This window comes from Plutella xylostella, chromosome 17, assembly GCF_932276165.1.
Source record: "Plutella xylostella chromosome 17, ilPluXylo3.1, whole genome shotgun sequence".
Lineage (NCBI taxonomy): Eukaryota > Metazoa > Arthropoda > Insecta > Lepidoptera > Plutellidae > Plutella > Plutella xylostella.
Window position 1 is genome coordinate 5,666,878 of NC_063997.1, and position 144,179 is coordinate 5,811,056.

The 144,179-nt window shown below is 36.9% G+C and overlaps 3 protein-coding genes and 1 long non-coding RNA gene across 4 annotated transcripts; 2 read left to right on the top strand and 2 right to left on the bottom strand.

The window, feature by feature from the left end:
- Positions 1–11,358: 11,358 nt before the first annotated feature.
- Positions 11,359–12,936, bottom strand: LOC105391175. Its single transcript, XM_048626896.1, has 3 exons — positions 12,566–12,936; positions 12,066–12,283; positions 11,359–11,606 (listed from the first exon to the last, which is right to left on the bottom strand). Exons 1-3 carry the CDS (start codon positions 12,661–12,663, stop codon positions 11,359–11,361), a joined length of 564 nt encoding a protein of 187 aa, XP_048482853.1. The 5' UTR covers positions 12,664–12,936.
- A 21,450-nt stretch (positions 12,937–34,386) lies between these two features.
- On the bottom strand, positions 34,387–41,440 carry LOC105383130. Its single transcript, XR_007267236.1, has 4 exons — positions 41,310–41,440; positions 35,618–35,702; positions 34,604–34,697; positions 34,387–34,437 (listed from the first exon to the last, which is right to left on the bottom strand). It is a non-coding gene; the product is annotated as an uncharacterized LOC105383130 (long non-coding RNA).
- On the top strand, positions 41,375–92,728 carry LOC105383161. The gene is made up of 9 exons (XM_038108827.2): positions 41,375–41,585; positions 46,293–46,508; positions 65,645–65,865; positions 68,882–69,020; positions 70,004–70,153; positions 81,147–81,290; positions 85,541–85,633; positions 91,299–91,463; positions 91,813–92,728. Exons 2-9 carry the CDS (start codon positions 46,436–46,438, stop codon positions 92,331–92,333), a joined length of 1,506 nt encoding a protein of 501 aa, XP_037964755.2. The 5' UTR covers positions 41,375–41,585; positions 46,293–46,435; the 3' UTR covers positions 92,334–92,728.
- A 49,575-nt stretch (positions 92,729–142,303) lies between these two features.
- LOC125489798 lies at positions 142,304–143,386 on the top strand. Its single transcript, XM_048626897.1, has one exon. The coding sequence runs from the start codon at positions 142,304–142,306 to the stop codon at positions 143,384–143,386; it is 1,083 nt and encodes a 360-aa protein (XP_048482854.1).
- The last annotated feature ends 793 nt before the right edge of the window (positions 143,387–144,179 follow it).

Sequence of the window (144,179 nt, forward strand, 5' to 3'; positions counted from 1 at the left end):
AATATCTGTGGACGTATAAAAAACTACAATGTTTTTAACAGATTCAACTCCTTTTTCCATTATTCTCCATTTAATGTTACGCTCTTATTGGAATAGCTTGGGCATGTGAGGGGCAGTCAATCGTTTGAATGTTAATAAGTTAGAAATTGTTTTTTATTGCGAAAAACTAAAATTATAAAAAAGTTGACGGAAGTATGTTTGTCAATACTCTTGTTCAACCTTCAGTAATGTCTAATAAACTCTTTTTTAATATTGTTTCTGTATCTGCTGACTAACTACCATAATTATGTTCATAGTCGTACTTCGTAACTTATGTCACATATATACAAAGTGTTGTTTTTCGAACCCGACAAACTTTAAGGGTGTATGGCTTTTTGCGGATAAAAGCATTTTATTTCATGTCCGTAAGCCGTTTGAATCTCGAGATATGATTTTTTATGAAAACTAAGGATCTAAGGTGGAATTTCAACAAACGCTAAACGTATTTAGTAGCCTGTCAAACGTTTGTCAGTTGGTACAAAATACAATTTTAAATACAATTTTAAATACGTTTAGCGTTTGGTAAAAGTGACCCTAAGGGTGTCTTGCACAACAAAGTTAATCAAAATTAAATCTATGACCTCTTGCTCTGACATTATACTGTCAGAGTAAGAGAAAAACTATTTAATTTTATTTAACTTTGTTGGGCAAGACGCCCTAAAACTTTAAAATGGCCGCCATTTCTGAGAAATAGATTTGATATTGAGCCAATATTGAGATTTGACCCCACATATGGATTTTTTTCTCGATGAAATCGCTCGTAGAATCCCCCCTTAAAGATTGTCGGGTTCGAAAAACAACATGTTGTATACTATTTGACATACACATAATTTACTTACACGTAAAGCTGGGTACAGATTAACGTAACATTAAAGTTGATTAAAAAAGACCTCCACAAAAACTCTTACTCCACCAAATTTCTAACTTACACAAAATAAGATTTTAAAATAATTTACCATTATTTATAACCATACTTAACACGACGACAGAGCAATGCCGCCAAGCAAATTTTACATAACGACCGAAAATCTGAAGCATATTCCTCAATTCGTACTTAAACTTTTCTGTTTCCAAGAAGCACCCATATCGTTTGCATACTGGGTTATATTTTACGGGATACTTACAGTTGCCAAGACTCACAGACGTAATAAAAGGATGTGGAAACACGGAAAAGGCAGTGTCTTCTTACATATGTGCTTACTGCTGAGGTATTTACGGACTTCTGGCCTTGTAGAACCTCTTTAAGATTGAGAAGAACTGAGTCAGGCTACAGCTGGCTGGATACATGGTGAATCAATATTTCAAGGTAAACATGATGGTCACATACATTTTTGGAAACCTTGAAATAATACTTAGAAATCACTTGACCAGTAAACATTATACATAATTATATATATGGAGATTGCAGCATTTTTATTTTTGTATAATTTTTACTGGGGTTGAAACTGCAATTTCCTATTGCCTTAATGTGAAATTTTAGGACGGTTGGTGTGCTAAATGTATAAGACGTATAATTAAATAAACAGAAGCATAATATATTTTAATTAACCTTTACTTCAAATAATGTAGTGCTTTAGATTTTGAATAAACAAGGGATTTCTGTTTATACAAGTGATTGTGTCCTATTCTTGGTATTCCGATTTGTTCTAGGTCACAGTTCGGGGTGCAGAAAGTTTAGAAGATAGCTCTGGCGTCACTCCAAGAATGTTGATTTAAAAGGCAACGACGCTATGAGACGATACTACGTTTAATTAAAATCTAGACTTTAACCTTCTTCTTAACAGGTCGATGACATACACTAGGTTTTATCATCGTGGGAAGAATCGGCAAGTCAGGTTTTCGTCAGTTGCTGCCTGCGGAGGCTGCGAATGCATACAAGGAAAGAAACATAATGCAACACATAAATTGGGATTAAATAAACATACCTACCTATTTTGTTTTCTGTTACATTTCAATGGTGGCAATCTTTACTAAAGTAAAAGTATACCTATATAAGAAGACAAAAAAAACGCATTTAAGTTTAGCTAATTTTAGCAAAAATACATTATCTTGCTCGGTTTGGCAGACTCCGGTTCATCATCTTAAATACGAGTATCTTTGTTGCATAATGCAAGAAAAATGAGCTAATAAACTTCATAGTTCTACAGAAGTTGGAAACTCCACGAAGTTTCAAGTATATTTTGCATAATAATGGGCTTAACGCTGAAGTACGACTACATTTTTATTATCCGCTTTATTTTAATTAAATTAAGTAAATATATTTGCTTCTTCATAACTTTTGTCGGAACGTTGGCTTGAAAACTTGTAGAAATAATATTTTAAATGCACGCTCTCTTTTTAATCTGAGTATTGTTATAAAAATCATTTTAACAATTTTTTATGTAAGTAATTATAGTTTTCTTAGTTTCTTGGGTGCAGAATATAGTATAATATGTGCTGTATTCAATCAATGACAAAATTCTATAATATAAGATATGTAAGTGCTCTAGGTGAGTAAATAGATTTACACAATTAGATTTTAACCTTACATCAAATGAGGTAATATGGCAGAGTTTTAAACATATTGGTTGTAGTCGCTGTTGTCGGATACGACGAAGAGGACATCATCAATCATCAGTCAGCCATACACCTTATTTGATGCAAGGCAACAGTTCAATGTATTAAACCTATCATTCTTTTTGTTTTTAATACAATTCGTCTACATGATATATGAATAGTTTTCTCTTATGAAGTGTAATAAAATTTAAACGAGTTTATTATATTCACACTTTAATAACAGGAAACATAAAACATCTTTCAAAATAATATTAAGTATCATGGACCAAAAATTTCACATTTGAATCCACGTATCTCATTTCATTATAAATCATGAATGTTTTCATCTTACTTCTTGGTTTAGTATTTTAAATAGACTTGATATTACAAAGAGAAATTCAATCAAAATAATTGAGTTACCTGTAGGTACCACACATGTACGTACCTATTTACGTAACATTAATTTGATAACGTTTTCACGAGCGACTAACTAATTAATAAGGTATATTGAATTACTTGCTCTAGTCAAAACACTTAAAATAAAATGAATCCAAATTAGAAGCAGGAGTTCACTAAAACGTGAGAAGTCCGGGTGTATAAGTATGACGTGTTAATCCAGGGTGCCAGTAATTAAATCAATCTTGTCCTACTGTCATCATTTATGTACTAGGTTAGGTAATTTAAATTAGGAAATGGTTGAATTTTTTACCTCGACTGCAGAGCGTTTTACCAAGGACAAGCGACAAACTTTGATTGAGGCCTCGCTCTTGCAAGATGCAAAGTTATACGTATGAAAATTTTGGACTTTGCGTGATTTTATAATAATGCAAGATAAGTTGCTACATGTGCAATTTTGTGAGACTAAAATGTGCAAAATTTGAAGGAAAATTGCTTGCAGGTTGCTTTATTTTAATTCAGAATCCGATTCTAGTTTTAGCGGCCTGTACCTGCCAGTTTATAAAAGGTAAATGAAGCAAGAAGCACATAAGTAACTCGTTTTATTTGTATCTGTGGGAATAGGACCTACTATTTTTAAACTTACATATACTTACTACTTTGAAATCAAAATATAATATTATGATAACATAAAATAAATTTAACTACTTAACTTATACTAAACTATCTATATATTTTACAAATAAAAAAGATAATAATATAAAATACTTAAAATAACATCCTGGCCTGGAAATATTCTACCCTTAATAAACAGGAGTTTATCAAAGGTAGAATATTTCTTTTAGTTCGCTGCCGTCGCCCGGGATGGTTCCGAGGAGGCTGGCAGCGTTCCCTCTCTGTATAGCCAGGCTGATGCGCTGGCTGAGATAGCTGCCAGCCCTCTGGTCCCTTGATATCTCGACCAGGCGCGACGAAAGTTCTTTTACTAATCGTCGCGCTTCGGGTCCCCACGGCCCCAGGGTCTCAACCCCAAACGGCACAAATATGTAGCTGTCAGACAGACCGTTGTATTTGCACCGTTTGAGGTTTTCTGCAGCAGCCGCCGCCGTGCCCGCCGCCGCGGCACTACCCTGGATGTGGGAGGGGGCCACTGTGTCGGTATTATGATATCTATCAATATAAAATGATAATGTCAAGACTTATTAAAAATCCGTCGTGCAATTAATTATTTCTACATTTCAAGATGTCTGAAGACGACTCTCAACTCTAAGTACAATGTTTCATTATCACTAAAGTTTAATTAAATATTCACAAAAGCTAGCCTAGGGAGCCGTCTTTCTCAATCTAAATTAAACTCCTTAAGCTCACTCACATGTTCATTCCTTAAGTTGCCCGTCCTTCGAACAAAATCCATCGCGATTTCGACTTAATCCGAACTTAAGGGCGCATTATACGGATCGCTTTATTTCCATCGAGTCACGTCTCTGAATTCATTAACAGGAACAGCGCGGAACGCATTGCGGGGTATCATATCCAGATTACACAGACCTTAAGTTTTTCTTTCAACGCCTTTGGGATCATCGATTTCGTCAGTGTCACGACTGGTTCAGAGGTCTCCGCATTCTGGTTAGTCGATACATTTGAGTACACTAATCCTCTGTAAATTGAAACGGAATTCCCGGGATCAAGTTTGCGAAGTCTGTTTAGTGGGTTAAATAATTTGCGTTGAGATTCAAGTGTTGCTAATGTAGGCTGCGAGGGACCATTTTGACTGAACACGCGGAAGTATTTACTGATGTATTTGTGTGTGTACTGTTTTGTTATTTTGGACAGGCTTGAACGAACTGTAATTTGTTAATTTTAGGTATCAGGTTTTCAAGTGTGATTGATTTAGAATGGATTTAAGCATGTAGGGGGAAGGCCATCTTAAATACTGAACACAAAGCATTAATTATATTCTTCAGCTTCTATAGATACACGAATATTATTTCGATATAGCAACATCAAAACGGAATTTATTGGGAATTCGTTTGAAAAGAGTAATGTTATTTAAACTACTTCTAAGTAAGTTAATTCACAAATCGAACCAGTAACCCGGGAAAGTATTCTCACGTATATTTCCTTCACTTCAGCTGAAGCGAAGTGATTGCCAGCGCAAACAAATAAAATAAAACTCGTTCAATCTTGAGAACAAAGGATTCTGTTAAAAATATGAACACGTTTTGAGTAAAGGTGCTAACAAGTATTGAAGCTCTGAACTGCATCGGACATGATATAATTTCCGAACGGACGGCAAGCTATCAGAAACTGTATAATAATATACTGGGTCATTTTGGTGTAGGATAGTTATAAATTATACCATACCGAATGCCTCCTTGCCAGCTTGACTTGGCTTGGATTGATATAGCACTGATTTTCAGTGAAATATCTTGGCCGTCTGAAATTTATGGGTCAATTCGTCCGTTGAACAAATAAAAAAATGTCTACTGAAGACCAACGAAACATGGATACCACTATTTTTTATGGTATATATTAAATTGGATTATCAAATGAAGTGACACATTGGTAGTTTGTAATAATTGCAGGCCAAGGTATGTCTTGTTTCGAAATAAGGTCATTCTTCAGTAATATTTTAACAGAAAATGTTCAGTATCTGTTGAAATATTTAAATTGAATTACATAAGATATTAATAAATTTAAAAGACTTACATTTTATTCAAAACAGCCTAAAACTTTTATCCACAGGGACACTTGGTTTTGCATATTTACTAAATTAGATTTGAAAGTATTGTTCAATGCAATATTTTGTAAAAGTAAATTTTAACGGATGATTTTGTGATATTAATTAAATATAAGCATTTATTACATCTAAGAAAGAATAGAAAAATATGAAAAATAAAAGAATTCTGAATAGAAGAACTCTGATTCAATGAAAAGAATTGCCCGAAGCTATTTTTGAGAAGCGTACTTCGTTTTTTTGTTCACTGTAACCCAAAAAACACTTCTATTCTCGTTGAAATTTGATAACGCGGAGGGTGGTTGGTGGCTCTTGAGAAAATGAACAAAACACATGCTACAGACAAGTCTTCTTCAGATCTTCAAGAGTTGAAATAAGAAATATGTCTGATATTTTAAGAAACTAGATTAAATAATTACAACCCCAATTATGTGACTCGAGTTAAAGTACTTTACTTGCTTTTTATTAAGAGCTTATAGGTAATATTATGATTGTCTACAAAGATAAAACATAAATTTTACTGTATTCGTGTTTTCACCTTGTATCAGTAGGTAGTATAAATAAGCTAAGTCTATGCGATTCTCCCCAACTATGTACCGTCTACGTAAAACTCTGCTTTTCAGTAACATTCCACATTTTTTCGGTGACACAAGAGAAAAACCAGACTAATCCGGTCCTGTTTCCGTCCAATAAAGCAGCACAACTCCAGGATTATCCCTTTTTACCTTGCGAGTTACGCATAATTTAACGTGCCACTTTTCTGTCTACCCTCATCCGTGAAGAGAGAGCACTCGCCTGTGCCTATTGTTTGAAACACGACCGCTATTGAAGGATGACCGCTGAGATTATAGTCTTGAAAGTGTCCGAAAGCTGCTTGAGGGTGCGGTCACAAACGTACTTAGGTACTTAATTTAGCCGTACATATAATCTTATATACCTACCATTGAGGAATATTAAATTCCATAAATATGTATGACATTGTAGACTGGTAAATCGGAAACGCTCGTGAAATAAATGCTACCTACTTATTCTTAACATAAAACTTTGCAACTTCTTGCAAGTAATTTTATAGAATTGCTATGCTATGGAATTTTCTAGAAGAGCTATCCGAATTCATAAATGAGAGCCACGAAACTTACAGCTTATGTAAAAAAATATAATCAAACTTATAAACTGATGCCTTTTAAGCTCAATTTTGCTATAGCAAGTTCGAAATTTAAAAAGTCGGGAAACTGCAATAGTCTGTTGAATTGTTCATAAACTCTAAGAAAGTGAATGTATTGCATCAATCACTCAACTCACACCAGTTGTCCCCAGTGTGAACATCTTAAGCTATTGACGAGAGATCTATTTTCGTACCATACGTGGCATTTTTACCCGAGTACGGAAAAGGAAAAAAGGGTGGTTAACATAATTATAAAATACCACAGGATAATAACTAGTCACTAATAATACCTTGGATTCTACAAGAGTGACGCTGAGATAGGACTGACAAATATTTTACTTACTTATATCATTGGCAGTGGCAAAACCGGATCATAGGGTTGAAAAATTTGGGCTGTAGTCAGCTGCGGTAACAATTCATACGTTTCTACCTTGTCAACACCACCAAACTTATTGTTTATCATACTTACGCTGACTTGCAGAAAGGAACTTTAAGGTAATGTTGACCTTCAACGTGTTGCTGCCATGCTTTAACTGTAAATGGACAGAAAGACATAGATTTTATGCCAACATTAGGCTAAAATTCCATTGTGAAACTCAACATAAATTGTCATAAAAATATTAATAATTAATATTAGACGACCGAGTGGTGTAGTGGTTAGTGACCCTGACTACTGAGCCGAAGGTCCCGGGTTCGATTCCCGGCTGGGGTAGATATTTGTTTAAACACAGATATATTTGTTCTCGGGTCTTGGATGTGCCCGTAAAATGGCAATAGGCCCGCCCCCTATTACATTGGGATTAACATACAGTGAAACTATAAAGTCCTGAAATTAAATGAGGGCACTGCTATCTTTCATGTAGCAACCCTATATAGCTAAACATAACTGACTTTGATACTTGAAATGTTGCCTGTTAACTTCTTACCTATTTATGTATTTTTAAAAAAACTTACCATCCACAAAAAAAAGCTCTTATACAAGCTAGAAGGTGTTAATATGAAGGCTATAATAGTGAAACCAATAAATATTTATTTAGATAACGTTATTACAACTGTATAAAAAACTGGATCTGTTGACGAAGGGCACACATAGTAAAGACATCAATTTCTCTTTTTGGACGGCAAGTTCTGTTTCTTCCAGGAGTTAGAAATATTCCATATTTTGCCCTCTTTGGCACGCTGGTCCGATATAACTATAAAATAAAATAAAAAAAAACTTTTAGCGTTACACAATGCCCCCCAAATTCACACAATGTGAATTTAGTAACTAAACAAAAAATATATCTTCAAGTATCAAAATGTTAAGGTTTGACTCAACTGAAACCAGATGAAACCTACAATCTGTGCTATGTAAACAATGTTCGACTTGGGCTCTAAACCTAGGTTTATCGATAAATGAAGCGTTGGTACTAATAAAAAGTGAGTTATTACAATTTGTACAATGCTACATACCCGTCATAGACGCTGTACGAGCGTAAACATCCTCCAAATTCGACAAAATGTGTCCAGCTTGATGTTCCGCTAAACATTGTATAAAAACTCGATAAATAACTTCACTAGCTTGACTACGAATATTTTTCTTCATCTTCCTAATTGCAACCAAGCGTAAATTGTTGCTTTTATCTAGATTATCCTGATAATTAATAAGAAAATTCAAAAAAATAGCCAACCGCCTATTGACATAAACAATTGTTATGACTTTTATGTTTCTTTTCTAATGGTGCCAGGCTCCTGAAAATTTTAGTTCCTCAAACATTAATTTCAGGACTTTATAGTTTCACTGTAACACTCTGGCGAAAAGTGGGTGCAGCTGTGGCGGACTCATAGCCACTAGTTCAGAGGAAGATGAACAGATGGCGCTCGGAACTCAATACAGAGAAGATGTATGGGAACTACGCAAATTACTATGAAAATCCTACATCGCGCATTCGAAGTTTCTCACCTACGCTGCAATATATAGAAATCCCCAACGCTAACCGTTGGGCAGCTGCCCGCCAGGCCACACCACCCGGCCTGGTCGGAGGATCCTCCCTTTGCATGGGGATGCTCCAACACCTCCAGCATCTCCATAGTGGTGACCCCGTGAAGAACATCAGCGCAGCCTTCTGAAGACCCGCAGAGCAGCCTCCACGCCATCTTCCAACGACTTTCTCTCCTCACCTCAACAGCCGCGCAGCAGAAACCTCAGCAAGCAGCCCCTGGAGCCAACCAGCCAGCATCTGGTCTCAAAGGGCATCATGACCACCAGCATGCAGCGAACGCGCAGGCCTGGTCACACCCTCGACCCACACCAGCAACTTGGCACAGCACACTGCACTTCGGCCGGTCAGCAAGCAGAGCCATCCTCTCCTGGTCGACGCAGCACTCTGCCACCATGCTCCACTGCAGGCTCATCCCGACCCACCGTGGACATCGCCACTGCAGCATCACCCTGACTCACTGGGGACTCCTCACCGCACTCACAGTCCCGACTCACTGCGGACTACGCGGCACTGGCTGGCAATCAAGACTCTCGGCTGCACTGAAGACTATCGCCCTCCGGTCTCGGTGGGGGAGTGATGTGGCGGACTCATAGCCACTAGTTCAGAGGAAGATGAACAGATGGCGCTCGGAACTCAATACAGAGAAGATGTATGGGAACTACGCAAATTACTATGAAAATCCTACATCGCGCATTCGAAGTTTCTCACCTACGCTGCAATATATAGAAATCCCCAACGCTAACCGTTGGGCAGCTGCCCGCCAGGCCACACCACCCGGCCTGGTCGGAGGATCCTCCCTTTGCATGGGGATGCTCCAACACCTCCAGCATCTCCATACAGCAATGTACCTCTGCCTACCCCGCAAGTACATTAGTACAAGGCGTGAGTGTGTGTTATATTAATAATTATTGTACTTGTTTTTTATTTAAATCTTGTAGCTCTACCTACTCATGTTACACATAGTCTCAAGATATTGAGTTTGTGGTGTATATTTTTATAAGATATATTCAAGCCTTTTCTACGAAATCCGTATTTTTCGTCTACCTACTGTATTTTTGATCAGCGAATACATTTTTATAGTCAAGTCAAAGTCAACATTATTCATCGTAAAAAATATATTTTGTACTTACCAAAGTTCTGTCCTTTCGGGAAAAAATACCTATATACTTAATATGTATAAGAAACTCTAAGCAACAATAGCTCTCCGTCGTTCAAGATTGGATACCGACTGCATTCAATATTCGGATTGGATTGCACATGGACTGCGACGATAGTAATGTGACATCGTTAGACGACACTCGAAGGGTCACTCTGGTTTCACGAAAACGAAATTTCGGAGCGCTGCTTCGCTAACCACGACTCTATCTTGTTGCATTAAAGGTTCTGATTGTATGAAGCTCTAGCACACTTCGTATTTCGTCAAGCCAGAGTAGGCCCCAGGGCTCTAACCCAGACGGTCTTCTCATGTACGTAGAGTGCTATGCTGTCTGGAATCCTGGTTTTTACCTAACATACTAGTACTAGAAATAGGGAAGATTTTCTTTCCCTATTGCTATAAACATACATTATAATGTCACACGTAACACAAATAAAATTGGAATCACAGGTAAAAAATAAAAAAGACACGATAATCTCACGTTTGGCCTTGCCATTGTACATGTCACTGAGCAAATAAACTACGTTAAGAGACGGGACTGCCATACATTGGCATGAACTACGAACGAACGAATGAACGTGCGCTGGCAATCAGTACCACCATGACAGAAATTATGACAGTGACAGCTTCTGTCAGGAAACACTGCTGCCAACATGAAAACAAATAATAGTGCTGCTTACACGGTCCCAAATTTATCGATATCGATAATTGAAAAAAAAAACCGCCTAAAATATATTTTTGACTGAGACATGAGTTTTTAATTTTATGAATATAAAAGCTATATTTATAATAAATGACAACGATTGCTTTAAAACCATTAATTATACAGAAAAATATATTACTTAGAGGCACCATGTTGTTGCCCTTTTTTATTTAGTCTGCTAGTGGGTCTTCTAGTTCTGCGAACAATGTATTCTTAATTCGACACTCATTTCGAATTAACAAAAGGCTCAAACATCTTAAAAATTGTTCGGCCATCTTGTTCTGATGCTCTTTGCACATCCATGTTAAGTTTGTACCAGCAAACATGATTGTAATTGCATACTGGCATATGTTTTTTTCGTATATCTGAGACTTCACTTGCAGATCGAATTGTTTGGTAGCAGTATCAACTGCATCGCAAAGTTGAATACTGGGGTATGTGAGTGATATCTTTTCTGCCCACCATTCTTTTAAAGCTATATAATTATATATAGAGTTTGGTTTCGGGTTATCCACCTTCATTGCTTTAATGCATTCTTGACACTTTACGTCTTTTAGCAGGACTTTGGCTAAATACCCGCTGACATAAACAGTGGGTTGTTTGTCAAAATTCTTAAATATTTTCTTCATTTCCTCTATTTCACAATCAAAACCTTCTGGAAGATGTAGGTAATTCAGGAAAATCAGTGTTCACAGTTGACTCGACAACAGTTTTTTTCCGTTGTTCAACACCAGTTGCCTTTAAATCTTTTTTTAAAAAGACAATATCGTGAAAGTCGAACAATATTTCATTATCATCTTGCTCGCAGTTCGAACCTCTACTTACAGGTGTGCTGAGGCGGGTGAGTATGGATGACTTCAATGCCGAGGTAAAATGGTCTGCCTTTGATGACCCTGGAAGTTGAAGATAGATAACAAACCAGTTATAGTAACAATTAACACTTCATGAAAATAATAGTGTACCTAACTACTATTCTATTCTATTCTCTGAGGGGTTGTAACTACCAGCACCTAGCCCTCTCGAGTGGGACCTTTGTGCATATCCTCAATGTCTAAACTGCCTTTCCAAGCTTGGACTATTTCCCACCACGGTGGTCCACCCACTGTGGGTTGGTGGGTTCACATATCTAAAGGGACTAAATATTATGTAGGTTTCCTCACAATGTTTACCTTGGGATATCAAAATAAGTAACAAGTTTTACTATGGATATAAAACCAGTGACCACTTCAACATCACCAACCGCCGGTTAATTCTATTGTCAAGTTAGCGTTATGGTTAACACATTTGTAAGTAATCTCTGACAGATTAATTATGAGCATAGATAACTGGGTAAGTACAAATAATAGTCTTACCAAAAATGTGTAGTGGGAATCCCGTCAAAATCTCCTCTGACAATGGTTTTGCAGTAATTAGTAAAGATGGAATAGCATTTATTCTCAGTTGAGTCTTTTTCTTCTTGAAGTCAGATGGTCGAAAATGTTTCCCACAAATATATTTGTTTCCGTGCAGCTTTTCTATGGGCACGTAGGCTAAATCTTCTTTGCCAGTAACTTGGACCCATTTTTTACACCTGTTTTTATAAATACCCAATTATTAATTTATTAAGTAACGTTTCACTTACATTATCTATTTATTGCAGTTAAATTTCAGACTCCTACACAATTCTAGCATGGTACATTATCTGACGGCACTGAATTGAATATCGATAGGTACCCACATACTAATGAGATACAGCACTAATGTTTTGTATACAAGATGGGACCAAGTTAATTTACATGATATTTCTATGAAATCAAAAACAAATGATATGTTCCGTGTCTCAAATAGAATAACAATAGATTTTATTACTTACCTTTCTTCATCCAATGGAAATTTGGCCATAAATGTTCGCTTTTGATCGCAAACACGACCGGCTTTCAAGCCACAAATCTCACACACTTTGAAATGCATTGTTTTACATCACACACTTTAACCTTGCTATACGTCTCGTCTTAATGTTTTGCAAATTAGATATATTTCACCTCCAGTAAACTAAGTTGCACAATATTAAAGAAATTCAGCAAAAAGTAACTAACGAACGAAATACGAAATGTTGCTATGTCACTTTCAGACACTCAAGTGTCATGGCGGGCGGATACACGAGATGTTAGAGCGAGACAGATATAGCCGCCATAAGCGGCAGCGCACGTTTCATACATATTTTTTGCCAAGGATAGTTGCGCCAGACTGGTACATGTGCACGCGCGAGTCCGAGTTGTTCTATGTGCCTGGCAATGACACCCTTCGCCCTGAGACTAATAATTAAAAATAATAAAACTGTACTTATGCTGAGAAACAAAGTCTGGAAGCCGTAAATCTATTACAAGTTAGTCTAATCCAAGTGCATACAACAGGGCTACAGTGGTAAGTGCCTACGTGCAGACATCACATACCTCTGCCTACGTCTTCAGGAGTTGTGGCGTGAATATTTGATATTATGCTAAAAATAGGGAACGGGCACAACCCAAGAACGTATGTGTCTATCAGCAAGCGAAGATTAATGATTCCTGTGGATTAATTAATCTTACAGCTTGACTGATTGCTGACTCAAATAGTTGCCGCTAATCTATGGATTTCCCTAAGTCGTTGGTTACGCAACATCTGTGCTTATTTTGATTAACTGTGCGAGTTACTAATATTTCGTGGTAAAGTAAAAATATATTTTGAAAGTAGGAGTATGCCTGAAACGACATAGTAAAATTTATGAATAGATCGGAGTGCGAGTGCAGCCGCAGATTATAACCCTAGACTAGACCTAGTTATATCTTTGCTGAAATTATGTCGATATACAGGTTGTTGTACAAAAGAGGCATAGTAAGCCGAAAGAAGATGACTCAAGGGATCATTTGGAACATATTTTGTTCCACGACTCCTGTGGACATTCCTGGAAATTTGTGAATAAAATATATACTTCCCATTTTTATCCTTGCAAAGTTTTTCAATATGACCCCCAAAGTCACCGCCTTCATTACACTTACTTTTTGTTAACCTATGTATGGACGTTTAAGTATAATTACTTACTAACATAGGTACATAAGTACCTATCAGTGAACATTCAGATTTCATACACCTCACTCTATTATGCAGCACATTTTCCTAAAAGATTGACAGATCTGCCTCATAACTGCCTCTCTGAGGAGTCATTAAAGTGTTGGAGCCATGGCCGAATTTCATTTTGTAGACCATTACCAGTCATTTAACTTTAGCCGTTAAACTGTGAAAGGGAATTAGGCTGCGGCTAAACCTCTTGGCGCCGGTACTTTCCCTGTTGGAAACTATGTTGCACCACGTACTTTCAACAGGCGCCATCCTTCGTCTAGAAATAGTACTTATATTAGCAGATAGGCCCTGGATTGAATAGTATGCAACCACAAAAATCTTTAACCATTGTTTAACAAGTGATTAAAACTATATTTGACAGATTTTGTAGGCGTTTGACAGCGCTAAACAACTGTTAAACACTGTAAATTTTTTTGTGGTAAGGCCCTATAATAATATAGGCGGTTCTCGAAATGCATTACGATGCGTTTTTCGTTAATTGTATTGGAACGCATCAACGCTTGTAGATGCGTTTTCTGTGTTTTTGATTGTGCGTGTTTTCTATCTGTACCTATTAATGGAGATAAATACAAAAAAAAAACTTCGGACATGCATTCACACAACATGCAGTGTGATGCGTGACGTTTGTATACGGCGGTGATTATCTAAAAACCTATAATTACCTTAGTACTAGTTTACCTGTACCTCCTGTAGGTTGGCTGGTAGAAAATGCTCTTAGCATTAAGCCCTCCTTGTGTACATTTATTTCAAATATTTGTGCAATAAAGAATTAAATAAATAAATATATTCTCAGCTCAATGCAACAATGAATAAGTCAATGAATGCATTAAAAAGAGCACAGAATCCGACCACAATTTTTCTCCTACAATATAAATAGCTGTCGAGTCTGTCAGGCCGTTTGTCTGTCACTGGCAGTGTTTTATACGACACGTCTCAGGGTACGGTTCACCTCCTCACTTAATTATTTCATCCCATTTTGTCGACTAAAATGTGCCCAAAAATACAGCTTAATGGAACGAAGGGTTCTGTAGTAAGATTTTATATTTATTTTAAACTTTATTAAGGTGTTCCTGGTTCCAATTTACTATGGATATGCCTAAGATGATAGTCTATTAATAAAAGAGAATGGCCAAATCTGACCCGCTTTGCAGCCACTAACCAAACCTATTTTTATTCAGTGATAAAAAAAGATATTCTAAATAAGAAAAAAAGATTTAAATAAATTAAACCACTTTTAAAAACGATACTTTGTTCGGGGGAAACATCTAGTACAGTACAAATACTTGATCTTTCAGCACCTATATCTTCGTTCTCTCATACCTCATAATAATAAAGTTTACACCAGGATTACTGTAGTCATGGGCTACATATCAGTATATGTTTCATCAATGACTGCTCTGGTGGGTCATGGCGCCATAAAGAATTGGTCATTCTTCTTTACATTTGAAACTTAAATATTATGAGGTCACTAGCTTTTTGCACGCGAACTTCAGGTTTTCCTGCGGGATTTCGCTATAAATAGTTTATTTCTTATTCTCAGACAATACCCAAATACCTACCTACACAGGCAATTTTATAAAAAATTGTTTCTACAAAGGATAATTATTATTATGATTTGATGAAATTCATTTGGCAGTTCAATATAAAAATAATCAATATAAGTACCTAGATAATTATATTTAAGTTTTTAGTTATTAGTACCTATCGCTTTTCATCAAGATGATATAACAGTGTTTTGTGTGTAGTGAGGAACTCTAAAATGCTCCTTCATAAAAAAGGATCGAATTTTGTGATAAATTTAGTATGATCGTGTTTTTTAACTTAGCTCGTTTATATTAAAGAGACAACGTATTCTTAAAATATCTTTAACGATTTTAGAATAATTAAGCTACCTCTAAACTGCTTTATTTAGGGCCTGTTTCACAATGTCTGGATAATGGCTACCTGTCGGTTAAAGTACAAGCTGCCACACTCTGTCATTATTTTTTAAAGACAGTGACAGCATGTCTTTTAACCGATAATTAGTCATTATCCATTCATTATGAAACAGGCCCTAAGACTAGTAAAGTTATTCTAACGACAATACCAACCTGCATACATGAATGGTGTGAAATTTACTTGTGAACGACCAAAAGCAAGACCAATGAACTAAAAAAGTATATGGAATGGGGATGGGTCTAATCAAAAAGGTACTTTAATTATTAAGTAATGGGTTGTATAATTAATATCTTTAAGGGTCCGTCCAAACTAACCAGTGTGGTCAGAACTATTCCTTCAACAATCTGCAATTAATATTGTAAAGGGGTGTATTGGAAATGCTTGTCCGAAGGTATCCAGAATAACGAACAATACTCTGCGGATGTTATCTTAATTTCACGTTTTTAACACGTATTTGTCCCGTTTGTCACTAAAATGGATTTATGAAATTTAATGTTTATTGTTAATGGAAAGTATCGCAGGCGGGGACCAGCAGAGGGTTCGCCATTTAGCTGAATGTTACTTAGATAGGAAGAACTTGTGTGGCAGTCAAGTTGGTCCCCGCCTGCGATACTTTCCATTAACATTGGGGCTTGTTTTCATCTTTTTAGCGTACAGTCGGGTTTTGTTTGTTTATAATTATATTTTTTTATTTGTAACTTTTTCGTTGTTTTATGAAATATTATGTCAGTAGTCGGGTTTTAGTTTATGAACTTTTTTTATTTCAATAATTTTGGTGTTGTACTTTAAATACTTACCTAAAATATGCCTACCTATATAATATATTTTTGTAATGTGCTAATCAAGCGCTTTCATTTGATACCCCACACGGCATAGTTGGAAAAGTATAATTTTTTTGATCATCCAGTGTGTCCGTACAGTGTGTCCAGTAGGAAAATTCACTTTTCATATTTAAACTACGCAGCAACCGTTAGCCCGAGGAAGTCAGGAGGGGTCTCAATCGACGCGTGAGGAATGCGGGTTTGACGTAGCTATGGAGCTTTGGACTGGACCGCAACGTACTTTTGCTGTTGAAGCTTGAAGCTTGAGGTGGTAATTCGTGCGCTGCTGCGCTTCGGAAATTTTGATCATTGAGATTGTATTGAACAATATTCGCCCAACGGGTTCCGCTCATCTGGCATAATCTTTATTGACCAAAACTCATTTCGCATAACTCGTATGGTCTAAACTTTTTTGGCCGAACCATCATTTTGCCAAGACTTATGTGGCATAAGGCTCGTTTCGTCTAAAACTCTTTAGGCACAATCTTTAAACACCTAAGTTTCGTTTGCTCAAATTTATGTTCGTCTATACCTATGTATAATCTTGTTTCTCCTAATGTTATCTTAATAAATAATATATTCAGTATGTAGTAAATGTACAAATTGTGGTATTTTTCTCCTACATCCCGAAAATCACGATATTGTATGATCAAAAAATCGAAAGTTAACGACCAATAAAATTATTACATATTATTATTATTATAACCTAAAAATAGGTGCGACGACGAGCAAAGTGAGGAGGAGCGTGTTAGGTGCACATGTTCATCAAAACCAAAGCGGAGCGCAGCGAAGCGGAGCGGAGCGTTTTCCAAACAGCGGAAACAATAGGTATAGTGGTTTGCAATGGAAACCAGCAATCATGTAAACAAACCAAATTGTCACGATTACTCCGTAATCACATACATTTTCGATCAATTTATGAACATAGTCTGATTTCAACGAACACACCATTGTTTTTACATTATCTTCAACACGATTTAACTTGTATTTATAAGTTAAATTTGTTAAAACATTTGCAACGTAAAAATTTCGAAGTATTTGACAAGCTGTCATCTTAGTTTTTTACTCATCGAACTCTATAAGTCATTGAAAAGTTAGTGTTGTTCGTAATCTGAAGTTATCTTTTATTTTTAATTTAATAAATTATTTTAATTTAATATTATTTGAATACAATTTAAAAAAAATTCAAGAGCTTAATATAATTAACCAAAACGAAAAAAGGAAGAGGAAGAAATGAAAAAGCTCGACGGCATTTTAGACATGGCAAGCGATGACATAGTGGTTCCATTTATAATTACGGTCACCGGCGACACTTCTGATAGTGATGATGACGAAGACGAAGATTTAAATTCGTTTTAATAAACACTTTTTTTATATATAATCAGTTTTATTTTATAGTCTATGGCTTATATATTTAATCTAATTAGAACACTATGACATCACTATGGGCATAAACAATACGCTGTCAATGTCAGTCCGCCATATTTGTTTACATGATTGTTGGTTTCTATTGCAAACGACTGTGCAAGGCACCAGTTTGCGCTATGTAGGGAGACGCTCCGTCAAAGTTAAAGCCAAACGAATATTATTACTTTGTATAAACCTATGCCATAGCATTATTAGGCTATTCAAGATTTGGCCATACCATTATTAGGCTAAACAATGTTATGCGAAATAACTTTTTACTAAACGAGATTTATGCCATACGATTTTCGGCGTAACGAGACTTTGACCAAACGTTACTATGCAATACGAGATTAGGCAAAAAAATCTTATGCCAAAAAAGGTAGAACCTCGCCCAACAAAGAGATACTCAAAGTGTAAACCTTTTGAAAAAGTGGATTAAAAAGGCCAGTGAAGCTGGTTCTACCATTGATCAATCCATTCCGGGCTGCACACCTACTGAGCCGAGCATACTGTACCCAGGAAAATGTGCACTGAGTAAATGATTAGGACGTTTTTTTTTTTGATAATGAGAATGGCCATGCTTTGACGGTCAATTCGGAGCGATATAAGATTACAATTGAATTTTTATTGCTCCTATTGTAAGTACAGACCACCTTATAACAGAAAAACACGGTTATAACAGGATGGGACCACTTTTCATACCTCCAGGGAGTCAATGGACACGGTTAGGGTACTTTTTCCACAAAAATTGATACCGACTTTAGGAGACACCTGCTGGTCGCCCAGGTCATCCGACCTCACCTCATGCTATTATTTTCGGAAAGGCTATGTAAATTCAAAAGTATATTTAAACAAAGTACGAACACTAGCGACTCTGAAAGAAAATATCCGGCAGTAAATAAACAATACCTCCCAGCAACTCTGTAAGAGTTTTTTGTCAAATTTACGTGTTTGATTAGAAGAGTGTGAGAGTATATTAAAAAAATAAAACCCGCTGAGTTGCCTAATATTTCCATGTTAAATACATTTGGGTATTCATTAATTTAGTATTCTTTTTCTTGAATCGAAAAGGGAACTTTCCTACTGGACACCCTGTACATTTTAATGTAACGTCACATAGCCTATAGATAACCATGCGCGATGGCGATCAAGACGCTTCTAACTATACCTCATACATCAAAATCTATCAAGCCGTTTAGGCTTCAGGAGGGAACAAAGAAACAGACAAACATACATACATACATACATACATACAAACATACAATCGAAAAACATTACGTTGTAATGCCTTCGGCAGTCGGTTAAAAATACCTGAAAGTGTGAACTCAACAAAAAACGACATTGTTTAACATGCTTAGAATTTCAGGAATCATTTAAGTACAAAATAAAGTGGCCACTTTGGCAATGGGGTGTGATAAAATAATAATAACTCACAGGCTTGGCATGACCGGAAATAATAAGTCTGAGCGTAAAACAAAGGGAATGTAATGGTGCGCCATTCTTTCAGCGTTATCGGCCCTGGTTCTCGGAAGGTTTTGTTACATTCAGGAAACGGGACATTTGGGGAAACTTGAAAATTTTAGTACTTGTCAGACTACCGGGTAACTTGCTTCTCTTGACCTTTAATGAGGCAAAATTACGGATCCAACGTGGTTTTCAACGTAAAAGTGCAATTAAGAGATGGTTACACTCAAATATGTATAAAATTTCAGCATGTAATTCTGAATGGATATTATCTGAAAAAATTGTTGAATTGTTGGCAAAACAAGTATAATGATTGGTAAAATAATTGTACACTTATATCTCATATTTGTGCAATAAAGTATTAAATAAATAAATAAAATAGACTACAGTAGGTATACATTTTAAAACCGAAACTGTACGTTTTTGCGTCAAAGCAATTTTTTCCTAGTACGAGACGACACTCACCCTCGGCAAGGTGTGGCAGAAGTTATAATTCCCTAGCAGAGGTTCGAATTTTATTGCGCCTTAATTAAATTAGCTGATGATTTTCTTGCCATCAATAAACGTAAGTAATTAGATGGCTCAAAGGAAAGCCTTAAGTAATGAAACAGAGCGCCGTTTTTACATTTTTACGAGTAGGAAGGCGACAATGGTTACTAGTTATTATAAATAAGTAAGTATATTGCTTGTTATGTTGTAAGGAAATGAGTAAATATTGCTTGTGCGTTATTAGAAATCGAAACATATTATTATTATGCTTTAATTAGGTACTATTTAGAAATAGACTAATATACAGGATGTTGCAAAAGGGAAAGGGAGTTACTTAAAACTTCTAGAAATTTGCGAGACAAAAAAAAACTTCGTTGAAACTTTGTTAGTCACGTGACTTTTTTACTATGGAAAAGCCAATTGGTTATTTGCGAATTTCTAAAAGTCGTAGAACAAAAATTGTTTTATTATTAATAATGTTGTAGTTGCGATATTATATTCGTACATGATTGTATACGATTAAAATTATCTGTTTTCTCTATCATTTCGGTATGAATAACTCGCGATTTACTCTGCCGATTAACTTCTATATTAATTATTGATATTCCTTTAAAGTTTTTGTACAAAAGTCGAGAATTTTTAGCGTTTTAAAAAAATATGAAAAGGTTTTTGAGATCCTCAAAATTGTGCATACATACAAAAAAAAACGTTTACTTCAGAATTAACATAAATAAGTCGTTATTACTTTGTTGAAACAAAATAAACCAGCAACAAAACGAAACTACCCGGCTCAGCTAACAAGAAAAACTTGTCAATTCTACTATTTATTTATGTAAGTGCCAACAAGACGTCAAATAAAAATCGCTTTTCGGAGACAAGAGCGGATTACCGACCCTCCCATCATATCCGACAGGCGAAACGATTTACTGTATACATAAGTATACAAAATACAAAACAACGCTCCAGGCTGGTGGATCAATTTGGGAAAAATAAATACTCAGAGAAGTGAATTTAGTCCGGGCTGAAATCGAAAAGCGACAAATCTCCACGTTAAAATGCATGACATTATTGAGATTAAAGAGCTGAATTCGGAAGTTAGCTTAGGAGATAAGAAAATTAATTCACCATTTTCTTTTTAATTCGCTTTTATTGGTACAGGACACATACTTAGAAAAATAACTTTCTGTCATGCTTCCATAAAATAGGGGGTATTAGGTACCTACTATTTAAATCAATAAAAGACTACCTATCTCCATCTCCAACAATTATTTAGTTTATATTTCCGCTTACTACTCTTTTTTGCCGTGTTGTTTTTAGCTCTATCTCCAATCGGTAACCGAATCTGGCGGGTTCTTAGAAGGCGAGTTATCGACACCTGGTAGAGCCAATAACAAATATTGAGTATCATTGTGGTGGCATACGGCATATTGCCTCCGTAACTTATAGGATCAAAGCACGAATTGGGCTTCGCACGGTGCTCACTTTCGTTTACAATATATTTTCTTGTTCCTTTGGCATTTTCGTGTTCATTTAAAACGGTACAATACAATTTCCGTGAAACAGATAAGGTTTTTGAAGATATTTTCCTACCCATATGTTTATAAACCGTTCTTGTGGTAAATAGCCAAGTAGAGGTAAAGTTTGAATTTAGGAATAGTTGAAATTATAATGATATTAACGAATCGTCCGTAGTCGAGCGGGCCTCAGTGATCGTAACTGATCGCCGAGGTTAAGCAAAAACTGACACGGTCAGTCATTGGATGGGTGACCAATTTCAAGTGCTGCTTTTCTGGACGCTTCCGTGCTTCAGACGGCACGCTAAGCCGTGGGTCCCGGTTGCTGCTTCAGCAACAGTTGTTAAGCCTAGTCAGAGGCCTTCGGGCGGCTTGAAAACTGACAGTCGGGTTGCCCACTTGCCCGACAACTCTCTCAGCACAAGCTTGCTTGTGTTGGGGTCCACCAACCCGCACTTGGCCAGCGTGGTGGACTAGGCCTAAACCCTTCCTTCATTGGAAGGAGACCCGTGCCCCAGCAGTGGGGACGTAATGGGTCGTGATGATGATGATAATGATATTGCGACTGTGTTCAGACAGACCCTATTACGTGTACAGTGAAGCGATTGCTAGCTAATGCGAGAGTTTTGGCATGGTTTGTTACATGATGTGATTTAAAATTCTACTGTACAGTACTAATGTTGAATTATAAAAAAAATATTTTCATATTACTTATTAATAAACTTAGTCTAAAGTAATTCTAGTCTAAATTTACAAAACACACGACAAATTCATGTTACGGTTACGGGTTTCATATTCAATGCTATGTAATGCACATGTTTTCGTCTTTATTGAAAATAACATGTGCTCGATATAGGTACCTAAAGCTGTAATAGACTCCTAGCTAGAACTCATATGAGAATTCTTTCATATATAGACCATGTCCTTGCTGTTCAGCGCAGCAGCATATTTGATATAAAATTGATACAAGAATACGAATTGACGTGGGAGTGAGGTAAGCGCTGCTCAACATTCGATATCAGATCATGGAAAAGTATCAACATTCAATCTCAATTCATAAGATCAAGTACGTTATTCAGTGCAATCAGATATGAAAATATTGTAAATTTTTACACTATTGGAGATTACAAGTGACAGTCCCGCAGTATATTATGCATAGGTACCTACTCTTATATTGTAAGCATTCACCTTTTCATAAATGTACGGTGACCTGCGCCTTAAAGTATACAGACGGAGTTTTTAAAATAGCGATCCCTGATGATGAAGGGACCAGCTACATCCTAACTAATCCTAATCCTAATCCTAACTAATATTATAAATTCGAAAGTAACTGTGTCTGTCTGTCTGTCTGTCTGTCTGTTACTCTTTCACGCCAAAACTACTGAACGGATTTGAATGAAATTTGGTATACATACGGTCTAAACCCTGGGAAAGAACATAGGCTACTTTTTATCCCGGAATTCCCACGGGAAAACTTTTTAAGGCGAAGCGAAGCGCGCGGGAACAGCTAGTATGTTATAAATCCGGGGACGTGTTGTGTGTGATGTATGTAGCAGTGATGTTTATGTGAATGTGCTTGAGCAGCATGTGAGCTTGAGATCGCTATTTTAAAAACTCCGCCTCCGGCGTTGCAGGCGCGGATCCAGACCTCAAAATTGGTGATGGGCAAGTCTAAACAACCTAAAAATTGGCCAAGTGCGAGTTAAATTAAGAAAAAATTCAGACTGCCTAGTTTTTTATTGCTAACGCTAAACATCGCGATTGCGCATGTATCTACGATTTTTAGCCACCGACGGAAAAAAGGGTGTTACAAGTTCGTGTATCAGTGTGTATCATGTATCTGTCTGTGGTAGCGTAGCTGTCGTAGATTTTGGTCTTGTTTTTTAGGGTGATAGGTAGATATAATGTTTAAACTATGACATCGCAAAAGCGCATGTGTCTACGATTTTTTTAAAAAAGTTGTTAGTTTCCCTGAAGATGTTTTATTCTGAAATTTATGTCTCTGAAACCAATGGTACCTAACCGAAAAACGTTAAAATTTTGGCTCATGCATGTATTACAGGTAGGCTATCAAGCGTAAAAATTATAATGCCACTAATTTTCCTACAATTTGAGTAAAAAATTTGATCTGTTTAGTAATACTTAGCTGCCAGGCAAAGTTGGGCTATTTTTCGTTAACATAATTATGTACTTATTACATGTATAATAAAATTTTGCAGGCTAAACTTAATGGTCCTACTTGGAAGCCATGGGGAAAGAATTTATTGTAAATTTTATTATACAGGCTGTTTGTTCGTCATATGAACTGACTGACAATCTCAATAACTTTTGGGTTTTGGACATAGGTCTCTAAGAAGAAAATACTTCCCATGAATTCCTCTATCACTTTAAAAAAAAACCATGTGCCGTACAACCTGTCCTTCAATAGATAGATAGTAGATACGCTTTACATATTTTGATTAAAAAAACGCTTAATTCGAACCATCCTGTATCTCCGTTAATAATAATGCAAATTGGCTTTTTAAATTACTTATCCTTATTTAACTAGTTGCATCACGATCACGACGCTCGATAACAAATTAACAATCATACCTGACAATGCTTCCTGGTTCATGAACCAAGAAAACTGAAACGAGAGGCAGAATGTTTAAGTTTTTCGGGTACCATGGTAAGCACAAGGTTTTCAGGGTTACAAATTTCAGAATAAACTAACTACGCTTCTTCTTTTGCTTATCGTGTCGACGACAAACCAACAAAGTCGCTAAATAATACATGCTCAGAACTGGGTCACTGATACTGCACCGCTGGTAGCGGTCACTAACTAACTACGCTCAGGAAACATAAACAATAACTTATAAAAAACGGGAATACCAGCATGCGCTTTAGCGATTTTTTTCTTTTCTAGCGTCTAAAATTAGCGTACTATACGTCAATTTTCCACTTTTTGAGACAAAAAACGCACAATTTTTACCGCCCTTATCTCCGTAACTAGAGACCTAGGACCTAGAAAGCTCATTTTTGGCTTAGGTAAATTGTAGAAAATTTTGTTGCATTACAACGATTCATTCAGTAGACATACTGGAAAAATCTCGTAAATGGAAGATTAAAAAATAACTGAAACAAAAGCCAAATTTATACTGATTTTCGGGTACCATGAGTAAAATGTTTTCAGGGTTGCAAATTTCAGAATAGATACTTCCAGGGATCCTAACAAAATATATGAAAATGGTACATGCGCCTTTGCGATGTGGTATTTTGAAATTTATTGGTATGATATCGCAAGTATAATTTAGGTGATGGGCATGCCCACCTTGCCCATATGGGTGGATCCGCGCCTGCGGCGTTGTCAATGCCGATGCAGTGAACGCACTTGTATGAATTTCTAAACAAATGCGACAAAATGCGATGGTCCGTATTAATTTATATTACTTCTGAAACAACGGCTCTCGGTTCGTACTACACCACCGCCATTTAAACGCACATTTAGTTGCACCAACCGGATAAAAACGAACACTGTCATTCTTTCACGTTGATTCAGGACAATCTTTTGTCCAAAAAGAATAGCCGTACGTCATAAAACGAGCCATTCCATTCAGTTTTATATCGTGCACGGGAACGTAGAGGAATAAAAAGTTGCATAAAGGCTTACGTCTACTGAAGATAGATGACCGCAGATTCAAACACTGAATAAAGATAGGTTTTCATAGAAAATTGATGCCTTGGCTTTCACCTTTAAATACTTCGTCTTACTGCCGTTACTTTGGTAACAGACTGTGGAAGAGCTGATAAAACTATGTGATCAATTTTCTTTTGTGTATTCAAGCGAAAGGAAATAAAAATGATTTGGGATATTAGATGAAGAATCATATGAATGCGCTGATGCGATGTCTATGTGTATCTGTCACATTACTCAATATTACAGCTCGTCAAAACAGACTAGACACAAGCAAAAATGAATTGTGTTGGTATTTTTATTGTCCTTTGTACAGGTCATAGAATTTGATAAAATAACGCTATACGTCGGGGCATGCCGATTTATACAGCTGTTGGCTGTTGCAAAATTTTACACCTACTAAGCCAAAATGGGATGACTCAAGAGGTTAATGTAAATAACTTTTTTAGATTTGTACAAAAAGAACCAACACAATAGTATCACATCTAATAAAGGCCGACGCACGAGTAAAAGAGACTGATTGATGTTGATGTGTTTAATCCATAATTTAAAGTGAGCCCAGTACAAAATCTAACATAATCTTATAAACAACAACCTTTGCTAACTAGGCACAAGTTTCGTGCGTCACGTTGCAGTTAAATAAATTAATAAATTATGCTACTTCATCTCCCCCTTAAAAACCCTTCACACATAATACACGTAAGGTGCCCAACTAAGAAGTTTTTAAAATTTGTGCATAATAACCTAGTGGACAATGGTATGTACTAGGCTTATGTTTGTGATTGTGATTTACTTACACAAAATAAAGCTGGATACCGCTGTAAACATAGGTAGGTACATTCTACATAGCGCTATGGTTTCTATTGATGATAAGTTGAGGAATGGCACTATACATTTTGGCGACCGAATGGCGTAGTGGTTAGTGACCCTGACTACTGAGCCGAAGGTCCCGGGTTCGATTCCCGGCTGGGGCAGATATTTGTTTGAAGACAGATATTTGTACTCGGGTCTTGGGTGTTGATATTTATATTTAGTATCTATCTATCTATGTATTTGTGTAGATATATCAGCTGTCCGACACCCATAACACAGGTTCTGCCTAGCTTGGGGTGGGATGGCCGTGTGTGAGATGTCCCCACATATTATATTATTATTATTATTATATTATTACATTTTCTTTGACCGATAACATTAGAATCATCAATAAAAGGTATTTATTTATTTATTTATTTATTTATAAACACTTTATTGTACATTATAAAGTTACAATTAATAAAAGGTGAAGAACATTAAAGAAAACTAACAATGTACAAAGGCGGGCTTATTGCCAAAAAGCAATTTCTTCCAGCCAACCCTTGTTAGGTTGGGAGAAGAGGACATTAACGCTTTCAATCAATTAATAGCACAATAAAAAAAAAATATAACAAATTAGCCTATCAGTATATCTTAATCTTACTTAAACCTACCTACAAAATATGCATAACTATAGTACAATAGTATATATATGATTTTATACATGTCCCTACATATTAAAATAATACATATATACATATATAAATAATACTTACATAAATATTATAAAAACCTTTTATGTAATGTTTTAGATATAAAAAAATACAAAACAAAAAACAGGTTTACTATGTCACAGATAAAAAAGTAAACGGTCAGGAAATTCGTAGGTAGGGTAAAACACCCAGTAACTGACCATGTGCCAGTAACTGACCACCTTCCTCTTCAACTCCAATAAATAAGAAATATAGTCAAGCAGGGCCATCTAGTGAACATCCAGTCTATTTTGTGGTTCATTGAGAGCATTACTGATACAAAAGATTTTGCCAGCCGCCAACAGATGGATAGTGAGCGATCGAAAAAGTTCAGTTGGCGCGCGAACCGGGTAAATTGCAGTTGTGACTAACGTATTTGTTAAGGTAAGTGAATTTTTTGATCGTAAAATTTACCATGAAAAAAATTGAAATCATGGAAAGAAAAAATTATACCATATAGATTTAATTATAAAGATTACGTTTTTGATAAGATTCAGCTTGTTATTTCCCGTTTGATTGTTTTTAATGGGGTGGACAGTTACTGGACGACAAAACAGCGATTTTCCAATAACTGACCACCTATGTCGGTTATTGGGATTTTTGGTTGAAGCTGAATTTAGGCAAAATAAGAACGTAATATTAAAGCTCATATGTGCCATTTTCTTGTGTCAAAATATGAGCAGTCTATCTTCACTCCTTCCATTTACTGACATAGGTGGTCAGTTATTGGGTAAATTGGTGGTCAGTTACTGGTATTATTATATATGAAATATTTTTACAGCTTTCAGCGAGATGAAGAAGCACCAAGATAGCAAAAAAAGTATAGAAAAGGCAATTCCACTCGTCTGAGACAAACTAGGATCAACAAGACATTCCAAAATAATACAGGGTGACATGCAAGCACCTTTTAAAATATAGAGAATTCAAACACAAAGTCCAAGTTTGTTCCAGATTCGGTATTAGCTGATGAGGAAGATAAAAACGCTAGTGGAGCATACTATCAGCCTAGGATAATGTGGATCTCCAGGATAAAGACAGATGTCACCATTTTTCCTTAAAGATAATCCTTGGAGCAGTCTCTTCAAGAATGCAAGACCACGAGACAAATGGCTTTCACCATCTCACTCTATGAAAAGATACTCAAATGCTATCTTCAGAACAGCTGAAGGCGTACCTAACCAATGCCAGCGCTTGTGAACCAGATGACCACCACCAGATTGGTTCCCCGAGCACAAAAGCACTTGGCGAACAAGACCTCAATGACGCTATTAATGACCCAACCCGAATATACGTTACCGACGAAACGCGCCTCCACATTTCCAAATTTTCCAAAGACAGGCAAAGCCACTTCAGCAAAATAGGAAAAAGAAAGCATCACTACAATGCTAGCACCCACAGCCGGTGCACCAACACGCCCTTCAATGGCATTATGATGAACGGCCAGCGGATTTCAAACAGAACGGTAAAATTGGCACACTAGAAATGGGGCATTCTTCTATAAGTTGTTACCACGACCAACACCCCAGCCATTTGGAACCGATACCACAACTATCCGGAATCCACTGGCAACGCTATACTATCATTGGCAGACACATTAGTCCAGCAGCGGAAAATGCAGAAAGTACAGCGATGTTCTGCTTCAGTGACGCCTCTTCAACGAGGCAAAGATTCCGTGTCCCCCTTGCAGAAATGACTACTCCTGTCTTTGGCCAAATACTTACCTACGAAAGCACGTTTAAACAGCATCCTAAATATTCCAGTTAAATCCTCAACAAAGTCATTGAAATCCCGTTCGTCAAGGCATCCATCTTTGTATCCTGAAAAACCCCCAATATCTGATTCGGTCATAATTACAATGGCTAGCCTCAACGACTCTTTTAGCCGCACTGAAAGTCTCTGTGTGGGGTTTCAGCAATAATGAAAACCATCTGTATCTGGTCCTACATCCTTGAAAGGACCGGCGGGGAAAGGGCCTACTTTTCCGGCGGGGAATTTATGTTTTCCCAGGCTGACAATACAATCCGCCACGATTCCTCCTCCTCATCAGTTGATACCGAATATGGAAAAGACCGGCTTTAGCGCTTGGATTCGCTACTTTATATTTAAGAAAATGCTCGTTTCTGGCACCATGAATGCTTCATGGGCCTGTCTCACTGATCCTGGCTTGTTCCGGACAAACAAAATCGCCCTTTCTGTGACTTATCTGAAGGTACTACATTGGGGCCACTTAATCTCCCTGAAAGCTGTAAATTTAAAATGCGTGTTTACTATGTGCATGTGTGTTTATTCCTTTGTTTTTAGTATTTAACAAAAATGCATAAACTTGTGTTTTTAATACATAAATGGTTGATTATTAGGATAAGATATCATTTAAATTATGCATTAATCTGATTAATAAATTTAATGAACTTTTCAGTTAAGAAACCTTGAGCAAAAGTGATGTGTCACACATTAAAAGAGACCAGAGGATCGGTACTATTACATGAAGTAATCAAATAAATAAATAATAATAAGATTTAATCATAATTCCATTTTTAAACCATTTTAAATTGGTGGTCAGTTACTGGCATCGAGTGTGGTCAGTTACTAGATTTTAGTGGTCAGTTACTGGGAAAATCACTACTTTTTGTTTGCAAAACAATATTAAAAAAATGAGTAACTTCTACATGTTTGCTATTTACTCAGGAATGTAGCTCTGTTATTCTAGTTTCTAAAACAAAAATCGGATTTAATAAGCGATAAGAATTGAGCCCGCTACAGATAAATTACTGGAACAACTCCCTTAAGGTGGTCAGTTACTGGGTGTTTTGCCCTACCTTGTAGTTTCTTGTTTATTTATTTATGCTGTACAGCTGTACACCCCTTTATGTATTGTGAATAGCCCAACCGTAATATGTATATCATATAGGTGCCATCCGTTCCACAGGATCTCCTTTACACTAGCAGCACGCGCACTGAACCCTTTCTACTAAAAGAAGAACACCAGTTTTAAAAGCCTCAACATTGCTTACTTCTGTTTGCAGATCTATACATCTTTACATATAATTAAGTACATACTATAATAAAATTTACAGTTATGCTTCAGTCAGCCTTCATTCTCTATGCTCAGTTTATGAATTGAGTAAATCTACCTAAGCATAACTGTTCAAAAATATTTCATCCAATCACACCGCAGCATTACATACCTACTTAACGTTGATTTCTCTTGACACTGTGAAATGAGAAATCGCGGGTCTCAATATAACAATTTATCTATTATTTTAGCAGAATAGAACCAGTTGTAGTTTGTCAAGTCTGTTCTAACGAACTAGGCTATCGTTTGTAAAACATTAAACTGACGATTTAGCGATGTTGTTGCGGCCAAGCTGTGGCGCGGTGCGTGTGGCGCCATCTGTTACCGACTGCTTGCAAACTGATCATAGTACAGTCGACTCCGTTATCATGTATAAAGTTTTGCACCTTGTCAAATAGTATAAAATTTAAACCAACTTTTTTTGTCAAGACCTAGATCTAGATCTTGATGGAAAAAAATATAAGTATTTCAGTCTCAGATGGACTATACGTACAAGATGATGTGTCACGTACAAAAACAAAGCAATAAACTGACCGCATTTTGTAAAATGTTAAACCTTTTTAAGTTCAACGTTATGTAAACATTGTCAACGAATAAGGTAAGTAAGGCCCGGGTCTCCTATTACGCGCCGTGGGTCGCGTCCAGCGTCGCGCCGTGGGCCGCGTCACGATGCTCACTATGTCTATGCGCCAACGTCGGCGTGTGAGGGAGACCGCATCAGTACATTTCTATAGTGAGCATTGTGACGCGGCCTACGGCGTGACGCTGGTCGCGACCTACGGCGTAAATAGGAGACCCGGGCCTAATAAATCTTCTAATCAAACTTATTCAAAATAGCTCAGTGGTAGAAATAGGGTGTTATTATTTTGTCGGGAAGTTTCTTTTGCACTGACACTATCTTGTTAGTATATTATGAATCTGAGACTCATAGCTATTGGAACTAAATGCACCTACAGTGGAGGACTTAACCTCTTGTTCCGCTCTTAATCCATGCAGCATACGAGTCAAACTCGGACTGCAATCGTATAATTTAAACCCCAATCCTTGGCGTTGGTATCGGTTGGTATAAAGCTACGGATTATTTCCAATATACGGCTAGGAAGGTCGTTGCCAAAAGTTTGAAATAAATATGGACGGTAGTGACCCGGTTAATGGCGGGTTTACGAAGTCAACCGAAAACGAGTCGAGTCGTAAATGAAAGATACTAGTTAATTACTTAGATACAAGGACTTCTAGCATAGCTGAGAATATAAATAAATACCTACCTACAGGACAAGTGGAGATGCTTCAAGTGGACGATGAATTTACTTGACTTTTTTAGTTTATTTATTTAACTTAACTCTTAACTCTTCATTGCATACACATAGAAAAATACAAAGTAGATACAGATCATTACAGGTTGACAGTCTATGTACAAAAAGGCGGACTTATCGCCTTAACGTGATTTCTTCCAGTCTACCTTTATGGTAAGAAAATAAAAATAATCAACTCTTATAAGTATACATGTATAAATGTAGGACAAACTTAGATATGCAATTAAACACAACTTATTTACAACCCTAACCTATATATAAATCCATACAAGTACCTAATATGTATAATATATGTATATATAACAATATGAATACCTATATAATAATTATAATGTTTTATGTATGTATGTTTTATGTATTTTATATTACCTATTACTAGGTATAGATTAGGTGTTATAATATTATTTTCCTGTAAGTATAAGTTATGTTTATAATTTCTCTCCTCCGAGGTAGTCTGGAAGAAATTACTCTTAGTAATAAGGCCGCCAATTGTACCATGTATGTTGTGTATTTCCTCGTGTAATTTCTGTGTTTGTGAGCAATAAAGAATTATCTATCTATCTCTCTATCTATAATAAATACAAATATAATAAATTATGTAGGCAATAGAGCTGGTTAGGGTTCGTCGTAACCATGGACAAAAGATTAGACAGACCGATTAGCATCAGTCGCTGACTGCCCATGCCCAGGGTATCAGATACAGTATAAACTGCAATTCATAAGTATTTACGTCACTTTTCAGATATCTATAAATTGTTTCCATCAATCTAAGTGGTAATTTTCACATATTTTTTTTCTATTTCTACCTCTACAGTACTTATTAATTTCATTAGTGATTACCTACTTACCTTAACCAACTCTTTCTATGTTACACAGGAAAATAAAGGGAAAACTACTAAAGAAGTGACATAAAAGAATGTTCTTTGAGTAAAAAACAAGCGTCTATTGAAAGATAAAGACGTTACGGTTAATTTATCATAAGAAATGATCACAAAAACATCAAAAGAACTCCACTGAAGGATGTAAGCTAGAAACAAAAATAAAGCAGAAGTAAGTAAGTATACTAATATTTACCATGTTTAAGTATAATCGGCCTTATTATATTCGTGAAAATTTGTAAGTAGGTATGCATGGATGCATGTTGATAACTTGTTCACGTAAAAACTTTGGCAATGTGCGTACAGATTTCTACCACTTTTGTATGTGTAAATCATAATGCGAATTAGTTATTAATGCCTAAGATGACTGGCTCGTTTTTGCATCTCTGACTTTATGTAGCATATATGTAGCTTAAGTAACTTGAAGCAAATACTTACATTATCTTTGTTTATCTGAATCACTTCTACCATTTTCTATGTTATATGTAGGAAACTCTTCCAAAACAAAGAAGGGAATTTCTTTACCCCGAGATACGGGCAAAGCCTAGTTCGGGGGCCCCTGTTCATTTTGTGATTTTAAATGTAAGATGTGCGCAAGAATACTTTTTGTTTTGTAAAATAAGATTTAAATTTTACTTAGGTATTATGTGTTTTATGTGCAAATAAACAATTTTTACTTTTACTTACTTTACTTTACCACGGCCTATTCGTCTACTTTACACCTTTGCATGTTGATGAATAGGGAAACGGGAAAAACAGTCGCCGGCCGCCTGTTTTTCAGATGAGGATCTAAATTTTCCGCCAGTACAATTATTTTTTTGTTCCTTCATAATGTGGGCACGAAAATTCAAAATTACTTACGAAATAAAGTATTATTTTATAAATAAGCTATTATAAAACTTAAAAAAATCTGTAAGTATTTGACTATATAGGGCTGCGATTAGTCGGTAAGTATACCGCTGACTCGTTGGTCCGATGACATAAAGAAAGTGGCTGGATAAAACTGGATGAGTGTGGCCCAGGACCGTGGTAATTGGCATTACATGAAGGAGGCCTATACTCTATACCCTGCAGTCGGTAGACATACTAGACATCGGCTCAAGAAGAAGTAGTTATTTGACTATATTATGTTTATTTAATTCCGAGCACGTCTGAGATGAATTGTTTGTTTGTCCTCGGCCCTTTTCCTTGTTTACCAAACTTACTGTGAAATTGGTAAATATTAGTTAAATCGATGACCGAGTTGTATAAATGGAATAAACGGGTATTGTACTTTTATTTCCCGTTCTACGTACCAGTAGGTAGGAATAAGTAGGTGAGTAATTATATAACTACAATCACCTAACGAAATTAATCACAAAACTGCAACTTTTCTATGAGTAATTATTTTCTAACTGAGCATCGTAACGGCTCAACCAATTTTGCTCGCATTATAAGACTCATGGCAAGACTCTAAAACGCTGTGTGACAAAACTGCTGCATAATACCTAACGAATTAACGACATAGCGTTTTGTAAGGTCCTCTTACTCTCTAACCTTGATATGCCTTTAGGGCAGAAGCTATAAATTATTCCTCTAATGAACATAAGACAGTTATGCACAGAGCTCCGTCAGCAAACCTTCTGCATGATAGATGTTCTCAAATGCGCTGCTATTACGGATTTATGAAGGACTAGCTGTACCCGCGAGCTTTGCTTCGCCTTGAAAAGTTTTCCCGTGGGAATTCCGCGATAAAAAGTAGCTTATGTTCTTTCTCTGGGTCTAGACGATCTGTATACCAAATTTCATTCAAATCCGTTCAGTAGTTTTGGCGTGAAAGAGTAACAGACAGACAGACACAGTTACTTTCACATTTATAATATTAGTAAGGATAAGTAAGCACCGAATACATGTATTTTCAATTTTCATACGTATCTTTTGTAAGTATTAAAATTCTTTGTGAGATACTGAGATGACATATTGGTGGCGATTATGAAGGGAGAAATATATATATATATTTTATGGTAACATTAGCACTCTCAAATCAAAACTTTAATTTGGAATGTACATAATTATTTCGAATACAATATTAGGATTTACGGAGCAAATTATAAAGGTTAGTTTCGGTTTAAAAAAACGTACAGTGCTAATTTTAAAATTTGTGGTACTTACCATCGGAGGAAAATTACAGTACATACAAATACGAATACTTTATTTAATCAATCAAAAATCACAGTAACGTCGGCAACGGCATACCACTTTCTGCTAACGACCTCGACATAAAGTGTTTCGCGTTGATACGAGTGCGTAAGTCGTGACCTTTACCCTTTAGAGCTTCCTTGATCTGCCGTTCCCTGAGCTTCATCATTCGAGTCTTCGGACCAGCTTCAGCATTCCCATGCCTGAATTTTGCCTGTGTCTTGAAGTTTTTGAACTTCTCTCTTAGTTTCACTGGGATTTTCGCTTCGTCTAAAACTCTGGGTATAGTCTTCGATTGGTACCGTTGGTAGATAAGGTCCCTCTGGCCTGGCTCTGGTTTGGGAATGAAGACGTTAGTTGTCAATGTGTTTTGTGGATTTTTTTAAACCTAAATTTCGGAACATAATTAAAGGAATTTTTATTGGAAAAAGTTTTACTTATGTATTCTAACTATGACCAACGTGTAAGAAGCTGTAAATGAAAGAGTCATTGTGGGTACCTTTTAAGGATTCTGTTATAGTATTGAGACGCACTGGCCGCACTGCTTCGATTTTTAAAACACAGATGTAGATTGTTGCTAATAATGTAGCCCACTGGGGAGAAAAAAAAGTTATAAATCTTAAGGTTCGGTAACAAACAATATCTTGATAGTTTTGATTACACGTATTGAGTTCTATAATTGTATGTACATAGGTAACGAACTGTAATCATTATTACAATAATATTAAAAACAAGTTTAGTTGATTAGGTACCATATTCCAATCCATTTTTGGGAGTTTTTAATAACGTTAACACATAATATTTTTCCTTTATTCGTATTCACATAACACGGAATGTAACGCAAAATAAAACCACAACATATTTAAACAGCGTAGTCGTAAAAAAGTTTATGTTTGTTTTTTATAGTTCTTGGGAATAAAATGTAGTGAGTCATCAGAGTATCGGATCAACCTATATACGAATGTAAAAAAGTAGAACTTTTTTACGTACTATTTTCACTTTCATAAAGCCAAATATATTCAAAAATTAAAATAAATAAATAATAATAAATAATAATTTATTTCATAGCCAAACTTAAACTTAATTACAAAAAAACAAAGTTAACAAGCATAGATTTAGGCTGTAAGCTATATGCATGAATAATATGTCCCCTGATACTCAAACTTTGTAAAAACCTGTAAGATGATAAAAAGAACATTATTGTATTTAAAAAAACCCAATGTAAACTTACTAAATAGGTAGCTAAGTAAAGCAAAAATAAAACTGTTAGGAGTCGCAGCAGTGCGGCAGGGTGCTTAGGAGATAAGCACATTATACAGGGTGTGGCAAAAAGGGTATACTGAATTTTGAAATTCTGATTTCAGTTTCGGGCTTAGATATAGGTACCATGCTGCACATGTAGGTTTCGGCTAAGTATACCCTTTTTGCAACACCCTGTATATATTATAATGTACATAGAAGACATACACATGCACTGCCTCATTAATAACACGCTGTAAGATATAAGTGGTACTATTTAAAAAGGTGTCGGCTAACAGATAAGGGTAGACATCTTCCGTGAACTGTGAAATTTATACTCTAACGCGCCGGTCCAGGGGCTGAAATTGAATAAAGTAATCTGTAAATAAGAGGACTACCGAGACTAATGGAATGTTTTGTTGGCTTAGCTTTTTTGTGAAAGAAGACAGACATTTTATGCGGAAGTAAAAATGTCGGAACCTATTTCCGCTCATTTTAATACTTGCTATTACAGGTACAGCCGATACCACGAATATGCCAATGCTTTGAAGATAACCAGTAGTACCTACCTTGTTGGATGTGGTACAGAAAAATGTAAGTATATTTATAGATTTTTCAGTTGTGCTCCTTAGGAGAAGCCGTTGTCCAGTTGCCGTCGCTTAATTACAACCTCTTTTATTTAGCATTTCCACGCGAGCTTCGCGACGCGATTAAAGGGTTTCCCCATGAGAATTCCGGGATAATATAACCAAAAAAACATAAAATCACATGAGTTCAGTTTGAAACCACTACAAATAAAAAAAAAACAACATACCTAATACTGCATGTAGCGGTCACTGCTATATCGCAACTAGTCGTAAGCCATCAGTTTCACCTTATCTAAGTATTTTCCAGTCCACTGGAAGCGTGTTAGGCCCAACTGGCGCTTATCTACCGGGCTCTAAGATTAGTTTTGGTCGACCAAATAGTTCATGTCAACTGAGTGATCGATGACGTGACGTGGCGTGTGTTAATTTGCGGTGGTTTGGTGTAATGAGGTCATTTAGGAATCACCCGCTATAGCTCAGGTTTTTAAGTTGATTTTATTCGTCGGCTTCCAGATAGTGCGAATCTGACAATTGCAACCAGATATAGTCCTCTCAGTTTATATCAAGCGGCCTGAGGCGCACTCACACTAATGCAATTCTCAGCTTAAGTTGAGAGGACTGTAGCGCAGTGATTAGCAACTGTATGGTGCGCAAAGGATGAGGAAGGATCTCGGGTTATAAATTATAATAACTATCGTAGGTACTAGGTAATTATAATTAATCAGGTCAGTCAACGCAGTCTCGCAATGGTTTCATCAGATGGCGCTGCGCGGGCAGATGCGAATATCAAAAAGGGTTTGCCCACATTAAAGCGAGAGGGAAACCTAATGGATTCCCAGATTTCTACTAATATTTTTCCTCGTACAAGACAGTTGAGCCAAACGATACTTACTACGGATTTATCCTAATCTTAGTCTTGAATCTTTCGACTGTTACTATGTTGAGCTCAAGCTGTAAAAATTAGTAAAATATATTATTTATTAAGAATTTAAGTAAAGTTATACCACGTATTTTTACGCTGAAGGAAAACTTCGCAAGGAAACCTGCATATCTAGATTCTAGATGTGAACCCTACTCATCCAAAATCATCATTCATCAGCGATACGGCTCACGACTTATCACGTGAGTACAAATTTAATGTACAACGAAATGCTTCTCAACGAGTCACCTCCACCAACCCGCACTTGGCCAGCGTGGTGGACTAGGCCTAAACCCTTCCTTCATTGGAAGGAGACCCGTGCCCCAGCAGTGGGGACGTAATGGGTCGTGATGATGAGTCACCTCTAACAACCCTTTTGGGGATCACAGTCGTGAGCATCTAAGTAGGTATGTAGGTACGTCAAATCCTGATATACCTTTAAGATGTCTTCGTTTCCAAATGTAAACCCTGTTTAAGAGTTATTTAGTTGTATGAATCTATAATTTAGTGCACAGGTCTGTTTTTCCAAAATCGTAGCAAATTCGAAGGGCATTTTTTTTTATATTTTCCAGCACTGAACCAATTGTATTGGATGATTAATGTAAATTTCCACATATGTGTTTGCTAATGGCTCCGTTTACTTCCGTACATAAACATTTTAAAATGATTTCCGTTGAGCCCAATTAGTGCAATTGTCAATTTGTGCTATTGATGTTTTCCAAACTAGCGCGTATTTCCGGAACAAAGTAACTTCCGGTGGCCGCCGTATTCAATTTGTGTTAATTTAAAAGGTTATCCGCAATGCAAACTCTACTTTATGTTATTATTATTTGTCCTGTATGCTACTAATACACACTCACGAGCAATAAAAAAAATCAAGAATATACTATGGAACGGCAATGGCAGGTGGAACATTTTCACATCGCTCGCGAGTGAATTATAAACGCGACAGCTGGTTCGGAAAGATTCACCTAAAAAGCGAAGCGGAGCTTGCGGGCAACAGCTAGACCACTTAGGCGGTGTCATGTTAGACCCCATTCATTCAACAGAACCACGTAGCTTATATATTATAGTTTCAGACTTTATCATGCTAACACGTTCTTGATGTTTCACCATGTTTTGTGTATACATATACCTAGTCGCACATTGATATAAATTAAAGCAATGAGGTCTTAAAAATAAACTAAAGTTACTTTTTATATAAGCTCGATAGAGTTCTATGTCTTCCACTTGTGTCGGCTATATTGCCATAACTACTATGTTGAATTTCCCTTATATCCTTACCCATACTCTTATTTCCCTGAAGGCCAGTGACACATTCGATCTCCATTATTGTTTTATGCGTGAATGGATAAAATAAATAAAACGTATGATACTTTTAATATTTTCGTTCGTTTGATGTCCTGATAATTTGTTCGGTATTGGCATATTCAACGCTTCCTATACCATTTGGTCAGATTTTAACTTAATATAATTAGTTTTTCTGCGCAATCTTTGCATTATAGGTATATGTAATAACTTTACTCTACCTATTTATAACTGTATGTCTGTTCATTTGTCAGTTCGCTTTTGAACCTGAGTTTAAGTATGTATTTTAACTGTTCAACAGTTATCTATTTATTTAATTTTAAGCAATTAATTTGGTTAATCAACAATGCTTCTATGATTAGGGGATTTAACAATATATTTTTAGTAAAGTATTTTAATTGCCAACCATGTTCAAAGTTCTAAGCTGGTCCATACTATGGTATCGCGGGAGTCTAACACATTATGCTAAGTAACAGCCGTAGGGTTGCCAGTATCAATAGAATATTAAATGTTACCATCTCGGCAAGTTTGGGACGAGATAGGCCAGATATTGGCTTGTTAAGGGTCCGGCGTAAGCGACGCGAGTACGAAGGATTTATGAGCATAAGAGATACGGAATGTGATAAATGTCGTATGTTTCTGGCCTATGTTTGGCTATAAAACGGTTCTGTATTTTATGGGATATCAAAGATGTATCCGCATTTTTTCTGTCTCGGTTCGTTCGGTGTCAATCTTTAAACTTGTGTGTTTGTTTATTGCAATACAATACTACACATGGTGTAAAGTTTTATTGATGTCCCATACAATGTTTCAAAGTCTAATTTTATTCTGGTCATCATAGCACAGGGAGTCCTGTTTTTCGGACCAAGGTTAATTTAAATTATGTCTATAATGCTAGACTTAAAAAAATAATAATATTTAAATGAAAGATTGAAAAAATATACTTGTGATTAAATAATATCAAATTAATATTGTATATTTATCTAAACTTTAACGGATAACAAATTCCACCCTTAGTTTTGAGCAGTACCTCCATAACATTTCAACAAGACACTTGGACCACCCACAGCAAAAACCAATTTAAGTTCTATTCAAGTGTACGTAGATCTAGTTGGCAAGTCTCGTCACATTACCTATGGTCGCCCAACCAGAAGCCCTGGAGACTTTGATGTCAACGACTACGCGAGTCGTAATTTCAACATTTTCAGTACCAAAAATATCGTACGTTTCAATTCTGTGTTCATTTCCAGACAGTCAGACGTCGTTTTGATGCATTTGTAATTCTCAAAGAAAAATATGGGTGTTATTAGTTTTAGATATTTGGCGTGGTGTTTTACTCTGCATTTTACAACTGACGTTTACTTTTCATAATGAGCAACCTACCTACCTAACATTTATTAAATACGCACCTTCCATTGCTCTGATTTTCAATGCTAAGAAAAACACTACACTAGGCTCTCTGCTGCCGCTTCGCAGGTTCGTTATCTTAGATAAACTTCACTATATAGCGATTCGCCATAAATACGGCGATATGATGACATGTACGCGTTTTAAACGAGTTTAACGACGTCGATAAGAGACCTGTGCCGCGACGTCGATAACAGAGTTAATGATAGAGGTAAATTTATAAGACAACTGCGGACCCAGCATAAAATATCCACACACAAGTTCTCTTACTGTGAGTCGTTACTCACATGCGGCGGCTTTCAATTCAATCTGCCGAGCGTCTCCCCGAGTCCCTTTACGTTCGTCTCTTTGAGATTTAAGTTGTGTAAGAAAGTCGCGGTTAGTGCACTGCTTAGTGCTGCTGTCTTCCTGAACTTTGTGTGGACTTAACCTGCTAGTTTACCTTCAATTGGTCTTCAATAGTTATATTAGAAGTCGCCTGCAAACTCGACTATCTTTTAAATTACTTACTACAGCTTAAATTGTTTTCGCCAAAGCGAGTATGAAGATAATAATGTACTTATCTATAAATGTACTATTGTAAAAAACTTTTTTACCAATACGTTTGCAAGGGATTTACTGCTAAACAAGTACCTCAACTATTTAGATAGAACATAAACTGATTAAGTTGTCGTGAAGTTAGTAGAAAGTTCCTGAGGGGTCACTCTATATTAAACAAAACGAGGTTTCGGAGCGCTGCTGCGCGAGCCACGACTCTATCTCGTTGTGTCAAACATGCTGATTGCACGACAGCTCTCGACCGTTTTCCGTCAGAGTAGAGTGACCCCCCTGGAGCAAGTTCGTAAGCAGCAGACATGGTTGCGGTGAGACGTTGTCATGTGACTTACTGAACTAACAACGGAAGTAGTACACTAGGGAAAATGCGGCTTCTTATTCAGTTAGCCGCAAGTTCGAATTACACTGTGAAATATGTGGAAGGTTTGCTGGAAGAAATTGGCTGGTTGACAGTTTTAGTACTTATACTACTTGTAAGTTTTCAATTTAGGGGTAGGTATTTACATTTGATTTTTTTAAAGCTTGTTTGATTTGTTTAAAGTCGTCCAAAAAGACATTGCAATGTTCATTGTATCATTGTTTGTTATACCTTTGCCAAAGACATGCTTTTATTTTGGAAAATATTGACAAGTTGTGTATTTTCTAACCGGATCAGCAAACACGGAGAGAATACACCGAATCAAGGCATGTTTGAAGGAGGCAACATAGAATAGAACATTATCTCTTTTAATAGCAGTGGTTAACATATTATGATCCACATACTTATTTTCAACTTGATGCCATTCATTTAAGTTCCAAAAATTACTCTAGTGCAAATAGCTAAAATACACTCACATTAACAAATCATAATAGCTTACATAATTAAAGTTTTATTTCAGTTACCGTTAGTTTGTCATAAGATATATTTTAGGCAAAAGCGTCAGTCCTTTGTATTAGTTGCCAATCAAGGAAAATTAACATTTAATAGCTAGGTAGTTTCTTTTTATATCGTATTTTTCCTTAACAAAATTACCTACCTATCCGATCAAAGCAGAAAAATACAATCGCAGATGAAAGCGAAAATGTACTATTCATTTCCAATTAACTATTCCAAAGCGAAGCTTAAGCATAAATCACGACTTAACCGAAAGCGATCACGCAAACAAAAAAACGCCGTTCGAAAAAGAGAAAAAAAAAACTTTGTCTTGTACCAGTAGCTGTGCGCAGATCGGGATCTCCTGAAATACAGCGCCTGAAGCGCCAGTTGGTCCTTAGCTTCCACGCGGAGATGACGTGTCTGACGTCACGGACCCGTATTATACGCGTGTATACGGCATTCGAACTGAAAATATATAGGTCGTTAAGTTACTCCTGAATAGTGATTTTTGTTGAACTCAGTGGATTGATACAGTGTGTTATTTATCAATTTGTTTAAGTGAAACTGATGTGATGTGTGGTTTGTGCAGATCATAGCGGATTTGATTTGTGTAAGTTTAATGTTTTTTAAAGTAAAAGTAAAAATTGTTTATTTGCACATAAAACACATAATACCTAAGTAAAATTTAAATCTTATTTTACAAAACAAAAAGTATTCTTGCGCACATCTTACATTTAAAATCACAAAATGAACAGGGGCCCCCGAACTAGGCTTTGCCCGTATCTCGGGGTACCATTAAAATCAAAATCTTATTGAAAGTAACATCAGTAATATAACATAAAATGTAATTATTCTAAAAAAATATATACCAACAAACAAATACATTTATTACCTATTTATTTAGGTGCCATAAATATTAAATTAATTTTAATAAAAAAATTGTAACCTTACTGAAATTTGTGTGCTAAAATTTTGTTGGAACAAGCAGTGTTATTGAGGGATGTACCTCTAGAACTGTTTTTTATATTTTCGTGAATGTAGAGTCAATTGAATGGGCAGTTATGCGGATGTACATATATAATAAACGTACTTGGTTTTACCTATATTATGTACTCACCTACATGAAATAATCTTAAATTTTGGGTGTCTTTATAAACCCACGTGGGTGGTCATTAGGTACATTATTTACCTTATCATTCACGTCAACTGAATTAGGTACCTAAACGTAGGACCAAAAATAATTATGTTAAGCGCTGTCTTCAACATATTTTAAATAACGCGTTAGATATTTGATACGGATAACGGGACTTAACTTTTTTGTGGTACTAAAGTAAAGCAGCTCTATGTCTTACTTCGTTATTAATAAAAAAATATAATTATAAACAAACAAAAACCCGATTGCACGCTAAAAAGATGAAAACAAGCCCCAATGTTAATGGAAAGTATCGCAGGCGGGGACCAGCAGAGGGTTTACCATTTAGCTGAATGTTACTTAGATAGGTACGTACATTGTGTGGCGGTCAAGTTGGTCAATACGCTTCTAACGATACCTCATACATCAAAATCTATCAAGCTGTTTAGGCTACAGGAGGGAACAAAGAAACAGACAAACATACATACATACATACATACAAACATACAATCGAAAACATTACCCTCCTCCTTCGGCAGTCGGGTAAAAAGTATACTACCCAGGTAAAATAATTTAAGGAAATTTTGGCATTTTACGTTGTTCCTCCATATTTACAGGAATTTTAAGTTAAGATTTGAAATTATTGATTCATTATTATTTTACGAGCATAATTATTTTAGTATAGACAGACCGTTAAAATAGAACAGCGCAAATTCATGTGTACCATTCATCCCCAATGGCTCACATCCTACTAAATTAAATATTTTCTTGTTATTTAATATTCATGTACCTACCTAAGTAGGTATAATATGTAATAGATACTTGCAAGTATGTAGGTATATACTATAGAAACTTCTTCAGGTGCGTGTTTTCACTTCTCTGATGAGAGGAAAGGAAAACTGTAGGCGTTTAGAGATAACGTATAGACTACCAATGTCGTGGGCGTTTATATAAACCGTCCTAATTATAATGCGTAATTTGTGCGTATTTATCATCAAAATAGTTACGTATGTGTATATTATACCTATAAATGTCAATGATTGTATATATAGGTACCTACCTATATGTAGGATACTTATCTGTTGTGGCTGTGACAAATACCCACTAGTCTTTTCTTCTGTTTATGAATTCCACTCACATTTCCCATAAGATTTCCATCAAAGAAAGATAGCGAAGGTTGGCGTTTGGTCATAGCCCCGTAATTATATTACTTATGCGGCCCATGCCAGAAATTAATATGAAACCCCAATCTAGAATTTTCGTTCCGAAATTAAATTCTGACACATTTAACGTACATATTGACAATATGACAGCTTATTGGTACTCGGGTCGCTGAAAAGTTTATTAATTTCGGAGGAGTTATTATGTACCTACACCGCACGAAATATGCCTCCCCGAGTGACGCATCAACTTTACCTGATATGCGTGTCGTATGCTAGTGCAAAAGGTTTTCTTAAACTTTTTTAAATTATTCAATTTGTGTGAGAATATTCAATTTGTCTGTCATTCCTAATGAAAACTGGATTTGCGATTACTATGACCGTTTAGGTACTTACAAGGAAAAAATTAGATTCATATGGAAAAGAATACCGACTACTGTATTCATTTTTAACTCTTCTGTCAAATGGACTAGATAAACCACTGATGTATCTAAGCCCTCCAAGATGAATAACTCTTCAAAACACTGTACTGTATCTTACCTACTATATCTAGTCATCGTAGGTATATGAACCATGCTTTGGTTTCCAGACAAACGTAGTCAGGTTAATGAAACACGGAAACTCATATTCATATTGAATTTCTTTTTCTTTTCATCTTAAAGCAGCTCCATCCTTATACAAAAATAATACTCTTGATTTACGTTAATTAAGGCATCAAAAACGGAGGAGCTTCTATTTATGTGTTTCTTTTTCCTTTTCAAAAAGGAGCAATAGTAGGCAATTCTGTCCCTTTTTATGTTTTCCAACGGCCTAATGTTTCAATAATGGCTTTGAATGGCTCTAATTACTAGACCATCTGATTCGGTTTCTGGTTTTTTGTACAAATCTAACTAAAAATACTTTTACAAAATAGCAGTTAGGTATTGAATTTCGTCCACTGTGGTATGATCATTAAATTTAATTGAAATTTTATCAAAAAACATTAATCATCGTAAATGAGCGATGGACACGTAGACCATGAAGAGGCTAGCGTAGCGTGGGACGCCCTCCAGCCCGCTGGACCAGCTACCTTAGTCAGGAAGCCGATACTGGCTAAAAGAGGAAAGAGTGCAGAGTCATGTAGTGTTCCTTGGAACTTGCGAGAGCCTTTGTAAAGCTTTGGAAAATTATATACTTACTGATTAAGATTATGAAAGAAACTAAACAACCCAACTAAACAGCCATTGTAAAATTTGCAGCAATGCAGAATCTCGGGGTTATTCTTACTTGATAAAAACGAACAAACGAGAGAGATTTCATGCACTCGATATGTTAATATAACGAGATAAAGTCGTGGTAAGCGTGGCCGGCTTTAAAACTTCGTTTTTCGCAATCTAAAGTGACCCGCTAGTGACTCAAGTTTACTGAAACATTCCGAAGCTAACTACCACGGCGACTATTTCAGTATTCCGAGATATTAATAGCTGCACAGATGTAGAGATTGGTCATCCGACTTAAAATTTCTGGAATGTGATTTATATTTAAGTATGTGGGGTGGAATACTATTAGTAAAGTTCCCGAAAGCAGGACATTTATACAGTGTTACTGGGCGTTATTCTGATTATTTTACTGTAGTACCTATTTGAAAGGGACAAAAATCTGTTCTTATTATTCATATGAATAATAAATACGAGGACCCAATACTGTGTAAACGGATTTGGTCTGTGGAAATTTTAACGTAATTTTATCATTATTAATTTGCATTGCAGTGCGCAATGTTTTTATGAAACAAAGCTGTACGGTTTATTTAATAAATGGTTACGAATTTACCAATGTTCTGCCTTTCAGTTTGTACGTTATTTTATTGGACATGTTTTTCGTCAATTAGGTATATTATCATTATTGTAGAATTTATGAAATTATTTGTAATAAACTTTGATAATTACATGAGATACATAATTTTCTCTAACATTTATAAACACTAGCGGCTTGTAGAGTAAAATCTATAAATATGTGTAATGTATGTCTTCTCTACCTTGAAGAAGTCAAATTTCACCATTGAAGAAATTTATAGTGTCTGACTAACAAACATTTATACCTACTTATGTATTTTTAAGAAATCGGCTGTACCAATGAACTCAGTTGCGGGGTCAGGTGGATGTCAAATGTGCATTTCTGTAAACACCGCGCACCGTTCGATCGTTTTACGTTTATTAAACATTGTACAAGTAAATTTTAGAGGTAAGCAGTATTTTATGACTTCACTAAATTCGCCAACATTAAAATCAATGATGATGATGATGATGAAATCCTCTTATCCCTCATCAGGGACATAGGGCTCGAAGAAAGGATTTCCACTTCTCCCGATCCTGCGCGGCCGCTTCCAGGTCGTCCCAGCCGAGACCAGTTGATGCAGCCTCCGCCTCAACTGACCGCCTCCAGGTGGTACGGGGGCGGCCCGGCCTTCTCTTCCCCTTCGCTTGCCATTTCAATCCTTGTTTGGACAAAGATCAATATAATCAATAGAACTGCTGAATTCGATAGGTGCTATAGGTACATAAAGAAATACGACGAATACAGAATACAAAAGAAACCATTCAATAAATTATGTTTGGTGTGACAGAAATATACAAGATCACAACCGTTACATTATTTATATCCGTCTTTACGAAAAACGAATCGGAATAAACGTAATATAATAATATGTGGATTAAGTACTTACTAAACTAACAGTAGGTACTTTTACCCAGTCAAAAATCATAGTTTTATACATGATTTTAATGACTCTACTTAAGACATAATAGTTAAGATAAAAATATGAAAACATGTACATTTTTTATCAAACATTCTCTTTTAGTGCATAAGTTTACGTACACCAAAATGTCTACACAAACAGCGAATTAACCCACTTATCAGTCCACACGAGCACTTTTGCTTTGACGCTGCCTGAGTTATCTTACAGCGCAAAATGTTCCACCCGCAATTCCCGAAATCTGCACTTTATAACTGGAGACACAAAATACTAATTCACACGTCTCTTTTCCAGGCGTAGAACGAACTATGGCACGATTGCAGAGTGCAAATGAACGTACGGCGCTCCGGGCTCGCACAGTGGGCTGCAGGCTGAGTGCGTCTTGGACATCGTCCAATCCCGTAATTGTATGAGATCCGCTGGGTGCGGTCGTGAAGATGACGCGGGAGACGGGATTGCTGGTGCTCGTGTGGATCGCACTGTTCCCGCTGCATCGAGCTGATAATTTAGGTAAGTGACTTAAGTTGACTTAATTATTAGAAAGTGATTTTAAGTACGTTTTAAGTGAACTTGTTTTAAATTAATTTTTATTACTTAAAAAGTACTTAATGCCGTGTATTACACAAGGTATATATTGAGTTTCCTCAATTGGGGTTCCGCTCATCTGGCATAATCTTTATTGACCAAAACTCATTTCGCATAACTCGTATGGTCTAAACTTTTTTAGGCGAACCATCACTTTGCCAAGACTTATGTAAACCTTCTGAAATGAAGGTAATATAATATCTCATTTAACTAATTACTATAAATAATAAATACTCTAAAATGGCTAATCTACATTATATAACTGAATTTTTCGACTGCCCTAATATTCAAAAATATCTATCTAAAATCCCTAAAACACCTAACAAACTAACATTCGTACAAATTAATATTCGATCTACTATAAAAAACTTCTCAAAGCTACTCCAGTGTATCGGCGGATATAAATCCCTATTAGACGTAATAGTACTAACAGAAGCTAACATCAGAGAATGTCTAAGTCACCTATATAACATAGACGGATATGAAATGCACACAAAACTGCGAAATAATCGTAAAGGTGGAGGTATAATCGTTTATGTCCACAAAAAACATAAATTCGAAATTTTAAAATGTAACACACTACACTCAGAATCCTTATTAGGAAAAATTACTACCTCTAAAAATCACTGCGCGACTTTGTGTGCACTATACAGACCGCCCGATAATAGCAAACACTTATTTCTAAAAGAACTATCACAACTAATAGATAGCAAATGCACTACTAAAAACATTATACTTTTAGGTGATATTAATATCGACTTACGATCTGAAAGCATTCTAAAACAACACTACGTAGATATGCTCTCGGAAAGAGGCCTTCTATGCGGAATATCGGATTATACACGGATTGAAGAAAGAAAAGGTATAATCTCTAAATCCTGTATCGACCATATATTTATCCGTAACTGCACAGAGGACCTCTTCTCCGCAGCGCTTGGTACAGTTCTGGCCGACCACCGTATGACTGTGCTCACGGCGGTCGGAGCATCGCAGATACAGAGTGTTCCCAAAACTATAACTTTAATTGATCAGAAAGTACTACTCGATAAATTAAATGAGGTCGACTGGGATATAACTAACGGATTTCAATGCCCAAACCAAATCTATAATTTCATTAAAAATAGCTTTGATACTGCATATAAACAGGCAATGTACAATAAAAAAATCGGAAATTCTAAAAGGAATAAAGAAAAATGGATAAATAGAAAAATAAATACTGAATGTGAAAAAAGAGATACATTATTTATACAATTAAAAAAAGACCCTACTAATAGAATAATAAGATACGAATATCATAAACATAGAAATAAAACAAAAAAACTTATAGAAAACTCCAGAAATACCTACTATAAAAATAAAATAAATGAAAATAAAAATAATCCGAGGAAATTGTGGCAAATCCTTAACAACTTGTCAGGTAGGATTGTGAAATCGGTAGACGAAGTTTTAAATAAAGCTTTCAATATAGATCAGCACAATGAAAAATCAATAGCGAACCAATTTGCCATTCAATTTGGAAGTGATGTACAAAATATTGTTCCAAACTGTAATATAACTATTCTGAACAAAAACGATATACAAAAACCAATAAATAAATCTATGTTCCATAAGAAAGCCTCAGAGGAAAAAATCTTAAAAATAGTCAATAACATTAGTGAACGTAAAGCTCCAGGTCAAGATTGTATCAGGCCAGTTGATATAAAAAATGTGGGTCGCAAACTAGTAACTGCGATTACTAATCTAATTAATAAAAGTATCACATCAGGGATATACCCCAATGAATTAAAAATTGGTATAGTTCGGCCTATATACAAAAAAGGTAAATATGATTGTTGTTCAAATTACAGACCCATAACAATACTGCCTATACTTGATAAAATATTTGAAAAGTATATAGCTGGAATAATACATCAGTTCTTTGAAAATAACAATGTACTTACAAATAGGCAATTTGGCTTTAGACGCAACAAAAGCACAACTTTGCTGCTTTCCGAGTTTACAGATGAGGTAAACATGTATCTAGACCAAAAAAAACACGTAGTACTAGTTCTCATAGACTACAGCAAGGCATTTGATACTTTAAGACATGATGACCTTATAGTAAAATTAAATGATTCTGGAATAAGAGGCCCTATGCTTAAGTGGTGCAAAGATTACCTTCATAAAAGAAATTACAAAGTAAAAATAGGAAATTCTTACAGTGACAACGTCAACGTTACAATAGGTACTGCACAAGGATCAGTTCTTGGGCCTTTGCATTATTTGGTATATGTTAATGATGTAACAAATGTTGTTCAACACTGTTCACTTTACCAATACGCAGACGATACCTGCCTTATCGTGGCTGACAACAACTTATCGAATGCAATGAAAAAGCTGCAGGAAGACTTTATGGCAATATGCAAGTGGTCACACGATGCTGGATTAGTTCTCAATGCGCAAAAAACAGTAATGATGCATATAAAATCTAGCCACAACACTTCTGACACAGCTTCGGTTAACCTACTTTCACACTGTCATCAGTGCCTACACTCACCAGTTAATAACTGTACTAACTGCGTGCCTATTGAACAAGTACGTCAAGCAACCTACCTAGGTCTTATAATCGATAACAGATTAAACTGGGGTCCACATATTGAGAAAATATGTGACAAGTTACGTGCATTATTGGCTAAATTCAACATAATAAAATATAAAGTTCCCTACAGAATACTTTTAAACATGTACAAAGCTCTAGCGGCATCCATTATCTCATATGGCATCACCAGTTACGGTAGGACATATAAGACTCACCTTGAAAAGATATACACACTGCAAATAAGACTGCTTAAAGTAATTGTACCCACTAAAGTAAAGCAAAGCTACCGTGGCGAATATCACAATTTGTTCGAATACTGCAAAATATTGCCTATAAACGAACAAGTATACTTAGATATACTAGTAGAACAACTGCTTCTGGGAAAGCTAGATCATCTTAAACCCGTACAACATAAAATTAAAACGCGTAAAATTACAAACCAAGAACTAGACACAATTAGCTGCACAAACAACTATGGACGCAGAAATACAGACTATATTTTTCCAAGAATATATAATACAATCCCAATTACACTGCGTGAGAACCTTAATATAACGAACTGTAAAAATACATTAAAATCATACTTTCGTAACAAAATTAATAAAACAAAATAATACTTAGGTACATAATATACTTACCTAAATTATATACCCACTCAATACCAACCTACAACAATTATTTACAATATATGTATTTACGATTATAATATATCATATGAGTATACTTATTTATTTATAAATATTTTATTTACTAACAACCACAAAACCATAGGTACTTTTCCACGGTAAAAGGCATTAAGTTGCAATAAAACTAAATGCATATCACCATACTCATTAGCACTACATTAAACATCCTGTATAGTGCGTCGCATATTTTTTGCGGGGAGTAGGGAGCGAACCGGTTTCGCGGCCGCCCGGCGCGGCGAGCGATGCCTGTGCTGTGGTGATATGTTGTCAAACTAATTATTATTTCGTGACAATACCTACTTGTATGGACAAGCGAGCCTCTGTACGAAACGCGTAGATGACGCGTTCTGTATGACACCTAGTATGTACTTTTAGCATCTTTTAGTAATCCGCTCTGTCCACAAATAATGTTAACCTATGTATGTTACCTTAGAAATGAAATTGTATGAGTATCTAAATAAGTAATGTTAATACCTATGTATAATTAATACCTATTGTTATATTCATGTTACTGATTTGTCGACCACGATTGTATTTAGTGTCAAGACAAACCCTTCAGGTTTAATGGCACGTAAACTTCAACAAAATAACTATGTTACACAATGTTTGGTATAAATAAATAAATAATGTGGCATAAGGCTCGTTTCGTCTAAAACTCTTTAGGCATAATCTTTAAACACCTAAGTTTTGTTTGCTCAAATTTATGTTCGTCTATACCTATATATAATCTTGTTTATCCTAATGTTATCTTAATAAATAATATATTAAGTATGTAGTAAATGTACAAATTGTGGTATTTTTCTCCTACATCCCGAAAATCACAATATTGTATGATCAAAAAATCGAAAGTTAACGACCAATATAATTACTACAAACCCCATGAGATCGAAACCTAAAAATAGGTGCGACGACGAGCAAAGCGAGGAGGAGCGTGTTAGGTGCACATGTTCATCAAAACCAAAGCGGAGTGCAGCGAAGCGGAGCGGAGCGTTTTCCAAACAGCGGAAACAATACAAGGCACCAGTTTGCGCTATGTAGGGAGACGCTCCGTCAAAGTTAAAGCCAAAAGAATATTATTACTTTCTATAAACCTATGCCATAGCATTATTAGGCTATTCAAGATTTGGCCATACCATTATTAGGCTAAACAATGTTATGCGAAATAACTTTTTACTAAACGAGATTTATGCCATACGATTTTCGGCGTAACGAGACTTTGACCAAACGTTACTATGCAATACGAGATTAGGCAAATAAATCTTATGCCAAAAAAGGTAGAACCCCTCAATTGAATTAATTACTCTCAGTAAAAATATTCATCTCTGTAAAATTTACTGAAAACTTCTTAAGCCCAGTACCGACTTAACTCAACTCGTAAGAGCCCTTTATCAACCTAAAGCCAAAGTACCATTAATTATGTCAAAGATCGTTTTACATCGTAGATACTGTCTTAAACTTATATAGGTACATACTTAAGTGTTACTTTGATTCAAAGTCTATAGTTATAGTTAAAATATTGTTAAGAGTTTAAATTTTCTAGCAAGTTTACCCTAAATTTAATAAACAACCATATTTACTTAATATTTTTGTACTGTTATGCTAAAACTAACAGGGGTGACATATGCATAAATCGCAGCGTTAAACCAGGCTGTCAAAGCAAGAACCATTTGCTCATAAATTCAGCTGCACAGTGGTGAAATTGCCAACAAAATCTGGTCCCCAGACTCGACTCACTTTGCCGTTAATCCGGTTACCCGATCCATTATAATTAAGAACATGCAACTCCTAAATTCTAGACACTAGTGGCTCGTGGGCCCAGATTGCGTCGGCACTGCACCACTGTGCAGCGGCGGGATAATGCGGAGTGGAGTGCACCTGCAGACATAACCTGCATCTTAATTATACGAAATAGGGTTTATATTTCAGTCACCTAACTACTGGAAATTCATTTGGATTGTATGGTGGAAATGACAGATCTGAAAAGTACGATTGAGCGCGTTCTAGGTTGATTTACCTGATGTTTCTGTATTTGCAACACGCATTTTGCTTTCCTTTGGGGTCTTTCTTAGGTAAAATTCTAATAATTTAGGCATGAGACGTTATTATTTATAGTTTTTTTAATAATAATATTTAAAGAAAATAGCCTGATACTGGCCATAAATGTAATCAATACTCATTATTTTATGCAATACAATAATTTGAATGGCCACATTCAAGCCAGCGGCAGCGTTCAACTAAACTTTCCGAATGATAACACAATTTCTTCGCCATTCAGCTAAGCAAACTTTTTGCTGGTGACAATGAAAATCTGAATTTGTGCTAATGCCTATCATTAGAGGCTGCAGAACGTCCCTGAACGACTCATAACAATAACTTAATGCTTATCTGCGTGTAACTGCCGGTTTGAATAACTGTAAACTTGCCGTTTTGAGTTCCCGGGGGCATTTTCGGAGGGACACTTGACATTTTTGGGTGATTTCCTCCAGACGTACTATGCTGCGTTGCTAGGGATGCGTAGGATATACGCTAATCATATTCACTGGACCACATGGCCTAGCACAGGTGGGGACGAATTTCTATCACATCATGCTGCTCTCTGGTGGTAATGGGCATTTTGCTATAATAAAAAAAAAGTCCATAGCTATTTACGGTACTTATTCCGCGTGTATTGAGTCTACAATGGGTCTTAATCCGGTAAGTTTAAGAAGGCAGGGTACCTATGTCATTCGCACAGTTTAACTTTTTTGGGTATTTTTTGGTTCTTGAGTCAAGTCGAGACCTAAATAGCTAACAACCACAAATAATTTTTAATCAACTCAAACACATCATCAATTTTCAATTATAATTTACGTGAAAGTTGAAAACGCTATTTTAATTCAAAAACATGAAACGGCGCTAAGTACAATTTGATGATTTTCTGGTAAACTTTACCTTTGAAACTTTTACTCAAAATGCCGGAAGCGGATATTTTGTTACTGATTTAGTAACTTGATCCTTTTCTACTAAAACGCTGTTTTGTTCACTGCTTTCCTCATCTCACCCAGCCACTGCCGGCTGGGGGGCGTCCCACCTTACTTTTCTAGTGACATTTTCATCACAATGTTTCCACAATGCAAACAGGAACGAGGCTACATTATTCATAGTGCAACTTAATCCGTGGACTGAAGATAGCGCTAACGAGTAAACTTCCTCTTAGTATATGCGTGGAATAATTGCGATAACTCTGCTAGCTGCCAGAGCAATCTGCCGGGCGCGATATATTATGTACGTGTATAGTATAATGTTACAAACTTAAGAAAATGCTGAACATAAATTCGTCAATTACTCACATATGACCGTTTTACTAGTCCGTTTTATCGTGTACCTACTTTTTTTCGTTGGTGGAGTATGTATGAGCGACTTTACACATGGCACAGTATAGGTAGGTACTATATAAAATATAAAATAGCGTTCATTAAAAATACATTCCGTTTTGTCAAAAGATATTTATTTCTTGAGCTGGTATAAATAATGTTTCAGAATGGATAAGATAAATACAGAGGCAGAGAGGCTACTCTTGTTTGAAAAAAGCGAACGATACCTACGTTCGTATACGAAGATACTTAATATAAATTCAAACGAAATACTATGGAATTTATACAAACAATAATTTTACCTTTTACCCCTTTGACCCATTTGCTTTGTATCCAGTCAAGTTTGGATGAACCAACATGCTTCATGCTAAGTCAAGCCACAAACTTGGTTTAATTTGGACTTGCAAACTAAAGGTCAAAATCTGTAGCAAAGCGGATGTGTTATGGTTATAGTTACCTACATAGGTGATAAACTTAAACAGTCTTCCAAGTACTTACCTGAGAGTACAGGGTTTGTTTGCATTCATCAATTTCGTAATAGAATTTTAGGTATATGATTTTTTACATTGTCAGTGAGGCAGGTTCTAAAAATTGGAATCAGCATGCTTTTTGCTGTGCACTACATAATTCGCTGAACACACTTTGTAGTTATGTTTGTAGTTTCAAGTGTATACAAGTTACATATCTATGTATAGATTTTTAAAAAAGGTGTACAAAGAGCATAATCACAATACAAAACTACTTGTTATATTTTTAAATTATTTTAAACAATTCAAACATTTCAGCGCACGCTGTTGCAACAAAAGCGACAGAAGCAAAAAAAAACCTATGTTCGTTTTATCGCGCATTCGTCTCGTGTCGACGAAAAGAGTGTTCTAGCAAAAAGTTTTGCCGTCAAAGAAACCAAGCTAGTTTTAGTTTTATCTAACTCAGAAAATAAAGAGTAGACTGTCGTTGCGAGCAGTCTAATTGTTGATCCATTACATATCTAGAGGTTAACTGTAATTCTGAAAATAGACGAGTTTTTCGGCATTTATTAATAATTTTATGAAATGAAATGAATAAGAATGTAGTGTTTCAATTTTAAAAGTTAATCTGTGCGATATATTTTTTTAAAGGCGTCTTGATAATTTCTGCGATTGCGAGAAATTAAAAAATAATAATATAGCATATGGCAATGGCAGATGGGACTTTTACCTTGCTCGCAAGTGTACTAGTCATTTTTAGATTGTACTATACTACGTTCTTATTTAGTTGTACTAAATTTGGAAAACAAGACAAGTGTTGCGTTAGTTTAGGGTGGTGGATTGCATTGTACTGAAGCTACAAACCTACCTACTGAAATATTATTTTCCTGAAACGAAACACAAAACGTCCGGATTTAATTTCATTACTCCCGCTCTAATTTCAGAGCTTGTTCAGTTCTTTATTGTTACCATACTACGTGTTTGATGTTTACGTTGAAAAATATTCCCAAAACGTTTGTCGCCGGATTTCACGCTGCGTTCACGTAGACATAAATAATTCCGTGTAAGCTGCACAGCGAAATAATTATGCTACATGAACGTTAAATTAAGCGAGCGCTTAACGCTCTAAGTTCTCATTTAATATCCCACGGGCGACTCTAGTAACAACAGATTATGATTTCATTACATGAATAGCTTCGGGACAACTTAACGTTAAATATCTGACTATACAGTATGGAATTCTATTGACGGTGTATCGTTACGCAGAGTATTACAGGGTCAATTGGCTTACTTTTTTAATCCCAGTAAAATGGACAACATCATATTTATAAAAAATAAGCATGGAATAATAATCATAATAATAATGCGGCAGGGCAGCTTGTGGCGAGCTGTTGGGCATTAGCGACCCCACCCACCCGATGCCGGGGAGAACCCCTGTTCCTCATCTCTGGCTTGCCTTTATTGGTTGGCCAGAGTGAACACTGACGAGGAACAGGATCTCCCACCTCTTGCTTGCCTTCATTGGCTGGCTTGAGTGGTGTACTGCTAGAGCAGCAATGCTCGAGGAAGGATGTATTACCCAGTAAAGTGCTTGTAGGGATCTTGACCGATCACGCGATTGTCCTGAGAGCCGTGGAATACCTCTCCTTCCTTAGCACCTCATGCCATGTTGCCCCCTTGTTGCTACGTCACTGTGATGTGCTAGCGACTATTTTGGGGGGCCCATTTAATGTGTTTGCGAGTCACCCCCTGCCTTTTTATCCGTGTGTGAAACATATAGGTCAGGCAGGGGCCATAGTCCTTCCATAGTCCCAGTTACCCAGTCCATTTAGCACCCCACTCCATAGCCCTGTATTAGTTTTCTCCATATCCTACAATAGTCCTGCACTAACCGGGGGTTTTCCTTGGGTTTACTTCCATAGTTCACACAGGGAAAATCGTCGGTTGGTGTCACATTTCATATAGATTAATGTTGTCAAACGGGCCTCTACGTCTTGGCTTCGGCCCCATGCATGCCTTCCAAATGCTCGGGACCCCATGGTCCCGTGATGGTAACGACATAATAATAATAATAATTTCATTTATTTCAGATAATTTAAATGCATAAAATTTGTTAGCAACATATGCGTATAGAATTGATTATTTATACTTTACTATTGAAAAATCACGTAGAGGTAAAAATACATGCTGTCTGCAATGGGCCACAGGATCTTGAGTATCTTGACATGCATCATATTCTTACATCGCTTCAGCCACATTCTCCAGTCTCTTCATACCCGCTCGTAGGTTTCAGGAAATCTTGCTCCTTTAGCAGTAGGTATGTCGTTTATCTCTACGAAGCCTCACAGAAAAGGCTGTACAAATTGTACAATCTCAATCCCAAGCCCGCCGGCACTTTAATATTTATAATATTTTTAAACAAAAAGTATTATTGTATAATTGGAGTATTATTATAATTAGATACTTTATGTGCATTAAAGATGGTATTTTACTAATAAAATAAACAGGTAAAAATAGTAAATGTTTCCAATTTCATTCATTTATGTAAATTTAGCTTTTTAGAATAATTATAATCTACTCCTATTTTCAAATTATCCTTGAAAATAATCTAAACTTGCAGAACCCGTTGCGATGCCAATACCTAATTGTAAATGTACAGAATCACTCATCAAAAAAATCACTGTAACGTTCAAAATGAACATTTTAAATGGTACATTTAAAATAAATTCTCGTGAAATGCATCCAAACTGTTTGGGCCACAACAACTTTTCCTCTACGGATGCGCTATTTTATCACGCATCCATCATCCATCATGGGCGTGCTACCGCTGCCATTCCAAAACTCCCTTTAGCATCAGGTGTGAAGCTTTGAATTACGATGGGAGGAAATTGTGTTGCCTAGTTCCTATTGATACCCGTAGCTGGCGGTTACTCTATACTGATGAAAACGAACGAATGAGCTGTCGTGCAATCTGCACGTTTAACACAACGAGTTAGAATCGTGGCTCGCGCAGCGCAGGGCTTGGAAAATTAGTTTTCCGTCATATAGAGTGACCCCCCGGTGCCACGGTGCTTCAAATACTTCGTATGCATTTGAGCGCTCTCGGATTTCCAGCCACTGCCGTCGCCGATGCCCGACGCCCGCGGCTCCGCGCGAATAGGCAAGATTTTTAAAACCTTGTTCCATCGAAATACTCCGCATCCGTGGTGGATAGTGAGCCGAAATGTTTTTTTTTCATGGCTGTATTCTTATATGCGCTATTTTCTGCTAGTCTAGTTTATGCGCCAAAATGAAAATAATTGGAAAAGAAAATGCTATTTTAGGTACTTATGAGAGAAAAACCAAGAAGAAAATAAACTGGGCTTTCTATATGAAATACATACATACAATAGATAAAACTTAAGTAACAGTAAATCCCATAAAGCATGTACAACAGGAACTGAAAAAAATACATACTGCAAATCTTTATCCTTAATAATTTTCCTATGAGAACCTGATGGTGTATTGTGTTACTTTTTGTTTTTGGTATGATATTCCCAAAGGTATATTTTTTACTTAATTCGTAGATTATTATCTTATTAATTAAATCTAAATCTATGTCTACATCTAGCAATTAGAAACAAAAAATATCAGAATACATTTTTAATCTATACATAGGAAAGCCTGTATACATAAAAAGATTAAAGCTTGAGGGAGATTAAACTTTTCAGATTCAATCTGTTTTTTATTCAAATATCGGGAATTATAACGAAAAAAAGTTGTGCGAAAATCATTTGGCAGATTCCATCGTACGGCCGTACCCAAAAGTTCGGAGTTTGGATATACGTATAATCGCAAAATCCCGATGGTTCATTCACAAAAGGTTCAGCGCTTCATATATATAACGATCTATTCTATTAGTTATTGTGGCACATTTACTTTTAAAACTTGTAACATTTTTGATAGGAACTTTCATATTATATGTATATGTAAATCTTTCGGTCATTACATCATTGCAGTCAAAGACTATGAACCTTTCAATTAAAAAAAATAAAGTAGGAAGGAGGGCCTACTTTAATTATAAATTTCAGAGCCAACTCTAAGTTTGCCTCCGGTGCGACTTAGTTTAGTGCCGCCATATTGCCAGAAAGTTACGCATATTGGAGTACTCTGAGATATTATAGGTCGCAGTTTGCACTCTCAAATAACTAAAAAATCTGTGGGTATATAAGCTTTTTTCAATATGTTTACTCTTAGAATAGCTGAATAAGAGATGAAAAGGTGTTTTCACCGTTACTGTGATTCCTGGTTGTAAATAAGTTAAGTATATTTATTTGAGTTTGGTTGTAGGTAATTTCATTTTTACTTTGTCGTATACATTTTTCTTTATGAGTTAGTTAACAGCAGTAGGTATGTATATTTCTTCACCATAAAGGTTGACTTGACTGGAAGAAATTGCGTTTAGGCGGTAAGTACACCTTTATGCAAATACTAATTCTAATGATCTGTACCTGTATAACTTGTAAAATATTATTTTTTAAGCACGATCTAAACTCTATATTTTAATAATGATAACTCCTCGTAAAGGATGTAAGTAGTTACTGGAAGCTGCAATGTGTACGATCTTTATTTTTTATTTGTAGGTATTTATAATATAATATTATCTAAACATTCAACAGCAGTCCTAGAAAATCTGACTAAACATATCAGATACAATGCTTTGATGTCAAGAAACCGAAAGGGATTAGGGGCCGTCCATTAATCACGTGAGGTGGTTTTTCTCATTTTTTTACCCCCCCCTCCCCCATGGTGATATTTGGTGAGGTTTGGGACCAACCCCCCCTCCCCCCCCTTGGATCACGTGTATTTTTTTGGAAGTCTATGTAAAGGCAATTTTTCACTAGAAAAAATATAGGTCATACTACAAATCGTTAAAATTTTTGCGCCGTCCAAAATATCGGTTCAGAAATACCTAAAAAATTAATACACGTGATGTCTAACGAGAACCCCCCCTCCCCCCTCGTGATGTTTCGTGAGGTTTTCAGTACCCCCTCCCCCCCCCCTTTGAGCCTCACGTGATTAATGGACGGCCCCTTACTCAAAGAGATCGTTTTACGAGCAAAAGAAAATAAAGTTACACTAACAGAGTGGCGGGACATCGTGACATTAATGCCCATATGGAATGTTTGTCTGTTTGTGCGGAAGGCTCAACAAAACAGATTTTACGACAGCAACATAAAGATTAAATGGTGAAAGTGTAGGCCTATTCGGTATCGTAACTATGTCTATTCAATGTTATGCATTTTCGAACAACAGTCAGAGTTTTGGATAAGTTTTTTTTTTGTTTTCCAAACATTTATTGCTTAATAACAAATCTTATTCCTATATATTGAATATATATATGAAAAGTGTTACATTTAAGGTCAGTACGTACACCGCAGAAACAGCATACTTATTTATAAATATACAATTTCGCTCATACAGATACTTACCTACTAAAATAGTATTAGGTAATCTATAGCATCTCTACATAAACTATATTGAATGAAGACACAAGAAGAAACAAAAAATGCGGCTTGTTTGAAGCGCCTCTCATCTGCAGTAGCAGGCTAAAAGCATCTGTTATCCCCAAATTATCTCAAGTGGGTATTTTAAGGAGCGCATTCCTAAAAACACTTACGCACACTTGCCCTACAGGCATTTTTTTTTGTTTCGGCAATAACGCAACAAAGGGAGCCTTTATGCGATGTACTAAAATAAAACTGAATGCCATACAGGAAGCTTAAAATGTCCCAGAGTTTGAAGTTACTGGTTTTATCCGGATAAACAAGGGTGCTGTATTATGGGACCCTTCCTTTTCATTACTTAGCGTAAATGCTATTTTGTTTACAGTTTACAGTCAAATTATGGGAATGAGATGAGAATCAACCTTTGTGTCGTGTTTTAAATACAGATACCAGGGTTCATGTATCAGACAAACAAACGATTTCGTTTAAATGACAATAAAACATCATCCTGCGAGGATTACTGTAGTATCTTTAAGCTTGTTTTTTATATGTTGATTATTCCCTATAGTTCTTATTGAAATACATAAAGGTTCGGTTTAGAACTTCTTCTATGCTTTGATTACAAGATTAAATCTGTGGTTAATGGTTCAGCTTTAAAAAAAAACATAAAATATTCAATGTAATTTGGCAAATCTTAATAATTGTGTTTTTTCACCATGTAAATGTAAAAAAACAGTGGCAATTTTTATACAGATATATTGAAAAATGGTAAGCCGATGACTAAAGACGTTATTTTCAGTTCTATGAATTTTGAAAGTTCGCGAAATAGGCCCTATATACCTTTTTGGCTTATTATGTTATTATCTACCCCTTTTACAATACTCTGTAGGAAATGCACGGTGTTATAACGACGCCGACGAATACGGAACTGTAGCATCAATCATTCCTTGTAAATGATAGCTGTGTGTCAAAAAAAAGTGCTGTGAAGAGATGCTCGACTGAAAAATATAGCAGCTCACACTGTCAGATACATAGCTATAAAAAAAATGTGAAACGGTAGTCATTGAATAGACTTTTCACGGCTGAGTTTTGTGATATAAATCCTAACTAGGTATATATATTCATTACATTATCCTGACTAATATTATAAATGCGAAAGTAACTGTGTCTGTCTGTCTGTTTGTCACGCCAAAACTACTGAACGAATTTGAATGAAATGACAATGGGCGTTTTGGGACCTATGTCCAATAAAGACGAGACATACATCGTTGGATAGCTCTTTTCAAGTGAGCAAAAAAATTTTATGACGACAAACCCGTATAAGTTGTCCATTTTGAAATATATTCGTTGGAAGGAAGTATTTTTCTATGGCATTGCACTTTCTCTTCTGATGACAGTTAGGGCGTAATACACGTAAACACGTATTATTGAAATAGGAAAAATTACTTTCAACTGGTTTTATTTACTGAGATAATAAACAAATATAATATTATATGAAATATGATCATTTTGTTATAAAAACTAAAAATGAATGTGAAAAACAAACAAAAACATTAAAATTACAGAAATAAAATATAAAAACTTTCAAGGTACGATTATTCTAATTGGACAGTAAATCAAGACTAGCGCTTCCGTTATTCATATTCTGCTAAAAAATACCTTTTCAACGACGTATCACTCATTTCTATTGGTGCTGGTCCCAGCTTCCATATATTTGTGCCCATCATCATTTGGTATTCATAATGGTATAGACCCTGGGAAAGAACATAGGCTACTTTTTATCTCTAAATTCCCATGGGAAAACTTTTTAGGGCGAAGCGAAGCTCGCGGGAACAGCTAGTAATTAATAAACTACTTACAATAATATTTTTCTTAGCGTGACGGTAACAAACACCAACAACACTAAGCCGGGGGGGTTTTGAAGCAGATTTGTACAACAATTTAGTGAATATTTTTAACCAACCAGAATGTATGGAGCCACTGGGATTTCTCGTGATGTCAGAGTTGGTGCAATAGCGAAACATTTTGAGTATGATGGGGGAAGTACATATACTGATAAAATTCACTGATGTCAGTACGAGTCGGAAGATAGCAGCATTAAAATCGCATCAGAGTTGGAGGTTTCACGGAATTACACAACATGGTAGGTAAACAATAATAGTTTATTTTCATATACCTATCTACTTAATTCTTGTAATTTATTGGCGTATTTCAGTACTCCATAACTTCGTCAGTTGTTAATGAATAGACTTAAGTAAAGTTATAATTTATAACCATGTTATCCCAAAGATAAAAAACAAGCTACAAAAGAACACAAACATACTTAGTATATTTACTCACACGTATTTAATTTAGATGTGTAGGAATGAAATTTTATTACAAGATATAAGATATAGGTCGGATTTTTGCCTTGTTACCGAATTACCTTTCAGGACCGCGCCCGCTTCTCACGCCAGAGATGCGGGTTCGAATCCCGGCGCTGACATGTATCAATTAATTCTTTGAATTTAAGTACAATCGCATCGCTCTTACGGTGAAAGAAAATATCGTGAGGAAACCTGCATGTCTATATTTAGCACATCTAGATATATAATGTAGTGGCCACTAAAGTATCGGGCACTATTATGGTGAGCGAGCAGCTCGCCTTCGTGCAAAATAAGCTGGATACGATGGATGTGATCAGCCTCGAGCAGATCTGTCTGACCAGCTACAAGGAGGCTGAGCTCGCCGCCGCCAAGATGCTGCTCGCCGACACCGCCACCACCGCCGTGCGCCTCGTGCCGCGCCGCGGTGACGGGAGCGCCAAGAGAGACCTGCAGGACATCATCCGGGTGTTCCAGGAGACCGATCCGGATGATATCCCGACGTACGTGGCTCGGGACCTCAACAAGCTGCCGCCGGTTACTTTCGACCATGTCGATGTGACCCGGCTGCTCAAGGACATCGTCCTGTTGAGGGCCGAGATGGCTGAAATCCGGGGCAAATTAGAAGCCTCGGAACGTGCCAGCGCATCGATGCAACGTGAGTTGTCGTCGATGCGCAATGCTGACGCTGCGGCCGCCGCGTCGCCGCCGCCTGCGCGTGAAGTGCAAGCGCAGCGAGTTCCGGTGACACGTGCCTGAAATAAAGGTTTATTATTATTTTAAATATGTATCTTGAGTATACATCGGACTATAAACAAATATCTAACCCGGTTAGGAATCAAACAGGAAATCTTTGTCACAATGATCATAGCAGTTAAATACTAACAGCTAGCTCAATCGTTATCATTTTAAATAAGCCTTTTATTTGTCTTAACACAAATATTAATGCCCCTGTATTCCTAACAATACACTGTGTAATAATATCTGCTAACAAGGAGCTCAAAGATAAATGAGCTGCTAAACACGTCTTCATAATCAAATCTCATTATTGCGCCCACCCTGTATAAGCAGGCTGCGTGAAACCACAATTGAACATCTGTGATTTATTATGTGGTCTAAGGAACACGCTGACTGTTATTATGTTTATTGTACCTTTCATGATTATGAATTTTAATAAAGATTAACTTCTTAGATATCTATTTAATTTAAATTCCTATGTATTAAGTAGGTAAGTAGGTACACTTAGGTAGTAAATTTCCGATATTGATGGATAGGTATCATAATCATAATACGAGTTTCTGATAATTATCTTGTACTTATCTATTCTTGTACTTTTAAATAGATATTCTTTTTTAAAACAATCATTTTCATTAGGTATACTAACTACTCAGTTTTTATTTTGTATAATTGACGTTATTCAGAGAACTAAGACAAGAACAAAATGTTTTCAACCAAGTCCAAATTAATTGATACAGCGGCAGCGGCGGTCGGGGCTTCAAGTTGGTGTCTGTTTTAATTAAAATTGCAATAAATAAACAGGTTAGTCGGTTATAAGTTTGCGCAAAGTTTGTTGTTCTGAAGTGGGAACTAACAACGTGAGCTGCGTTGTCTTGCTCGTTATACGTTGGAAACTGTGTGGAAAAGATGGAACCTGACGTAAAGTTGAGGCGCGCGTGTGTACAGCGTAATATTCCACATATTTAAAGTAAGCTTTTGTCTTGTATGAAATATGTTATCATGTTTGGTGAGGCGAACGTTTGAGTACAGTAGGTGCGGACTTTTGTAAAAACGTTTATGACTTTCAGCCTTACTAGTCTAGATTATTATTTAATAAAACATCTTGCTGAGCTTGTCAGCACCTTAGTTGTACAAAATTTATTTAAAATGTAAATACTAACACGCTCAAATGTTGCAATAAAAAAAGGAGCATGACAGCTGCACATGCACATATTCAACATAAAAACTATTTTTTGCTTAATAACTGTCCGCTAAAACGCATGTCTTGAACCACACATGTCTGGGATGCGTTTGCCGCCACGTGCGCCCGATTACGCCTCCCGACTCGTGTATGAAATACGACCACCGGCCAGAAATAGATCACTTCCCCTTAATGACTCCTTGTTTAACCACTACTGCGCCTTAAGCTCAAGGGGCGCAATGAACGACCATCTCAAAAGAATGTTAAACTCTAAATATTTCTGCCTCGGGTTTTTATTATCAACAGCCAGCATGTGGAGAGCCTGTATAATGGATACTGAACGCATTAAAAACGAATGTAAACAAACTCCTACAGTGTGGGACATTGTTGCCCACTTTGGATGCAACAACTTTTTAGGGTTCCGTAGCCAAAATGGCAAAAACGGAACCCTTATAGTTTCGTCATGTCCGTCTGTCCGTCTGTCCGTCTGTCCGTCTGTCCGTCTGTCCGTCTGTCACAGCCGATTTACTCGGAAACTATAAGTACTACAGTGATGAAATTTGATGGGAATATGTGTTGTATGAACCGCTACAAAAATATGACACTAAATAGTAAAAAAAAGAATTGGGGGTGGGGCCCCCCATACATGTAACTGAGGGATGAAATTTTTTTTTTCGATGTACATACCCGTGTGGGGGTATCAATGGAAAGGTCTTTTAAAATGATATAAAGTTTTCTAAAAAACATTTTTCTTAAAGTGAACGGTTTTTGAGATATCAGCTCTCAAAGTCGTAAAAAGTATGTCCCCCCCCTCTATTTTTATAACTACGGGGTATAAAATTCTAAAAAAAATAGAGGTGATGCATGCTAATTAACTCTTTCAACGATTTTTGGTTTGATCAAAGTATCTCTTATAGTTTTTGAGATAGGTTGATTTAACTGTAATTTTGGTTAAGTTATTGTGCTTACTACGGAACCCTTTGTGCGCGAGCCCGACTCGCACTTGGCCGGTTTTTATTATAAAAAAGATATAAAGTTGTCAATTTAGAATATTTCAAAAGATATATAATAATAATAATAATAAATTTATTTATTCGAAGTAAGGTGATTACAGTAAAGTTCTTATGGCTAGGATTTGGATGAAAATACATAATTGCCGTAGCGTCTGCTCTCATAGCTAGGCTATAGAATAGTTTTGGAACAGTGTTGAAAAAAAAATTTGATTACTTTTAGTACAGTTATTGTAAAGATGCAAATGGCATTTATATATAATTTCCAAAAATGCAAGAAGCATAAGATTAACTTTAAGAATATAATAATTAACAGGAGAAACATATTCATCACCGTTAATTAATAATTTGTGTACTTAATCTTAAGCGGTGATAAAAAACATGAGCATAGACTAGAATATTATAACGTGAGTTCTTTGAATCATATAATACATAAAGTCCTTATTAGGTGTATATAATAATCTAATAATTGTTCCTGTTGAATTTGGAACACAAAAAATAACATGACTATTTGAAGCAGTTTTCGTGCTCACAGGAAAAATGATAAAAACGGATAGATAAAAATAGTAATATAAGAGACAACATAGGATTTTGCTGTTGGAGGATAAAGGATAATACATCTCTAAAGAACATAAGCTTCCTTTCACACAAACAAGTATTTATCTGAAACAGCCCAATTCAGCTGAAAATAGATGCTGAACGGTTGTTTAATGACTCTTGAGAAGCCATTTGTTTTTTTGAGAGCTCGGTTTATGTATTTTCCTCTTTATGTACGATTAAAAACACATGAAATAGCCTTCGTGGGTGGCAAACCGTTACGATAAGGCAGTCTGTGACATATCGATATACCTCTCTACCTATGTATAAAGAAATAGGTACCTAAATAGAACATGGAATGGAGAATGTCCGAGAGATGGCTTTCTTTTCCACTTATCCCTATCCACTATAATGGGCCAATTCACTTCAGTCCTTGCAAACGGAGATGTAGACTATTATAATAAGATATTTAATTAGGTACTTCATGTGTAAAATACTGTGGAGAAACAAATTTTATTTTATTTTATTCTCATGCATATAATATTTATCATAATCCGCTTCATCCTAAAATATTTCTGATCTATCTGTCATCCCTATAAAATTACCAACAGTGCCATCTAGCGGGTGGTGTGCAAACTACTTCAACCCAACTCTTTCCCCCAGAACTGCTGCTCGGCACACTACGGACGCACCAGAAAGCGGCTTGCGACGAGGAGATGGTGGCGCTGGTCTGCCCGCGAGGCACCACCATCAGCATCCAGGTGGCTCAGTACGGCGCGTCGGCGAGCCACGGCCACTCCTGCGCAACCGAGCTGGCGGAGTACCAGCAGGTCGCGGTAGAGGTCGTTGGAGACACGTCTTGCACTTGGCCTAGTGCTTTGCAGGTGAGGCGTCTGTCATCGAAGTTTTGGTTATCCGATTCTGAACGCGCCTACGAGTTTAGCGTTAGAATTAATTACATCAGGTCAGACGCGTGACAGGTGATTTTAAAGATTGGTCGAGAATTCCACATCTGATGTCCAACGAATCCCTAGTGGTGATTATGTAAAGAGAAATACACCAATGTCTTTACAGTAGGTCATCATATTTGACAGTCTTTCGCCTCCCAAGCGCAGGTGAGGGCAGAGTGATGAGACAGGGCACCTACCTAGCTGCTGGGCAAACTTTTTCGTACATTATAATGATACATTATTTGACATTAAAACAAACTTTGCTGTTACACGTCATCTTTATAAGGGTCCTTAGTATGTTACTAGTTCTTTACTCACTACTATTTTATCTTAACTCAATCGCTGCATGCGTTTTTATGAACTCAGTTAAAATCCTTATTATGAACTTAAACTTAACTAAGTAAGTAACAAGAAAAATATAAAGCAGTGTTGTTTATTCTGTTCATGTTGATACTAACGCATAAAAACTCATTAAACTCAACTTACCGAGAATGGCTAATATAAATAATTACACGGACTTTTGAGAAATTATCTCATATTAACGCCTGTTTCATTTAGCCGGGAATTTAAGTTTATTACTGTAATTTTACGAGGGAAAATGTTGCTGTATTTATAATTTTATTAAAGATGTTTTACATTTCATTTAGGTAGGTAGCTAGCTAGCTTTGTAAATTGATGTTTGCCAAAAATAAACAAATAATGAATAACTTCCACTAAAAGTTAGATAAAAATGATTATTAATTAAAAATAAACCATGATTACTGGTAAAAATAAATAAAAAAAAAAAAAACAAAAAAACACGCACTCACGCCTTGTACTAATGTACTCCCTTGCGGGGTAGGCAAAAATAACTGCGATTAAGATATGGACACAGACTTAGGTTTTCCAAATCTAGACCGTGAAAACATGTAGGGTAACGTAACGTACCTAGGGACATTTTCGACTACCCCAACTTTGAATGAAGCTATCGCAGCGTACAACTAAGATATTGATGTGAAATTTTCTTTATTCGGTAGGATATATAATCTATTATCACTAGTATTTGTGCTAAAGCTTTAGTGTGGCCAGATTTTATTAAATTAAGATAAAAGTAAAAAGGCTTGTTTTGACCCAAGGTACGTTACACGTTTGTACCTTGGGACACTGTTTCCTATAGCTTTGTAGTATGGAAAATGCAAACTTCTAAATAACCCCTTATATCTCTGTTCTTATTGATTTACTGCATCTCTCTTCTGTCTAGTTTCACTCTGGCACTAATAAGAACAGAGATATAAGGCGTTATTTAGATGTTTGCATTTTCCATAGTACAAAGCCATAGGAAACAGTGTCCCAAGGTACAAATTTAACCGTGTCCCAAGGTACAAAAAAGCAATATTTAACCAAAATTTAAATATCTTTATTTTTAATTAATAGGAATCTTTCAGATAATTGCCATGTCATAAAATTAAATAACTGAAAAGTTATACGTGACATCCATGTCTTTATTTTGAGCATGCCTCAATGAGATAAAGCAACACAAAAAACTATACAAAAGCTACTTTTGACTCCAAAAAACTTCATATTGTCTTCAACACACACTCGATGCTGGTATGATCACGAGACTCACTAGTTTTGCCAAGCGAGTAAAATACTATACCTAGGGTAGAATTTTAATGTGTTTATTTAGCCGGTTTTTAAAATACAATCAATGTCCCGAGGTACAAGCGTCCCAAGGTACGTTACGTTACCCTACTATCGAACAAAAAAGTGTGGACCCCCTTAAGGATCATTTTCCTTTGCAGGCATCAGCCATCAATGACTCGCTCTTGACCAATGGGGTACAAGTTGACCAAAAGTTACTGTCTCTATTGCCACCAGATGTGTAAACACAAAACAACATTGCATTGTCTTAAAGGTGCGAAAGTCCGAAAGCAATAAATAATACAAAGGGAGACATTTAAAATAATGGGGTTGGTTAAAAAGACAGGCAAAGGCAAATTTGGGATTGCAAAGGATTTGTTTTAAAAGGGGCAATTCACTTTTTTGTTCGATAGTACCTATAAAGGATGCTGAAAAAAAAATTCATTCTTCATAGTAAAGGTCACGAGACCAACAATTTTTTTTCACGAATTTTGAAATTCTGATTTCAGTTTCGGGCTTAGATAAAACATGCTGTACATGCTGGTTTCGGCTTAGTATACCCTTTATGCAACACCCTGTATACTCTTTATCGAAATATGCTACATCATACTTCTATTCTATTCTATTTTAAACATAAAAAAAGATGGCTGTCGAGAATTTATCATGATCCATCAAATGCTTAAATCGCATCCATCATCGCAAGTTTTATATTAGTCTCCTTCAGCACACTAGAAAACTGGGAGGGTAACCAAGGAAGAATAAATTTAGTATAGATATATAAAATAGTGCATCATCGGTCTACTTTATGACAATTAGTGCCAATTTCGCGATAGTGGGTTAGAGCCTTAGACAAATATCTCTTTGACACATCTCTCAAGAATTTAATATGGAGATGACGTATAATTGATCAACCTTTCCCTGCTTACGATCTAACCGACTATGGAGAAATTGGAGCTGAGTCTTTTAGCATAACTTATGTTTAATCTGTGGTTTAGCGCCATGTTTATAGTATATTGTACAGTGGAATGTATAGACTTTGTCTTTGAGTGACACGGCAACTAATAGGGGGTCATTTTTTTTGGATACAGCCCACTGAAAAGTCTGTTCGTTTGCCTTTGATTCATATTGGAATGTGACCGAACTTCACCGAACCGTAGGTACCCACTAAAATTAGGGATGCTCAGATATGTATTTATGTGGCACAGAGCAGACTAGACTGGACTATAGAGTATAAGTGTTAGGATTATTCATTCTAGGACGCCTAAAAATCGTCGCCTAAAGACACTGCCTTCCGATGGTCTAGCCGAGGGCATACTAACCCAAAGAGCAGTACTCGTTGTTGCAGACGGTGGTGGAGGCGTGCCAGAAGAAGCGCCAGTGCAAGTTCCACACCAGCCCCAAGGCGTTCGGAGTAGACCCCTGCCCCGGGTCGAGGAAGTTTGTGGAAGTCGCCTACAAATGCCGTCCTTGTAAGTTTTTTTATGTGTTAATTATCATTGAGCCTTTTGCCAAAGTATAAGCCGTGTTTTATTTTTGTCGCAATCGGTACTGATCAAGTACTGACAGGATCAAAAGTACGGAACGGTCGACAAGTCGCAAAGTCAAAAGAAATAACATTATTTTACGGAATATAGATTTTGAATCTGAAAATGGTTGTCAAAACAAGTTTGGGAGGCTGGCCACCGTTGCCGTACGGTTGTGGTCGAAATGCACATGATCGTTATTACTTCGTGTAGGATATTAATAAATGAATATTTAACTAAAATAGGCACAGACAGAGTTTTTTAGTTACTATCCTATCATAACTGAAAATGCTGAATCCAAAAAATCGGCTTCATTACAATTGCATATAAAAAACAGCTGTCCGCAACAGGCCCACAGTCCGACATTTTGGCGTACAAAAAAACATTTAATCAAATTTTCCTAACAAAAGCTTCCACTTCGGTAAATGTATTTTATTTAGTATCAACCAAAATCATTTTCACTCGATTCTAGAAATGGAATAGCCAAGCGGATTCAGGCACACTAGTGTAATGGTGGCATAAAGTTGCTAAATATCGCTAGAAATGGCAGGTTTAGAACTGCTTTAACGTAGAATTTTCATTTCTTATCTGTGTCACACTTTGCTACTTTTTCGAAAATAGTTTAGACAAAATGGGGTTTGAATCTTCTGTGTGTATGTAATTTTTTGACTAAGACATGATTTCATAAGTTTTGTGTTGATTAAGGTTTTACATCCAAAAATTTATGACAAATCCAAATAATAATTCACTACAAGTGCAACTTGTAAGTCCATTAAATCCATTCAAAAATTAAAATTATAATGAGTTTTATTTATTTTTCAAAACCACCCAACCAGCAACCCTAATCAAAACCGCATCTTAAAACCCTCACCAGCAATCTCTCCGAGTGCACTCGAAAACCTAACAGCACCTAACTCTCGCGCCAACAGATGAGTTTCGCAGTAAAGTGGGCTGCGAGAACGACGTGCTACACCTCAGCTGCAACCCTCACTCGAGGGTGGCCATCTACTCGGCGCAGTACGGCAGAACCGAGTACGACTCCATACAGTGCCCGCAACCGCGCGGCATGAAGGAGGAAAGTAAGTGGGAAGTAGATAGGGATATAGATAGGGTTGTAACAAGTCCGAAAAAGCAATTTTTGCAATAAAAAATGAAAGTATTTTTTGGAGCTGGCAACCCTAATATGTGTACTTCTACGTCAGTATCAGAAATTACAAACTTTCTTGAAGTTGGCATTCGTTTATATAGCAAAGTTAGCTTTTTCGGACTCTAAGGCTGTCTATTTTTAAATTTTATCAACCAACACTGACACGGCGATCTCCCGCCGTAAAAAAGGAGAATCACCAACACGCCTGCCAAGCGCGGTGATTATGGCAAATACACCTCCTAATGATGGAAAAAACAAAGCCCCGGCCCCCAGTCCCCGGCAGCCCCGCTATCCCGGACTCCGGTAGCGGTCACGGTAACGGCGGGGCAGGGGGTGCGAAGAATCTCCGGCAGAGAGTCGGCTACCAGCCCAACCGACCCTTGCACCTGGCAACATATAACGCACGGACACTGAGGGAAGACGTGAAGATAGAGGAGCTGGAAGAGGAAATCAGCAAGTTAAAATGGGACATTATAGGGTTATCCGAAGTCCGACGAGAGGGAGAGGAAACGGAAATTCTCCAGTCCGGAAACTTGCTGTACCACCGGGAGGGCGACCAACTGTCCCAAGGGGGTGTCGGGTTCATCGTCAACAAGTCCCTCGTCAACAACATCGTTGAAATCGGAAGTGTGTCGACACGGGTTGCGTACCTCATCCTGAGAATATCTAAACGATACTCAATGAAGGTCATACAGGTTTACGCACCCACATCTAAGCACACCGATGATGAGGTCGAACTTGCGTATGAAGACGTATCGTCTGCCCTGCGTAAGTTCACTACTCATTTCACGGTGGTGATGGGAGACTTTAACGCGAAACTCGGAAAACAAGAAGGCGGCGAGACGAAAGTGGGGTCACATGGATTTGGAGTCAGGAACCATCGTGGGCAAATGCTGGCTGACTTCTTGGAGAAGGAGGGCCTCTATATGATGAACTCCTTCTACAAGAAGAAGCCACAAAGGAAGTGGACGTGGATTAGCCCCGATGGGAAGACTAAAAACGAGATCGACTTCATATTGACGGATAAGAAGCACATATTCAATGATGTCTCAGTGATCAGTAGGGTTAAGACCGGCAGCGATCACCGACTCGTAAGAGGCACTTTGAATATAAACTGCAAAATAGAACGCTCCCGTCTAATGAAGTCCACGCTCCGTCCTACTCCTGCTCAAATCCAGGATCCCGAAAGCTTTCAGTCTGAGCTTTGCGACCGCCTGATATGTTTAGAGAATTGCGTTACAGTTGACGATTTAAATAATAGGTTTGTGGAAACTGTCCGAGAGATAGGATCGAAATATTTTTCGTCCCGAACCAACCGAGGACCTCAAAAACTCTCAGATGGGACTCTGAGTCTCATAAGAGAACGGAGAGAAATGAGGTTGCAGTCTTCAGTTTATATGGTCGAATACAGACGTCTAAACAGACAGATCGCCAAAGCAAGACGTTGCGATATGAGACGCTACAATTGCAAGCGCATTCAAGACGCAATAGAGCAAAACAAGGGCTCCAAAGTCTTTGCTAGAGATCGATCTGTTCGGCAGACTCTGTTGACCCAACTGAAGACCGACACTGGCAACACCGTTTCATCAGTGCCCGAAATTCTGGGAGAAATTGAGAGATTCTACGGACAGTTATACACCACAACACAAAACCCTATTACCAGCGGTGCTCACGACAGCCGAGCGCCACTCACCCGACACTATACCGAAGATATTCCGGACGTCAGTCTAGACGAGATTAGTATAGCTCTCAAACAGCTAAAAAACAACAAAGCTCCGGGAGATGATGGAATAACGACAGAACTTCTGAAAGCCGGCGGTAGACCGATTTTAATAGCACTTCGGAGGCTGTTTAATTCCGTCATACTCGAAGGCACAAGCCCGGAGGCATGGAGCAGAAGTGTAGTGACTTTGTTCTTCAAGAAAGGCAACAAAGCCCTATTGAAGAATTATAGACCCATTGCACTTCTGAGCCATGTGTACAAGCTGTTTTCGAGAGTTATTACGAATCGTCTCGAGCAAAGACTCGACGACTTCCAGCCACCAGAACAAGCCGGGTTCCGAAAAGGCTATAGTACCATAGATCACATACACACGCTTCGGCAGGTTATACAGAAGACCGAGGAGTATAATCTACCTTTATGTCTAGCGTTTGTGGACTATGAGAAAGCCTTTGATTCTATTGAGCTCTGGGCGATGCTTCAATCCCTTCAGCGGTGCCATATAGACTATCGCTATATCGAGGTGTTGAGATGTATGTACAATGCTGCCACAATGTCAGTTCGATTACACGAACATAGCACAAAACCGATCCAGTTGCAAAGGGGCGTGAGACAGGGAGATGTTATTTCTCCGAAACTGTTCACCTGTGCACTGGAAGATGTTTTTAAGCTTGTAGAGTGGAAAAGACTGGGCATTAACGTCAATGGCGAATATATCTCTCATCTACGATTTGCTGATGACATAGTTATTATGGCGGAAACGCTGGAGGAGTTGGGCGAAATGCTCACAGACCTCAATGATGCCTCTAAACAAGTTGGGCTGAAAATGAACATGGACAAGACAAAGGTCATGTCGAACGAACATGTTTCATCATCGCCCGTAACTGTAGGAGGTGTCACCATCGAAGTTGTTGATCAGTATCCCTACCTAGGACAAGTGATCCGATTAGGTAAATCCAACTTCGATAAAGAGGTAGCTCGTAGAATCCAACTCGGATGGGCAGCGTTCGGGAAATTACGACACATCTTCACTGAAAACATACCTCAGTGTCTGAAAACAAAAGTTTTCAATCAGTGCGTGTTGCCAGTGATGACTTACGGAGCCGAGACGTGGTGCTTCACCAAAGGGCTTATCCACAAGCTCAGAGTTGCTCAGCGTGCTATGGAAAGGGCTATGTTAGGCGTGTCCCTGCGAGATAGGATTCGCAATGAAGAAATCCGCAGGAGAACTAAAGTTACCGACATAGCCAAAAGGATTAGCACGCTGAAGTGGCAATGGGCTGGCCACGTAGCCCGCAGAGCCGACGACCGCTGGAGTAGAAAGGTTCTGGAGTGGAGACCCCGTGTCGGCAAACGGCGTGTCGGTCGCCCCCCAACCCGTTGGTCTGATGATCTGCGGAAGGTAGCGGGAAGCCGCTGGATGCAGATGGCGGGTGACCGTTTGGGGTGACGATCGTTAGGAGAGGCCTATGTCCAACAGTGGACTACGGAAGGCTGAGAGAGAGAGAGAGAGAGAGAACACTGACACAGTTGAAATAACTTTAGTTTGTTTTCTAAAATAAGTAAATATTGCTATTGGCTGGCATAGATATCCGTTGCTCTTGCTCCGTTATTAAAACGGAATCATAAAAAAATAAATTTAATTCAATCATATTTTATTAAATAAATGCCGGATATTCGGATTTTTATATTCAATATGTGAAAAATTTCATTACGAATTTTATGTCACAAATTGAACGAGCTCCTGATACGACTGAATTCTCATTCCGACTGAACATTGAACAACTTTACTCTTCTTACTCAACGAAAACCAAGAAAATGATAACATATCTCTCTATCTGTATCATACTTTATCATCCCTAACCATAGAACAACGCGGACTCGGGTGTACCCTCGGGAAGCGCCATAGCGATCTTTCTTGATACAAAAAAGTCTGCCAATTTTTGCGGGGGGAAATTTTACCGTTTACCATGATTATGTCTCATGGGACATATCATTATGAGTTTTAATTCCCAGCAATAAGGGTTACGTGAAGTGACATTTAATAATGAACACAGTGTCTTCATTTTTCTTGCCAATGGATGTGACAATTATCGATAAGTGTTATCGATGAATTCGAGAACATGGGTTAGAAATACTAATTTCAAATTAATTAGGTATAGTTAAATTTACTTAGAAATGATTAATAAACGAAGTCACCCGCTTTTCGCTGTACATTTATACTCACGTGATAGGTCGCGAGCCGTATCGCCGTTTTTGAATGAGTACAATGCACTGAAGTTGTCGAGTGAGTGGGCAACCCGACGGTCAGATGCATTCAAGCTGGCCCTTCGGGCGGCCTCTGACTAGGCTTAACGACTGCTGCTGAAGCAGCAACCGGGACCCACGGCTTAACGTCCCGTCGGAATCACGGAAGCGTCCAGAAAAGAAGCATTTGAAATCGGTAACTCATGCTGTACCTACCAATGGCTGACCGTGTCAGTTGTTGCTTAACCTCAGTGATCAGTTACGATTACTGAAGCCAATTCGACTACGGACGCTTCCCAACTATGACCTTTTTTGTCGATTAATACATATCTACATACCGGTACATCACTATTGCATTTTTTTGACATTGGTTGCTAGGAAACAGCTAATAACAATAAACCATGACCAAATCTGTGATCAAATCCGGAATCCGGATATTCTATGAATTGAAGCTGTCATTTTAGTATGTAAACAAATCATTTTCTATGAAACGAACGCTGTGCCAACTAGATTGAGTCTAGTGAAAATTGAGACTGCAACTAGTTTTTATAAATCGGTGGGCCTTTCTGGCCTACCACCCCGCCAGAGGGGAACGTCTGCCTATTTCGTCTCCAGACCATTCATACTCAATGTCCCTAACCTAACAAAACATTTATACAAATAGTTACCTAAATAGTAATAACAAACAAAACAAACACTCACACCTTGTACTAATGTACTCCCTTGCGGGGTAGGCAGAGGAGCATTGCTGCACCCACAAATAGTAATAAGTAATATATAAGTACCTTATTTATTTCCTTATTTATCCTTATTTATCCCCAACCGCACCACACACTTATAGTTAAGCAGTACCTTAGTAATATAGTTATAGTTATCGCACACAGCGTCTTCAACAAGTCCAATGTCGGTAACATTTAGAATCAAATCGTACCTTCCCATTTATATTCAAATGGGACCTAGTTCCACCGGCCCCTGGGGGTCACTCTATAAGACGAAAAATAAAGTTTCACATCGCTACTACGCGAGCCACGACTCTATCTCGTTGTATTAACGTTCTGATTGCATGACAGATCCCGCTAGTTTATTTTTCGTCAGTATAGAGTAACCCTCTCGGTCCGCAATCAGATGGAGAGGCTTCATGTGGCGACATAGGTACATTGTTATTTGCATTTTACCTATTACTCAACGCAACTATGCAACGTTACTGTGCAAAAGTATCAAGAGAGAGAGGCTAATTATATACATGTGGACTCCGCTTTTATCAATTTAACCCATAAGACAAAGGTACCTTGTGTTACGGGCGAAAACCAATGAAAAAATGTATTACTTAAGGCTCAATTGATTTCGAACTTTTTTGTTCATATACCTAGGTACTACATCATATCCATAAGACACATATGTCGCCACACTTTGTTACCCTGTGTGCAAACCTAAGATGGACGTTATAACTTTATCCATCGAGTAAAAGCTACTATGGATCATTACACATAGGTCTTTTCAACGCTGATCAAATGCTTCCCATATTTTTTATCGACAGCCAGGTAGCCGTAAAAAAATCAGGCTTAAAAATGTAACTCCGCTTTTCAAATCCAAGCTTATCCTTTTATGTAAAACATGTCTTTGCACTCATATGATTTGAATGAAAAATGAGCGCTGGTCCGCCCGATGCGCTGCCCACTCAAAAGATTAGAAAGTATGAATACAACGGAAAATTTAAGCTCATTTTAAAGTGATTATACATAGGTATACATTATATTATGCAAGTATCTTTAAAAACGCGATAATTTGGTTGCAGAAATAAACCATAATTATGATTTATAATTAGGTGATTCCTCAAACGATAAAAATCGCGGGGAAATGGTATGAATAGCGCGACATAAAAATCGTCATGCAAAATGCAAAGTCAAGTTTTGACATAAACAAGGACAATCAACCAAAGGAGAACGGCAGTGGGCGTACCGCCTTTTTTTTGGAGCGTTTCAGAACCATGTTTTCACCATTTATTAATACAGTATAGATAAGGTATTTTCAGTAATTACAATATTTTTAGAAGTCGGGGGAAAAGAAAAAATGATAAATGAAGAATATTTAAATCTAAGGATAATGGAACGTAAAAACAAACATATAGAGAACGGAACGTAACAACAGTGGTGCCAGACCTCGGAATATTACCAGCAAATCCGAGCAAAAAAGTAATCGAATAGAAATATCGATACATTCTTAAATACAAAAGATATTTTATTTATCAATAAATTACATGTTCTGGTACTATTTGTGCCAAAACTAGTACATTTGGTTTATAAAATATCATTATATTTAAGTCTTGAAGACTTTTATCCATAGTAAACCATTTTATTTTTCTCTTTATTCGATTCACTATAATCGATATTTTTTGAATATTTAAATCTAATAACACTGAATCTTGCTTGTCAATCTTGTCATAGTAGTTGTTATTTCATTTTCATTACCTAACCTAATTATTTAATATTTTGAATACCGCTGAAACTGCTGAAGATATAGAACAAATGTGAATAAGGGGAGAACCAGACCCGGTTACTGTTCCACCTCCCCGGCAGGCTCCCGTCCCACTTCTTCATCAGGAACCTGCAGAAGCAGCAGAACAAGAACACGCAAAATCCTGACAATATTTTCTATGAACCATAGGATGATAAATACCTAAGTCAAATATGAGAAGAGCAACTGCGTTCTGCAGTTCGAATCCCGGCGCTGACATGTACCAATGTGTTCTTTGAATTTAATTAAAATGTATACCATCACACTTACAGTGAAGGAAACCTGCATACCTATCTAGATTTAGCACATCTAGAGAGCCAGGTGCAGGTACTTACACCCCAACAGAGAATAGAATAGAGTAGGTAATAGGAACATAAAATTCCTAAAGTTGATTCCAGGCAAATTATGTTATGTAAATAAAACAATGATCTTTTAAACAGTATATTTTATTTCATTACATTACTCGCCAAATGCATACCCATATACTAGAACCTTTACATATAGCATTTCGAAATGGCATAGCAGATCCCTGTTGCGGAATGGCAATTTAAAACTTCAGAAGTTGGATAAGTATAACATTATTCCATGATGAAAGTAGTAGCCTGATCTAGTCGATAATATTAATAAAATCATTATATTTATTATGTACCTACGTTGCACGTCCCGTATTTATTTAAACGTAAACATATAACTTGATATACCTAACATATTATTATTCACGTTGTTCGCTTGTTCCTTGTTCGTCTTGTGTTGTTCAAGTGTTGACATGGTGTTGACGTTTAGTTGTTGACATGACACATTTTTTTATCATTTCAATTTTTCTGCTCTGGTTTGTCAATTTTTATCATTATACTGAGATCCAACCTAGACATTTATGACGTAAATCACAGAGTACTTGGCATAAACATTACTTCACTTGACGTTCCATTCTTCCTGTATGAATGTTTACGTTCCATTGCGACTACATTTTAAAGATTCTTTTTTTCCGTTTTTCTCTTTTCTCCCAGCTTCTAAAAATCTTGTAATTAATTGACTTGTGTACCTGTACAGTATCTCTCTAATCATGGTACTTTCATTACGGAACCCGTCATTTCCATAGTGGTACAAAACGTCCTTAGAACCCTGCCTTTGTCCTTTCACAAACAAATAAAAACTGTGTAGCAACCTACCTACTTCACTGAGATTATATTGTTCTGTGTCAGTTTAATCAAATCTGTTTATCGAGAGTAAACTTTTTTTTTGTATCGCTATTAATTTCAGCGCGTAGGTACCTATACCCAATTTAAATTGCTGTAAAGCTTCTCTAAGAAAAATGAATTTCTTTTACAAAGCTAAGACTGGTCAAAGCTTTTGTAAGCCAATATCTGAAAGAAAATGAAAATGTTTGGCTTTATTGACAGAATTGTTAATGGGTCTGGTATTTTAGAAGATGTATTACAAAAACAAAGATGTTTTTTCGGTTCATCAATTTTAATATCTGTAGGGTGAACAGACACATCTGTCAACAGAAAGCTTAGAATAGGATTATCTGGAGACGTAAAATATTTCTGTAGGGATATAAATCACATTTTATATTATAACTTACTGCTTATTTATATCATAATGTTTTATATTTAAAGGTAAGTATTCATAATTTTATCTTGAAATGATTAAACAATTCGATTTGTGGATTCTGAGAAACGTATGTCCAAGAATTTACCCTACCCTAGTTAAAAAAGATGAATATAGGGCTAATTCTCGAATTCTATACGTTTCCCAGAATCGAAACTAGGGTGAGGATTACTCTATATACTAACGAAAAACGAACGAACGAGAGCTGTCGTGCCATCGGCAATTCTAAAATAAATAAATAAATATGTGGGGACATCTCACACAAGTCACACATGGCCATCCGACCCCAAGCTAGACAGAACCTGTGTTATGGGTGTCGGACAGCTGATATATCTACACAAATACATAGATAGATAGATACTAAATATAAATATCAACACCCAAGACCCGAGTACAAATATCTGTCTTTAAACAAATATCTGCCCCAGCCGGGAATCGAACCCGGGACCTTCGGCTCAGTAGTCAGGGTCACTAACCACTACGCCATTCTAATAGATAATAGAGAGATAGAGTTGTGGCTCGCGCAGCAGCGCTCTGAAACTTCGTTTTTCATCATATAGAGTGGCCCCCAGATCGGAATTACGGGGTTTTAGGCTACACTGCTCATGCTCACAGCACTTGCTCTATAACGATGCATGATAGAATTTGAAGCCGTGAACGTGGCTGAAACCTGCAATTATTCAGCAATACACATTTGGTTGAATGGTCAAAGTCACAGGTGCAAGTCAATCAGACAAACCGGTCATTAAATGACGTTTAACGCAGTAATCGTCAATGTCCCCATTGGAAAAGGCCAACTCGTCGCCCGAGATGAACGACAAACGCGTTTTCGCTACGTGAGGTAACGTAATGCGATCTACCAAGTACTCGGGTGGATAATTAGGTGGATAATGTTCGGGTGGATGCTCTTAGCATTAAGCCCACCTTTTGTACATATATTTTTTTATATTTGTGCAATAAAGAATTGAATAATCACAATCATGATTAACCCTAGAGTAGTCGCGCCATTTTTTGTGACGCGAGTGCTCGCGTGGCGGCATTTTGCCGCCCATATTAAAATGTACTTTTTGGACACTTAATAATTACGAAAACTTATAAATGCATATAATTTGAATAAAATGAATCATATGGTATTAGAAAAAGTAATATTTATAGTTTTTATATTATAATTGTTCAATAAATGAGCTATCGTTCATGCTTTGGGAAAAAATTTGATCTTTTAGGTATAAATTTGTCTTAAGCCACACAAAATCAACAAATCTCAAAATTATTAAAAAAAATTGACGTTATCGTTATCTACAGCATTTATTTTAGCAACACAGTACTGAAACATGAACACAAAGTGTTCGTTGCACATTAACTTTCTTCATGTATTGCACCCTTTTTTGACCTGCTATTTTTCTTATATGGACATAGTTATAGGCATGTACCCTCTCTTCTTTAGGGTGTTTTTTGTTGGTCCGGTGGTACAAAACGGGAGATTTGTACCACCGGACCAATAAAAAACACTTATGTACTGTCCATATGTAAGATTCTATTGTTATACGTGGTGTAGTTATAGGCAGAGCTATTTTTTCCAGGTAAATTCTTCGTAAAATTAACTTGGTAGTGAATTAACAAAGTTATATCGTAAATCGAATGTAAACTGAAATAGACACATACCTAAATTAATTTACATTATTATTACCCAAAAAGACTGAAAAAATAACAATATTTCATATCAATTGTAAAAAAAATAACTTTAATTTCACTGACGCGAGTGCTCGCGCAGTGAGCATTTTGCCGCCCCGTGCGACACACTCTCTTCAATTCTCTCTTCCTGCTGTATCCTGTGCACTGAATTTCTTCAAATTTACGTAACATGTAGGAGAAGACCGAGAGGGCAGCTACATGGACGCTGGACCTTGAGGAGTGTATAGTTCACAAAATAATAAACATTATTTGCTGAGGGCGGCAAAATGCTCATAGCGCGAGCACTCTAGGGTTAACGTAAATAATAATATTATATCTCTCTATATGCCTCACGAGTACATTTTAGGATTGTTGATGCGACTTTAAAATAATTTATCAATTTACACTTTTAAAAGACAGCCCCTTTTAACCAATTCCCATTTACACTTTTAAAAGACTTTTGGCTTTACCACATTCCTGAAGTGTACAGAATGGACGCACTTGCACTGAACTTATGTATTTCCCATACTGCTGATTTTTACTTTGATTTGAAGTATGTACTTGCAGTATGGCGCGTTGGAACAAAATACAAATTGAAACAAAAGTTTGTTTACATGGTGCTCGCTTTCAAGAGCCACGACATATGCAATGTGCTGTGCTACTGCTGTTGTTGCAGCATAAATAGCCGTTCGTGACTTCTTCTTGCCTCCCTTCTGTAGGTACCCCACCTGTGACCTGAGGGGTCACTATATAAATCGAAAAACGATTGAATCTAAAATGTCTCGCAGACTGCACATTTATTGCAACGAGATAGAGTAGCGGTTAGCTCCTAAACTTCGTTTCTCTAAGCTTCGGAGCGCTGCGCTAACCACGGTCACGACTCGCATCTCGTTGTATTAAGCTTACCGTACTCATTGTATTACAACTCTCTTTCGTTTGTTTTTCGATTTCTCCGAAAGGAGGCGACTCAGTGGGTCACACTTACTTAACTACACTCACGAGCAATGAAAAAGTTCCAGTGACTTATGTAACGTCAATAGTGGTAGCTGCTGCATACTTTCGTTCAACGTCTTTTGATAATTCTTTACTTCCCCTTTTTTCATATTCCACTTCTGCCTCACCCTATTTACTTCCCCCCTAACATCCTCTGATCTTCCTCCAGCATGCCTGGAGCCCTACGCGACGGAGACAGCCATGCGCGAGTGCCACGGCAAGCGGCGCTGCGTGCTGTCCGCCGACGCCAACATGTTCGGACGGCCCTGCAAGTCCGGTTCACGGACCTATTTGAAGGTCGTCTACACTTGCGGTAAGATTCATTTGAGCATGTACAGGGTGTTGCAAAAACGGTATAGTAAGCCGAAACCTACATGTGCAGCATGATATATCTAAGCTCGAAAATAAAATCAAAATTTCAAAATCATGCTGCACATGTAGCTTTCGGCTTACTATACCCTTTTTGCAACATCCTGTATAAGGGTGGATACATGCTGCTGTAGCGTAACCTGCAATGCAAGAAATTCCCAAAGTTAGGATTTGTTCATTGTAGTCTACACGGTTCGTGCAAGGAGTTAATACTTTGCGTGTTATATTGCATGTCACGTTAAGTCAGTGTGTATCCACCCTGATATTTATTTAGATACGTGTATTTTTCAAGATAAAAGGATGACTCAGCGTAATTTTATACATTTGGGCGGCATGTTCACATCTTGATCGATGACTAGTTATTTATCTTAAGTTCAAAAGTAAAAAAAAAAATAAGCATCGCTATACAGCGGGGTAACGCGGCCAGCGTCTTGGGTACCCTACCCGACAGTGGCAGCGATCTGGCCAGCATCTTCTTTTTAGTTTAATTTTAATTTTACATTAGTTAGTTTTAGCTAGGCATTAATAATTATAATTTAATCAAGAAGTACTATGTAACTAATAAAATAACCGATTTTTTTATTTAAAAAAAATTACACCGATTTCCATACCTGTATCGAGAAGATCAATCATACCTATATTTTTAAAAACGCTATTTTTAAAGTTGATATTGTTCATTTCTACAGGGTGTTGCATATAAAAATATTTCCTTTTTCGCAGTAAATGAGATATGCTATAAATGTAGAATATAATACTTAAATAATTTATATATATCTACTTAATAGTTTACCTCAGGATATACGACAAGAGCCTATGTTATCTAAATTTAAAACTAAATTAAAAAAATATTTTTTGCTTAACTTACCTTGATACAAGTTCACCTCAGATTATAATTTTATTATTTGTTGTGATATTACCAATTATGTATAACAATACCTAAAACATAAAAAAGTATTTTGTTTAGTATAAGAGACTCCGATCCCACAGGCAAATTGTATACAAACAGTTTTGTGGGACTCATTGTAAAACTACAACTAATATGTAAGCTTAATAAATAAATAAATAATAATAAATAAATAAATAATAATAATATGAACATAATTACATATTATAATATGTTAATGCTTTTATAAGTTTATAATCAAAATATTGTGATATTATACTATATCACAATATTTTGATACTCAAGTATTGAGGTCAATTTATACGGTTGGCAGAAATAGAACTTATCCTTATAAGTGCTGACTTAGTAACATAATAATCGTGTAAGAAGGACTCAAGACCGGAAATATATTTCCATGATGAGTTTGAAATCTTAAGATAGCTGGCGAGAAAGGATTTCCAATTTACTTAGTTCCTTTATTGAAGTTGCTTAGTTTATTTCTATTTGCTTTTGTAAATGTCGGTCTATTGTGACGGCAGACACAATCAAAGTTCTAGATTGAAATACGAGTTTTGGGCGAATTTCGCTGTTGTCCTAATTTGTAGAAATGATGATTTACTCGCTTAAGTAATTGTACGTCTAAAATGCTGTTTATGTTGATGTGAGAGATGTTTGGTGTGTTAACACTATAGGTTGATCAGTGCTACACTAGTGCACGGCATATAATACGATAGTATAAGGCAGAGAAATCTGACCCCTGTCAGAAGCATTGTTACTATATGAGAGAGGGGTCAGGTTTCTTTTCACATGACCATACCGCAGCAAAAACTTTAAAACCAACTGACGGGTGGTGACAATATATTTATAATTATATTATGACATGTAATCATTTAAGCTTGATTTGTGTGGACTATGGACTTATCGAAAAAAAAACTGTGATTCATCTATTATAAGTTCATGAGCATTTAGCATAATCTTAGTTCATCAAATTCACATAAAAAATCTTCAATAGTTTGAAATACCTAGTATATTTTAAATGCATGAACTGTAGATATTAATGAGGAAGGGCACACAAGATACAAAATAAAACAAATTTTAAATGAAAAAGTATACCCTCATTCAACTCGGCTAAATCTGTTGGTGACATGACTGTAATATGTCAAAGGGTATCGAAACAAAGCGACACTAACCTTCCAAACAAAACAAGTGCTTTGAAGCTCAGAAAAAAGGACAGTGAATAAAGGGCGCATGTATACTATGTATAGTACCTAAATAAATAAATACTGTGTGTCGGGATTTATTTTGTGCTCTACTGATGCTATGGCCAATTTAATATTCAGTATTTTCTGCCGCATACATTTTTTTATGTATTTAAGTATGAGCATACGAGTATAACTTATTACAATTTAGTTAGATACCTTACCATCCCTGATGACATCCAAAGCATATCCACGAAACTGAATAGTTACAAAACAATATAATTTTAATTGGTATAATTGTCGGCAGAGTCTTCTATAATACGACAGAGAGATTCACTAAGGAAATAATAATAAAACTTTGCAGCTCTGTCTTGACGCGGTTAAGAAGTTATAAACAAAACGACTCGTCCTTTGACGCTCTCAATTAACTCGCGATAAATTGGATTTAAACAGTGAATCGCCTCAAAATTTGAAAGCTACTTTAAAACGTTTCAATTTTCAGTTTTGACCTGAGCAACAGTCGAGCGTTCATTACGGCATCTAATTGTACTGTTCTATCTACTTTGTTATTTATTTCATTCATTATTATTCCATAAATTTCATAAGTAACTAGAAGTTTTTGATTATATACCTATGCTAGCATGTCTTCTTTACATTCGTTAGTTAGTTCTCCATTAACAAAATGTACGAAAACTGTTAACTTTGTCTCGTTTCAGCATAACTTCAAAATATACAAGATCCTCTTGGATTTTCTACGAAATGCAAACTAGCTTTACGTGCTGTGGACAAACATAATAGTGGCTTGTTTGCGATTTCTGAAGCCCCATTCTGGACAAGACTTTTGTAGTCTATATTTCCAAGTCCGATTATAGCAAGTCTTTTGCAGTGGTATTTCCAGTCTGGCTGGCGTCAATAATAAATTCCCGGTTATAAAAATGCGGGACGGGCCAGGGACAGTCGGCGAAATTTCCATCTTTATTTTATTATGGACCTGTACCACGGTATATATTATACTGTCGTTGTTTTGGCTATAAACGTGTTTGGAATTTTTGCGTATTTGTTCTAGGCTGGACTTAGGTAAATAAATATGAAGAGCATGCATGTTTTAATGTGTGCTAGTAGGTACATTAGTGAATAATAATGTATTCGAAGATAAAATCTGTGAATATTTTATAAAAGATCAGACATTGTAACACCCTATTTTTAATGTAGGTACCTACATACGAATTTTAAGCACTTCCATTATTTATTTTTGAAATATTTCTCATTTTTTTATGAAAAGTGGCTGGCTCGCTTGTGAGCCACCTCTGACTACCCCTTCGGGGATTACAGTCGTGAGTGCATATGAATGTATTTCACATTTTTTACGAAACCACCTTTTTTAAAAACACCTTTTCTCAACCTAAACAGAATCTTACAACCTAAATAGCACAGAAAGGTATTATGAACAGTTTCCTCGCAAACCCGGCTCAATATTGGTTGTTCCTTTTTACCATAATGCTGACATTTCATGAATAGTTCGTTCCGAGTTAAATTTTCCAAATTGAATGGAAACCCTGGGAGTGAAACAAATTCAAATTGTTTCCCATTTGTCGATCAGCCGGCCGGAATGCTATGCTCGTTTAGTCTAATGTGTGTTCAATTGACGCGCAGCAATTTGTGTGTGTTGATTATATCAGGATCCACCATTAGTTTGTTATTGAACTCATCCCTATCTGTTTATAGCTTTGATTTGTAAAGTTAGTACTGAATTGAACTGAGAATGAAGTGTAATGTGAATATTGTCTATATAAAATTTAATGAATGGTTCAACAACGATTTAACGTTGCCCTAAATATGAAATAACGGTAGGTATAGACTTTTAAATTATAATAGGTACGGTGGCGGTGGCGGTGGTGGTATAATAGGTACGCTATTTTAAAAACTCCGCCTGTATACTTTTAGGCGCAGGCCACCGTACATTAAAATTAAAGATGTGTTCTGTTCTGATCTGTAAATTATAGATTAAGGGCTGATTTTTCAATAGTCAGAGAAATTTCATCTACCCTAATGTAAAACAAATCTCATGGTAACTAACCTAGTAATTGTAATAGCTCTTTATTTACCTGGCAGTGCCGCGGACAGTGCTGAAAGAGAGGTTCGAGAGTGCCCCGGAAGAGGACGAGGCGGCCCACGACGTCTCTGAACTAGAACACGACGACCTGGGTAAGTCTTCTGTCTCTAGGTATAGTGTTTATTGAATGCTGGCTCTGTAGCACAGGGCGCTATTAAGACGTGACAAGAGTTCTCCGTCGCGCTCGCTCTTGAGGCTGCGCGATGTGAGTGAGCGCGATGCAAAACTCTTGTCACGTCTTAAATGCGCCCTGTACTAGCCCTTCTGATGATACAATGATAAAGGTCAAGGAGATGTAAAGCCGAACACACCATAATAATTACAATTAAAAGCACATTGAAAGTTGGTCATTACAGTCGAGCTAGACTAGTGTTTACACAATACCTAGAGGAGTTTAAAATATATATACTTAGGTGTAATATATCAAAAAATATCAAAAAACGTCACGGCATTCAGCATTTCAAAAAGAGTTTTTTTTATTTCAAGTACAATCGTCTCTTATTTGCTGAAATATGTGTGGTTGTGTGTTATGTACACTTCGCGAAAACACAGAGAAGTTTACACTAAACCGCTTCCTAGACGCGATTACAGCGAAGGATGCGGGCTTTAAATAATTATGCAGGAGCGCTTTCATGCCCCTTTGTTCCGCACAGTTTGTCGTTTGTTTGTGTTTCTATTCAATCCAAAACTTAGTACCTAAATAATACTGTCACTTATTATTGGAATAGGATTTATCGCCTACTACGATGTAGGTAGTACCTACTAGGTACCTATGTGTTACAAAAAAATACTTACGTTAAAAAGAGCCTAATAATTTTCCCATAATGCTCATGTTACTTTAAATTGAAATATTTTTATAACGAGGTTTAACAATGAATTCAGCAGGCTTTTGTGTGCAGAATTACACAATAAATTTTAAAGTATGTGGCTGCCGTGTTTTATGAATAAAAACGTGGTCCCTGCGGTCACACGCAAAACTTGCATTAAATTATTAATTTATGCTAACTGAAACATGATTTTTGCCCTGCATTAGTTAAACAGTAGAAATTTAAATGATCAAATTGCTGATTCAGTAATGTGTACCTTTTTGTTGCAAAGTGTAATGGTTTACACTGAGTTAGGATTTACAACAGCATGACGTAAATAAAAAGTACATAGGTAGTTATATTTTATTATGTAGGATCAAAAAGGCAAAATCACATATTACATGCTCAATACAAAATACTCGTAGCTACTACTATTATGACTTAACAAAATAGGAGCTTTCTACGTAATATTGTAAATAATTTTAGATTAAATCCACCTATTGAACTTAACTTTAACTTCAACTAACAGGTATTTTATAGTAGTACTAAAAAATATCATAAATAAATACAGTACAGATAAATTAATAGTACTTTTAATCCAACTCCAATTTATTTCCACAAACTCTTAACAGCAATCTTAAAGTACTGAAGCTGAAATAAGTCTTGCGAATGGCTGCTTTAGTCCACAACAAGAGCAAAGGAAAATCAAACGAACGCTTTACAACTGACAGCTCTATAGAGGGGAACTATAAAGTCAATCACAACAGTACGCGAAGTGCAATATCATAAATCGGTCTCCGGCAAGGCTGTACGGTTTATTGCCGGCTTGTAAAGGTGTTAGCCGCAATCTGGCGAGTTGGATTACTGTATTTGTTCTGCTTTGATCTGTATTTTTTGTTTTACTTATTTATAAATTATACTTACTAAACTCACGGGCAATGAAAAAGTTTAGGCAAAGAATTACCCTACGATACACGATAAAACTGTCTTAACGACGTCGGCCGTCTACAATGTTGAAGCACTTTGAACAGCGCTTCAGGATATTACTTACAAAAAACGTAGATATCTTGTTCAAATATTAAATTTAATACTTATTTGAAAAAAAATGGTTTGTTTGGGGTTGGTATTTTGTGAGTGGAACGTTATCATTACCCGTGAGTGTACCTATATTCAACATAACTGATGACGCTCGCTACCTGAAATAGCTCTCTTACAGGTAGGAATATCATGTAACTACAATACGTACAGTACCTACAGGTAAATTGGTTGCCTTGGCAGCGGCTGCTCAACACAACGTGTTACATAATCTATTTAATTGCCCTAAAATGAATCACCTTGGTTAACCGGGGCGCTACATTACTAATTACTTTTAAACGGTGCTAAAATGACTATTCCCTCAATCCGTAAAGTCGCTCAAATGCAATATCATAATTAAATTTCTGAAAAGGGTCAACTGTCGTATTGTAAGTCCTAGCGGGTTTACTCTTAACTGCTAATACCTCAGCGGAAAGTAATAACGGCACTCAGTCTCAGCCGCACAATAACTCCTAACAGTTTCATGATAAACTGTGTAAAGTCGAGAAAATTGTATACTGTAATGGTTTATAGCGAAACAAAAGATAAGTGGAAAAGAATCCGTTAAGTATACCTAGTTACAGCTGTAGAGTCAATTCAACCCATGAAAAAATTACCTAGGGATATATTTTTACAACATGATTTACTCTCAGAAGAACATTAGTTATATCAAAAATGATGCTGTCTATTTCCTACATTTATCAGATAATTTCATTTGATTGTAGAGTATTTATGTGTGTAATCTTTTAAAGGTTACTGAATTTCAGAAATATTTTTGTAGAAACCAGCCATCAACTTTTCTGAGACTTTATTTCAAATCAAATGAAAGTAGGTAATATGGGTTCTGCAAACAAGTTCTACATTAAAAATAGGAGAACAGTTGGTAAAGGAGATACAAACACTGGCCGTAATACTCTGCTGCAGGAGATGAACAATCTCTACGATTGGTAGGTAAGTTGTACATAATAAACTCAAAACACAAAAAAATAGACAACTGTTTGCCCCGGCAGAATTCGACATCTGGACCTTCTGCACAAGATCCAATGTTACTTGTAAAGTATAACTATTTTCAGCAATCTGTTCAGCGGGTGTTAGAAGGGAGGGATACTAAGGTGGTCAATCTCAGCAACAATTTTTCTCCAACTCACCTCCGTAAAAAAATCACGGTCCAACTATTTAGACTTGGAGAAGCTTCATACGACACTAAACCTATGACGGTGGATGATAACGACTGGTTCACTTCCACCTAATGTTTGTTGCGAGTCCAATACCGACCAATAACATCAAGTCTACGATAAAGGAGCTGGAGTGTATTTTGTTCGTATATTTTTAAAGTTTCCAAAGTTCACATTTTCCAGATAGTAAATGTCTGAAGTTTTGCAGTACATTATCTGCTCCGTGACATATGGGGCAGATATGATGCAATGCAACTACAATACGAATGAAAACTCACATTAGTACGGTTGTTTGGATTCGTTCCGTAGAGTTTCTTTCCGTTGGAAATCGCATTTTTAATGGATTTGGGAAACACTGTGTTGGTATGGTATGGTGATGGTATCAATTACTGGCAATGTTCCAAATTATGTTCAGCACAAATACAGAGTCGTGAGCACAGGATTCGAAACCTCCGTTTACGTTGCGTATTGCTTGCGTATCGTCAAATGTCAATGTCAAAATGTAAGGCAAATTTGTTAGTTTCAAAAGTGGCATTTGTTTTTTCCATGTTAGGTGGAATTTCACCAAACGCTAAACGTATTTAGTAGCCTGTCATACGTCTGTCAGTTAGTACAAAATGTATTTAAAATTTGATTTAAATACGTTTAGCGTTTGGTAAAAGTGACCCTTCGTGTAGATTCGAAAATAGTATCGAATCCTATGCTCGCTACACAGGATGATATATCTTCTGTTGTTATAGAATTATTGATCAGTATGTTGGGTCATTGACCTGCCATCCGAATTCATCGGTTATTTAGGTACACTGTTTCGGCATACACATAACAATTGAACATATGAATTTAATCCATAGATGGTCACTGATATCTCCCAAACCAGGCCACCACGTTCTATCTAATGTCACCAACAACGCAACAATCGAAAACACTATCGCACGTTCGACAATAACCAAGCAGCGTAAATATTGAAACCATTTCAAAGTCCGTGGAGGCACTAGAATATTCTTGCAGCGGACACGAGCTAGCTTTTACTGCGTGCAGTCCAGTAAAAAAGTATCTTTTCAGAGATAAAGCGGGCAAAAAGCGAGGCAAGTGTCCCGAGAAAATGTCGGTGCAACTATCTGCTGTTAAACGAGGTGTAAAACAATACTGCTAGAGAAAACTATTTGCGTAATTCCTACTTAATTCGTGTTTTATGCAATGTTCTCAGTTTTTACGCGCGCTTGCTATTTCGGCCGCCATTTTGAGATGAAATTTTTGCGTGTTTATGTTATAAATATAAGAAATGTAGAAATGTTTCTTGCAATATAGCCTCATAAATTGACATGCTAAAAAAGGAAAAAAAATACTAATCGATTATGATCTAAAATAAATAATAAAATAACAAATACAACACCGACTTCAGCATCGGTACCCATATAATAACCGAGGCAGTAATAAGCAGGGCAGAAATGGGGCGCACACTTTGCTTTGTCAGGATAAAACAGGATTAAAACATAAAAGCTTTTCCAAGAAAAATATCTCATTCACTGCCGCCCGCTAATACAATACCCCTTTCATCAAGAGAAATTGTGCTGCCGAGGTACCTCCCATTCAAATTGTACTCCGTTGAATTTTAATATGAAGCGAAATGTCTCTATATCGTGCTCATGCGGTCGTAATGAGATGCGCTATGCGAATATTTTTAGGCAGCCTCAAAAAGTTTGGAAAAATGTGCGAAAAATATGCTCAACTTATGTAAATAGTTTGGAAACAAACCAGTTTAACCAGTAAACACTTTTCTTTATTTCGATCGTAATGTGAAACACATCAAGACAGACAGAAACTTATTTTGGTAGTATTTTTTATATAATGTGTAAATTCTAACGAGGTAACTCAAATCGTTTTGAATTGCCAAAAACTAACACTGAAAACAAAAGAAAAGACGGTTTACTAGAGAGACCAAAGCTGTCGTTCTATGAGAGTCACCTAACACCCATTTTATGAGCACAAAGTTCGAAATTCAAACGAAGAAAAACAAAGCGAGCGTAGAACAAAGCGGCGCTTTCAGCCAACTTGCTCTGGTTGACTTCACAGAGGCATAGACAAGGCTGAGAACCATAGAGAGCGGTAGTCGGTCTACTTCTTTTATCGGTGGCACACATACAACCGTGAATGGAACAGTTCGTATCCAATCCAATCAGCGTACGGATTCACTGGATGAAAGTGGCTAGCTGAACAATACAAGTGGTTCTGAAACGGATACTGCGTTTTTTTGTAGGTGAGAGTGGATGTCACTTAGGCAAATGTATTTTTTCCATCACTGCAAAATATAGTGCCACAAACTTATCTGTTCCGGTGACAGCTCACGTAAATGTGTAATATTTCTTCATTCTATAAGATTTTAAGTTTGCCAGTAGTTGTAATTCGCTCTTGTGGTTTCAATAAACTCATCTAATCTATATCAATATATAATTCATTAGTAAATAATGAGATATGGATCAATTTAAGTTAAGAGAAGTTTGTGGCACTGTAATACTGAATTTAGTGTCATCGTATGATATACTGTTGAATGAACGTAGAGCATTGAAAGACAATTATTGTGTGTTATTTCATTCACAACGAAATCTGAACAGCTTTTTGCAATTGAATTTCGATTCAAAATAAAAGTATTTTTTTATCGAATCCATTCTCATATTTAAAACACGGAGTATTTTTCCCACCAGATGAGTCAAACGACCGGTGGTGGGGCGAGTCGGGCGGCCCGCCCGCCCCCGCCGTGGTGGTGCCGCCCCAGAGGCCTTCCGTGTCTACCGTCATCAACGTGACCAGCATCAGCCGGGACGACCCCCCCGCATCCCCGCCGAGACATCACCTGGCTGATAACGAAGGTACCTATTCAATTTTAGTCTGTGTTAGATCTAGCACATGGCTCCCTCCAATGGAAAGAGAGACTGAAGCTTGAAACACTTTCCACCACGATTGTCCTCTACGTATTGATAAGAGAAAGTAATTTAAGTGTCCATGATTTAATATTTGAAACTTTAATATTTTGATAACCTAAAAAACGGGTTTCATTTATCACCGCATTCCTCACCTCAAATTTGAATTAAATACCGAAGGCCCAACTCAACTGACGCGAGCGCTAATGGCTCTATATTAATTACACGCAAACCCCGCATCGAGTTCCGCCATTTGCATAATTCTAATTGAACTGATAAACGATAATCCGTCCCACAGACCAGTTCGACATGATGTACATCTACATCATCGCCGGCGCGGCCGTGGCGCTGCTGCTCTGTGTGGCTGTGGGGGTCGTGCGCTGCGTCATCCACAAGCAGAGCACAGACCAGCCCAAAGGCCCCGACGTGTCCGCCACCACGGAGATCCCTAACGGCTTCAACGACAGCATATCCGAGGTGGACAACGACATCAACATCACCAGCCTGTCCGGCCCCGTGGACACCGTCGACTCTGCCCTCAAGCCGGACGCCATGCAGTTCACCGACGTCGCTTTGAGCCCCAAAATAAACAGATACGTGGGACGCCCCGTGCCCAACACGTACCCGCACGTGAGCACCAACATGTACGGGCAAGTGGCCGAGTTCCCGCTCGAGATGCCTCTCCGGACGATGCCTCACGGCACGCTAGGCCGCGGCGTCGCGGTTAAAACACTCCCCCGAGTGCAAGTGCAAACAGAAACCGACCCTAACACAAGGAGCTTATATCGATACTCCAACGCCCAGTACTACTTCGGGTGACAAGAAGACCCGGGCCAGTGCGCGGACGTCTCCAGGACTTATTGTTTCTAGTTGTGTAGTGAAGTGACTCCACGGTGTAGTGCAGATTCGTTTAGTGAAGTTCGAACGGTACTCTTTGTTCTATTTTAAAATATGGAAACTGTGATATTAATTGAAAGCCCTCTTATTGTGTGAACTCCAGAGTCTAACATGTTGTGAGAGTATTTCGTTGAACTATAGAATTTTAATTTCAGTTGGAAATTTCACAATTTATAATGTTTACAAACAAATGACTGATGACGGTCATCATGATTGAGCCTTTTCAACTTCACCTTGTAAAAATACAAAATGTACAGAATCTTTTTATGTGAAGCATTAATTTAATTAAATAATAATTATTATACCAACATCAAAAATCTTTGCTTTATTGAAGTTATCCACACAAATTAGTAAGACATGTAAACACAAAATCTAATTTCATTCCAGCCAGTGTTTATTTCTTAAAATTTCGTAATCTACCCTTAAAATTCAATACGATCGACTTCCTTCATACACATTTTCATATTACAGCAACTTTTTATTTAACTTGCAATAGGTATGTATGCAGGTAAGTACGTACCAATCTATGTATTATAGGAAAAAAATTGTTCTAACTTATAAAAAAAACAATAAAAACACTTTATTTTTTCCCAAAATGCTCAGCATATTAATGGACCGGGTGGTCTTAACTTTCATATTGAGTTACATCGCATAACCCCTACAACCTTGCTACATAGTAGCCGAAGAGACGCAACGTGCGTCGTATCTTCATGAGTAAATTTACCCTACCGTACCTTACCCTACCTTACCTTATACCTTTAAGGGAAGGGTGCAACAATAAAAATCATCAAATTGCGGTCAGGTTGCTACCCTCAGGTGTGTAATAATCGGGTGGGCGGCGGCTCATAACTTGGGACCAGGCATTATGAAATTTTATAAATAAGATTATTTAAGTTTTCCCTTTTTTGTAGATAAATAAGTTAGTGGATGTTAGAGTGGGGGGTGACTGTATGAATTTGATGAATGTGGGGTGGATGCTCAAAATATATTTTGTTCAAATAATGTAGGTGTAGCGCCAAATATGTCAACATTTTGCAAATTAGAAATTGAGTATTTTAAAATTCGAATGAAAGTTATTCGGTATTTTTGGGTGTTAAAATGAATTTTTCGCGGCCCATTCAGCATGCAGCTCGAGCTACTAGCTTTTAAGCATATTTCACTCCCGTATGACGATTTTTATAGACAAACTACCGTTGATAGTCTCCTATAATTAATTAATAGGTAATGGTTACACTATTAATTAATTTTAATGTTATTATCAATTTCATATTGCATAATTTTGATTACTTTGCGTAAAAACCCATGTCTATATTAAATGGGAAATCTCATCAAGCGGCCCATCTCATAATCGTTCACAGCGTAAACAAACACAAACAATTTAATTCCGGGTAATTTTAAACCAAACCTACGGAAATATCTGCCTAGTAAATATGTAATGGATAAAATAAATAGCTAAATAATAAATAGCCATGTAAACTATGACATTTTATTAGGTAGTTATGGGGAATTTAAAGCGATGAATCCTAACTAATATCATAAATGCGAAAATAACTGTGTCTGTCTATCTGTCTGTTACTCTTTCACGCCAAAACTACTGAACGGATTTGAATGAAATTGGTATATATATATGGTCTAGACCCTGAGAAAGAACATAGGCTACTTTTTATCCCGGAATTCCCACAGGAATACTTTTTAAGGCGAAGTGAAGTTCGCGGGACAGCTAGTACAAATTCTATCCCAAGTTAATTTTTTTAATAAAAAGCTATTCACTGATAATTCGCGCCACGAGGCAGTTAAGGAAAGCATTTTTATGTTCTGTTTTTATTTTTTCTAATTCTGAAAAAAAATTACAGACACTAAATCAGGGAAGTATAATTCTCTTTGCATTAAATTCACTGATTAGTTAGCATTTTTTTAATTAAATAAAATAACAACAGTTGCGACAATCTAGCAAACATGGTTCTTTCATTCATGTCGTGTGTTTAGCAATTTTATCTGACAAATAAAAACTCTGCCTGGGAATATTACCTAATTTGTCACAACAAAAACACGCAATGAATCTTTAACATTAAATTAAATCGATTAGGTAGCTAGTCGGTTTTTACGGGAGCTACGTAAGTATAATGTCATACCTTTGTCATACACAATAGAGTACATACATATTATACTGTCGATCACTTATTTCCCAGAATACCAAGATAATAATCCCCGTGATCTATTTCGGGTAAACCAACTTGTAATAGTTGTAATTATGTTAATAAAACAGTATTACCAACGCAACGTAACTATACAAATCTGATAATTGTGTTACCACCCTAACAAGTCTCATAGAAACATAATTCATGAGTTTATCTCTACCCTTCCCTTCAGTGCTTTAATTCTGTTAGGTTGTCACTCGTAACTCATAACTCATGCCTGACTTACTGGTAACAACCGTGTTGGGACCGATACCATACGAAATGTTTGATTATAATGTGATAAATTACTGGGTTGCTATTATTTATTTTTCAATCTGATCTTTTGTTTTTTTACATAAGTACAGATACGGATAGGTAAATAATGATTCTGAATAAGTAAACGGATAAAATTTAGGGTACTTAAACTAGTTAATCATCGCATACTAATTTATAATTTACCATTTTATAGCATCTTTAATCTGATTCATGTACATTTTTGAGCTAAAATGTATTATAATGATATCCTTCAAATATTACTTACACATAATAATATGTAATAATTATAACAGGTTAGACCATAATTATATTTTACATAACCACCACCCAAAACAATTTTATTCCAACTAAACCTCTAAAATCTCGCTCCACTCACACTTTTCACCTACAGCAATTATTTTCCCAAACTTAATGATCTGCAAAACGATATTACACACGGAAAGCCCCTCGCTAACCGTCCGCGGCACCACTAATGATATGAAAATAGACTTCATTCCAGCCCTTGTTAAGACTTCATAACGAAGACACCAGGAAATTTACATATAGAACACCGAAATACATCCCTATATTTGGAAGTTACCTACCTTCATCACTGACGAGATCAGAAACCGCCTAAAGAAACTTTTAACCTGTCGATGTCATCCGAACCTTGTCTAAGCGCCAGAGAGTTTAAATTACGTTGAATTAGTTGTTAGCAAGTTTGCTTTAGTTATGTGGTACTAAGCCGACTGGACGACCGAGTTAGAGCCCTGTTGGAAAACTTTGTGTAAACGTGCAGTCGCTACCTGGGATGTGTAGTTTTGTCGTGGCCTTTGTTTGTATTGTAAACTTGGATAAACTTTATGAACATACGCATACGTGTCTCAACTCTATAAACCAGGGGTTTGGGTTTGCTAACTTAACTAAGTTAGCTAATAATATTCCTTTATTATTGAATATTTTTTTATGTTTGCATTAGGCTTATTTAAATAATACTAAGCGGCGAAAAATATCTTATGATTGTCAATAAAGTTAATCATAATTGTCAAAAAAATATCGCGATATGGACAGATTTCTCAAAAACAAAGGTGATGCAGGTCTACGTAAAATTGTATGGAAACTGGTAAAATTACATCATAATTTGTTCATAACAAAGGGCCCGGGCGCACAGTTCAAGTTGGTCGCCCACCAGATCACTACCCCCTATTCTGCTCAACATAGTGGGGTGTCATGATTGACGCGACGAAAGATGGTACTCGATGGCTGACGAAATGACAAGTGACGTGAAGGAAATGATGAGCAACATGCCGCAGCTGCTCTCGTAAGCATTTTCACCCTCGCTCGTGTCTCGAGTTCAACTATAAATAATACGGAAAAATATGTTAAACGGCCCTATTCCGAATAGGGCCGTTTCTTTTAAAAGGAGTTCTGGAGTGGATTATTTAAGTAGGTAGTAAAAAATATATACTATATAATTATACCTTGTTTCACGAGGAAATACATGTGAAAGGACCCTTATTACATTCGACTAAGGGTAGTTATTGTTTGTATCAGTGTTTCCCCGTGAAACAAGGTATAGGTATTTTTAAGTTCATTTTTGATCAGCATTTTTAGGCCTACCAATAAGTACTTACCTATTTCCTTTAAATGTTTGCCATTTACAGATAAGGATGCATTGCTTTTTATGTAAACATGGTTTTATTTATTCATCATGAAAGTGATAAAAATGAGTGGTGAGGTGTAGGTGGTAAAAATAAATCATTATACGCAGGTAATTAGATATGCATAGGTATACCTATCAAAGTAAGTAATAATTTGAGGTTTGAGGGCGCCCTTTTATTATAAGTATTGTAAATGTTATGGTTACAATTCAAATTGACTTTATAAACCGTCATATTATCATTAATTAATTAAAGCTACCTACTTGCTACTTTATATCTCTAGTCCATCCATCCAAAGGTGGTCTGGAAGAGATCGCTATGATCATTTCTTGGTGTAAGTACCTACAAATAAAGAGAACTCTATCTATCTATCTACAAGGTAAAACAAATATAGCTATTCCAAGTTTTAAGTATCCATATCCATTATACGAGTATATATTATAGGTATACCATTACAGAAACCACTGAATTATTTAATCTACTTCCCTTAGATTTTCAATGAATTTTCCTAATAGCAACTAAGTATTAAGCTCTACTTAACTGGTTTTGTCAAAAAATAAAAAAGAGGGAGAAAAAGGAAGGAATCTAGATCCTATTTCACGTAGTAAAATCGCTTGTGAAAGCCCGTAACATAAGTAAATAAGGTTAGTTTTGGCTTGTATCAAGATCCTTCTCGAGACTCCCTCTAGAACGCTCCAACTATTTGAATAAGCCATTGATCTCCTTTACTCCGGTTCTCGACTCATTTAACTAACGAGATAAAACAATAGTTTCAAGGTTTGTGAATTTTATTTAAAAACTTGTTCGGAGGAAACGAATTAAGCACTTTTCCGTAATTTACGGGTAATAACCCGTTGAAAATGGCTGCTGAAAGTGTCGTTAACACGTCTGAAAAGTTTAAACCACTCAATTGAAGAGCTGAAGATAAGGGGTTAATTTGAAAGTTGCTGCCGCATTATAAAAGCCACTGTACGAATTTGTATTTATTATAAATAAATAAACATAAATGATTATAATATGTATAATAGCGGTTCCCGCGCGCTTCGCTTCGCCTTAAAAAGTTTTCCCGTGGGAATTCCGGGATAAAAAGTAGCCTATGTTCTTTCCCAGGGTCTAGACCGTATGTATACCAAATTTCATTCAAATCCGTTCAGTAGTTTTGGCGTGAAAGAGTAACAGACAGACAGACAGACAGATAGACAGACAGACAGACAGACACAGTTACTTTCGCATTTATAATATTAGTTAGGATGAAACATTTGCGCGAACTGGACAATCCGTCCAACACGGTTTTAAATTTTATACAAGTCCTAATCGAGCTCGAGTACTTGTCACCTACACGATAAGAAGAAAGAAAATGGCGACCATACAAATTCTTGTTTAGCTTGCAAAGTGCAGTTTAGTTAGCCAAAGATCCGCAACGCAAACACTAACAAGCTGCACTTGTAATCTAGAATCTAGTACATCTAAAATATCTGAACACTCACCCATTAGTAGTTTGACAGTTCGAAAAAAAATAAACTAAAAAGCCGACGAGGAGGTCGCCACATCGTCTAGGCACTCCGCCAACAGCCGTATTCTGTAGCACTTGGATGAAACACATTCTACTATGTTATTATTATTACGATACGATGGTAACTAAGCTAACCGGGTTACCTTTTCACCAAGGTGGCAAACCATAGCCTAGAAGAGTTTGTCACCGTTTGAGTAGTCATAACTAAAATGGAATTTGTATAATGGTGCTTCGGCCACCTGCAACGTATGTGCGTATCTTCCAAGCTGATTTAAATAGTGTTCAGTTAGTAAAAACCTTCTCCTACTGCGACCTCAACTCTAATCTACTAAGATAGTCTAATCACTAGACTAAAACGTCGAGAAAGAAGTTTTCATAAAGACTGCATAAGTACTTACTTCAATTTTTTTACCATCTGGTATCTATCTAGGTATGTCGTGAAAATTTACCATGGAGCTGATGCTGGAATGGGACAGAAAATGTTATGTCTTATAAAATTAAGATTTCTATTCATAGAATTATGTAAATACATACTTCATAAATAGTTTGATTTCGTACTTATTTCATAATTTATGTACTTATATACATTATAATTATATTACTTATGTAGACAACTAATATCCAACTCAACTAAAAATCATCCACTCGATCAACCGTAAACACTAGGATATTCATCGGCGATTTAAAATAGCTATCCGAATAAGCATTATCTAGGAACTAGCGTTATTAAAATACTGTCAATATTACCTGTAACAACAATATTACACGTGTCACGTCTCTTGATAAAGCTAATGGGGTAAATTTAGGTAGGTAATAATTATGATGGTTAATATGTAACGTCAAAGATATTACTTATATTATATTAGAATACACTTATTTCACAGTATCTATAGTACAGCAGTCATACAGTTACATTCAAAGGTAACTTAATCAAGAACCAGCCACCTAGGTACACGACGATTTCATTATTTGTGCACTTAAAAAAAACGAAACAGCCAGCAACAAAATAATAAGGCCTCAGAATAAGGAAGTGCGCTTTTGGCTCAGGTGTCTGAATACAGCCGGCACGACGTCGTTTTAGTCACTTTACTATTTCAGAGGTGATGTAGAGGGCCGTAATTAAAAAGTGCCATTTAACACCTGGCCGACACGCCGGGTGAAGCGAACTGGCACTGCGCAGCGGAACGAATGGGAGCGAAACGGAGCGAAACACTTCATACATTTACTGTCATGTAATGTGACAGCCAGGATGCATGAAAGGAGCATTCCCGAGTTAGTTTTCAAGTAAACCTTATAGGCCCTGCCCTTCCTGGCTGCAACTCACTATCGATAGGACTAGTTCATCCTTTCGCCACGAAGATAAAGCTAGAAAAGACCTAGTGTCCTAGAGTAATAAGTAGGTAACAGGTAGGGTACATTATTTATTTTCTAATCTTTATGATTTATGGGTCGTATGCTAACAAAAGTCTTGTGTGAGTGGGTGTACTTACTAACTTGTAATGTGTACCTTTTTTGTGAATAAATACATAGGTATTATATTATTTCGTATTCCAAATCAGAGAAACAGTATGATATTACTATCTATGGGACGAGATAATGTTTCAAAACTGGGTCAAGATATAGTATTTTACTAAAAGTATTCAAACATTAAAATCGAAGAACTTCTACAAAAATATTAGTTTTATAATCTGTACGAATAACGCAGAACGCATAACCGTTATAATAAAATTCTAGCAAAAGAGTCCTCTGTATGACTACCAATAGCGATAAAATGAAGGTTTTGTATAAGTCAACTTTATCTTCCAGGATACAGGCTTAATATCTCATTGCATTTGCGCAGCACAGAGAGATTTTATAGCGGTTAATATTTTTCAGTCCACGATATTTTTATTTTAAAAGATTTTATTTTTTACTTTTCGCTTTGCGGTTTTTGTGCTCACTCGCTTGTTCGAACGCGTTACACGGAATAACTGTTTTTATTTTATGAAATTCCAAATATTTTACCACTTTGATTCTACTCGCAATTTAAACAATACTTTCAATTTAATATTATTATGATAATTAAATTGTTTTCCACCCATACCACATCCAACTATAATATTATACCGTTGCATACATTAGTTACTAAATTAAGTACTAATACTTAGCGTAGAACGCTTCGTTCATTAAATTTTCTCTTAATTAATACGAAGCTACCTCAATATAATATTCTTAACTGACTCCAAATTAAGTCGAGGAACAATAAGATCGTATTTGAATAATAATTATTTCGTGAAAGGAGGATTATAAATGAAAATACAATTTAATAGTTTGCATACCAGCCAAGGCGATTAAAATATTAACAAAATTCATAATAAAATGAGATCCCTGTGATTTAATTAAACATACTAGCTACTTTAATTTTGTGTTGTTTAGTGACGGTGTTTTTTTATATATTTTTTTAGATTCAAATATCTTTATTTAACATTAAATGTGATGTGGTACTTTGCTTTAGCTTTAGCTGCGTTGCTTAACAGAATTAAAGTTCTTCAGAATAAACCTTAATTTTGGGTTCTATTAAACTTTTTAAGACCCTGTATAGGTATTTTATGTTTGAAACAGTGCATTATACAGGGTTATTGGTAAGTAGACCGGATCCTTTCAGGAGGTGATAGAGGAAGGCATTTCCAGGCGATTGAACCCTATAATGCATTATCCGAAACTTAACCATTTCTAAAATATTCAATATTTAAGTTTTTTTAAAAAATTGCCAAAATTTTATGTTTAAAACCGAAATAAAAAAAACTAGCCCTATATCAATAATTTTTTTGGTTGTTTTGCAGAAGTAACAAATTGATAAAATAATTTAAATAATCAAATTTGCATTATTTGACTTAAATTAGACACAATACCTCAAAATAGTTTAACATTTAAAAAAAATATTGAGAACGTAAAAACAAATAAGTTAAATTAAAAAAGAATGTAATATGATAATTTTTTGTGCACTTTAGCTTAAAAACATGGCCAACTTATAAGCTTTCAAATATGATATTTCAATATCAAATCAATTAAGGTATCACCAAGATATGGCCAAAACAACCAGCACAGGCGGACATAATTCAATAGAAAAACGAACAAGTTTAGCCTAATTTAAAGGTAAAAAGTGTGATTGTTTTCAGTCAGTTGACTTTAGTATGGAATCCCCTATTGAGTTTTCTCCGCCTTCTCTGGTTGTTTTGGCCATATCTTGGTGATACCTAAATCGATTTGATATTGAAATATCTTATTTGAAAGCTTATAGGTTAACCATGTTTTTTAGCTAAAGTGCACAAAAAATTGTCATATGAGATTCTTTTTTAATTTAACTTATTTGTTTATACGTTATGAATATTTTTAAAAAATGTTTAACTGTTTTGAGATTTTGTGTCTAATTTAAGTCAAATAATGCAGATTTGATTATTTTAATTAGTTTATTAAGGCGTTACTTCTGCAAAACAACCAAAAAAGTTATTGAAATATGGCTAGTTTTTTTTAGTATCGGTAAGTTTTGGCAAAAAATTTAAAAATGCTTAAATATTAAATATCTTAGAAATGGTTAAGTTTCGGATAATGCATTATAGGGCTCAATCGACTGGAAATGTCGTCTTCTATCACCTCCTGAAAGGATCAGGTCTACTTACCAATAACCCTGTATATACTAACGACCTACGATTCACAATCTAAAAGCGTTCTTATAATTTATTTCCACACGTAAAAAATATGAAATTTTAATTAGTAACAAGAACTATGCTGTTTCTAGAATGCTATGCTGCATACAATTTTGTTAATAAAATTAAACTTGCAGTAAAAATATTTCAAGTTTATGAAATATTGTTACTTGAATGCCATACAACATGTTATGCCATAGCATAGATCTAGATGTATTCCTTGAGTGCATTGTACAATATACATACATTAGTGTGATTATTACACTATAAATCAATTGTACTGACTGATTGATCAAGTGTCTCATTTAATTGATTGCACTAACATATTGTTAGACATTCTCCACTACTACTTACCTACATCGTCTTATAAGCCGGGTTGGTTTTAAGGGTTAAATTAATAAATAAGTATCGCAACTAAAACTAAGCTAACTTTATAATTAATGCTACATTTATCTACAACCTATTTAAAAGTCAATTTCTACAGGTATTCCGAAAATAGGTTAATGAGAGCACAGCCCACAATTTACTTTACCACTTTAACTAAAACTGTGTTCGAATTTCAGCCGGCATCGCTTTGCAAAATACGTTTTTTTCCAACACCTTTATTCTTCTTTTCCACCAAACGGTGGTTTTAATTACTTCCGACGTTGCCGACGAGGCAGTCTCGAAACACCAATTCTATTTGTATTTTCGCAGCCCTAGTTGTCATTTATGTGCTGCGTCTCCTTTCTTTTCATGGAAATAAATAGGGACGGGATGAGGGGAAGTTGACTGTCGGTTGTTTCAGAACCGAGGAGAGTTCGGAATATGGTGCGCCTGTCCATTTGTGGCACTCCAGTCCTCACTCTTGGGAAATGTGCGTGGCCAGTTATAGCCGCGCGTGATGCTATCGGACAAAACTGCTCGATTTAACTCAAGACCCTAGCCCATTTTGATGGAGTATTATTATTACTTAATCGTTTCAAACGAATGTAGATTTCGTTTATGGATTGTTTATTTTCATTTCAAAAGTAGACTGAAAGTTCAAAATGACAACGACCTTTCAGAGTTTTTCGTTTACATATAATGTGCTTGAAGCTTTAAACTCATAAATTTAAAACCGATTCTCGATAAACTTTCCGAGGATAAACTTTTGTATTTCTACGAACTCAACACAGACAGTTTTAATCTTACGCCGGCTTCGTGAGAAACCCGCCGGCAGAGCAGATGGCTTCAGCCGACTCTTTAATAAAAATGGCTCGATCCACAATAAGCCAGAGCTCTAACCAGCACAAAATTTAAATCCTGCTTAAGTTAAGAGCCTTCTTTTGTACTCGTGGCTTACTAAAACTTATGACCGACTTCTCCGTTCGCGATGACAGCCGCCGCGCTTTCACAATTTGCAGTTCTTTGCAATAAACACAAGTGTAGAGCTGAACTAAATTGAGAGCAGCTCTGCTTGTTTGTTTGAGTCCGTAAAGCAATTTGAATTTTTAACCTGCAACTCCCAGCTGCGGAAAAGATTTTCTATTAATTTTAAGAAAACGCCGAGACTCTGTTGAACAAAGGATTCTAGGAATTACGTGTTTTCTTAAACGAAAACAGTAAACGCTAAATGAAATGCATACGTTTTCCAAATAAACATTTGAAAATGCTGCGCGCTTCCTTTCAGATGCATAGCAAATTATCTCGGCTACGTATTAACCCCGCGTGCATCGTAGCCTAGTTTCCACTTTTTCATTTCATTCTACATTCATTTCGCAATGTTCTCTGGATCGTTCCAGTCCTATTTGCGAGTTAAAACAACTTTGGGATACATAACATACAGGTGAGGCCGTACTGTATTTTTTGCCGGCTTTAGTTCTCGACGGACTTGGGCCTACGTTTAATATTTATTTTAAAAAAGCTCGTCTACTCTAATATCTACCGGAAGATACATTTTTGTCTGCTTGTATTAAAAATTAGAGGATTCAAATGTTTTGTCTTATCAGTTTACACAAAAAAATCATGTATGTAGGTACTAACGAACTTAAAAATCACTAAGAATTGTATTTAAAAAATAAACAGCAAATAATAGAAAACAGCTTAAATATAACATAATATAAAAAATAATATACTATAATATAAATATACCAATAGCAAAATAGTTTTGTTATTTTTTTTACTCTGGAGCACCGTATTATTTTTTCGCGAATTTCTAGTCGTAGAACAAAGGGTTATTAAGGATTACCCCCTGAGTTACCACCTTTCAGTTCACTCTTTCAACATCCTTACTAATATTATAAATGCGAAAGTAACTGTGTCTGTCTGTCTGTCTGTCTGTCTGTTACTCTTTCACGCCAAAACTACTGAACGGATTTGAATGAAATTTGGTATACATACGGTCTACACCCTGGGAAAGAACATAGGCTACTTTTTATCCCGGAATTCCCACGGGAAAACTTTTTAAGGCGAGGCGAAGCGCGTGGGAACAGCTAGTTGTATATAATATTAAGAGATGATTCAATACAAACACCGAGTTGGGCAGATTTCCGTATTTTAATTCAGGGGCAACGCCTACAGCTATCATCAGCCAATAATCATCCACTGCTGGACATATGCCTCTCCCAAGGAGCGCCACAACACTCGGTCCTCGGCCTTCCTCATCCAACCACTACACGCCTACAGCTACTATCGTGAAACAAACGACAGTAAATATATTATGTAGTGGACAAAACAAATGAACGTTTTCGTTTGTATTTGCGCAAACTGTAAAAACTTGCACCTACAGAGTACCCTACCAACATAGAAAATGTATTACAATGTTACGTACGCTAAGTGAGTTTACAGTGCAGTACATATTATACGCTCCGTACCAAATTATTTATTATCTTACAATACAGGTACTTACTGTAAAATGCGTCAAGAATGTCTGAAGAACTTATTTATTCTAAGCATTTTCGTACTGGGGGGTAACTCTATATGACGAAAAACTAAGTTTCGAAGCGCTGCTGTGAGCCTCGACTCTATATCCTTGTATTAAACGTGCCGATTGCACGACAGCTCTCGTTCGTTAGTTTTTCGTCAGAATAGAGTAACCCTCCTGGTTATAATATTTTGTGGTCCGCCTCATCGTACTTGTCACAATAAAGCATATTATTACCCTCATTTTGGTGAACCTCTATATGGTTGGGTTAAATACATTTTATTTATTCATAAGCGTTAACGCGTGATAAATATTGTTTATGTTGATGTAAATGGCGGTGAGCGCTGTGCACTTTCTAGATATTATAAAACAGTAGACCCCAGTGTATCAAGTACAGAAAAAAACTTACTTCAAAATACAATTAAGAACTTACTTCAAAGTAAAAAAAGGTTTTTTTTGTCTGATGTTGATACTTACACATTTTTGTCATTAGGTACCTACTACGTCGGTTTTGAGCAGTTTTCACGTTTCAAATACAAATATTTTTTTAAATAATTTAATTGCGCTAAAAAAAACGCGTTTTTCACGGGTCTTTTTTTAAGGAAACTTAAACTTGCTGAACAGTTTTGAACCTACAGTTTAGCTAGTAAACTTTCACACTAGACCCATCGATGTGGCCTAAAACGTGTAAGTATTTCAGCCAACACCCAGCAGTACTGTTATTATTCTGCGGCGGCGGCCACAAATCACATAGCTGCCATGTCGCTGAGTGAGCCGGGAGTCTATACTCATCACGTATTCAATATATTGCCAACTTGGGCTTCTGATTGAATAGGTGTGTGGGTGTTGGTTGTTTCAACCCCAAACTAAAAGGCGGACGTTATCAGGTTTACGTTTCCATCTGTTGTTGTCCAAAATGGAACGCAGGAATCCAATAATAGTACTAGTTGTGAGAGTTGCTTTTCCGTGCATTTTTAGAAATAATTCAACAAAATTGTTCGTCAAAATTATGCTCTTGTTTAAGTATCATTATTATCAAAATAAAACATAAAAGCTCAGATACATTATATATTAACAGTACTACAAACATTAACAATAATACAAAAGGTACTTTCCCATTATTTTAACAACATCTCCGTATTTCAGGTGTTAAAAATAGCTCGTAAAACAATGAAGCTCCCCTAAATGTGGCTGTTTTCATTTCATGTCTTGAATAGCTTTGACAGGGAATCTCTAAAATCTTTTATGGTTACGTCACGTAAAAGTGACGGAATAAATTTCCAATACCTTGGTAACAAAAACGACGTCTCGATGTCATGAAACTCATGAAAGAGTTATGGAAATACAGTGAGATCACATAAATTCAAAGTAGTAAAAAGAGATTGTGCAATACAGTTGATGAAATAAAAGACAGTGCCAGAGTGGTGGGCAAGAGTAGGAGATGAATATGACTTTCTGTAACCCAAAAATAATTAGGTATCTGAATTGAGACGATGTTGGGGAATTCATTTTAATTATCGCGACGAGTTTCTTGATAGTCTTTGATTTAAAAATATTGTCATTTGTACGTAGAAATCACCCTATTTTATCGAACAGACTCCAATTGATGTAATTAACCCTCAGTTTCAGAAAGGCTTTTCAGAATCAATAATTTAATATCTCTGAATTCATCCGTATAAACAGACAAGGACGGTGATCACAAGCCGGGCCGTGGGCCGTGTCTAACTCTCAAAATAATACCATTCTTCGTTAAATGGCCTTTAGTATGCTAATGCTAACGTGAAGCTAACAAGTTACTTTGGTAAAAGTTGAGGCTCGTAACCAATAGTTGCGGCGGTGGATAATATTATTAAATTGGCTGAACTATCTGTGGAGTAACTTCAACTCGATATAGTTAGGAAGGTTAGGCGCTGCTCGTTTCGTTTAGTAGAAAGTGAATCCATACTCATTGCTATCGGTGTACGGCTCATAATAGTAGGTATCGCTCCAGTTTCTGTAAAATAGCTTTAAAATACTTTCTTAATTAAATTATGTATCAACATTGTACACAGAAAGACGTCAATCCTTACCCTATACTTACAAAATCGACGTGTACTACGATTCCTGTGAAAAGAATATGCATTACAAAAGACAGTAAATGATAATAAAAACGTTATGGCGCGTGAACTATTGACACAAAGAGATCTGACGAAGCACTTCAATGCATTGCCTATTCACTTCGGGCTTGACCCGTGGATTCAGCTCAGAGAGAATGCAGTGTCTCTTAGCTCACCATGATAGAGTACAGATTCGTTTAAAGTCAAGTATCCACACTGTCGTGGCAGAGCTGCTATACCTTACGCAGAGTATAACGCATCCATCTTTGGCTTGGCTCTGAGCCAAGCATTGCTCCTAATAAGTTTTGTGACTGGTAATAGGCCTGTGAAGACATAAAGCAGTATCAGAAAGCCATTGCTTGAATTGCTTGCTTTACATGTTCATTCATCATAATTTAATTGGTACATCAAACATTACGATATTATAATAAGAATAGCGCGACTTAAAAAATTACAGGCACGCTACAAAAAAAACAGTGCGTACAGGCTCTTATCGGTATTATAGCGGTAAGAAACGTGATGAAACGTCTACGTCACAATATAAAGTAATAAGATACAAAACAATCAACGCCAACTGCATTGACTTTATTGCGGAACCCTCATAACTTGTCAACCCCACAGGACGCCAGCTGAACCTTTCCACTCTCATTCACAAAGTGACGTCACAGTCACAGTCTCAGACAGAAGGGTACGTACCTCTCAGGAGGCAGTAAGTGGTGTGTACCTATCTTGTTTCAAGGTACTATACCTACCTACCTACTTAACTATTGTAGTAGGGAGTCAAACATTAATTTGTTGAATTACTTTGGTTTGTAGTAAGTTGAAGCTGAGGGAAGACGTGAAGATAGAGGAGCTGGAAGAGGAAATCAGCAAGTTAAAATGGGACATTATAGGGTTATCCGAAGTCCGACGAGAGGGAGAGGATACGGAAATTCTCCAGTCCGGAAACTTGCTGTACCACCGGGAGGGCGACCAACTGTCCCAAGGGGGTGTCGGGTTCATCGTCAACAAGTCCCTCGTCAACAACATCGTTGAAATCGGAAGTGTGTCGACACGGGTTGCGTACCTCATCCTGAGAATATCTAAACGATACTCAATGAAGATCATACAGGTTTACGCACCCACATCTAAGCACACCGATGATGAGGTCGAACTTGCGTATGAAGACGTATCGTCTGCCCTGCGTAAGTTCACTACTCATTTCACGGTGGTGATGGGAGACTTTAACGCGAAACTCGGAAAACAAGAAGGCGGCGAGACGAAAGTGGGGTCACATGGATTTGGAGTCAGGAACCATCGTGGGCAAATGCTGGCTGACTTCTTGGAGAAGGAGGGCCTCTATATGATGAACTCCTTCTACAAGAAGAAGCCACAAAGGAAGTGGACGTGGATTAGCCCCGATGGGAAGACTAAAAACGAGATCGACTTCATATTGACGGATAAGAAGCACATATTCAATGATGTCTCAGTGATCAGTAGGGTTAAGACCGGCAGCGATCACCGACTCGTAAGAGGCACTTTGAATATAAACTGCAAAATAGAACGCTCCCGTCTAATGAAGTCCACGCTCCGTCCTACTCCTGCTCAAATCCAGGATCCCGAAAGCTTTCAGTCTGAGCTTTGCGACCGCCTGATATGTTTAGAGAATTGCGTTACAGTTGACGATTTAAATAATAGGTTTGTGGAAACTGTCCGAGAGGTAGGATCGAAATATTTTTCGTCCCGAACCAACCGAGGACCTCAAAAACTCTCAGATGGGACTCTGAGTCTCATAAGAGAACGGAGAGAAATGAGGTTGCAGTCTTCAGTTGATATGGTCGAATACAGACGTCTAAACAGACAGATCGCCAAAGCAAGACGTTGCGATATGAGACGCTACAATTGCAAGCGCATTCAAGACGCAATAGAGCAAAACAAGGGCTCCAAAGTCTTTGCTAGAGATCGATCTGTTCGGCAGACTCTGTTGACCCAACTGAAGACCGACACTGGCAACACCGTTTCATCAGTGCCCGAAATTCTGGGAGAAATTGAGAGATTCTACGGACAGTTATACACCACAACACAAAACCCTATTACCAGCGGTGCTCACGACAGCCGAGCGCCACTCACCCGACACTATACCGAAGATATTCCGGACGTCAGTCTAGACGAGATTAGTATAGCTCTCAAACAGCTAAAAAACAACAAAGCTCCGGGAGATGATGGAATAACAACAGAACTTCTGAAAGCCGGCGGTAGACCGATTTTAATAGCACTTCGGAGGCTGTTTAATTCCGTCATACTCGAAGGCACAAGCCCGGAGGCATGGAGCAGAAGTGTAGTGACTTTGTTCTTCAAGAAAGGCAACAAAGCCCTATTGAAGAATTATAGACCCATTGCACTTCTGAGCCACGTGTACAAGCTGTTTTCGAGAGTTATTACGAATCGTCTCGAGCAAAGACTCGACGACTTCCAGCCACCCGAACAAGCCGGGTTCCGAAAAGGCTATAGTACCATAGATCACATACACACGCTTCGGCAGGTTATACAGAAGACCGAGGAGTATAATCTACCTTTATGTCTAGCGTTTGTGGACTATGAGAAAGCCTTTGATTCTATTGAGCTCTGGGCGATGCTTCAATCCCTTCAGCGGTGCCATATAGACTATCGCTATATCGAGGTGTTGAGATGTATGTACAATGCTGCCACAATGTCAGTTCGATTACACGAACATAGCACAAAACCGATCCAGTTGCAAAGGGGCGTGAGACAGGGAGATGTTATTTCTCCGAAACTGTTCACCTGTGCACTGGAAGATGTTTTTAAGCTTGTAGAGTGGAAAAGACTGGGCATTAACGTCAATGGCGAATATATCTCTCATCTACGATTTGCTGATGACATAGTTATTATGGCGGAAACGCTGGAGGAGTTAGGCGAAATGCTCACAGACCTCAATGATGCCTCTAAACAAGTTGGGCTGAAAATGAACATGGACAAGACAAAGGTCATGTCGAACGAACATGTTTCATCATCGCCCGTAACTGTAGGAGGTGTCACCATCGAAGTTGTTGATCAGTATCCCTACCTAGGACAAGTGATCCAATTAGGTAAATCCAACTTCGATAAAGAGGTAGCTCGTAGAATCCAACTCGGATGGGCAGCGTTCGGGAAATTACGACACATCTTCACTGAAAACATACCTCAGTGTCTGAAAACAAAAGTTTTCAATCAGTGCGTGTTGCCAGTGATGACTTACGGAGCCGAGACGTGGTGCTTCACCAAAGGGCTTATCCACAAGCTCAGAGTTGCTCAGCGTGCTATGGAAAGGGCTATGTTAGGCGTGTCCCTGCGAGATAGGATTCGTAATGAAGAAATCCGCAGGAGAACTAAAGTTACCGACATAGCCAAAAGGATTAGCACGCTGAAGTGGCAATGGGCTGGCCACGTAGCCCGCAGAGCCGACGACCGCTGGAGTAGAAAGGTTCTGGAGTGGAGACCCCGTGTCGGCAAACGGCGTGTCGGTCGCCCCCCAACCCGTTGGTCTGATGATCTGCGGAAGGTAGCGGGAAGCCGCTGGATGCAGATGGCGGGTGACCGTTTGGGGTGGCGATCGTTAGGAGAGGCCTATGTCCAACAGTGGACTACGGAAGGCTGAGAGAGAGAGAGAGTAGTAAGTTGGTGCCATATTTCTTCAGATTACTTTGTCACCGCACCAACATCAAAAAAGAACAGTTCCTGCTTAGGTATATTTGTACTGTCACATATAATTAGTGTAAACCTTAAATTATTTCTTCCATTTTAGTGGTTTTTTGAAGTCGGTTTTTTAATTTTTTTAATTATTATTTTATATATTAATATTTTTTATTAATTTCAATTTCAGTAATTTATTCAAGCAGAACAATATTTACTTTTATTTTTATTAGCCTTTTTGGTGTCCCACTGCTGGGAATAGGCCTTCTTATATGTATATTTGGTCCAACGATCGTGATCCTCTGCCACTTCGGACCATTCAGGTAGGAACTTGTCCAAGTCGTCCCGCCATCTCCGCCTAGGTCTTCTTCTTCCTCAGCGACGACGTCGGTCACTGGGCATCCACTCGGTGACAACTCTGGCCCACCGGTCCGGGTTCATGCGACAGACGTGGCCTGCCCAGTCGTGGACCTGGCTTTGCGGTCTATGCGCCCACGACTGAAATTCGAGTCAAGGAATGTAAAAACTAAATACTTATAGAAAATTAAGAATTTTGCAACATTTGTTTCTATCCCTCAGAGCATACTTTGACAACCACAATAGTTTAGTGATAATCAGGAAATGAGATGAAAGCTAGAGCATAAACTCTAATATCATTTGAATAAGGTGTCCGTAAGAAATTAATTGTGCACTGAAAAGACTTACAGTTAGTATAACTGTAGAGTGTAGACTGAACGAAAACTTTTAAAATTCAGTCATTCTTCGATGAGCTAATGATTATGATATTCCTTACAGTCACCTAGCTGGACCTGAACCTACGTAGGAGTTATAAAGTACTGGTATAATTTTCATCACTTCAGAATTATGAGTGTTATAAATTTAAACAATGAAGTAGTAGATGATCACTAAACTGTACGCACCACACACCGCGGGCTTTCTCTTCCATAAACAAGGAAGACCCAAATTCTTCTTTTTTACGTCCAAAATGGGAGAGTTGCTACTAAAATATCTTACAGCGTTTAACCATCAGGTTTAATGGGCGATAAACGTCGAGATTATGGCCTGCCATGAAAGTCTTCAGTGCAGCGTGTGGATGCACTGGTAATTTAACTGCATCGTAATATCGATCGATGGATGTGTGGGAAACAGGATAATTAAATATAAAATTTACATAAACCCTTGCATATAGGTAGGTCACTTTAAAAGTACGTTCTGTTTTAGTAATATAGAGATTTTACCTGTTATGAGCCAAAACTTTTGTTATATTGTACCCTAAGTATAACTATTGCAAGACGCATGGTAACCGTTTATTAAAGGAGTCTACACACCAAACCCGCCGACCCGCCGACACAGCCCGGCGGCTTGGTGTCGGCGACCCAAACCCGCCAACCCGCCTATATGTGTCATGGGGCTGTGTCGGTGAGTTAGTCGGCGGCAAGAAATCATGTACAACTTTTTTAGTTAGTGATTGCAGTGTGTACGAACGTGGAGTGTCGGCGGGCAACTGAGCGTGCGCGTACGCAAGTCGCCGGCCATGCCGCCGACTCGCACGCGCGGGTACGAGTCGCCGACATGATTCTTGAAACAAAGTCGCCGACACCAAGCCGCCGGGCTGTGTCGGCGGGTCGGCGGGTTTGGTGTGTAGACTCCTTAAGTCTTACCTTCTATATACTTACTTACCTAGATGACCACATCGACACAGGTGGTATGAATCTTTTATAGCTCAGACTAGCATTTTCCAACTAAATCTTGCATAAGGTTTAAACCAGTACTTAATATTCCGGGCAGATATCTAACCCCAAGCTTAAGCTAGCTCTCCAAACAAAATTAACTCGATCCTCATTCGCATATTGTGAGTCGGAGTGTCGTACTGAGTAGACCGTAACGTGTACTAAACAGAAGGGGCCTTATTCTGGGGAAATCTGCAGACAATCCTGTTATAATTTCCAGTTAACCCGCTCTGTAGCCACAGCGGGTAGCTTATGTATTTGACGTAAAATAGATACCTTTACTGAAAATATACTGCCTGTTTCACGATTTCTGCATAAAGTGAGACGTTGTCCCTGTCTTCGGTGGCTTTTTTTTTTATTTAGCCACTGCGAGATAGGCTCCAACGTAGTCTTAAACACACTCAAAGGAAAGGATGATCAACAACTTTCTTCTCGGGAAAGCTTTTTATAATATGTATACGTCCAATACATTGAATTCTAAAACTGAAACTTAACGTCTTTTGAAAATATATTATACTTGGAGCTGCGGGCTTTTCTGTGCTACCCACAATTGTTTTTCAGAGTCGCTGGGCCTCAGAGAATAAGCTAGTAGACCCTAAAAGTTGTACCATTAAATTGACACTGCTCCCAGGGCGAGGCGCCGCCACCTGCGCCCCAACAAGTAAACATTACTAAAACGTAAATACAACAGTTGTGACACTTTGCCCTCCAAGCGCATATTTTTGTTTTTTAAATTGTAGTTAATAAACATTATGTTATACCGGATGAGTCTTGGCAAATGCAGAAAGCAATAAAAAATAATTAACAATTCGTAAGGCCTAGTCTGTACCTATACACGCAGGCAGGCAGAGGTATATTCTCTTTTCGATTGTGTGATAGATAAGTATTATGTAATATCTTATGTTATAATCCTGAAGACTTACAGGTGGCTTAATCTGAAATCAGATTCATTTGGAGGAATTAGTAGAGGGACGCCCTATTTTATAGAAATGGCAGTAAAGGCACTGGGGTATTCTATTTCATCCTGTGTAGGTATTCCGACTCCACGCAGGCAAATTCCCGTGGCTGTGTCGAATCGGTTTTAATTATATCTGCGTCCCACTTGCCTATTGCATATTATTAATATAATACCAAAGCTTCCGTTACGTTTATGTGATACCTAAAATTATATTTGTACAATAATGTAGATAGATAGATAGATGTTATTTATTTACTTAACACAACACATACACAGGTAACACAGCAAGATTACTAACGTTAAGTTTAAATATTACATAAACAATCAACATTAATATGAGACAGACAGATAAATAAGCTACATGTGTATTTATCATGTTAGGAAAAGGGTTCTGACTCAGCATAATACTATGTACTCACACAATACGTACATGTATTGTACTTAAATGACCATTCCAAAGTGTACCAAATCCTAAGAGTATACAAAGCATTCTGAACTGAAATGCAAAAATTCATGAAATAAGTATACCTATATCAAATTCCAATTTATCTGATGCTCAGCTGCGCAGATCAAACGTAGAGAAACTCAGTAAAATGTGAAAAATACACGTTGCGTGGGTTTACTGAAACTGAACTAAATTAGAATTATGATTTAAATTATGTTAAAAGATTAATAAAATACATAGTCACTTATTATTTGCAAACGATTAGGTACTTCTGTGAGTAGGATAACCTCTTTTTAACCGACTTCGAAAAAAGGAGGAGGTTTTCAATTCATGTGTATTTATGTCTCTTTTAAATATATATTATACATAAGTATACACACCATTTATTGTACATAATTTTAAGTTATATAAGTATTTGACTTTCTAAATCATCTTAATGGGTATGTAGATGTAGTTTCTTTGGTCTCGTTCTTCTCCTAGAATATAAGAACCCTTTTTCTTTTAAATGGGGAGTAGGTAGTTTTTAGTTGACTGTCGTCATGAATGTATTAATTTTGCGAGGAATGAAAATTATTTCTTCGTTACCTATTTAGAAAGTGACTTTAACAAATTTATTCCTTTGATAGCGTTATCTGACTATCAATAAATCAGCCTTAATTCTAATTTATTGCGGATATTCCACAGGTTGTACCACAACACTGTTATCAGATGGTAGGTACTTTGTTTAAGAAAATGCATCAATTGTTTGACTATGCAAGTGAAATTTTGTAAAGCTGCGTACAGACCGGCCCAACGAACGGCCAACGAACGCCTAACGATGGATATTTATCATACATAATACAGGGCAGATTGCAGCAACGAAGGTCAACGAAACCCGTTCGTTGGCGTTCGTTTGGCCGGTCTGTACGCAGCTTAAAACATAATATGCTCACGACTGTAAGCCCCGAAGGGGACTCGGAAGCGAGCCACCCGCTTTTCGCTGTAAATTTGTTCTCACGTAGGTCGGTAGGTCGCGAGCCGTATCGCAGTCTTTTTAATGACTAGGTATAGTGCACTTAGGGTACAAATCTAGAATCTAGATCTGCAGGTTTTCTTCACCGTAAGATTATATACGTGGTATAATTGTACTTTAAAGTCACGCTGTACATGTATGGTGAAACGAATTTGAAAAGTTTCTCGTATCGGGATCCGGCAAATACAAGAAGTGCTCCCCGATTTTACATATCAATGTGATATCACTCGCCGCTGACATCATCTCAATCCAATTTCAATATGCGGCACTTTCCCACTACTACATTTTTTGTGTCGTATATATGGTGAAATATTTATATTATGTATTTTAAAAAGCTAGCTCTGTGTTTTCTTACCCTTCACCGTAAAACAGTATTATAATTTTTACTTGATTAAGTACCTGATTTTCTAAAACACGTGTGCGATATTTTTCTTTTCGTTTATTTTCTTGAAAGCTGAGAAGTTTTTGTTTGAAGATATACAAAATCGGTGGAGCCGAAAATGATTAGCTAATTTCTCATACATGTTGAGGCTTTTAGATTCATTGGGTTATTCGCCTCGGGATTGTTTTGTACTGTTACTTATGGAGATTGCTCATAAAGCTATCCAGCCGTGCAGCGCAAGGCACTAAAGCGTATTGCGAATTTCACTGTTAGCTATCGTATTAGCGTAATTGCTGCAGTATTAGCTGAACTAGTTCAAACAATTTACGTCTAAAGAGAATCTCACTCGGTCCAACTAGCTTTATGACGACCGAATGGTGTAGTGGTTAGTGACCCTGACTGCTACGCCAAAGGTCCCGGGTTCGATTCTTGGCCGACGCAGATATGGGGTTGATAATTATGTATATTCTTATTATGTATTTTTATGGCATAAATTTTAATTTTAAGGGTCAGCAATAGGTAATCGAGGGTTGGCATTGTCATAGAATTATGTAGTAAATGATGCTCTACAGCCTTGAAAAAAATCACACCGGTAGTCGAAGAGTCTAGCTAGGTGCTGAATCATTCGAATTTAAGTAAATGCTTATGGATAACTGTAAATTAAATTCAGAATATGACGAAAAACCACTCCCGTATTGTAACAACTGTGTCGTAATCATCAAGAATTTTCATATGATTCTTATCAAATTATAAAGTTAAAGGCTTGGACTAGGCGCTAAATACCTTGTTTTTTAATAAACATACACTTATTTTGTGTAAATTAATCCCAAACTTGAGCAATTTTTTTCCCTCAAATCTTCATACAAATATCTATGGCGGCTTTCTGTGTTATAAAATCATAAACACAAGTGACGTTTGACTCAGTTGGCCGCTGGCCTCCAAAGAAGGGTCACGTCGGTTTAGGCAGCACTGACAGCTCGCGATCTTATCGTGTACAGATACAAAATCACTGCACATTGGTTGTCATTGCACTTTTTCAACTTTTATGACACCAACATAATTTGATTTGAAATTGATGAAGCATAATTCTTCCAGTATATTCAATACATTAAATTAAATTAGATAGTGTGCAATATTCTCGTGACATTACAGTCTCGTAAAGGTCTGATGAGGAGCAGGAATATAGCGAATGGATCTAAGTGATGACAATACGCACGAACATTAGGTTAGGGATCAAAAATACAGTCTCTTGGTGCTGGTTGAGGTATGGTCTCGTGAGGATCTGATGAGGGCAGTAACACGGTGGTGGCTCAATTTTATTTCAAAGATGTTAATAGCTAAAAGCATCGAGTTTGGGCTATTAAGTATGTTTTTCAGAGAGAGAGAAAGACATTTTATTTTTCCTCTGGATGTGTTAGGTTTACTGGGTTTACTAAGTGCATTCTGTTAATGGCATCAAGTTGTTATGTGTTCATAAGTAATAATTATTTATTAACAAAATGCTGTTGGTTCTCCACGAAAATGTAAAAATAAAAATAAAATAAATAAAAATAAATTCGTAACGTAAAATTGTCAATGACGGAATTTCTTCTATAGACAGTAGCCACAAAAAAAACAAACGATAGATAGCGTGACTTGAAGATAAAGATACATTTATTCGACACATAGACAGCAACAACAAAAAAAATACAGATTTAAAGAAAACAAACACATACTTATACAAAACAACAAAGAAAAAAAAGGATACACATCAAAATAACTGGAAAAAATATAAGCCCCAATTTACTTGTGTGGGACAGGGAGTACCATAATATTTTTTTTGGGTTACTCCCCATCTATGTGAAATATCATTCTTTTGACGTTCGAAACCCTAAAATTAATTAAAAATATTATGCTGCTACCAAAAAATATTACTTACTTACAGGTATTGAAAAAGCGGTATATAGTACTAAACAAATTATAAACAAACAAAAAACCCGACTGCACGCTAAAAATATGAAAACAAGTCCCAGGGTGAATTTCCCGCGGCCAAAAATTGCGTGGCATCAATGAAATCGGTACTAAAAAAACAAGTTATAATTTTCTAATATTTTTTTCCGGTTAAGTGAAATAGTTATCTATGTGTAGCACTAAATATTTTTTTAATAGGATTAATGGATATTTTAAAAAAATATATATTATTAAACCTCCAAATTTTTCATTGCCGTGTCTGTCCCCACGTAACCACGTTTTGTATTATTCTTCATTGATGAAAAAATATTGAGTATTGATAGTTAAACTTAGTTTCATTTGATACATTAATAGTTAAAGTATTGTCACGGAATACATTTATTGAAATATAAAGAATATAACGAACGGTAAGTGAAAATTCATGTGTCCCAGAACTTCTGTTCATCGCCGTGTCCTAAACATGATCAAGGATATTGTTTTACCTATGAACTTGGGTGCCCCCCACAGTGCGCTAATCGTTTCTTACAAGTGTCGCCTAACTGCTCGACGTGGAAGGAGGTACATCGGTGCCCGCGTTTTTGCGCTATAGTGAAAATCAGTAAAATTTTTGGGGACTGGACATTTTTTCTTTCATTGCCGTGGATAGATATAACTTCTATAAAATTAAGTTTGTTTTCTAGAGTAAGCATTCAAAAGAAAGCTTTTTGAAAATATTTACCTAATAAAGTGTTTATTTCTTCGAATAGTTAATACTTTTTTATTTATTTATATTTAATGCCTTGGTTTTCATCGCCATGCTTTCATTTCCGTGGCTTCCGTGGCCAATATTTGCTATGGCAATGAAAAAAAAGCTATGGCAATGAAAAAATTTTCATTGCCGTAAATGGACGGTATCAGAAAGAGGTTATACGTCAGAGGACTAAGGTTACCAACATAGCTGTCAAAATATGCAAGCTTAGGCAGATAGCCGGTAGTGGCTGGATTCGAAAGACCGAGGCCCGAGTGTTGTGGCGCTCCTTGGGAGAGGCAATGTCCAGCATTGGATGATTATAGGCTGATGATGATAGCATGTACATTTCATATTCTTATACCATTTAAAATATACTATGATTTAGCATAAAGTTCATAAAATATTCTATCATATCACATAATCTGTGTTAAATTACACAACACCATCAAAACCTCTAGCACCACAACCTAAAGATAGGTGCGATGACGAGAAAAGCGAGGAGGAGCGGTTAAGTGCACATGTTCATCAAAAGCGAAGCGGGGCTACATGGGGAGACGCTCTATGTTTAGGTTTTGGTGCAAGGAGTTTTGACTGCGTTATTATTATTGGCGTTATGTACAAGGGCGTACCCAGGATTTCAGCTAGGGGGGGGCAGCTCATACCTGTCCGAGATGATGGTCGGTCGGGTTATATTGAAACATTATAGATAAAAGAATATTAAATCAAAATATCTGACTAAAAAGAAAAGATAGGTAGGTACATACTTTGTTTCCAACACTTCATATTGCGCACAGTAAGTACGAGGGCGATACCGAAATGATCGGGAATAGAAAAAAGTACAAAGATATCATAGTTTTTCAAAGTAGTCTCCGTGACATTCAATGCACTTTTTCATTCGATTAAACCAATCATTGAAACAGTAATTCCAGTCTGAAGTGGATACTGTCAAAACAGCTGATTTGTAAGCTTCGACCGCCTCTTCTGGGCCGCTAAACCGTTGACCACGTAGCATATCTTTAATTCTTGGGAATGTAAAATAATCATTGGGGCTCAGATCAGGGCTATACGGAGGATGGTCCATCAACTCCACGTTTTCCATATTTAAAAACGTTCTTGTTTTGCGAGCGGTATGAGAGCTTGCATTATCGTGGTGAAGGATTATACGACGATTCGGGTTAGTTTTACGAAGTTCTCTTACGACTTCCGGCAAACAAACTGTTGTGTACCAATCAGCAGTAACCGTCCTTTGTTCTTGTAATGGAATCGTAGCCACATGGCCAGTTTTCGATACAAACGAAGCGACCATTTTTTTCGACACGCTGCGTGAGTGAATAACTTTTGTTGGCTTGACCTCACCTTCGAAGACCCAAACTGCCGATTGATGTTTTCTTTCGGGCTCATATGAATAAATCCACGATTCATCACCAGAGACGATATTGTAGACAGCATTTGAACTGCCTCCATTGAACCGTTGCAGAGCAGATCGACACCAATTAACACGAGCCGACTTTTGTTCCTCGGTCAAACGGTGGGGCACCCAGCGCGAAACTAACTTCTTGACACCCAGTTCTTCATGTAAAATGGTTTGAATGGCTGTCATACCAATGCTGAGAGAAGCCCGAATCTGTTCGTATGTCACATGTCTATCTTCTTTTATTAACTGGCGTACAGCATCGATGTTATCTTGTGTTACCGCTGTTTTTGGCCGACCAGTAGAAGGGACTGTGGTAAGAGAGGAACGTCCACGGCGAAACTCAGAATACCAACGATATATAGTCGTTTTACTTGGTGCTTCAAGTTTATAAATAGAAACAAGCTCGGCGAGACATTGTTCTTGAGATAAACCTCGACGAAAGTTGTGAAAAATTATTGCACGGAAATGTTCCCGCGTAAGCTCCATTTTTTACACCGACTTGTCAAATTCAAATGGTCAATACTCTTTTATTTTTTACTTTTTTTAAAATTCGAAAATGGAATTATGTTTGAAAAAACACTACATTTGATACACCAAAAAGGTTTCACTCTAATTTATTCCTAAGTATTCTATTCCCGATCTTTTCGGTGTAGCCCTCGTAACACGTTTTTAATTCCCACTTGGCAGGAAAATTTACGTCTTTTTATCTTCTAGGGGGGGGCAGCTGCCCCCCCCTGCTCCTACCTGGGTACGCCCTTGGTTATGTAGGGAGACGCTTAGCTGACCAACTTGTGCACCTAACCGCACCTATCTTTATATTTTGGTGCAAGGTGTTTTGCCGGTGTTGTGTAATTCAGCACAGATTATGTCATATTATAGTATATTTTATGAATTTTACATAAAATGAACAGTATACGAATTGGATATTATACCTTATGAACATATAGATGTTATAGGTAAGGTTTATTATATGTTGTGAACGTTATTAGTGTGAAATGAAACATTTTGTTTTATAAATACGTCGCAATACGGACCCCAAAATGCTACTTAGATAATGCCATACTATATTCTTATTTTTTTAATAGATACTGTCGGTCTTTTTTTCGTTCCAATATCTATCCAAATATTTCTGCCATACATACCTGTCTAAGTTTGGGTTTCCCTCACAGTCTTTTTTAAAAATTGCAGTGGATTGATTCTCTCATTTCCATTGTATACAGTTCTTTCATTGCCGTGGAAGTTTGTTTCATTGCCGTGGGCCTTTGTTTCATTGCCGTGGACGCTTGTTTCATTGCCGTGAACGCAAGTTTCATCGCCGTGGCACGAAATTTTTAATCATCCGTATCTCGTTCAGTTTTTAACTTATCTGCTACCCATTTAGAAAGAACACTAACATTAACAAAAACTTTAATAAAATCGTTTTTCTAATATAAAAAACCTTAAGATAAAAAAGTCCACGGAAATGAAGATTTTTTAGGACTTGTTGAAATCCACCCCCCAATGTTAATGGAAAGTATCGTAGGCGGGGACCAGCAGAGGGTTCACCATTTAGCTGAATGTTACTTAGAAAACAGCCTTGAGTGGCGGTCAAGTTGGTCCCCGCCTGCGATACTTTCCATTAACATTGGGACTTGTTTTCATGTTTTTAGCGTACAGTCGGGTTTTTCGTTTGTTTATAATTGTATTTTTTTATTTGTAACTTTTTAGTTGTTTTTATTTTATGAAATTTTACGTCAGTAGTTCATGATAATTTTTTATTTCAATAATTTTGGTGTTGTTATTTAAATACCTTCAATATGCATATTTTTATAATGTGAAAATCAAGCCCTTTCATTTGATACCTTACACGGCAAAGTTGAATTATTATTTTTTCGATCATCACGTTATGTCCTCTAGAGGGCGCTATGTACATTTTAATAGAACGTCACATAGCCTATAACCATCGCGCCATCAATACGCTTCTAACAATACCTCATACATCAAAATCTATCAAGCCGTTTAGGCTACAGGAGGGAACAAAGAAACAGACAAACATACATACATACAATCAAAAAACATTACCCTCCTCTTTCGGCAGTCCGGTAAAAAGGAGTAAGACAGGGGGTCATTCTGAACTTTTGCTCTACGAGTTTTAGAAATTAACTTTGTTGGACATGTGACTTTTTTAAACGAATATTTTTTTTCGCGAATTTGCAAATCTCGTAGAACAAAAGTTGTTCAGAATGACCCCTTGAGTCATCCCCTTTTGGCTTAGTATAGCCCTTTTGCGACACTATGTATTTACTTTGCTTTGTCGTCGGGGTTCAGTTGGCTGGAGGATGCCCGAAACTTATTATCTACACTTTAATACTTGTAGTTACCTTTCTACAAGTAAATACCACATTTGTTTGAGAAAGCTAATCGGGTTCCGAGTATAGAGTAAAGTGGCACCCCTATTAATTTCTACTCTTTCCTGGTGCCTACCAGTGTAAGTAAGAATTATACTTACTTACCCTAAAATCACCCAAAATGTACTTGAACATAATTGTCAATAAAGTTGGCGAGTAAAAGTTCATCGACCCACTGTGCAAACTTACATGTGTGCGTGTCACTGCGTGTGCTGTGTGAAGAGCATTGAAAACCCAAAATTGGCGCGGCACGTCACCCTGTACGGGCCCTTAACGCTGTCAAAAAATCAAATCAAATCAAAAAGTCAAATTTCAATGAAAGAAATTAATAGAATAGGCTCTGCTTAGCTTGAGTCGCATGGCAGTGTTTGATATGTCCCCACATAAAATATTATTATGATTATATTCCATAATGATAGGTAAGAAAGCGTGTGTTAAAATTATACCTTAAAATCAATATGAAAACGATACAGTAGATTTTGAGTTTACAAATAAAACACAAAATACAAAATATTTCCTCGTTATAATAACTATTTATTTATGAACACTTTATTGTATATTTTACATTGTAAAGTTACAAAAAAAACAACGGCAGAACATAAAAAAACTGTCAATGCACAAAGGCGTTATTAGTGTGTCCATCCATCACGACCCATTACGTCCCCACTGCTGGGGCACGGGTCTCCTTTCAATGAAGGAAGGGTTTAGGCCTAGTCCACCACGCTGGCCAAGTGCGGGTTGGTGGATTAGTGTGTAATATATATTAATAAAATAAGTATGTATTCTATATTCGTGGTTAACAACAAGTCTCGTAGTAGGGTACCTATCTGCTCACACACACTATCTTTTAAAAACACACTAAACAAAATTTCCTAAATTTGGTGGCTGGCACGTTTCTCTATCATCACCCTATTTCTCCCCATTAGGCTCGGGTTGGGTGTAACCGATTTACAACACAATACATAGTAAATGCAATCCGGTCCAGTGACAAACAATAAATAAGGAAGGAACCCTCACATACTTGTGTTTAGGAATTCCATGATAGGGAACTAGGGGTCACTTCAGCTTATGAAAAAAAAAAGTTTCGAAACTTAACTACGACTGTATCTCGTTCTACTTTAATAACATTAAAAATTAGAGTCAGTTTAGAGTATTTATAAATTATTGTAGGCAATATTTAAAAAAATGCTTTCTGGTCTTGTATGGGTCCAAAAAATACATTGGGAAATACAGTGTTACTATTATATACTATAATGTTTATTCAGCTATTAAACTTCCACATACAACATACGCAAAACCGGTCTTATTGCAAATGTTAGGAGAACTTTAATCAGATATCTGTGAATGATGGGACAATTTGTTAACGTCTATCTCCTTGGATACCCAACTTTTTAGGGATCCGTTGCTGGATTTATTTTTATGGTTTAAATCTTTGGGAACCATTGTTTTTCAACCATTATTTTTTTCTAAGTCGTTTGAAAATGAATTTTAGAATTAGCTTTTTTAAATCGTTGTAGACTCATTATGATAGCCACGAATCACGTCTTTCGAAATAAGCGAATACTTGTGGGAGCGAAATGAAAAAGAAGGGGGGTTGCGGTAATAAAATAATATATTGAATCATAAATTACATGTAGGTACATCAAAATACACATTGGAAAGATATCACCTGATGAGACGATTCAGAGCACCCTTTTTGCCGTGTCCGCAGTCGGACAGCTTCTGATCCGTCGACAGTTCGAGCGATCACTTTTATACCAGCGGAGTGGGGAGTAGTAGTTTGCACCTGCAGCTTGTTTGCGTTGCCAAATTGTTTTTCTAGGCGCACGTGTTTCCTACTATTACGAAATGTTGAGTACTCCCACACGACCATCCTGACAATGAGCCAACATGGCTCTTTAGAAAATAGTCTTACATTATATGAACTGTTTACAATACAATAAAATACACTTCATTTGCACCAAAAAAAAAGTTATACAAAAGAAACAAAACAACTCACCAACTTAAAGAAAACAGTACAAAAAGGAAGTCCCATTGCTTAAAGCAATAACTCAACTTACTAACAAACTAATCTCAACCAAACAACCATGATAGAAGAGACAATATGAACATATTTTGTTTAACTACAGTAAATGAATGTTGTATTTATCTCTAGTGCTATTCGCTAATGTAACAACAGCATAACTTCTGTATCAATCAATCAATTTACTTTATCGTAAATCTAATTACAATGTTTACTTAAAATTAAACACATAGCACTTAAAAATATCACTTATGACAAATTCACATTGCTGTGCCAACATAGTTACAAGTAACAATCCAATCACGTAATAATAAAATTATTATAACTTATTCAGAATACACTTTTGTATGCGTAAAACTTTAACCTATTAATGTAATTGTAATGCCAATTCACAAGTATATCACTTATGACAAATTTACATAGCTGTGCCAACAAAGCAACAAGTAACAATCCAATCACGTAATAATAAATTATTATGCTTATTCAGAATACATTTTTGTATGCGTAAGACTTAAACCTATTAATGTAATGTAGGTAATGCCAATTCACATGGCGTCAACGTAAATTTACAACTAAATCATATAGTTACGCCAATTCACATGGCTTCAGTCATGAACAAAATCACATAGTCATGGCAAATCACATGGCGTCAGTCAACAACTAAGTCACATGGTTACGCCAACTCACATGGCGTCAGTCAACAACTAAGTCACATGGTTACGCCAACTCACATGGCGTCGGTCAACAAGTAAGTCACATAGTCACGCTAACTCACCTGGCGTCAGTAAACAACCAAATCACATGGTCATGCCAATTCTCATGGCGTCATACAGTAACCAAGTCACATGGCTTTGCCAAGTCTCATGGCGTTACAGAACAACCAAATCACATGGCTCTGCCAAATCCCATGGCATTACGCTACAACCAACTCACATGGCTATGCCAAATCTCATGGCTTTATACAATAACCAAATTTCATGGTTATGCCAAATCTCATGGCTTAATACAAAACCAAATCACATGGTTACGCCAAATCTCATGGCTTAATACAACAACCAAATCACATGGTTACGCCAAATCTCATGGCTTTATACAACAACCAAATCACATGGTTGCGCCAAATCTCATGGCTTTATACAACAACCAAATCACATGGTTACGCCAAATCTCATGGCTTTATACAACAACCAAATCACATGGTTGCGCCAAATCTCATGGCTTAATACAACAACCAATTCACATGGTTGCGCCAAATCTCATGGCTTAATACAACAACCAAATCACATGGTTGTGCCAAATCACATGGCTTTATACAACAACCAAATCACATGGTTATGCCAAATCGCATGGCAATTATAAATCAAACCGAGTATTTTGCTCAACATATCAATAATACTGTTGGCCAGACAATATGATTGACACGCCAAACACAACCCAGTATGATTTAATCACTTGTAAGTACTTGTTAGTTCATATCCTATATCTGAGGATACTAATCCTAAATTATCATATCATGGGATACCCATAACTCATTTAATATGATGTGATGATACATGGACCCCAAAACTTGCTGTCGAGTTTATTAATCCCTCGAATACCTATTTTGGTTTACTAAAACCAAATCCTTTGGCATTGGGTCTGTCAAAACAAGATTTATCGTTTCTCAAACTTTACCTACTTGGGTTCTTTTTAGATTCCTTCAAGGTTAACGCTTCAACTAAGACAGCGTTCAACAATAGTTTTTGTCCGACTCTGCAATATCCTGAGTATCCTGACCATCATTTGTTATGGGTCATTCTTTTAAATTCTACCTTTTCTGTAAGGTACTCGTATTACTGAACTATCTCATAATTAATCCATTACTTTACAGATTACTGAACGTGACAAAATAATATCACCGAGACTAGATGCAAGTAAAGCCATGTACCATTGCTCTCATCAACAAAAACTACAATATCACTCGACGTTATTGACCAAATTGAGTGACTTGAGTAATCATCCATCTACCACCGCATCTGCTGCGATTTTCATCGCTCATATCTCTACGGTACCTCTTCAATCGTCTTATGCATCGCTCATAGAGGCGCACCCGTTCCTAACTGGAACGCCGCTTGATCTGACTACTCGCTGAGTAACTTCCACCAGCGCCATACGCTCCGCACCCGCACCGATCAGCACGCATCACTGGGTAACCGACTACTAATATGGGCTACGATAACGTATTATCTACTGGTTTAGTCAATCTACCTAATATGGCTCATGGAATATTACTCAAGTTTCAACAATGCCCTTAATGTTTCTGATCACCAACGTAATTAATTACATCGAATCTGGTACATGACCTACTGGCTTCATTATGGTCTTTCTACGATCGTATTTCCCTTCTTTAAATTAAAACTTTTTAATCTCATAGAAACTCGACCACATGAAATATAACTTTAAAATAGGAATCTCTTTTTGCTCTGTCTGTTTTACCTATTCCAATAAATCATAAAATATCATTTCCTTTATTTTTGTCAACAGCTTTTTAGCAATGTATTTTTTGTGTCAGGGTGAAACAAACATGACTTCTTTCTTTTCTATAATTTTAAGATAACAAATGGGAAACAGCTGAGTTCAGTAACTTTACTAGTTAAATCTTAAGCGGAATCATCACACTGTACTGAGTATTACTTAACCTTTACCATTTCTTTCAATTAGACCACAAATTGCTACAAATTTAATAAGTTTTCAATCATGATCCTGTTTCATGATGAATATTCGTGATTAACTAACACGGTCATCGCAAACCCGACGTTAGCGTATTTGCAACTAATTCAGGTTTAAAATGTCAACATTGTACCGTTGACCATTAATCAAAACAATACAACCTTGAATTCCAATGGCTCGACCTATGACTCCTCACAGCGACACCTTCACATATCGCTCTCCGCTTTCTCTTCACCCAGTCTGCTGCTACCGCCGCCGGCACAGCCTTCTCAGACGTAGACGGGTCACATCACACGTCCTCATGTTATAAATTCATCTGTAACTATCAAAGAAGCAGCACAGTATTTTCTTAGTAGCTCGGCCTATTCTGACCAACAACTCTACATCTCTCATGAATCATTCTCTATGAATCTGATTGCACCACCTCACATAAGAGGACAGGGTCGACTATAAAGGGAACTAAATACAATTAAAGACAGCACAGAACATCCCCTCCGTGAACAACTGATGGATTTCACATCAACACGACTGAAGTCGAGTAATTCTCCAGCTTTGGACTATCGCAACTACTACTGATCATGGAATGTGAAGACAAAATAGAAGGAGGAGTGGACATCAACCAACTATGATCCAACTGTATTTGCCCTGAACTCTTGTGTTCCACCGCCTGGCTTTGACCAACGTTCCAAACTGATTATTCCATCTGCTCATTAAGGGAATGATATCGACTGGTTTAGCTAGATAGGCATTCATTCTCCTTAGGTTTGCTGCTGCTGTAGCTTCCACACAAATAAATCTTCTTTCTTTCTTTAAATCTTGAATAAAACAGCTTATTAAACTGGGGCCAAGTAATATCATGAAACGATACTTGCAAAACTCTTGGAGGCTTCTTTGTAGGTCGGTCTTCGTAGGTTGTCATACCGCGCCGCCACGCCATTTTATTTCGAAAGATAACCGCCATCATGAAGAGTTGTCTTTACCTCCGTTATGTGTCGCCTTTACTCGATGCACTCGTTTGTGTCACCTGAGAACAACATACACACAGTATTCCGTTCGATAATTTCGACCAGTTTCTAAGCTGATGCCATTTGGTGTTTTATCCTCTCAGAAAATAATCTTAACTGTTCTTATTACGTTTTTCCCAGTGCCAATGAATAAATCTTAACTTCAGATGGACATGACCTTGAAAGACCTAATTAGCATTTGTACACGTCAACTAAAACAAGTTTCATCTCTGTCGCCAAGTCCACATGTGTTGTCACCTGTCACACGTGTGTCGAAACACTTTCAGACATCTCTACACACTTCCACATGTCCACACATGATCAAACATGTCCTCATATGACCACACATGATCACCCACATGTCCACACATGTCCACACATGTCCACAGATGTTCACACATGGTCATACATATGTCCACATGTCAAGTCAGTCACACGTGTGTGCACCCTTATCATTGTGGGCAAGATGAGTCAGTGTTACATAACATCTTTTATCCCGCTTCTGATGTGGGAGCGAAATGAAAAAGAAGGGGGGTTGCGGTAATAAAATAATATATTGAATCATAAATTACATGTAGGTACATCAAAATACACATTGGAAAGATATCACCTGATGAGACGATTCAGAGCACCCTTTTTGCCGTGTCCGCAGTCGGACAGCTTCTGATCCGTCGACAGTTCGAGCGATCACTTTTATACCAGCGGAGTGGGGAGTAGTAGTTTGCACCTGCAGCTTGTTTGCGTTGCCAAATTGTTTTTCTAGGCGCACGTGTTTCCTACTATTACGAAATGTTGAGTACTCCCACATACTATAGAGCATTTATATAAACAGGACCTAAATAATACAGCAACACTGTATGTACTCGTATTATTCAAAATGATTAATTCAGTTCACACTTTTCCCTTTTTCTGTAAAAAAAAAACCACAACAATGTACGGGTATCCGCATGCACGATATTCCATGATTTATTGTCACTTTTCTATTCTTTGTGTCTATTACGTGATTGAATGGCGGGTGGAAGCTATGGGAGACTGAAATAACTTTGCATGATTTATTCCATATAAAATATTAGATATATCAGTGTTATTGCTATGATTTGCGATACACACGATGATTTATTTGTATCATAAAAACAGAACATAATCACAGGAAATTCCAATTGGCCGCTAACCTAGCCGTATATCCTGATTAAACCTACCGAGTAGAGTGGCCGAGACAGTGTCCTCAGCCGTGCACTCGTATATAAATAATGTACTCTGTGGCACTCGTTCATTGGCTGAGGATACGGTCTCGACTCGGTAGGTGTAATCAGAGCATTAGCAAAAACCCCTATCAGTCAATACAGTTACCAAACAGACACAGACCCACCCACATCCCTATTTTCAGTCAGTTGAAGCTCAAACCCATTCAAAAGCGTAATTCAAATACAAATGCATGCAAGCACGTGCCACCACCACACGGGATTGCGTAAAGTTTTCATCCTGAACAAAGGGATCGATGCTCATTTCAATTGCTCTTCGCAGACAAGAGCGACTTCTTGCTGCAACCAACAATAGATTGCTCGCTAACCGATATAAATGCATTCTATTCTCGTTGGGACGCTCTCAATGGATTAAGGCTTAAGGTTTTTGATCTCCTGCCGTGATTAGATTTAGAGTATTAGAGCCGTGTATTTTATTGGTACCTTAAGGATTCATCCATTATTTATTAATAATTTGTTTATTTATGGCATCTAGAGTAAACCCTTCCTTCACTGGAAGGAGACCCGTGCCCCAGCAGTGGGGACGTAATGGGTCGTGATGTGATGCTTGGGAATTTATATCGCAATTCCTCTTAGTGTGTCGATCGACGATCACGTCAGTAATTTCGTTAAAAATACGCCAAGAAAATATACTTGGTTATCCATACAGTTATTTAAGTTTTTTTTTTAAGAGCTCTTCAGATTGTCGGGCTCAGTCATTCACTTTCCACTTCCTACATTGCCTACAACACTCTGTACGAAAATATAATAGTCCGAGACCTTGCAGAGTAGGAATGGTAATACTATTGCACATAGATACTTTTAGGCAAAGCAGTTATTCGTTAAAAACCACTGTTTTCAAAACTGCATATTTTTTATTGATGTAGGTACTGGAATTTTAAATTAAGGCCCTAGAACCTAAAGGTACTTTAAAAAAAACTTTTTCCTCTTTTTAAGGGTTCCCTAAGTAGGTACTGACACGACATAATAAAATATATATTTTTTATTGATTGGCTTTTAATTATTGAAACATTAGTAGAGTAAACAATTTCTAATGATTTCTTACACAATACAGTTTTAGTATGAAACTTCACCAATAGTTGTAGAAACACTAGTTTCGGACAAACCTACCTGTCTGTCCACACACAGGTACTTATTACTCCTTGCCCCTAACCTAGCTTCGACTGTTTCACTCAATTAGCTACAAACGTTTCTATCACTTCTAGTTGAACAAACGTACGGAAATGTATCTAGGGGATCAATGGCTGAAACCCCTTCATCTAACTACAGGTTAAATGAATACGGATTAAACATATGGATAGGGTTGTGTGTTTTAACTAAGTCATACTTATTACCTACCACTATTACCTATTTACATTGTATAATACCGACATGTTTAACGGTTCTAATGTTAATTAGAAAATAATAATTTACTTACGATACAGATCGATTCAAGTGTCAAGACCAACCTAGCTAATCAATAAATGTATTGTAGGTATTATAAATAAAAATAAATGCATAATCCTAATCCTAATCCTAACTAATATTATAAATGCGAAAGTAACTGTGTCTGTCTGTCTGTTACTCTTTCACGCCAAAACTACTGAACGGATTTGAATGAAATTTGGTATACATATGGTATAGACCCTGGGAAAGAACATAGGCTACTTTTTATCCCGGAATTCCCACGGGAAAACTTTTTAAGGCGAAGCAAAGCTCGCGGGCACAGCTAGTAAACAAATAAATGTACCTATATTGTCTGCCGATATTTTAATACACTCACGAGCAATGAAAAAGCTCCAGTGAAGATCGCACTAAATTACTGCTATATTGAAGTATACCTTATTTCACGAGGAAAGACATCTGACAGGACCCTTATTACATTCGAATAAGGGTAGTTTTTGTTTGTATCAGATGTCTTTCCTCGTGAAATGGAATATAGGTACTTACATTTAACAGCGGATCAGAATGTCACCAACTACTTACAAAGTTAAATAGATTAATCAAATACTAAATTAAATGTTTTATAAAGACCACCGGTGTATGTTTCAAAAACAATCACGAGATTCAATATAGATTTAAAATTCGCAATTAGCTATATTTGCTATGAAATGAATTGTATGTTTATAGTTGTTACTATAAGTATGTAGATAACTTTATTGACAGATCACAAATCCTTTCAATCGCTTTTTTCCGCATAATATAATAAATACCTACTGATCTATCCAATACCTACCTGTTTTACAAGAGATAATTACTCGGAAACTTTATACCCGTCTGAAGTTACGCAGAGGAAAAAAAACCGTAACGAAGGAGATTTTTTGTTTATTTAGCCCGTCGGCGTCGTCTTGAAATTTAAAACATTTCCGTAGAATAATAATAAGATAGTTGAGTTTTGCTTACGGTACCAAAACTTTTAAGTTTACTTACTCATATTTTTAATTTTCATGGTGTCTTTTGCTTAGTATAATAACTATTTTAGGACCATGTCACTACATTGGAGAGGTATGTATGTTCAGAGCCCCTATCACAGGCAAACATGAAAAAGAATAGCTCCAACTAACAGCCTTACATTTTGACAGTGACAGTTGACGATACGCAACGTTAACGGACGGTTCAAATCCTGTAAAGGCTGCACTGCAGTGGTCACATGCTGATGATGATGATGACGACATATAGTTTAACTTTTAGAAATTATTTCCTTTATGATAGTAACAAATAACATATTCTAAGTTTTATAATAACTATACCTATTCTGTATGACGTGCTTTCTCAATGCATGCGAAGCTTCGTTCTAATGCCGTCAATTTTCAATTTGATTACGTCTTCGAAGAGTAGAGTCGTAATAGGTCTTTAGCGCTATCGGCCAGGCTAAGGACAATATCGATTATAGTCTAGAACGCCCGTTAGTCCCACACAAAATGACTGATATAATTAGAGAGATGGGGTTTTCGCTGATGCAACGTTGGTATCTTAAAGAGTAGGGTTCCTGTCATAAAATTTCATGACTAGCAGAATTATGTCTTAAAATAGACTAACAAAAGACAGATTTAGTAAAAAAAAACTTTTATAGGTAGGTACGAAAAATACATACTTACTTCCAAAAATATTCAAAAGCAGATTTTTTTTTTATTGATGAAGGTTTTGATGTATATTTTTAATGAATTTAAGTTTTTTACATAGGTACCTACCTAGATGTAGAGAATAGGAGTCTAATGAGGTTGACCGTTCGAAGTATCCTGCACCAGATTGCTGGTAACACCAACATCCACGAAATAGGCAGAATATAAAATATAATCACAAGCAATAAAAAAGTTTAATGTACAAAATTCCGTCAGTCTTTTTGCATGACCGTCATAAATTAAAAAAAAATAAACAAGAAGTATTTAGGTTTTCGGTTGGCAATATTCTGATTGTACTTCATATTACAGACGGCGGCGGCCTCATTAAGCTAACCTTTTCCATTTATCAGAAATTTGGTACTTTTTCTCACTAGCACTTTCTCATTTCTCGTAACTATATTTTCGTTTTCATAATAACCTCATAAAATTTTAATTTAATTTGCAAACTTCAAAGATTCTAGTCTTGTAACCATACCAGAGTGATAAATCCGTACCACCAAATTAATGATTCATTCAAGTACGCAAGCCGACTTAACTCGATGAAAATACCTTACCGTAAAAAGTTTCGGCGAAGTTTGCAGGTGAGTAGCCGAAAGTTCTGACTTCTAACAAGTTAAGCCGAAACGTAAGTGTCGTAAGCGGCTGTAAGTGGGGTTTTTTGAGGCCACTAGATGCTTTACGAATTTACACGTCAGATTTTTTTTCGTTTTATATGTTGTCTTTAAAATAAAAAAATGAAACAAAAAGTTGTCCCAAATCTTTCATTATTTATTAAGTAAGTAGTAGTAAAAATATTTCTAATTTATTATCATAAGATTTACTTATGATTTTGTACCCCATTTGTAGTAAAATATACTATTCCACGAGAACGCAGATTTGAGTGGTTGCGATGGTAAATATTATTTAGCATACAACTCTACATATTACAGGCAATTAGCTCAAAATGTATAGTCCGTAATCGTCTACTGCTTAAGCAACAGAAGCCTCTTCCAAGGATCTCGTCTTGCCTCATCCAGCCACTAAGGTAAGGTCCTGTCTAAGGCAGTCGGTTCAGCGGGCCGGAGGGCGTCCCACACTACGCTTGCCTGCTCATGATCGGTTCGTCGACATGTATAGTGTGGTAGTATTTGTTTGGCGTGCACAATTTACCAACCCATTTCCATTGCCAATATATCGTTTAATCGATTTACCACCACTCAGCCGTCTGGGATCGATCCAACTTTATTAATTCAATAAACACTTTGATCGGCTTAGACCGAGCGTGTGCCGGCTACGTCAATACATACGGAAATTAACTGTATGTTTATGACATTCTATATAATTTATATTATAAAATTCTGGGGAAAATGCTTTAACTTCCGTAAATAAAGTATTTACCTGGGGTATGTAAAACCCAGCGGGAAATAAGGCCCAGTGTGAATATATTTTAAACTATATGATGGATTTCATTAAAATCTTCACGCACTCATAGATATTGTCCATATAAAGAACCGGCAACATAGCGCCATAGCATGCTGTTCGAAACTGCCATTTGAATGGTTGAGGAGGAGTGGTCGTGGCAACATAGTGTAAATTTCCACTTAATACAAAATTTCTAAGTACAAAACTTCCAAAGATCCTATGCGGCAATGGATTCCATCAGTAAATATTAGTTATTATTCTTTCGGATTCGTCTCACTAAGACAAAAACCTACCACTGGTACTGGATTACCTCTTGAAATTTAGGACTTAAATTAATAAAATCATGACGACGAGCAGAATAAGCAGCGCTAGAGATACACTCATAAATCCAACGTCTCTCAACTTGTGAAGAAGCATATATCACTCTTTCTTAGTAGACCGTTCCGCTTCCGATGTCGTCGAGGCAATTTCCGTCTAATGCCATTCAGGGTAAAGACCCATTTTCAACAACGGCAGTGTGTGAAAAATTTATACCGTTTTAATATTTCCTAAGAGGTTGTAGTAAATCAAGACACCCCAGGAGGTGGACAAACTTAACTAAGTCTTCGGGATGACTTTAGGTTCGGATGACCGTTCTATATCTTTGCTGAGAATAGGTATACTTAATACAACTTAGGTATCTGTAGTTTTCCATAGAAGGGCATTTTTTTCTTGTTAGAGGATTCTATTTCTAGCACTGGAAAATTTTGAGATCATGATGATGATATTGATATTCCTACTGATACTAGATATAGAGGTGCCACAAGAACGATTAATGCAACGCGATAGAGCCTCGTGGTAATCGCAGCAGCACTACCATCAAATTTATTATTTTAGTAGTGCCTATTAATCCAGATTAATTTAGCTTGGGTAAAAGATGTAATTGTGTTGTTTTTTTATAAGTACTTCTAAATTAATGAATAAGAGTGACACTCACCATGTCAGTGTTATAAAATGCAAATAAAAATTGTTGCCCAAATAAACTTTTTTTCTGACGAAAATTGAGCGAAATGTAACTCTATATGTCTTCCACACACACGCCAATTTCTTATTCTATTTAAGAATTCACGTGAGAACCCCTCATCTTGCCCGGCAACCCACCATACCTCAGCGCCACATAAGTAATTTAATCCAAGATATTCTTATTTGAGTTAGTGGTGAACATGTAAGACAAAAAATAAAGGAGGGAAGAAAAGTAAATAATAAAGCAGTTTTTTCCGTACAAGAGATAAATTATGCCATTACTGCCGACCATGTAAGATGTTATTATCATAAAATATTAAGTAGGAAAGACATAAATAGCTTACATCCAAATAGGTACTAAAATGTTATATAATTTATATGGAGTTAGATATAAATAACTGTAGAAATACACAATTCAAGAAAATATACTACCCCGAAATATGCGGCTTATATCCCCCTATCAATCAATTCGACTCAATTTTCACGATTGCATAATTCATCTAAAGCAAATAGAAGGGAAAATAGCAGTTTCTTCGCAAGCCTAAAGACGTGATGACGACATGATCCCACGGATAAAAGATGGCGGGGCGCGGCCGCGGGCTGCCAACAGGGGCTGCCGAGAAAATGAAATGAAAAGCCCTTTTTACAACGTCTTTTTAGTGTTGCAGCAAAACCCATCGAACGATCTTTCGATTGCTGGGTCACCTTACACCCAATCGATATGCCTATCAATTCAATATGTTGAAGCGATTAATAATCCATAGGTTTTACTGATATAACGATTTTTTTTTTTCAAAATTGAATTTTATACAAATGCGTATCGTGACGAGTTGAGCCGCGCGCACAGGATTCGAAACCTCAATTTACGTTGCGTATGTCACTGGCAAGTTTGTTAGTTCCAAAAGTGGCATTCGTTTTTTCCATAATATGTTTGAGTAGATTCGAAAATAGTGACAGTTGACGATACGACCTCACGGCTCAGTGCAGCGAGCACATGATTCCATACTATTTTCGAATCTACACGAAGGGTCACTTTTACCAAACGATAAACGTATTTAAATCAAATTTTAATCACATTTTGTACTAACTAACAGGCGTATGACAGGCGACAGAAATACGTTTAGCGTTTGCTGAATTTCCACCAACATTATGAAAAAAACAAATGTCACTTTTGGAACTAACTTTGCCTTACATTTTAACAGTGACAGTTGACGATACGCAACGTTAACGGAGGTTCGAAACTTGTGCTCGCGACTCAGATCAAGAATGTGAAAATTCTACAGGCCTCTTTCAGAGGATTCTTTCCGTTCTATTGTTTTTAGTTTCCGCCGACCGCCCACAGGCGGTGCGGCGGTTGCGGCGCTGCAGTCGCAAACACAATAGCTCATTTATTGCAATACTTTGGTTAACAGCATTTCATTAAACATTTTTGTGCAGTTCACTACAACACAAAAACATAAAACCGCAAACATAGTAACAAACCGATCACTAGGAACGCGGAGCCTTTTCAGACCAGAGACTTGTAATATTAATTGAGGTAGACGCGGCATATAAGCTAATAGTTGAAGCGCTTCATCAACGGGAAATTAGCATAATTTCGTGTCGTTTCGTTCAGTCTTACTGATATCGGATATTGCCATCCTGTTTTAGTAGTGGGCTTTTTGAGCCTTTTGTTTACTAAGCCAAATCATCGTCATCATTATACAATTCTTACCTGTCATCACGTCTGCAAAGGTCTCTTTCTAAAGTTCCAATGAAGGTACGATTTTTAGGCCTTAGTTCACCACGAGGCTTAGTGTGGGGTTGGAGGACCCCAACACTTGTGCTGAATGAGTTGTTGGGTAATTGCTCAACCCGACCCACGGCTTAGCGAGCTCCACCTTTGTGCTTCAGACGCCTTTGCGCCCATAAAACAACCACTAGAAATCGGTTACCCACCCATTGGCTGACCGTACCATGTATTGCTTAACTTCAATGATCGCTTCCGATCTCTGAAGCTATGAATCTCGACTAGGGGCGCTTCAGACGCGTCTCATCATCACGACCCATCACGTCCCCACTGCTGGGGCATGGGTCTCCTTCCAATGAAATAAGGATTTAGGCCTAGTCCAGTAGTCGGGTAAGTGGGCAACCCGACTGTCAGATGTTTACAAGCTGCCCGAAGGCCTCTGACTAGGCTTAACGACTGCTGCCGAAGCAGCAACCAGGGCCCACGGCTTAACGTGCCGTCCGAAGCACGGAAGCGTCCAGAAAAGAACCACTTGAAATCGGTCACCCATCCAATGGCTGAGCGTGCCAGTTGTTGCTTAACCTCAGTGACTGCTGTTACGATCAGTGAGGCCCGCTCGACTACGGACGCTTCAGACGCGTCTACCTCAGTTTATATTAGAAAGTCTGTTTCAGCCCCGCAGTTATTAAAGAAGGCGGCACATTTCGCGCGGAATGCGATCGCGTCATTAAAACGAGATAATGATAGCGCTCGCAAAGTGACTGAAAACTGAAAGCATCTTTCAGCTTAGCCGGCTCTGTAAACGCGCGTACAATTATTTTGTCGCTAACATAGATAAATTTTCTATAAAGTGTTTTTACATAATAATTTTCACATTGAAAACCTCGTCAAAGGTGACTCGCAAGCGAATCCCACAATTTTATAAATTATCAGTTCCGTTTTAGAACGAATTCATAATAGATTTACTAAGATAATAACAGTATTTTTTTATAATATATTTAGGTACCTAATTAATCTTATTAATTAAAAATTATATTTAATTAACTTACATAACAAAATGAACTGATTTGTTAAATGAAAATTAAATCAATTTCTAGCCTGAATGTTTCCGATTATTTTATTAACACACATTGAAAAGCATTATTAATTATTCAAATCAAAATATCATGAAACTAAGCATCATTGTATAAATTAGGGTGGAAATAGCCAGAGTTAGCCTACATTTACCTGCGATAACAATTTTCAGCATAAACAATAATTAGTTGCGAACTAGCTCAGTCTGAAATCAGTGCAATGAATTTGTATTCGTACTTGTGTCTACGTGTGTGTGTGTATCATTCATTTCAATTCTGCGAATGTGCGTGCGGTAATGTTGTAATTAGCAATTTTGAGGAAATTTCGAGAGCTACAAAAGCTTGGATAATAATTTCCTAGTACTCACCTCTACCTCTATTTATCTCTAATTTTGATAATGTGCCTTAATTTACTTCATATAGACAGTTTAAACGCAACAAGAAATATAGGTCCAAATTTATTATTTTCGTGTTTTGTTGCGTGTAAGTTGTTGTAAGTTTAAGAAAACATAAACAGATGGTGAGTCACGGTGGGGAATTACTTCTTGAGACGTTTTTTAGCACTGACGCTTCATCTAATTCTTATAAAAATATTACTTATAATAATTATTATTTATTATTTGATACTTTATTGCACAAATATGACTTAAGTGTACAAATATCGCAGTAAGTATAAAAAAACATTAATGAATTCCTCGCTCCCGAAATTCCGTCACTATAACTTTACGCTCGCTTACCTTCAGACTATGGCAGTTTGATGGGCGGATGCGGGCGGCGAGGGGCAAGGGGAAGGAAGGTAGGGGGGTGCACTGTGGTTTTCTTCATGCGTATTCATGAGCCCTCCTCGGCCGGCGGAGCCAGTTTACGGCCACCCAATGTGACCCCATTGATTAATTAGATTTAATCTCTTCGGGCGTCACGGGTGACAGGTTCGATTATGCGGTATTTATTTTTACGAATCGTATAATTTATTTAACGTACCCTTCCTAATGAATGATTGAATGGGCATTCGATTTGAATCAATCACGGTGGAGGTGAATTAAATAAAACGTAAAATCTACGGAATTACAGTGCGACAAACTTATCTGTTCCGGTGAGGGCGAACTAAATTGATCCATATCTCATTATTTACTAGTGAATTATATATTGATATAGATTTGATGGGTTTATTGACACCACAAGAGCGATTTACCACTAATGGAAAACTTAAAATCTTATAGAATGAAGAAATATTACACATTTACGTGAGCTGTCACCGGAACAGATAAGTTTGTGGCACTGTACATCGTGTTTTCTAGCTGTAATGAATTCACAAATGGAATTCGAAAATTGAAGAAACAAGAGCAAAGATCATCCACTTATTAATAATTTTTTTACGTTTGCTTATGTCCGGTAAGTAAAGTTGATTTTCGTTTGTAGTCATGTGGGATTTCGAATGTCAAAAAACCATTAATATGCTGTACAAAGTACCTACTTATAAGTAACTATTTATTAAATACTCCTATAAAATACACGTATGCCTTCTCCATTAGGGAGAACCTAGGTACCTTTTTATGTTTAATTTAAATGAAAAACATTCATTACCATTATGGTTCCCGACCATTTTCACACTGGCAACTCTCTCGTAAAGATACTCGTCACCCGTAGTCGTTTATTAACAAATTCTAGTAGCACTAAGAAGGATGTTAACAACCTCACTAACAGAACCCGGAATACATTAGTACGAGGGTCGAAGCCGTCCTTTGAATAAAACCGGCAGGGTTACTCTAGCACAAAAAAAATGATCCAACGGGAGCTGTTCTTGAATGGGTAGGTTTAAAGCCGTTATATAAATCTTGGCTTTAAATACAGGGTGTCCCGTAAATAGTGAACCAACGGGGGGGTGACTCAGGGGGTCCCACTAACCAACTTCGGAACTTTTGGATAATTCGCGAAAATACAATTTTCTATGGTCACATGACTTTATAAGAACTGTCATGTAATACCGACGCGACGTTCAGAAAATAAATATTTCTTTCTATCCTATGTAGAAGCAATAAATTTTTCGCGAATTTCCAAAAGTGATGAAAGTTGTTCAGATTGGGATTGAACCGTGCCGTCATGCCGTTTCCGTTGGTACACTATTTACGGGACACCCTGCAGAGGCTTGGGTAACTCAGAAACTTCGTTTTTCTTAAGCTAGCGCAGCCCCGGGACCACTACGCCGGACATACCGTCAAGACGAAGAAAGGAATTTACTGAATAGCAAATAAGAGCTGTCTTGTGAATAAGAATTTGATATTGTTTCAAAGTTTTACAATTTTATTGCTACTTGAGCTTTCTAAGGAAAGCTTCGGTTAAACCGAGTTGAATTTTATAAGTCATTTTACTTATAAATGCTAATAATGAATAATGACTATCATGAACGTTTTTACCTAACTTTAAGCAGTACGGACTCCGTGTATAGAAAATACTTAATTTAATTATGAATAGATTTATGTTTATAGACTAAAGTTACAACTGAAAAATAAATGGCTATAAGTAATTACTAAAAACATTGTTATTTTTCGCTAGTAGGTACTTCTCTCCGGAAAGTTAAATAAACAGAATACGCCAAATACATAACTACACTTTCCACACCTACGCTACCTTTTGTCGCTAAGATTCGTAATGAGGCTGTCGATTTTTTACCTCGCTACAGCAAATTCAATAAGCAACATACATCGGGGCTATAATTTGCCAAGTCATGCTCTGTATTTCATTGGGAAGCGAACGAGGAAAATTGATTTCAGTATGAAAGGAGTTGCAGACAATTGTCGAGTTTGTTCTTGCATTTATTTTTCTAATAGAGGTACATCAGGTACATAATATAGGTACCTATACTAATTGAAAGACTAAGACTAATACTAATTGGAGTTGTTGTACGGTTGTAGATATTTGGAATATTTTGCGCTAATCTTAATAATTATATGTACCTACTTATACTTAAACAACAAATATTACTGACTCATTTATCATCGCAAAGCCGAAACTACTGAACCGATTTCAATTTCAAAGTCGGCAGAAGAGGGGAGGGTTTGGACCTCTAGGCATGTAGATGCGAAAAGTTGTTCAGAATTACCACACTGACTTATCCTATCGGCTCGCTATCTATTTCAACTTTCTGGATAGCGGTATAGAGCTCAATTTCCGTCAAGTATATTCAATTAGATTTACGAAAACCTCCCCTAACGTGACCATATCATTCCGTCTATACTTACCAACAGTTTTAGAGACGATTATACCGTGTGGTGTAGTGGTTAGTGACCCTGACTACTATTCCGAAGGTTCCGGGTTCGATCCCCATATTACAAGCTCTGCCTAGCTTTGGGTCGGATAGCCGTGTGTGAGATGTCCTCACATATTTTATTATTATTATACAACAATTGTCACAATTGGTAGAAATTAACACCAAACTCATAAATCAAATCACTATTGTTCGAAACAAAGCTAAGTATTTGATCAATGCTAAGTATTTGATTTATTACTTTAAGGTGCTTCATCGGTTTGGTACCTTGCCAATGAAAGCCTGTTGGTCTATATATGCTTAGAGGTTTGCATACATTCAAATAATACACTGGCGGGCAAAGAAAATGTTCCACAGCTTCCATCCACGTAAAAACTTTTACCGAATGAATTCCGGAATAAAAAGTAGCCTATATGTTACTTTAGGGCACCCACTTCCTATCCGTACCAAATTCACTTCAACTGTTCAACTCGGTTTCCCGTGAAAGAATAACCAACTAAAACATTAACCCGTCTAAAACATTAGTAGAACTTAACTTTAAAAATACATTTATATATGGTTTGGATATCAATACATGTGAGGATTGAGACAATAATGAAGTTATAATCGAGTCCTTAAAATCCTCGAATAATACTCCCAGTGTGAGACGAATATTCCAGCTGAAATCTTGGGCTATTCAACTCTATTAGCTATTCAAATCAATGTGAATCTATGGCTTTTTGAACTTTTGATTGGGTTCGACAAACTTGAGTGAGTTTAATAACTTGTAATGCGCTGGCGAGCATTAATACTGAGTACATTTGCATACATTCACGGAATAACCGGCAGAATTTACGAATTATTTATTTGCTTAATCCTTTCACCCGCATGAAGATAACGTAATAAAAAAATGATTGTGGTTAAATGAACCGAGGTGAGTGATTGCGTCATTACCATATTAAGTACTAGTTGTTGCCCGCGAGATTCGCTTGGTCTGAGGATTCCCCGTGGAGTCGGGAAAAAGAACATGTTTCATTTACAAAAAAAAATTGCTATCATCAAGGTTTTATGAAAAAAGCCTTTTATAATATTTTATCCCAGAACATAAGTATTTCTTAAGTGAAAACCGCATAAAAATTTATTTAGTATAAATAATTACGAAGATTTGCGCAAACACGCAGACAGACACGCAGTGCAGAAAATAATAATATACAGGGTGTAGAAAAAACTGTATATTTATCCGAGATTTGGAAATTAGCGCAACAATAGTTGTTTAGAACGACCCCTAGAGTCACCCCCTTTTGGCTATAATGATCAAAATGATATAACTTAAATATAAAATGCTCAAGATTTTTTTACCACGTTTCAGTGGACATTTTCATTCTACTCTCGTCTTTATTACGATCGTAACAAAGTAGCTCTTAAGGTGTTTGGTTTTTACATTGTCTTTTTTATGTCTGCGGGAAAACGTGCCTATTGACTTTTGCCCCCAATTCTGTGGGTGATAAAACTTATTCGGTTTTGCCGAAAAAGTTTCTTTAAGTCATGTAGATAGGGTCTGGATTCTAACTTTGAAAAGATCTGGATTATTTAATCTAGGATAATGCGGCAAAAGTAACAAGTCTGCTATGGCGATTATGAAAACCTATCATAGTTTGTTGGTTATTATTTATTATTATTTTTCACATCATACATAACATATCATACATCATACATACATATCATATCACACATCATACATAATTTATTATTGTTTCTAAAAACACAAACAACAAATGTACTAAACTTATCATTATATACCTAACATAATTTAATAGGTTATTAATATCACTACTTATCACTTTTATAGTATAAAAAGCAAAGTCGCTTCCCGCGGTACCATTGTATCTGTATCTAGCCAGCGGCAGCGGTTTCGTACGCATTCAATTCAAACATATTTATTAGCAAACTATAATTCTACATACGGGGGACGTCTCTAGACATTGAACAGGGTGGACGTGTGACAGTTTGTGCTCTCAATAGTTTTTAAATTATTTTTCTAAATTCGCTATTGGCCGAACTCAGTTTTTGTGATTCCTGCTCCCTCATATGGGCCGCTTATGAGAGAACTCCTCCCAGTGGGCGTGTCAGAAAAGAGATAGCTGCGTTGAAGCGTGGAGGGCGAGGCCTGCTGAGAAAAATCAGAAAAGATTGTGCAGCCGTGGGACTCGAACCAGCGATCGCTCGGCGGGGTGAGTACATCTAGCCGCTCTCCTTAACCGCTGGACCAAGAGAAACGTACTGCGCCGCGCGAAAACAGTGATCACTACCTACGTTCTACGCCGCTGCACGTACCGCACTGCTACGATTCTACCAATCTACTTCACGCAACTGCAACTTCACCAGCTGAGGCATCATGGCAATCAAATGTAACGGATGCGAGAATGATATAATTACACAAGATTTTATGAAATGTTTCAAGTGCAAAAAATTCTATGACCTGCCATGTCTGAATGTAACCTCGACTGTTTTCGCAAACTTCTCCTCCGAGTATAAAGAAAAGTGGTTGTGTCCTGGCTGTTCCAGACCTAAAGGTGATAACAGCTTAACCCCAGTCCGATCCACAGCCCCGGAAGCAAGTAACAACACCACACAACCGACTAGTAACGTCAACATGCTCCGCGGTAGTAGGCTAACTGCCAGTAAGTCTGAGAAAGATAATCTGGACATAAAGTCGCTCGCAAATGAAATTCGTCTAATGCGAAAAGAGATCCAAGATCTTACTCAAAAACAGAAAACTGAAATTCCGCTTTTAAGGAAAGAGGTAGCTGATTTGTCTACTCAGTTAAACGCAGTCTCTACAACAATTACAGAAAGACTAGGCGAGTTTGCTAAGCGGATTTCTGATCAGGAGCGGGAAATACTTCATCTGAAAGCCTCTCTGCAGCAATCTCAAGCAATAATATCTGCTCAAGACCAGTACCTCCTAAAAAATGAAATTGAAATCGCCGGCGTCCCAGAAACCGAAAATGAGAATATTGAGCACATAGCTATGGTAATTTCAAAGAGGATTGGCGTTGATTTGAAGAACGAGGACTTAGACGACGTCTTTCGAGCTGGCCCTCGCCGTATCACATCTGAAAACCCAGCTCATCCAGAAAAGTTGCCACGGACTATAGTGGTCAAGCTGGTTCGCCAGACAAAGCGCCGCGAGCTGATTAAAGCTGCCAAGTCTCGGCGGAATTTAACGTCAGAAGGAGTTGTCAATGCCCCCCCACACAAACTCTTCATAAACGAGAGGCTTACAAAGGGCAACCGGATATTATTTCGTGAAGCAAGACTACGAGCTCGTCAGAATGGATTTAGATACTGCTGGGTTAAAGACGGATCAATCCTCATTCGAAAGGTCGACAAGTCGTCAGCAATCACGATCCGCAATCTGGAGGACCTGGACAAGTACCTGCCGATCCCCAAGGCCTCGCAGAGCGAAACTTCTTGATTTTGAACTAAATTCTAATTACTATGTTTTTGTATATGAATGTAACCTTGTACTTATATATCTTTACCTCACTCCCAACTCTATCCCCACAACCCCCTTTTTATATTATGTTTATAGTAACTACCATAATACTGTGTCCATCTATGTAAAAGAAAACTTTAATCAAAGCAAGAAATCGTGTTTTAAATCACGTACTAGGCTACTAAATCTATTTAAACCTGTAGAAAGCGATAAATCAACTCTAATTCGTAATCTGAAGAAGTGGTTCGGCGAAGAACCAAATGTTTTAAATTTTCGCGATGGCTAACTTGCTTCTAGAAATGGAAAATAACATTGATGCAACCATGTCAGTTCCTTGCCATACCGTTTCTAACCCTACTGATTGCAAATCTTGTTTTAGTAGTCAACACAACTTCAAAGTTGCCACTTTTAACATCAGAAGCATTCAGAAAAACTTTGACATGTTCTTAATAGACATCAAAAGACTAGGAATCGACTTTGATATTATTATACTAACTGAGTGCCATTTAACAGATACAGTTATTATAAGAAGTCTCCCAGGTTATAACAGTTTTCATACGAATAAGTTTATAAACAAAAACGGAGGAGTCATAGTTTATGTTAAAGCTGACTGGGACGTCAACGTATCTGAGCCAGAAATTTTGGATGCTAACTGTTTGGCAGTGGAATTTCCAAATTCATTTTGCATATTCGGCATCTATCGTTCCCCATCCTTTCAAAATCACGACAACTTTATTTTCTCTTTGGATGGAGTCCTTGATTCAGCTCGACG

Bases quoted from the DNA above. Each gene is read 5' to 3' on its own strand.
- LOC105391175 (XM_048626896.1), bottom strand. From the start codon at position 12,663: ATGCATTTCAAAGTGTGTGAGATTTGTGGCTTGAAAGCCGGTCGTGTT. The intron at 12,284-12,565 runs GTAAGTAATAAA...TTATAAAAACAG, and splicing joins TTTCCATTGGATGAAGAAAG to GTGTAAAAAATGGGTCCAAG. The intron at 11,607-12,065 runs GTAAGACTATTA...TTCAACTTCCAG, and splicing joins ATTCCCACTACACATTTTTG to GGTCATCAAAGGCAGACCAT.
- LOC105383161 (XM_038108827.2), top strand. From the start codon at position 46,436: ATGACGCGGGAGACGGGATTGCTGGTGCTCGTGTGGATCGCACTGTTC. The intron at 70,154-81,146 runs GTAAGTGGGAAG...ATCTTCCTCCAG, and splicing joins GCGCGGCATGAAGGAGGAAA to CATGCCTGGAGCCCTACGCG. The intron at 91,464-91,812 runs GTACCTATTCAA...TCCGTCCCACAG, and splicing joins TCACCTGGCTGATAACGAAG to ACCAGTTCGACATGATGTAC.
- LOC125489798 (XM_048626897.1), top strand. From the start codon at position 142,304: ATGGCAATCAAATGTAACGGATGCGAGAATGATATAATTACACAAGAT.